The sequence below is a fragment of the Procambarus clarkii genome, chromosome 25 (assembly GCF_040958095.1).
Source record: "Procambarus clarkii isolate CNS0578487 chromosome 25, FALCON_Pclarkii_2.0, whole genome shotgun sequence".
Classification (NCBI taxonomy): Eukaryota; Metazoa; Arthropoda; class Malacostraca; order Decapoda; family Cambaridae; genus Procambarus; species Procambarus clarkii.
In genome coordinates this window covers 40,104,104-40,248,282 of record NC_091174.1, presented here as the reverse complement: position 1 = coordinate 40,248,282, position 144,179 = coordinate 40,104,104, and positions in this window count along the sequence as shown.

Genomic DNA, 144,179 nt, shown 5'->3' with positions numbered 1-144,179 from the left:
ACCTAACCAAACCTAACCTAACTATTCTAACCTAACCTAACTAACCTAACCTAACTAACCTAACCTAACCTAACTAACCTAACCTAACCTAACTAGCCTAACCAAACATAACCTAACCTAACCTAACTAACCTAACCTAACTAACCTAACCTAACTAACCTAATCTAACCTAACTAACCTAACCAAACTTAACCTAACCTAACCTATCGTAACCTAACCTAACCAACACCCACCTCGCAAGATCAAATACCTAAACTGACTCTGACCTAACCCTCACCAGGATGCAATCCTACTAGAAGCTCACAACTCCTGGATACCTGTTTACTGCTCGGAGAACAGGCACATTAGGTGATAGGAAACGCCACCTTAATTTCAATCCTGCCTGTCCGGGTTTCGATCCAGGAATCCCCGATTGTTAGTCTAGAAGGAACACATACATGTTTCATATCTCTGTGTACTCACCTATTTCTACTTGCAGGACCGAGCAACAGTTTTTGAACGTTGACATTATAGCCGCCGGTTGTTTAAAGCAATGATTCCTGGTTATATCTCTGATTCTCTGTCATATCAACTTTTAAAATTATGAATGGAGTTTGCATCTACAACTGTGGGTTTTCGTAAGTTTGTTCTTACCTAGTTGTATTCACCTAGTTGTGTTTGCTAGGTTTGACCTTCAGATCTTTGGTCCCACCTCTCAACCATCTCAATTGCTCAAGTAGTTTTTCCAGAAGTTATGTAACTCATAACTCTCAGCTCTGTTGGAAAACAGGCTGGGGCTGCATATTCAATGATTTGTCTCCCATAGGTTGAAAAAAAGGTTACTTCTTCTTTATAAAAGTTAGAAATGTACTTTGACTTTGTAGACTTTGAACTAGTAACTAGACCTAACCTAGTGTGTCTGACTGAGACCTGAGTGTGTCTAGTCGGCCTAGTCGGATAGGCCGTGTTCTTAATCCGGATGATCAGGCAGCGTTCGAGTTTGTCGAAACGGTTGCAATTACAGGGCACAGATCCCTCTCCTGAAGCAGCATCACTTTCGATAGATTCTCTGGATGATTGACCTTCTGGCAGTTCTCACGTTAACAAATTTACAACAGTTTTTTGACAAACAAGAAACGCCACATTCCTTTGATGTTTAAAATTTTTATCTCTGTCAGTGTGTGTGTCTTGATTCCTATGTGTCTTGATTCCGTATATGTCTTGATTCTGTGCGTGTCTTGATTCCTTGTGTGTCTTGATTCCGTGTATGTGTCTTGATTCCGTATGTGTCTTAATTCCGTGTTATGTCTTGATTCCATGTTATGTCTTAATTCCGTGTTATGTCTTGATTCGATGTGTGTCTTGATTCCGTGTGTGTCTTGATTCCGTGTGTGTCTTGATTCCGTTTGAGTCTTGATTCCGTGTGTGTCTTGATTCCGTTTGAGTCTTGATTCCGTGTGTGTCTTGATTCCGTGTGTGTATTGATTCCGTGTGAGTCTTGATTCCGTGTGTGTATTGATTCCATGTGAGTCTTGATTCCGTGTGTGTCTTGATTCCGTGTGTGTCTTGATTCCGTGTGTGTCTTGATTCCGTTTGAGTCTTGATTCCGTTTGAGTCTTGATTCCGTGTGTGTCTTGATTCCGTTTGAGTCTTGATTCCGTGTGTGTCTTGATTCCGTGTGTGTATTGATTCCGTGTGAGTCTTGATTCCGTGTGAGTCTTGATTCCGTGTGTGTCTTGATTCCGTGTGTGTCTTGATTCCTTGTGTGTCTTGTTTCCGTTTGAGTCTTGATTTCGTTTGAGTCTTGATTCCGTGTGAGTCTTGATTCCGTGTGAGTCTTGATTCCTTGTGTGTATTGATTCCTTGTGAGTCTTCATTCCGTATGTGTCCGTGTCCGTCATAGTCTATGAGTGTCCGTGTCAGTGTCATTATCCCTGGGGTTTTGAGTCCAGGATGCCATTTGTGTCCCCTCAAATTGCCTCTCTTATCTTCACCATGGGATCGTGTCAGTGTCCATGTGTGTCTTGATTCCGTGTGTGTCTTGAGTGTGTGTGTGTCTTGATTCCGTGTGTGTCTTGAGTGTGTGTGTGTCTTGATTCCGTGTGTGTCAGTGTCCGTCATAGTCTATGAGTGTCAGTGTCAGTGTCATTATCCCTGGGGTTTTGAGTCCAGGATGCCATTTGTGTCCCCTCAAATTGCCTCCCTTATCTCCACCATGGGATCGTGTCAGTGTCCATGTGTGTCTTGATTCCGTGTTTGTCTTGAGTGTGTGTGTGTGTCTTGATTCCGTGTGTGTCTTGAGTGTGTGTGTGTCTTGATTCCGTGTGTGTCTTGATTCCGTGTGTGTGTCTTGATTCTGTGTGTGTCTTGATTCCGTGTGTGTCTTGATTCTGTTTGAGTCTTGATTCCGTGTGAGTCTTGATTCCGTATGTGTCAGTGTCCGTCATAGTCTATGAGTGTCAGTGTCAGTGTCATTATCCGTGGGGTTTTGAGTCCAGGATGCCATTTGTGTCCCCTCAAATTGCCTCCCTTATCTCCACCTTGGGATCTTGTCAGTGTCCATGTGTGTCTTGATTCTATGTGTTTTTTGATTCCGTGTGTGTCTTGATTCCGTGTGTGTCTTGAGTCCGTGTGTGTCTTGAGTCCGTGTGTGTCTTGAGTCCGTCTGTGTCTTGATACCGTGTGTGTCTTGAGTCCGTCTGTGTCTTGATCCCGTGTGTGTCTTGAGTCCGTGTGTGTCCTGAGTCCGTGTGTGTCTTGAGTCCGTGTGTGTCTTGATCCCATGTGTGTCTTGAGTCCGCATGTGTCTTGATCCTGTGTATTGAGTCCGTGTTTCTTCTGAGGCCGTGTACGTCTTGATTGTCCGGGTGTCTTTGGGGTTTTGGGTCCAGGAAGCTATTTGTGTCGACCCAAATTGCCTCCCTTCTCCCCACCTGAAATCCAGGTGGATTGAATGACCTGCCCGAGGTCAGTGGATCCAGGTATCCATCCGTGGGCCCCCGGATTTCAACCCTTCCCCACATTCCAAGGGGTCAGTCAATCAATCTTCGGCTATCCAGAGAATCTATCGAAACTGATGCTCCTACAGGAGGGGACACACAGAGAAATCTGTGCCCTGTACTTGCAACCATTCCGACAGGCTCGAACGCAGGTCTATCCGGATTAAGAACAAGTTCTATCCGACTAGGCCACGCTGGAGTTGCCTTTTGAATAAAATTTGGCACTTGTATTTATATATCGTAGTAAGGTTAGTCAGTGTCTATTTATCAACATTTGCAATGATTGACGTGTGAAGTTGTGAGTTTGTGTTGACAGTTAGAAATACATGACAGCTTATTCGATGAGGTTGCAGTCCAGTGACGCAGTTTCATGAATGAATATTGGAGAATTTAGGCAAACTGACGTGTGTGTGTGTGTGTGTGTGTGTGTGTGTGTGTTTAAAGGTATGCATTAATTAATATTTAGTGTGGTGTGTGTCCAAATGAGTTTGTGATTCAAGCAATCCAATACCTAATATGTGCTAATTTAGGCTTCGTTTTGTATATAAATATATGTATGTTTTACTAGGGAATGAAAATCCAGTATGTTTTATTCCAAGTTTTTTTCAACAATAAATAGTACATATGCGAAAGAACGGTTTGGCTGGGTAAGTATAGCGTTGTGGCGGCCATTTTCTCTGGTGGGCAGGGGGCGGGGGGGGGAGGAGGGTGGTCTCTGGTGAGGGTAGTTATGTTTGGGCCTCGGTTGGGGGGTAGGGTGTTGGTAGGGGGGCCGAGGGAGCAGCATAGGGGGGTATGAGGGGTGGGGGGACTGAATGGCATGGGGTTGCCAGTTTAGTGATTAAGATATTAATTTGTGGAGATAGGTTATATATGGAAAGGTGTTCAGGAAGGAATAAGAAAAGTGTTTCGAACTGATGTAAGTATATGAGTTATAGTGATTCATGTTAGAAGGAAGATACGTGCTTAAAAAGGTGTAGAGATTTGTAGTTGACTTTATTTGCTTAATAATGTGTTAATTAACGGTAAAGGACCATTGGAGATAGATATTCAACAGCATGTTGAGTGGACAAGTTTTAGTAGGCAAGAAGGCAGGTAGAGAGAGAAAATGGACTAATAAATAGGTATACATTTTTTTCTCGAATGGTATACTTTAATAATCATAGGTACATATTTCAAAGTGCGACATTCTTGCGCGCGCGCGCACACACACACATACATATATACTAACATACATACAGTCTCGACAGTCAAATTGCAGAAACTGTCACAATTATGACAAGGATCACTCATATTGGATATATACACACAGAAAAATTCACGTCGATAAGTCACTCCAATTACACGTATCTACACACACAGACAACATATTTCAGTGAGTGTGGCCCATAGTATACATTAATGTTCACACATGCCAGCCCATTCACTATTAATTGGTGTATATATTCATTCACTTACATGTTTATTTGTCTCTTTCTTATAAAATATTCACACACACACACACACACACACACACACACACACACACACACACACACACACACACACACACACACACACACACACACACACACACACACACACACACACACACACACTAAAAGGAATCTTTCAGAACATTATATGCCAAATATGTCAGACCAATCCTGAAGTATGCAGCTCCAGCATGGAGTCCATATCTAGTCAAGCATAAGACTAAACTGGAAAAGATTCAAAGGTTTGCCACCACACTAGTACCCGAGCTAAGAGGTATGAGCTACGAGGAGCGACTACGGGAATCAAACCTCACTTCGTTGGAAGACAGAAGAGTTAGGGGGCACATGATCACCACATTCAAGATTCTCAAGGGAATTGATAGGGTAGATAAAGACAGGCTATTTAACACAAGGGGCACACGCTCTAGGGGACGCAGGTGGAAACTGAGTGCCCAAATGAGCCACAGAGTTATTAGAAAGAACCTTTTTAGTGTCAGAGTGGTTGACAAATGGAATGCATTAGGAAGTGATGTGGTGGAGGCTGACTCCATGCACAGTTTCAAGTGTAGATATGATAGACCCCAATAGGCTCTAACCTGTACACCTGTTGATTGACGGTTGTGAGGCGGGACCAAAGAGCCAGAGCTCAACCCCCGCATGCACAATAAGGTGAGTACAATTAGTTGAGTACACACAAACTCATTGATAATTTTTTCTGGAACACAACCCGACAAACCCTTTAACAACCAGGTACCTACTCACTGCTTCGTGAAGAGAATCGTTCAGTTAATGATTGGTGCCTAGTCAATCCGCTCTTCCCGGCTAGCCAGGATATGAACCCAGGCGAAATCGCTTGAGAAGTGCGAGATGAGTGCCTTGCCACTGATCCACAGGGACTGCCCAAATATGAATGCCATCAGCAGCACTAGCAGTTGGTGTTACCAGGCAGGTTACCCATCCAATTACTAACCAAATTGAAAGTTGCTTAACTTGGCTAATGGGACGAGAAGCAGTGTCCTTTAAGTGGTAGTATGGCCGTTGTTATTGTATACAAGTGGTAACCAATAACTTGTCAGTGAGTGAGTGATGATAATGGTAACTGCGGCGGAGGATACTCACACATACCAGCCAATTCTCCATTAATGATAATACTTATAGCAACTATTTAGTCAAACAAACCAACCAAAAGTGGACTATTGCACTAACATGGAAATGTTTGGAAGACATTGATCTCGCACAAATTGCTCATAAATGCCACACGCTGGTATTTAAAGAACCTAAACAATCCTCTTCAAAGAACGAATGGCTACTCTTAGGCCTTGGATTATGCTCTCTTAGGCTTCATTGGCAGTACTTATAACTTTGAGTCGGGAGACAGGCAGACAGGCAGTCTATATATATATACATGTTAGGCTTATATAGTGGTCTGGAAAACCCCACTCCACAAGGTCAAACTAACCCTCACTCACCACGATGCCAGTGGGTCACTAACTCCTGGATACCTATTTATTGCTAGGTGAACAGATTCATTAGGTGATAGGAAACGCTACGAACAATTACAGCCATGCCCGACCGCGATTCGAATCCTGGAATCCCATATTGTGAGTCGAGAAGGAACACATCATTCATGTTACATATTTATGTGTACTCACCTATTTATGTCAGGAGGATCGAGCATTAATCTTAGAGTCTGCCTTTTGTCCGCCTGCCTTTGAGTCTGCCTTTCTGTCCGTCGGTTGTTTATAGCAATAACTCATGGCCTATTTCCTAACCTAACCAAGCCTAACCTAACCCTACCCTAACCTATAACCTACCACAATCTATAGCCAAACCTATTAACTAACCTAACCTAATCTAAACCTAACCTAACCTACACCTAAACCTAACCTAACCTAACCTAAATAACCTAATCTAACCAAACCAAACATAACCTAACTTAACCTAAACTAACCTAACCAAAACTACCCTAACTATACTAACCTAACCTAACTAACCTTACCTAACCTAACCTAACCAAACCTAACCAAACCTAACCTAACTATTCTAACCTAACCTAACTAACCTAACCTAACTAACCTAACCTAACCTAACTAACCTAACCTAACCTAACTAGCCTAACCAAACATAACCTAACCTAACCTAACTAACCTAACCTAACTAACCTAACCTAACTAACCTAATCTAACCTAACTAACCTAACCAAACTTAACCTAACCTAACCTATCGTAACCTAACCTAACCAACACCCACCTCGCAAGATCAAATACCTAAACTGACTCTGACCTAACCCTCACCAGGATGCAATCCTACTAGAAGCTCACAACTCCTGGATACCTGTTTACTGCTCGGAGAACAGGCACATTAGGTGATAGGAAACGCCACCTTAATTTCAATCCTGCCTGTCCGGGTTTCGATCCAGGAATCCCCGATTGTTAGTCTAGAAGGAACACATACATGTTTCATATCTCTGTGTACTCACCTATTTCTACTTGCAGGACCGAGCAACAGTTTTTGAACGTTGACATTATAGCCGCCGGTTGTTTAAAGCAATGATTCCTGGTTATATCTCTGATTCTCTGTCATATCAACTTTTAAAATTATGAATGGAGTTTGCATCTACAACTGTGGGTTTTCGTAAGTTTGTTCTTACCTAGTTGTATTCACCTAGTTGTGTTTGCTAGGTTTGACCTTCAGATCTTTGGTCCCACCTCTCAACCATCTCAATTGCTCAAGTAGTTTTTCCAGAAGTTATGTAACTCATAACTCTCAGCTCTGTTGGAAAACAGGCTGGGGCTGCATATTCAATGATTTGTCTCCCATAGGTTGAAAAAAAGGTTACTTCTTCTTTATAAAAGTTAGAAATGTACTTTGACTTTGTAGACTTTGAACTAGTAACTAGACCTAACCTAGTGTGTCTGACTGAGACCTGAGTGTGTCTAGTCGGCCTAGTCGGATAGGCCGTGTTCTTAATCCGGATGATCAGGCAGCGTTCGAGTTTGTCGAAACGGTTGCAATTACAGGGCACAGATCCCTCTCCTGAAGCAGCATCACTTTCGATAGATTCTCTGGATGATTGACCTTCTGGCAGTTCTCACGTTAACAAATTTACAACAGTTTTTTGACAAACAAGAAACGCCACATTCCTTTGATGTTTAAAATTTTTATCTCTGTCAGTGTGTGTGTCTTGATTCCTATGTGTCTTGATTCCGTATATGTCTTGATTCTGTGCGTGTCTTGATTCCTTGTGTGTCTTGATTCCGTGTATGTGTCTTGATTCCGTATGTGTCTTAATTCCGTGTTATGTCTTGATTCCATGTTATGTCTTAATTCCGTGTTATGTCTTGATTCGATGTGTGTCTTGATTCCGTGTGTGTCTTGATTCCGTGTGTGTCTTGATTCCGTTTGAGTCTTGATTCCGTGTGTGTCTTGATTCCGTTTGAGTCTTGATTCCGTGTGTGTCTTGATTCCGTGTGTGTATTGATTCCGTGTGAGTCTTGATTCCGTGTGTGTATTGATTCCATGTGAGTCTTGATTCCGTGTGTGTCTTGATTCCGTGTGTGTCTTGATTCCGTGTGTGTCTTGATTCCGTTTGAGTCTTGATTCCGTTTGAGTCTTGATTCCGTGTGTGTCTTGATTCCGTTTGAGTCTTGATTCCGTGTGTGTCTTGATTCCGTGTGTGTATTGATTCCGTGTGAGTCTTGATTCCGTGTGAGTCTTGATTCCGTGTGTGTCTTGATTCCGTGTGTGTCTTGATTCCTTGTGTGTCTTGTTTCCGTTTGAGTCTTGATTTCGTTTGAGTCTTGATTCCGTGTGAGTCTTGATTCCGTGTGAGTCTTGATTCCTTGTGTGTATTGATTCCTTGTGAGTCTTCATTCCGTATGTGTCCGTGTCCGTCATAGTCTATGAGTGTCCGTGTCAGTGTCATTATCCCTGGGGTTTTGAGTCCAGGATGCCATTTGTGTCCCCTCAAATTGCCTCCCTTATCTTCACCATGGGATCGTGTCAGTGTCCATGTGTGTCTTGATTCCGTGTGTGTCTTGAGTGTGTGTGTGTCTTGATTCCGTGTGTGTCTTGAGTGTGTGTGTGTCTTGATTCCGTGTGTGTCAGTGTCCGTCATAGTCTATGAGTGTCAGTGTCAGTGTCATTATCCCTGGGGTTTTGAGTCCAGGATGCCATTTGTGTCCCCTCAAATTGCCTCCCTTATCTCCACCATGGGATCGTGTCAGTGTCCATGTGTGTCTTGATTCCGTGTTTGTCTTGAGTGTGTGTGTGTCTTGATTCCGTGTGTGTCTTGAGTGTGTGTGTGTCTTGATTCCGTGTGTGTCTTGATTCCGTGTGTGTCTTGATTCTGTGTGTGTCTTGATTCCGTGTGTGTCTTGATTCTGTTTGAGTCTTGATTCCGTGTGAGTCTTGATTCCGTATGTGTCAGTGTCCGTCATAGTCTATGAGTGTCAGTGTCAGTGTCATTATCCGTGGGGTTTTGAGTCCAGGATGCCATTTGTGTCCCCTCAAATTGCCTCCCTTATCTCCACCTTGGGATCTTGTCAGTGTCCATGTGTGTCTTGATTCTATGTGTTTTTTGATTCCGTGTGTGTCTTGATTCCGTGTGTGTCTTGAGTCCGTGTGTGTCTTGAGTCCGTGTGTGTCTTGAGTCCGTCTGTGTCTTGATACCGTGTGTGTCTTGAGTCCGTCTGTGTCTTGATCCCGTGTGTGTCTTGAGTCCGTGTGTGTCCTGAGTCCGTGTGTGTCTTGAGTCCGTGTGTGTCTTGATCCCATGTGTGTCTTGAGTCCGCATGTGTCTTGATCCTGTGTATTGAGTCCGTGTTTCTTCTGAGGCCGTGTACGTCTTGATTGTCCGGGTGTCTTTGGGGTTTTGGGTCCAGGAAGCTATTTGTGTCGACCCAAATTGCCTCCCTTCTCCCCACCTGAAATCCAGGTGGATTGAATGACCTGCCCGAGGTCAGTGGATCCAGGTATCCATCCGTGGGCCCCCGGATTTCAACCCTTCCCCACATTCCAAGGGGTCAGTCAATCAATCTTCGGCTATCCAGAGAATCTATCGAAACTGATGCTCCTACAGGAGGGGACACACAGAGAAATCTGTGCCCTGTACTTGCAACCATTCCGACAGGCTCGAACGCAGGTCTATCCGGATTAAGAACAAGTTCTATCCGACTAGGCCACGCTGGAGTTGCCTTTTGAATAAAATTTGGCACTTGTATTTATATATCGTAGTAAGGTTAGTCAGTGTCTATTTATCAACATTTGCAATGATTGACGTGTGAAGTTGTGAGTTTGTGTTGACAGTTAGAAATACATGACAGCTTATTCGATGAGGTTGCAGTCCAGTGACGCAGTTTCATGAATGAATATTGGAGAATTTAGGCAAACTGACGTGTGTGTGTGTGTGTGTGTGTGTGTGTGTGTGTTTAAAGGTATGCATTAATTAATATTTAGTGTGGTGTGTGTCCAAATGAGTTTGTGATTCAAGCAATCCAATACCTAATATGTGCTAATTTAGGCTTCGTTTTGTATATAAATATATGTATGTTTTACTAGGGAATGAAAATCCAGTATGTTTTATTCCAAGTTTTTTTCAACAATAAATAGTACATATGCGAAAGAACGGTTTGGCTGGGTAAGTATAGCGTTGTGGCGGCCATTTTCTCTGGTGGGCAGGGGGCGGGGGGGGGGAGGAGGGTGGTCTCTGGTGAGGGTAGTTATGTTTGGGCCTCGGTTGGGGGGTAGGGTGTTGGTAGGGGGGCCGAGGGAGCAGCATAGGGGGGTATGAGGGGTGGGGGGACTGAATGGCATGGGGTTGCCAGTTTAGTGATTAAGATATTAATTTGTGGAGATAGGTTATATATGGAAAGGTGTTCAGGAAGGAATAAGAAAAGTGTTTCGAACTGATGTAAGTATATGAGTTATAGTGATTCATGTTAGAAGGAAGATACGTGCTTAAAAAGGTGTAGAGATTTGTAGTTGACTTTATTTGCTTAATAATGTGTTAATTAACGGTAAAGGACCATTGGAGATAGATATTCAACAGCATGTTGAGTGGACAAGTTTTAGTAGGCAAGAAGGCAGGTAGAGAGAGAAAATGGACTAATAAATAGGTATACATTTTTTTCTCGAATGGTATACTTTAATAATCATAGGTACATATTTCAAAGTGCGACATTCTTGCGCGCGCGCGCACACACACACATACATATATACTAACATACATACAGTCTCGACAGTCAAATTGCAGAAACTGTCACAATTATGACAAGGATCACTCATATTGGATATATACACACAGAAAAATCACGTCGATAAGTCACTCCAATTACACGTATCTACACACACAGACAACATATTTCAGTGAGTGTGGCCCATAGTATACATTAATGTTCACACATGCCAGCCCATTCACTATTAATTGGTGTATATATTCATTCACTTACATGTTTATTTGTCTCTTTCTTATAAAATATTCACACACACACACACACACACACACACACACACACACACACACACACACACACACACACACACACACACACACACACACACACACACACACACACACACACACTAAAAGGAATCTTTCAGAACATTATATGCCAAATATGTCAGACCAATCCTGAAGTATGCAGCTCCAGCATGGAGTCCATATCTAGTCAAGCATAAGACTAAACTGGAAAAGATTCAAAGGTTTGCCACCACACTAGTACCCGAGCTAAGAGGTATGAGCTACGAGGAGCGACTACGGGAATCAAACCTCACTTCGTTGGAAGACAGAAGAGTTAGGGGGCACATGATCACCACATTCAAGATTCTCAAGGGAATTGATAGGGTAGATAAAGACAGGCTATTTAACACAAGGGGCACACGCTCTAGGGGACGCAGGTGGAAACTGAGTGCCCAAATGAGCCACAGAGTTATTAGAAAGAACCTTTTTAGTGTCAGAGTGGTTGACAAATGGAATGCATTAGGAAGTGATGTGGTGGAGGCTGACTCCATGCACAGTTTCAAGTGTAGATATGATAGACCCCAATAGGCTCTAACCTGTACACCTGTTGATTGACGGTTGTGAGGCGGGACCAAAGAGCCAGAGCTCAACCCCCGCATGCACAATAAGGTGAGTACAATTAGTTGAGTACACACAAACTCATTGATAATTTTTTCTGGAACACAACCCGACAAACCCTTTAACAACCAGGTACCTACTCACTGCTTCGTGAAGAGAATCGTTCAGTTAATGATTGGTGCCTAGTCAATCCGCTCTTCCCGGCTAGCCAGGATATGAACCCAGGCGAAATCGCTTGAGAAGTGCGAGATGAGTGCCTTGCCACTGATCCACAGGGACTGCCCAAATATGAATGCCATCAGCAGCACTAGCAGTTGGTGTTACCAGGCAGGTTACCCATCCAATTACTAACCAAATTGAAAGTTGCTTAACTTGGCTAATGGGACGAGAAGCAGTGTCCTTTAAGTGGTAGTATGGCCGTTGTTATTGTATACAAGTGGTAACCAATAACTTGTCAGTGAGTGAGTGATGATAATGGTAACTGCGGCGGAGGATACTCACACATACCAGCCAATTCTCCATTAATGATAATACTTATAGCAACTATTTAGTCAAACAAACCAACCAAAAGTGGACTATTGCACTAACATGGAAATGTTTGGAAGACATTGATCTCGCACAAATTGCTCATAAATGCCACACGCTGGTATTTAAAGAACCTAAACAATCCTCTTCAAAGAACGAATGGCTACTCTTAGGCCTTGGATTATGCTCTCTTAGGCTTCATTGGCAGTACTTATAACTTTGAGTCGGGAGACAGGCAGACAGGCAGTCTATATATATATACATGTTAGGCTTATATAGTGGTCTGGAAAACCCCACTCCACAAGGTCAAACTAACCCTCACTCACCACGATGCCAGTGGGTCACTAACTCCTGGATACCTATTTATTGCTAGGTGAACAGATTCATTAGGTGATAGGAAACGCTACGAACAATTACAGCCATGCCCGACCGCGATTCGAATCCTGGAATCCCATATTGTGAGTCGAGAAGGAACACATCATTCATGTTACATATTTATGTGTACTCACCTATTTATGTCAGGAGGATCGAGCATTAATCTTAGAGTCTGCCTTTTGTCCGCCTGCCTTTGAGTCTGCCTTTCTGTCCGTCGGTTGTTTATAGCAATAACTCATGGCCTATTTCCTAACCTAACCAAGCCTAACCTAACCCTACCCTAACCTATAACCTACCACAATCTATAGCCAAACCTATTAACTAACCTAACCTAATCTAAACCTAACCTAACCTACACCTAAACCTAACCTAACCTAACCTAAATAACCTAATCTAACCAAACCAAACATAACCTAACTTAACCTAAACTAACCTAACCAAAACTACCCTAACTATACTAACCTAACCTAACTAACCTTACCTAACCTAACCTAACCAAACCTAACCAAACCTAACCTAACTATTCTAACCTAACCTAACTAACCTAACCTAACTAACCTAACCTAACCTAACTAACCTAACCTAACCTAACTAGCCTAACCAAACATAACCTAACCTAACCTAACTAACCTAACCTAACTAACCTAACCTAACTAACCTAATCTAACCTAACTAACCTAACCAAACTTAACCTAACCTAACCTATCGTAACCTAACCTAACCAACACCCACCTCGCAAGATCAAATACCTAAACTGACTCTGACCTAACCCTCACCAGGATGCAATCCTACTAGAAGCTCACAACTCCTGGATACCTGTTTACTGCTCGGAGAACAGGCACATTAGGTGATAGGAAACGCCACCTTAATTTCAATCCTGCCTGTCCGGGTTTCGATCCAGGAATCCCCGATTGTTAGTCTAGAAGGAACACATACATGTTTCATATCTCTGTGTACTCACCTATTTCTACTTGCAGGACCGAGCAACAGTTTTTGAACGTTGACATTATAGCCGCCGGTTGTTTAAAGCAATGATTCCTGGTTATATCTCTGATTCTCTGTCATATCAACTTTTAAAATTATGAATGGAGTTTGCATCTACAACTGTGGGTTTTCGTAAGTTTGTTCTTACCTAGTTGTATTCACCTAGTTGTGTTTGCTAGGTTTGACCTTCAGATCTTTGGTCCCACCTCTCAACCATCTCAATTGCTCAAGTAGTTTTTCCAGAAGTTATGTAACTCATAACTCTCAGCTCTGTTGGAAAACAGGCTGGGGCTGCATATTCAATGATTTGTCTCCCATAGGTTGAAAAAAAGGTTACTTCTTCTTTATAAAAGTTAGAAATGTACTTTGACTTTGTAGACTTTGAACTAGTAACTAGACCTAACCTAGTGTGTCTGACTGAGACCTGAGTGTGTCTAGTCGGCCTAGTCGGATAGGCCGTGTTCTTAATCCGGATGATCAGGCAGCGTTCGAGTTTGTCGAAACGGTTGCAATTACAGGGCACAGATCCCTCTCCTGAAGCAGCATCACTTTCGATAGATTCTCTGGATGATTGACCTTCTGGCAGTTCTCACGTTAACAAATTTACAACAGTTTTTTGACAAACAAGAAACGCCACATTCCTTTGATGTTTAAAATTTTTATCTCTGTCAGTGTGTGTGTCTTGATTCCTATGTGTCTTGATTCCGTATATGTCTTGATTCTGTGCGTGTCTTGATTCCTTGTGTGTCTTGATTCCGTGTATGTGTCTTGATTCCGTATGTGTCTTAATTCCGTGTTATGTCTTGATTCCATGTTATGTCTTAATTCCGTGTTATGTCTTGATTCGATGTGTGTCTTGATTCCGTGTGTGTCTTGATTCCGTGTGTGTCTTGATTCCGTTTGAGTCTTGATTCCGTGTGTGTCTTGATTCCGTTTGAGTCTTGATTCCGTGTGTGTCTTGATTCCGTGTGTGTATTGATTCCGTGTGAGTCTTGATTCCGTGTGTGTATTGATTCCATGTGAGTCTTGATTCCGTGTGTGTCTTGATTCCGTGTGTGTCTTGATTCCGTGTGTGTCTTGATTCCGTTTGAGTCTTGATTCCGTTTGAGTCTTGATTCCGTGTGTGTCTTGATTCCGTTTGAGTCTTGATTCCGTGTGTGTCTTGATTCCGTGTGTGTATTGATTCCGTGTGAGTCTTGATTCCGTGTGAGTCTTGATTCCGTGTGTGTCTTGATTCCGTGTGTGTCTTGATTCCTTGTGTGTCTTGTTTCCGTTTGAGTCTTGATTTCGTTTGAGTCTTGATTCCGTGTGAGTCTTGATTCCGTGTGAGTCTTGATTCCTTGTGTGTATTGATTCCTTGTGAGTCTTCATTCCGTATGTGTCCGTGTCCGTCATAGTCTATGAGTGTCCGTGTCAGTGTCATTATCCCTGGGGTTTTGAGTCCAGGATGCCATTTGTGTCCCCTCAAATTGCCTCTCTTATCTTCACCATGGGATCGTGTCAGTGTCCATGTGTGTCTTGATTCCGTGTTTGTCTTGAGTGTGTGTGTGTGTCTTGATTCCGTGTGTGTCTTGAGTGTGTGTGTGTCTTGATTCCGTGTGTGTCTTGATTCCGTGTGTGTGTCTTGATTCCGTGTGTGTCAGTGTCCGTCATAGTCTATGAGTGTCAGTGTCAGTGTCATTATCCCTGGGGTTTTGAGTCCAGGATGCCATTTGTGTCCCCTCAAATTGCCTCCCTTATCTCCACCATGGGATCGTGTCAGTGTCCATGTGTGTCTTGATTCCGTGTTTGTCTTGAGTGTGTGTGTGTGTCTTGATTCCGTGTGTGTCTTGAGTGTGTGTGTGTCTTGATTCCGTGTGTGTCTTGATTCCGTGTGTGTGTCTTGATTCTGTGTGTCTGTGTGTGTCTTGATTCCGTGTGTGTCTTGATTCTGTTTGAGTCTTGATTCCGTGTGAGTCTTGATTCCGTATGTGTCAGTGTCCGTCATAGTCTATGAGTGTCAGTGTCAGTGTCATTATCCGTGGGGTTTTGAGTCCAGGATGCCATTTGTGTCCCCTCAAATTGCCTCCCTTATCTCCACCTTGGGATCTTGTCAGTGTCCATGTGTGTCTTGATTCTATGTGTTTTTTGATTCCGTGTGTGTCTTGATTCCGTGTGTGTCTTGAGTCCGTGTGTGTCTTGAGTCCGTGTGTGTCTTGAGTCCGTCTGTGTCTTGATACCGTGTGTGTCTTGAGTCCGTCTGTGTCTTGATCCCGTGTGTGTCTTGAGTCCGTGTGTGTCCTGAGTCCGTGTGTGTCTTGAGTCCGTGTGTGTCTTGATCCCATGTGTGTCTTGAGTCCGCATGTGTCTTGATCCTGTGTATTGAGTCCGTGTTTCTTCTGAGGCCGTGTACGTCTTGATTGTCCGGGTGTCTTTGGGGTTTTGGGTCCAGGAAGCTATTTGTGTCGACCCAAATTGCCTCCCTTCTCCCCACCTGAAATCCAGGTGGATTGAATGACCTGCCTGAGGTCAGTGGATCCAGGTATCCATCCGTGGGCCCCCGGATTTCAACCCTTCCCCACATTCCAAGGGGTCAGTCAATCAATCTTCGGCTATCCAGAGAATCTATCGAAACTGATGCTCCTACAGGAGGGGACACACAGAGAAATCTGTGCCCTGTACTTGCAACCATTCCGACAGGCTCGAACGCAGGTCTATCCGGATTAAGAACAAGTTCTATCCGACTAGGCCACGCTGGAGTTGCCTTTTGAATAAAATTTGGCACTTGTATTTATATATCGTAGTAAGGTTAGTCAGTGTCTATTTATCAACATTTGCAATGATTGACGTGTGAAGTTGTGAGTTTGTGTTGACAGTTAGAAATACATGACAGCTTATTCGATGAGGTTGCAGTCCAGTGACGCAGTTTCATGAATGAATATTGGAGAATTTAGGCAAACTGACGTGTGTGTGTGTGTGTGTGTGTGTGTGTGTGTTTAAAGGTATGCATTAATTAATATTTAGTGTGGTGTGTGTCCAAATGAGTTTGTGATTCAAGCAATCCAATACCTAATATGTGCTAATTTAGGCTTCGTTTTGTATATAAATATATGTATGTTTTACTAGGGAATGAAAATCCAGTATGTTTTATTCCAAGTTTTTTTCAACAATAAATAGTACATATGCGAAAGAACGGTTTGGCTGGGTAAGTATAGCGTTGTGGCGGCCATTTTCTCTGGTGGGCAGGGGGCGGGGGGGGGGAGGAGGGTGGTCTCTGGTGAGGGTAGTTATGTTTGGGCCTCGGTTGGGGGGTAGGGTGTTGGTAGGGGGGCCGAGGGAGCAGCATAGGGGGGTATGAGGGGTGGGGGGACTGAATGGCATGGGGTTGCCAGTTTAGTGATTAAGATATTAATTTGTGGAGATAGGTTATATATGGAAAGGTGTTCAGGAAGGAATAAGAAAAGTGTTTCGAACTGATGTAAGTATATGAGTTATAGTGATTCATGTTAGAAGGAAGATACGTGCTTAAAAAGGTGTAGAGATTTGTAGTTGACTTTATTTGCTTAATAATGTGTTAATTAACGGTAAAGGACCATTGGAGATAGATATTCAACAGCATGTTGAGTGGACAAGTTTTAGTAGGCAAGAAGGTAGGTAGAGAGAGAAAATGGACTAATAAATAGGTATACATTTTTTTCTCGAATGGTATACTTTAATAATCATAGGTACATATTTCAAAGTGCGACATTCTTGCGCGCGCGCGCACACACACACATACATATATACTAACATACATACAGTCTCGACAGTCAAATTGCAGAAACTGTCACAATTATGACAAGGATCACTCATATTGGATATATACACACAGAAAAATTCACGTCGATAAGTCACTCCAATTACACGTATCTACACACACAGACAACATATTTCAGTGAGTGTGGCCCATAGTATACATTAATGTTCACACATGCCAGCCCATTCACTATTAATTGGTGTATATATTCATTCACTTACATGTTTATTTGTCTCTTTCTTATAAAATATTCACACACACACACACACACACACACACACACACACACACACACACACACACACACACACACACACACACACACACACACACACACACACTAAAAGGAATCTTTCAGAACATTATATGCCAAATATGTCAGACCAATCCTGAAGTATGCAGCTCCAGCATGGAGTCCATATCTAGTCAAGCATAAGACTAAACTGGAAAAGATTCAAAGGTTTGCCACCACACTAGTACCCGAGCTAAGAGGTATGAGCTACGAGGAGCGACTACGGGAATCAAACCTCACTTCGTTGGAAGACAGAAGAGTTAGGGGGCACATGATCACCACATTCAAGATTCTCAAGGGAATTGATAGGGTAGATAAAGACAGGCTATTTAACACAAGGGGCACACGCTCTAGGGGACGCAGGTGGAAACTGAGTGCCCAAATGAGCCACAGAGTTATTAGAAAGAACCTTTTTAGTGTCAGAGTGGTTGACAAATGGAATGCATTATGAAGTGATGTGGTGGAGGCTGACTCCATGCACAGTTTCAAGTGTAGATATGATAGACCCCAATAGGCTCTAACCTGTACACCTGTTGATTGACGGTTGTGAGGCGGGACCAAAGAGCCAGAGCTCAACCCCCGCATGCACAATAAGGTGAGTACAATTAGTTGAGTACACACAAACTCATTGATAATTTTTTCTGGAACACAACCCGACAAACCCTTTAACAACCAGGTACCTACTCACTGCTTCGTGAAGAGAATCGTTCAGTTAATGATTGGTGCCTAGTCAATCCGCTCTTCCCGGCTAGCCAGGATATGAACCCAGGCGAAATCGCTTGAGAAGTGCGAGATGAGTGCCTTGCCACTGATCCACAGGGACTGCCCAAATATGAATGCCATCAGCAGCACTAGCAGTTGGTGTTACCAGGCAGGTTACCCATCCAATTACTAACCAAATTGAAAGTTGCTTAACTTGGCTAATGGGACGAGAAGCAGTGTCCTTTAAGTGGTAGTATGGCCGTTGTTATTGTATACAAGTGGTAACCAATAACTTGTCAGTGAGTGAGTGATGATAATGGTAACTGCGGCGGAGGATACTCACACATACCAGCCAATTCTCCATTAATGATAATACTTATAGCAACTATTTAGTCAAACAAACCAACCAAAAGTGGACTATTGCACTAACATGGAAATGTTTGGAAGACATTGATCTCGCACAAATTGCTCATAAATGCCACACGCTGGTATTTAAAGAACCTAAACAATCCTCTTCAAAGAACGAATGGCTACTCTTAGGCCTTGGATTATGCTCTCTTAGGCTTCATTGGCAGTACTTATAACTTTGAGTCGGGAGACAGGCAGACAGGCAGTCTATATATATATATACATGTTAGGCTTATATAGTGGTCTGGAAAACCCCACTCCACAAGGTCAAACTAACCCTCACTCACCACGATGCCAGTGGGTCACTAACTCCTGGATACCTATTTATTGCTAGGTGAACAGATTCATTAGGTGATAGGAAACGCTACGAACAATTACAGCCATGCCCGACCGCGATTCGAATCCTGGAATCCCATATTGTGAGTCGAGAAGGAACACATCATTCATGTTACATATTTATGTGTACTCACCTATTTATGTCAGGAGGATCGAGCATTAATCTTAGAGTCTGCCTTTTGTCCGCCTGCCTTTGAGTCTGCCTTTCTGTCCGTCGGTTGTTTATAGCAATAACTCATGGCCTATTTCCTAACCTAACCAAGCCTAACCTAACCCTACCCTAACCTATAACCTACCACAATCTATAGCCAAACCTATTAACTAACCTAACCTAATCTAAACCTAACCTAACCTACACCTAAACCTAACCTAACCTAACCTAAATAACCTAATCTAACCAAACCAAACATAACCTAACTTAACCTAAACTAACCTAACCAAAACTACCCTAACTATACTAACCTAACCTAACTAACCTTACCTAACCTAACCTAACCAAACCTAACCAAACCTAACCTAACTATTCTAACCTAACCTAACTAACCTAACCTAACTAACCTAACCTAACCTAACTAACCTAACCTAACCTAACTAGCCTAACCAAACATAACCTAACCTAACCTAACTAACCTAACCTAACTAACCTAACCTAACTAACCTAATCTAACCTAACTAACCTAACCAAACTTAACCTAACCTAACCTATCGTAACCTAACCTAACCAACACCCACCTCGCAAGATCAAATACCTAAACTGACTCTGACCTAACCCTCACCAGGATGCAATCCTACTAGAAGCTCACAACTCCTGGATACCTGTTTACTGCTCGGAGAACAGGCACATTAGGTGATAGGAAACGCCACCTTAATTTCAATCCTGCCTGTCCGGGTTTCGATCCAGGAATCCCCGATTGTTAGTCTAGAAGGAACACATACATGTTTCATATCTCTGTGTACTCACCTATTTCTACTTGCAGGACCGAGCAACAGTTTTTGAACGTTGACATTATAGCCGCCGGTTGTTTAAAGCAATGATTCCTGGTTATATCTCTGATTCTCTGTCATATCAACTTTTAAAATTATGAATGGAGTTTGCATCTACAACTGTGGGTTTTCGTAAGTTTGTTCTTACCTAGTTGTATTCACCTAGTTGTGTTTGCTAGGTTTGACCTTCAGATCTTTGGTCCCACCTCTCAACCATCTCAATTGCTCAAGTAGTTTTTCCAGAAGTTATGTAACTCATAACTCTCAGCTCTGTTGGAAAACAGGCTGGGGCTGCATATTCAATGATTTGTCTCCCATAGGTTGAAAAAAAGGTTACTTCTTCTTTATAAAAGTTAGAAATGTACTTTGACTTTGTAGACTTTGAACTAGTAACTAGACCTAACCTAGTGTGTCTGACTGAGACCTGAGTGTGTCTAGTCGGCCTAGTCGGATAGGCCGTGTTCTTAATCCGGATGATCAGGCAGCGTTCGAGTTTGTCGAAACGGTTGCAATTACAGGGCACAGATCCCTCTCCTGAAGCAGCATCACTTTCGATAGATTCTCTGGATGATTGACCTTCTGGCAGTTCTCACGTTAACAAATTTACAACAGTTTTTTGACAAACAAGAAACGCCACATTCCTTTGATGTTTAAAATTTTTATCTCTGTCAGTGTGTGTGTCTTGATTCCTATGTGTCTTGATTCCGTATATGTCTTGATTCTGTGCGTGTCTTGATTCCTTGTGTGTCTTGATTCCGTGTATGTGTCTTGATTCCGTATGTGTCTTAATTCCGTGTTATGTCTTGATTCCATGTTATGTCTTAATTCCGTGTTATGTCTTGATTCCGTGTGTGTCTTGATTCCGTGTGTGTCTTGATTCCGTTTGAGTCTTGATTCCGTGTGTGTCTTGATTCCGTTTGAGTCTTGATTCCGTGTGTGTCTTGATTCCGTGTGTGTATTGATTCCGTGTGAGTCTTGATTCCGTGTGTGTATTGATTCCATGTGAGTCTTGATTCCGTGTGTGTCTTGATTCCGTGTGTGTCTTGATTCCGTGTGTGTCTTGATTCCGTTTGAGTCTTGATTCCGTTTGAGTCTTGATTCCGTGTGTGTCTTGATTCCGTTTGAGTCTTGATTCCGTGTGTGTCTTGATTCCGTGTGTGTATTGATTCCGTGTGAGTCTTGATTCCGTGTGAGTCTTGATTCCGTGTGTGTCTTGATTCCGTGTGTGTCTTGATTCCTTGTGTGTCTTGTTTCCGTTTGAGTCTTGATTTCGTTTGAGTCTTGATTCCGTGTGAGTCTTGATTCCGTGTGAGTCTTGATTCCTTGTGTGTATTGATTCCTTGTGAGTCTTCATTCCGTATGTGTCCGTGTCCGTCATAGTCTATGAGTGTCCGTGTCAGTGTCATTATCCCTGGGGTTTTGAGTCCAGGATGCCATTTGTGTCCCCTCAAATTGCCTCTCTTATCTTCACCATGGGATCGTGTCAGTGTCCATGTGTGTCTTGATTCCGTGTGTGTCTTGAGTGTGTGTGTGTCTTGATTCCGTGTGTGTCTTGAGTGTGTGTGTGTCTTGATTCCGTGTGTGTCAGTGTCCGTCATAGTCTATGAGTGTCAGTGTCAGTGTCATTATCCCTGGGGTTTTGAGTCCAGGATGCCATTTGTGTCCCCTCAAATTGCCTCCCTTATCTCCACCATGGGATCGTGTCAGTGTCCATGTGTGTCTTGATTCCGTGTTTGTCTTGAGTGTGTGTGTGTGTCTTGATTCCGTGTGTGTCTTGAGTGTGTGTGTGTCTTGATTCCGTGTGTGTCTTGATTCCGTGTGTGTGTCTTGATTCTGTGTGTCTGTGTGTCTTGATTCCGTGTGTGTCTTGATTCTGTTTGAGTCTTGATTCCGTGTGAGTCTTGATTCCGTATGTGTCAGTGTCCGTCATAGTCTATGAGTGTCAGTGTCAGTGTCATTATCCGTGGGGTTTTGAGTCCAGGATGCCATTTGTGTCCCCTCAAATTGCCTCCCTTATCTCCACCTTGGGATCTTGTCAGTGTCCATGTGTGTCTTGATTCTATGTGTTTTTTGATTCCGTGTGTGTCTTGATTCCGTGTGTGTCTTGAGTCCGTGTGTGTCTTGAGTCCGTGTGTGTCTTGAGTCCGTCTGTGTCTTGATACCGTGTGTGTCTTGAGTCCGTCTGTGTCTTGATCCCGTGTGTGTCTTGAGTCCGTGTGTGTCCTGAGTCCGTGTGTGTCTTGAGTCCGTGTGTGTCTTGATCCCATGTGTGTCTTGAGTCCGCATGTGTCTTGATCCTGTGTATTGAGTCCGTGTTTCTTCTGAGGCCGTGTACGTCTTGATTGTCCGGGTGTCTTTGGGGTTTTGGGTCCAGGAAGCTATTTGTGTCGACCCAAATTGCCTCCCTTCTCCCCACCTGAAATCCAGGTGGATTGAATGACCTGCCCGAGGTCAGTGGATCCAGGTATCCATCCGTGGGCCCCCGGATTTCAACCCTTCCCCACATTCCAAGGGGTCAGTCAATCAATCTTCGGCTATCCAGAGAATCTATCGAAACTGATGCTCCTACAGGAGGGGACACACAGAGAAATCTGTGCCCTGTACTTGCAACCATTCCGACAGGCTCGAACGCAGGTCTATCCGGATTAAGAACAAGTTCTATCCGACTAGGCCACGCTGGAGTTGCCTTTTGAATAAAATTTGGCACTTGTATTTATATATCGTAGTAAGGTTAGTCAGTGTCTATTTATCAACATTTGCAATGATTGACGTGTGAAGTTGTGAGTTTGTGTTGACAGTTAGAAATACATGACAGCTTATTCGATGAGGTTGCAGTCCAGTGACGCAGTTTCATGAATGAATATTGGAGAATTTAGGCAAACTGACGTGTGTGTGTGTGTGTGTGTGTGTGTGTGTGTGTGTTTAAAGGTATGCATTAATTAATATTTAGTGTGGTGTGTGTCCAAATGAGTTTGTGATTCAAGCAATCCAATACCTAATATGTGCTAATTTAGGCTTCGTTTTGTATATAAATATATGTATGTTTTACTAGGGAATGAAAATCCAGTATGTTTTATTCCAAGTTTTTTTCAACAATAAATAGTACATATGCGAAAGAACGGTTTGGCTGGGTAAGTATAGCGTTGTGGCGGCCATTTTCTCTGGTGGGCAGGGGGCGGGGGGGGGGAGGAGGGTGGTCTCTGGTGAGGGTAGTTATGTTTGGGCCTCGGTTGGGGGGTAGGGTGTTGGTAGGGGGGCCGAGGGAGCAGCATAGGGGGGTATGAGGGGTGGGGGGACTGAATGGCATGGGGTTGCCAGTTTAGTGATTAAGATATTAATTTGTGGAGATAGGTTATATATGGAAAGGTGTTCAGGAAGGAATAAGAAAAGTGTTTCGAACTGATGTAAGTATATGAGTTATAGTGATTCATGTTAGAAGGAAGATACGTGCTTAAAAAGGTGTAGAGATTTGTAGTTGACTTTATTTGCTTAATAATGTGTTAATTAACGGTAAAGGACCATTGGAGATAGATATTCAACAGCATGTTGAGTGGACAAGTTTTAGTAGGCAAGAAGGCAGGTAGAGAGAGAAAATGGACTAATAAATAGGTATACATTTTTTTCTCGAATGGTATACTTTAATAATCATAGGTACATATTTCAAAGTGCGACATTCTTGCGCGCGCGCGCACACACACACATACATATATACTAACATACATACAGTCTCGACAGTCAAATTGCAGAAACTGTCACAATTATGACAAGGATCACTCATATTGGATATATACACACAGAAAAATTCACGTCGATAAGTCACTCCAATTACACGTATCTACACACACAGACAACATATTTCAGTGAGTGTGGCCCATAGTATACATTAATGTTCACACATGCCAGCCCATTCACTATTAATTGGTGTATATATTCATTCACTTACATGTTTATTTGTCTCTTTCTTATAAAATATTCACACACACACACACACACACACACACACACACACACACACACACACACACACACACACACACACACACACACACACACACACACACACACACACACACACACTAAAAGGAATCTTTCAGAACATTATATGCCAAATATGTCAGACCAATCCTGAAGTATGCAGCTCCAGCATGGAGTCCATATCTAGTCAAGCATAAGACTAAACTGGAAAAGATTCAAAGGTTTGCCACCACACTAGTACCCGAGCTAAGAGGTATGAGCTACGAGGAGCGACTACGGGAATCAAACCTCACTTCGTTGGAAGACAGAAGAGTTAGGGGGCACATGATCACCACATTCAAGATTCTCAAGGGAATTGATAGGGTAGATAAAGACAGGCTATTTAACACAAGGGGCACACGCTCTAGGGGACGCAGGTGGAAACTGAGTGCCCAAATGAGCCACAGAGTTATTAGAAAGAATCCTTTTTAGTGTCAGAGTGGTTGACAAATGGAATGCATTAGGAAGTGATGTGGTGGAGGCTGACTCCATGCACAGTTTCAAGTGTAGATATGATAGACCCCAATAGGCTCTAACCTGTACACCTGTTGATTGACGGTTGTGAGGCGGGACCAAAGAGCCAGAGCTCAACCCCCGCATGCACAATAAGGTGAGTACAATTAGTTGAGTACACACAAACTCATTGATAATTTTTTCTGGAACACAACCCGACAAACCCTTTAACAACCAGGTACCTACTCACTGCTTCGTGAAGAGAATCGTTCAGTTAATGATTGGTGCCTAGTCAATCCGCTCTTCCCGGCTAGCCAGGATATGAACCCAGGCGAAATCGCTTGAGAAGTGCGAGATGAGTGCCTTGCCACTGATCCACAGGGACTGCCCAAATATGAATGCCATCAGCAGCACTAGCAGTTGGTGTTACCAGGCAGGTTACCCATCCAATTACTAACCAAATTGAAAGTTGCTTAACTTGGCTAATGGGACGAGAAGCAGTGTCCTTTAAGTGGTAGTATGGCCGTTGTTATTGTATACAAGTGGTAACCAATAACTTGTCAGTGAGTGAGTGATGATAATGGTAACTGCGGCGGAGGATACTCACACATACCAGCCAATTCTCCATTAATGATAATACTTATAGCAACTATTTAGTCAAACAAACCAACCAAAAGTGGACTATTGCACTAACATGGAAATGTTTGGAAGACATTGATCTCGCACAAATTGCTCATAAATGCCACACGCTGGTATTTAAAGAACCTAAACAATCCTCTTCAAAGAACGAATGGCTACTCTTAGGCCTTGGATTATGCTCTCTTAGGCTTCATTGGCAGTACTTATAACTTTGAGTCGGGAGACAGGCAGACAGGCAGTCTATATATATATACATGTTAGGCTTATATAGTGGTCTGGAAAACCCCACTCCACAAGGTCAAACTAACCCTCACTCACCACGATGCCAGTGGGTCACTAACTCCTGGATACCTATTTATTGCTAGGTGAACAGATTCATTAGGTGATAGGAAACGCTACGAACAATTACAGCCATGCCCGACCGCGATTCGAATCCTGGAATCCCATATTGTGAGTCGAGAAGGAACACATCATTCATGTTACATATTTATGTGTACTCACCTATTTATGTCAGGAGGATCGAGCATTAATCTTAGAGTCTGCCTTTTGTCCGCCTGCCTTTGAGTCTGCCTTTCTGTCCGTCGGTTGTTTATAGCAATAACTCATGGCCTATTTCCTAACCTAACCAAGCCTAACCTAACCCTACCCTAACCTATAACCTACCACAATCTATAGCCAAACCTATTAACTAACCTAACCTAATCTAAACCTAACCTAACCTACACCTAAACCTAACCTAACCTAACCTAAATAACCTAATCTAACCAAACCAAACATAACCTAACTTAACCTAAACTAACCTAACCAAAACTACCCTAACTATACTAACCTAACCTAACTAACCTTACCTAACCTAACCTAACCAAACCTAACCAAACCTAACCTAACTATTCTAACCTAACCTAACTAACCTAACCTAACTAACCTAACCTAACCTAACTAACCTAACCTAACCTAACTAGCCTAACCAAACATAACCTAACCTAACCTAACCTAACCTAACCTAACTAACCTAACCTAACTAACCTAATCTAACCTAACTAACCTAACCAAACTTAACCTAACCTAACCTATCGTAACCTAACCTAACCAACACCCACCTCGCAAGATCAAATACCTAAACTGACTCTGACCTAACCCTCACCAGGATGCAATCCTACTAGAAGCTCACAACTCCTGGATACCTGTTTACTGCTCGGAGAACAGGCACATTAGGTGATAGGAAACGCCACCTTAATTTCAATCCTGCCTGTCCGGGTTTCGATCCAGGAATCCCCGATTGTTAGTCTAGAAGGAACACATACATGTTTCATATCTCTGTGTACTCACCTATTTCTACTTGCAGGACCGAGCAACAGTTTTTGAACGTTGACATTATAGCCGCCGGTTGTTTAAAGCAATGATTCCTGGTTATATCTCTGATTCTCTGTCATATCAACTTTTAAAATTATGAATGGAGTTTGCATCTACAACTGTGGGTTTTCGTAAGTTTGTTCTTACCTAGTTGTATTCACCTAGTTGTGTTTGCTAGGTTTGACCTTCAGATCTTTGGTCCCACCTCTCAACCATCTCAATTGCTCAAGTAGTTTTTCCAGAAGTTATGTAACTCATAACTCTCAGCTCTGTTGGAAAACAGGCTGGGGCTGCATATTCAATGATTTGTCTCCCATAGGTTGAAAAAAAGGTTACTTCTTCTTTATAAAAGTTAGAAATGTACTTTGACTTTGTAGACTTTGAACTAGTAACTAGACTAGAGTCTAGTCGGCCTAGTCGGATAGGCCGTGTTCTTAATCCGGATGATCAGGCAGCGTTCGAGTTTGTCGAAACGGTTGCAATTACAGGGCACAGATCCCTCTCCTGAAGCAGCATCACTTTCGATAGATTCTCTGGATGATTGACCTTCTGGCAGTTCTCACGTTAACAAATTTACAACAGTTTTTTGACAAACAAGAAACGCCACATTCCTTTGATGTTTAAAATTTTTATCTCTGTCAGTGTGTGTGTCTTGATTCCTATGTGTCTTGATTCCGTATATGTCTTGATTCTGTGCGTGTCTTGATTCCTTGTGTGTCTTGATTCCGTGTATGTGTCTTGATTCCGTATGTGTCTTGATTCCGTGTTATGTCTTGATTCCATGTTATGTCTTAATTCCGTGTTATGTCTTGATTCGATGTGTGTCTTGATTCCGTGTGTGTCTTGATTCCGTGTGTGTCTTGATTCCGTTTGAGTCTTGATTCCGTGTGTGTCTTGATTCCGTTTGAGTCTTGATTCCGTGTGTGTCTTGATTCCGTGTGTGTATTGATTCCGTGTGAGTCTTGATTCCGTGTGTGTATTGATTCCATGTGAGTCTTGATTCCGTGTGTGTCTTGATTCCGTGTGTGTCTTGATTCCGTGTGTGTCTTGATTCCGTTTGAGTCTTGATTCCGTTTGAGTCTTGATTCCGTGTGTGTCTTGATTCCGTTTGAGTCTTGATTCCGTGTGTGTCTTGATTCCGTGTGTGTATTGATTCCGTGTGAGTCTTGATTCCGTGTGAGTCTTGATTCCGTGTGTGTCTTGATTCCGTGTGTGTCTTGATTCCTTGTGTGTCTTGTTTCCGTTTGAGTCTTGATTCCGTTTGAGTCTTGATTCCGTGTGAGTCTTGATTCCGTGTGAGTCTTGATTCCTTGTGTGTATTGATTCCTTGTGAGTCTTCATTCCGTATGTGTCCGTGTCCGTCATAGTCTATGAGTGTCCGTGTCAGTGTCATTATCCCTGGGGTTTTGAGTCCAGGATGCCATTTGTGTCCCCTCAAATTGCCTCCCTTATCTTCACCATGGGATCGTGTCAGTGTCCATGTGTGTCTTGATTCCGTGTGTGTCTTGAGTGTGTGTGTGTCTTGATTCCGTGTGTGTCTTGAGTGTGTGTGTGTCTTGATTCCGTGTGTGTCAGTGTCCGTCATAGTCTATGAGTGTCAGTGTCAGTGTCATTATCCCTGGGGTTTTGAGTCCAGGATGCCATTTGTGTCCCCTCAAATTGCCTCCCTTATCTCCACCATGGGATCGTGTCAGTGTCCATGTGTGTCTTGATTCCGTGTTTGTCTTGAGTGTGTGTGTGTCTTGATTCCGTGTGTGTCTTGAGTGTGTGTGTGTCTTGATTCCGTGTGTGTCTTGATTCCGTGTGTGTCTTGATTCTGTGTGTGTCTTGATTCCGTGTGTGTCTTGATTCTGTTTGAGTCTTGATTCCGTGTGAGTCTTGATTCCGTATGTGTCAGTGTCCGTCATAGTCTATGAGTGTCAGTGTCAGTGTCATTATCCGTGGGGTTTTGAGTCCAGGATGCCATTTGTGTCCCCTCAAATTGCCTCCCTTATCTCCACCTTGGGATCTTGTCAGTGTCCATGTGTGTCTTGATTCTATGTGTTTTTTGATTCCGTGTGTGTCTTGATTCCGTGTGTGTCTTGAGTCCGTGTGTGTCTTGAGTCCGTGTGTGTCTTGAGTCCGTCTGTGTCTTGATACCGTGTGTGTCTTGAGTCCGTCTGTGTCTTGATCCCGTGTGTGTCTTGAGTCCGTGTGTGTCTTGAGTCCGTGTGTGTCTTGAGTCCGTGTGTGTCTTGATCCCATGTGTGTCTTGAGTCCGCATGTGTCTTGATCCTGTGTATTGAGTCCGTGTTTCTTCTGAGGCCGTGTACGTCTTGATTGTCCGGGTGTCTTTGGGGTTTTGGGTCCAGGAAGCTATTTGTGTCGACCCAAATTGCCTCCCTTCTCCCCACCTGAAATCCAGGTGGATTGAATGACCTGCCCGAGGTCAGTGGATCCAGGTATCCATCCGTGGGCCCCCGGATTTCAACCCTTCCCCACATTCCAAGGGGTCAGTCAATCAATCTTCGGCTATCCAGAGAATCTTTCGAAACTGATGCTCCTACAGGAGGGGACACACAGAGAAATCTGTGCCCTGTACTTGCAACCATTCCGACAGGCTCGAACGCAGGTCTATCCGGATTAAGAACAAGTTCTATCCGACTAGGCCACGCTGGAGTTGCCTTTTGAATAAAATTTGGCACTTGTATTTATATATCGTAGTAAGGTTAGTCAGTGTCTATTTATCAACATTTGCAATGATTGACGTGTGAAGTTGTGAGTTTGTGTTGACAGTTAGAAATACATGACAGCTTATTCGATGAGGTTGCAGTCCAGTGACGCAGTTTCATGAATGAATATTGGAGAATTTAGGCAAACTGACGTGTGTGTGTGTGTGTGTGTGTGTGTGTGTGTGTGTGTGTGTTTAAAGGTATGCATTAATTAATATTTAGTGTGGTGTGTGTCCAAATGAGTTTGTGATTCAAGCAATCCAATACCTAATATGTGCTAATTTAGGCTTCGTTTTGTATATAAATATATGTATGTTTTACTAGGGAATGAAAATCCAGTATGTTTTATTCCAAGTTTTTTTCAACAATAAATAGTACATATGCGAAAGAACGGTTTGGCTGGGTAAGTATAGCGTTGTGGCGGCCATTTTCTCTGGTGGGCAGGGGGGGGGGGGGGGGGGGGGGGAGGGTGGTCTCTGGTGAGGGTAGTTATGTTTGGGCCTCGGTTGGGGGGTAGGGTGTTGGTAGGGGGGCCGAGGGAGCAGCATAGGGGGGTATGAGGGGTGGGGGGACTGAATGGCATGGGGTTGCCAGTTTAGTGATTAAGATATTAATTTGTGGAGATAGGTTATATATGGAAAGGTGTTCAGGAAGGAATAAGAAAAGTGTTTCGAACTGATGTAAGTATATGAGTTATAGTGATTCATGTTAGAAGGAAGATACGTGCTTAAAAAGGTGTAGAGATTTGTAGTTGACTTTATTTGCTTAATAATGTGTTAATTAACGGTAAAGGACCATTGGAGATAGATATTCAACAGCATGTTGAGTGGACAAGTTTTAGTAGGCAAGAAGGCAGGTAGAGAGAGAAAATGGACTAATAAATAGGTATACATTTTTTTCTCGAATGGTATACTTTAATAATCATAGGTACATATTTCAAAGTGCGACATTCTTGCGCGCGCGCGCACACACACAACACACACACATACATATATACTAACATACATACAGTCTCGACAGTCAAATTGCAGAAACTGTCACAATTATGACAAGGATCACTCATATTGGATATATACACACAGAAAAATTCACGTCGATAAGTCACTCCAATTACACGTATCTACACACACAGACAACATATTTCAGTGAGTGTGGCCCATAGTATACATTAATGTTCACACATGCCAGCCCATTCACTATTAATTGGTGTATATATTCATTCACTTACATGTTTATTTGTCTCTTTCTTATAAAATATTCACACACACACACACACACACACACACACACACACACACACACACACACACACACACACACACACACACACACACACACACACACTAAAAGGAATCTTTCAGAACATTATATGCCAAATATGTCAGACCAATCCTGAAGTATGCAGCTCCAGCATGGAGTCCATATCTAGTCAAGCATAAGACTAAACTGGAAAAGATTCAAAGGTTTGCCACCACACTAGTACCCGAGCTAAGAGGTATGAGCTACGAGGAGCGACTACGGGAATCAAACCTCACTTCGTTGGAAGACAGAAGAGTTAGGGGGCACATGATCACCACATTCAAGATTCTCAAGGGAATTGATAGGGTAGATAAAGACAGGCTATTTAACACAAGGGGCACACGCTCTAGGGGACGCAGGTGGAAACTGAGTGCCCAAATGAGCCACAGAGTTATTAGAAAGAACCTTTTTAGTGTCAGAGTGGTTGACAAATGGAATGCATTAGGAAGTGATGTGGTGGAGGCTGACTCCATGCACAGTTTCAAGTGTAGATATGATAGACCCCAATAGGCTCTAACCTGTACACCTGTTGATTGACGGTTGTGAGGCGGGACCAAAGAGCCAGAGCTCAACCCCCGCATGCACAATAAGGTGAGTACAATTAGTTGAGTACACACAAACTCATTGATAATTTTTTCTGGAACACAACCCGACAAACCCTTTAACAACCAGGTACCTACTCACTGCTTCGTGAAGAGAATCGTTCAGTTAATGATTGGTGCCTAGTCAATCCGCTCTTCCCGGCTAGCCAGGATATGAACCCAGGCGAAATCGCTTGAGAAGTGCGAGATGAGTGCCTTGCCACTGATCCACAGGGACTGCCCAAATATGAATGCCATCAGCAGCACTAGCAGTTGGTGTTACCAGGCAGGTTACCCATCCAATTACTAACCAAATTGAAAGTTGCTTAACTTGGCTAATGGGACGAGAAGCAGTGTCCTTTAAGTGGTAGTATGGCCGTTGTTATTGTATACAAGTGGTAACCAATAACTTGTCAGTGAGTGAGTGATGATAATGGTAACTGCGGCGGAGGATACTCACACATACCAGCCAATTCTCCATTAATGATAATACTTATAGCAACTATTTAGTCAAACAAACCAACCAAAAGTGGACTATTGCACTAACATGGAAATGTTTGGAAGACATTGATCTCGCACAAATTGCTCATAAATGCCACACGCTGGTATTTAAAGAACCTAAACAATCCTCTTCAAAGAACGAATGGCTACTCTTAGGCCTTGGATTATGCTCTCTTAGGCTTCATTGGCAGTACTTATAACTTTGAGTCGGGAGACAGGCAGACAGGCAGTCTATATATATATACATGTTAGGCTTATATAGTGGTCTGGAAAACCCCACTCCACAAGGTCAAACTAACCCTCACTCACCACGATGCCAGTGGGTCACTAACTCCTGGATACCTATTTATTGCTAGGTGAACAGATTCATTAGGTGATAGGAAACGCTACGAACAATTACAGCCATGCCCGACCGCGATTCGAATCCTGGAATCCCATATTGTGAGTCGAGAAGGAACACATCATTCATGTTACATATTTATGTGTACTCACCTATTTATGTCAGGAGGATCGAGCATTAATCTTAGAGTCTGCCTTTTGTCCGCCTGCCTTTGAGTCTGCCTTTCTGTCCGTCGGTTGTTTATAGCAATAACTCATGGCCTATTTCCTAACCTAACCAAGCCTAACCTAACCCTACCCTAACCTATAACCTACCACAATCTATAGCCAAACCTATTAACTAACCTAACCTAATCTAAACCTAACCTAACCTACACCTAAACCTAACCTAACCTAACCTAAATAACCTAATCTAACCAAACCAAACATAACCTAACTTAACCTAAACTAACCTAACCAAAACTACCCTAACTATACTAACCTAACCTAACTAACCTTACCTAACCTAACCTAACCAAACCTAACCAAACCTAACCTAACTATTCTAACCTAACCTAACTAACCTAACCTAACTAACCTAACCTAACCTAACTAGCCTAACCAAACATAACCTAACCTAACCTAACTAACCTAACCTAACTAACCTAACCTAACTAACCTAATCTAACCTAACTAACCTAACCAAACTTAACCTAACCTAACCTATCGTAACCTAACCTAACCAACACCCACCTCGCAAGATCAAATACCTAAACTGACTCTGACCTAACCCTCACCAGGATGCAATCCTACTAGAAGCTCACAACTCCTGGATACCTGTTTACTGCTCGGAGAACAGGCACATTAGGTGATAGGAAACGCCACCTTAATTTCAATCCTGCCTGTCCGGGTTTCGATCCAGGAATCCCCGATTGTTAGTCTAGAAGGAACACATACATGTTTCATATCTCTGTGTACTCACCTATTTCTACTTGCAGGACCGAGCAACAGTTTTTGAACGTTGACATTATAGCCGCCGGTTGTTTAAAGCAATGATTCCTGGTTATATCTCTGATTCTCTGTCATATCAACTTTTAAAATTATGAATGGAGTTTGCATCTACAACTGTGGGTTTTCGTAAGTTTGTTCTTACCTAGTTGTATTCACCTAGTTGTGTTTGCTAGGTTTGACCTTCAGATCTTTGGTCCCACCTCTCAACCATCTCAATTGCTCAAGTAGTTTTTCCAGAAGTTATGTAACTCATAACTCTCAGCTCTGTTGGAAAACAGGCTGGGGCTGCATATTCAATGATTTGTCTCCCATAGGTTGAAAAAAAGGTTACTTCTTCTTTATAAAAGTTAGAAATGTACTTTGACTTTGTAGACTTTGAACTAGTAACTAGACTAGAGTCTAGTCGGCCTAGTCGGATAGGCCGTGTTCTTAATCCGGATGATCACGCAGCGTTCGAGTTTGTCGAAACGGTTGCAATTACAGGGCACAGATCCCTCTCCTGAAGCAGCATCACTTTCGATAGATTCTCTGGATGATTGACCTTCTGGCAGTTCTCACGTTAACAAATTTACAACAGTTTTTTGACAAACAAGAAACGCCACATTCCTTTGATGTTTAAAATTTTTATCTCTGTCAGTGTGTGTGTCTTGATTCCTATGTGTCTTGATTCTGTGCGTGTCTTGATTCCTTGTGTGTCTTGATTCCGTGTATGTGTCTTGATTCCGTATATGTCTTGATTCTGTGCGTGTCTTGATTCCTTGTGTGTCTTGATTCCGTGTATGTGTCTTGATTCCGTATGTGTCTTGATTCCGTGTTATGTCTTGATTCCATGTTATGTCTTAATTCCGTGTTATGTCTTGATTCGATGTGTGTCTTGATTCCGTGTGTGTCTTGATTCCGTGTGTGTCTTGATTCCGTTTGAGTTTTGATTCCGTGTGTGTCTTGATTCCGTTTGAGTCTTGATTCCGTGTGTGTCTTGATTCCGTGTGTGTATTGATTCCGTGTGAGTCTTGATTCCGTGTGTGTATTGATTCCATGTGAGTCTTGATTCCGTGTGTGTCTTGATTCCGTGTGTGTCTTGATTCCGTGTGTGTCTTGATTCCGTTTGAGTCTTGATTCCGTTTGAGTCTTGATTCCGTGTGTGTCTTGATTCCGTTTGAGTCTTGATTCCGTGTGTGTCTTGATTCCGTGTGTGTATTGATTCCGTGTGAGTCTTGATTCCGTGTGAGTCTTGATTCCGTGTGTGTCTTGATTCCGTGTGTGTCTTGATTCCTTGTGTCTTGTTTCCGTTTGAGTCTTGATTCCGTTTGAGTCTTGATTCCGTGTGAGTCTTGATTCCGTGTGAGTCTTGATTCCTTGTGTGTATTGATTCCTTGTGAGTCTTCATTCCGTATGTGTCCGTGTCCGTCATAGTCTATGAGTGTCCGTGTCAGTGTCATTATCCCTGGGGTTTTGAGTCCAGGATGCCATTTGTGTCCCCTCAAATTGCCTCCCTTATCTTCACCATGGGATCGTGTCAGTGTCCATGTGTGTCTTGATTCCGTGTGTGTCTTGAGTGTGTGTGTGTCTTGATTCCGTGTGTGTCTTGAGTGTGTGTGTGTCTTGATTCCGTGTGTGTCAGTGTCCGTCATAGTCTATGAGTGTCAGTGTCAGTGTCATTATCCCTGGGGTTTTGAGTCCAGGATGCCATTTGTGTCCCCTCAAATTGCCTCCATTATCTCCACCATGGGATCGTGTCAGTGTCCATGTGTGTCTTGATTCCGTGTTTGTCTTGAGTGTGTGGGTGTCTTGATTCCGTGTGTGTCTTGAGTGTGTGTGTGTCTTGATTCCGTGTGTGTCTTGATTCCGTGTGTGTCTTGATTCTGTGTGTGTCTTGATTCCGTGTGTGTCTTGATTCTGTTTGAGTCTTGATTCCGTGTGAGTCTTGATTCCGTATGTGTCAGTGTCCGTCATAGTCTATGAGTGTCAGTGTCAGTGTCATTATCCGTGGGGTTTTGAGTCCAGGATGCCATTTGTGTCCCCTCAAATTGCCTCCCTTATCTCCACCTTGGGATCTTGTCAGTGTCCATGTGTGTCTTGATTCTATGTGTTTTTTGATTCCGTGTGTGTCTTGATTCCGTGTGTGTCTTGAGTCCGTGTGTGTCTTGAGTCCGTCCGTGTCTTGATACCGTGTGTGTCTTGAGTCCGTCTGTGTCTTGATCCCGTGTGTGTCTTGAGTCCGTGTGTGTCTTGAGTCCGTGTGTGTCTTGAGTCCGTGTGTGTCTTGATCCCATGTGTGTCTTGAGTCCGCATGTGTCTTGATCCTGTGTATTGAGTCCGTGTTTCTTCTGAGGCCGTGTACGTCTTGATTGTCCGGGTGTCTTTGGGGTTTTGGGTCCAGGAAGCTATTTGTGTCGACCCAAATTGCCTCCCTTCTCCCCACCTGAAATCCAGGTGGATTGAATGACCTGCCCGAGGTCAGTGGATCCAGGTATCCATCCGTGGGCCCCCGGATTTCAACCCTTCCCCACATTCCAAGGGGTCAGTCAATCAATCTTCGGCTATCCAGAGAATCTATCGAAACTGATGCTCCTACAGGAGGGGACACACAGAGAAATCTGTGCCCTGTACTTGCAACCATTCCGACAGGCTCGAACGCAGGTCTATCCGGATTAAGAACAAGTTCTATCCGACTAGGCCACGCTGGAGTTGCCTTTTGAATAAAATTTGGCACTTGTATTTATATATCGTAGTAAGGTTAGTCAGTGTCTATTTATCAACATTTGCAATGATTGACGTGTGAAGTTGTGAGTTTGTGTTGACAGTTAGAAATACATGACAGCTTATTCGATGAGGTTGCAGTCCAGTGACGCAGTTTCATGAATGAATATTGGAGAATTTAGGCAAACTGACGTGTGTGTGTGTGTGTGTGTGTGTGTGTGTGTGTGTGTGTGTGTGTGTGTGTGTGTGTGTGTGTGTGTGTGTGTGTGTGTGTGTGTGTGTGTGTGTGTTTAAAGGTATGCATTAATTAATATTTAGTGTGGTGTGTGTCCAAATGAGTTTGTGATTCAAGCAATCCAATACCTAATATGTGCTAATTTTGGCTTCGTTTTGTATATAAATATATGTATGTTTTACTAGGGAATGAAAATCCGGTATGTTTTATTTCAAGTTTTTTTCAACAATAAATAGTACATATGCGAAAGAACGGTTTGGCTGGGTAAGTATAGCGTTGTGGCGGCCATTTTCTCTGGTGGGCAGGGGGCGGGGGGGGGAGGAGGGTTGTCTCTGGTGAGGGTAGTTATGTTTGGGCCTCGGTTGGGGGGTAGGGTGTTGGTGGGGGGGCCGAGGGAGCAGCAGAGGGGGGTATGAGGGGTGGGGGGACTGAATGGCATGGGGTTGCCAGTTTAGTGATTAAGATATTAATTTGTGGAGATAGGTTATATATGGAAAGGTGTTCAGGAAGGAATAAGAAAAGTGTTTCGAACTGATGTAAGTATATGAGTTATAGTGATTCAGGTTAGAAGGAAGATACGTGCTTAAAAAGGTGTAGAGATTTGTAGTTGACTTTATTTGCTTAATAATGTGTTAATTAACGGTAAAGGACTATTGGAGATAGATATTGAACAGCATGTTGAGTGGACAAGTTTTAGTAGGCAAGAAGGCAGGCAGAGAGAGAAAATGGACTAATAAATAGGTATACATTTTTTTCTCGAATGGTATACTTTAATAATCATAGGTACATATTTCAAAGTGCGACATTCTTGCGCGCGCGCGCGCACACACACAAACACACACACACATACATATATACTAACATACATACAGTCTCGACAGTCAAATTGCAGAAACTGTCACAATTATGACAAGGATCACTCATATTGGATATATACACACAGAAAAATTCACGTCGATAAGTCACTCCAATTACACGTATCTACACACACAGACAACATATTTCAGTGAGTGTGGCCCATAGTATACATTAATGTTCACACATGCCAGCCCATTCACTATTAATTGGTGTATATATTCATTCACTTACATGTTTATTTGTCTCTTATAAAATATTCACACACACACACACACACACACACACACACACACACACACACACACACACACACACACACACACACACACACACACACACACACACACACACACACACACACACACTAAAAGGAATCTTTCAGAACATTATATGCCAAATATGTCAGACCAATCCTGAAGTATGCAGCTCCAGCATGGAGTCCATATCTAGTCAAGCATAAGACTAAACTGGAAAAGATTCAAAGGTTTGCCACCACACTAGTACCCGAGCTAAGAGGTATGAGCTACGAGGAGCGACTACGGGAATCAAACCTCACTTCGTTGGAAGACAGAAGAGTTAGGGGGCACATGATCACCACATTCAAGATTCTCAAGGGAATTGATAGGGTAGATAAAGACAGGCTATTTAACACAAGGGGCACACGCTCTAGGGGACGCAGGTGGAAACTGAGTGCCCAAATGAGCCACAGAGTTATTAGAAAGAACCTTTTTAGTGTCAGAGTGGTTGACAAATGCAATGCATTAGGAAGTGATGTGGTGGAGGCTGACTCCATGCACAGTTTCAAGTGTAGATATGATAGAGCCCAATAGGCTCTAACCTGTACACCTGTTGATTGACGGTTGTGAGGCGGGACCAAAGAGCCAGAGCTCAACCCCCGCATGCACAATAAGGTGAGTACAATTAGTTGAGTACACACAAACTCATTGATAATTTTTTCTGGAACACAACCCGACAAACCCTTTAACAACCAGGTACCTACTCACTGCTTCGTGAAGAGAATCGTTCAGTTAATGATTGGTGCCTAGTCAATCCGCTCTTCCCGGCTAGCCAGGATATGAACCCAGGCGAAATCGCTTGAGAAGTGCGAGATGAGTGCCTTGCCACTGATCCACAGGGACTGCCCAAATATGAATGCCATCAGCAGCACTAGCAGTTGGTGTTACCAGGCAGGTTACCCATCCAATTACTAACCAAATTGAAAGTTGCTTAACTTGGCTAATGGGACGAGAAGCAGTGTCCTTTAAGTGGTAGTATGGCCGTTGTTATTGTATACAAGTGGTAACCAATAACTTGTCAGTGAGTGAGTGATGATAATGGTAACTGCGGCGGAGGATACTCACACATACCAGCCAATTCTCCATTAATGATAATACTTATAGCAACTATTTAGTCAAACAAACCAACCAAAAGTGGACTATTGCACCAACATGGAAATGTTTGGATGACATTGATCTCGCACAAATTGCTCATAAATGCTACACGCTGGTATTTAAAGAACCTAAACAATCCTCTTCAAAGAACGAATGGCTACTCTTAGGCCTTGGATTATGCTCTCTTAGGCTTCATTGGCAGTACTTATAACTTTGAGTCGGGAGACAGGCAGACAGGCAGTCTATATATATATACATGTTAGGCTTATATAGTGGTCTGGAAAACCCCACTCCACAAGGTCAAACTAACCCTCACTCACCACGATGCCAGTGGGTCACTAACTCCTGGATACCTATTTATTGCTAGGTGAACAGATTCATTAGGTGATAGGAAACGCTACGAACAATTACAGCCATGCCCGACCGCGATTCGAATCCTGGAATCCCATATTGTGAGTCGAGAAGGAACACATCATTCATGTTACATATTTATGTGTACTCACCTATTTATGTCAGGAGGATCGAGCATTAATCTTAGAGTCTGCCTTTTGTCCGCCTGCCTTTGAGTCTGCCTTTCTGTCCGTCGGTTGTTTATAGCAATAACTCATGGCCTATTTCCTAACCTAACCAAGCCTAACCTAACCCTACCCTAACCTATAACCTACCACAATCTATAGCCAAACCTATTAACTAACCTAACCTAATCTAAACCTAACCTAACCTACACCTAAACCTAACCTAACCTAACCTAAATAACCTAATCTAACCAAACCAAACATAACCTAACTTAACCTAAACTAACCTAACCAAAACTACCCTAACTATACTAACCTAACCTAACTAACCTTACCTAACCTAACCTAACCAAACCTAACCAAACCTAACCTAACTATTCTAACCTAACCTAACTAACCTAACCTAACTAACCTAACCTAACCTAACTAGCCTAACCAAACATAACCTAACCTAACCTAACTAACCTAACCTAACTAACCTAACCTAACTAACCTAATCTAACCTAACTAACCTAACCAAACTTAACCTAACCTAACCTATCGTAACCTAACCTAACCAACACCCACCTCGCAAGATCAAATACCTAAACTGACTCTGACCTAACCCTCACCAGGATGCAATCCTACTAGAAGCTCACAACTCCTGGATACCTGTTTACTGCTCGGAGAACAGGCACATTAGGTGATAGGAAACGCCACCTTAATTTCAATCCTGCCTGTCCGGGTTTCGATCCAGGAATCCCCGATTGTTAGTCTAGAAGGAACACATACATGTTTCATATCTCTATGTACTCACCTATTTCTACTTGCAGGACCGAGCAACAGTTTTTGAACGTTGACATTATAGCCGCCGGTTGTTTATAGCAATGATTCCTGGTTATATCTCTGATTCTCTGTCATATCAACTTTTAAAATTATGAATGGAGTTTGCATCTACAACTGTGGGTTTTCGTAAGTTTGTTCTTACCTAGTTGTATTCACCTAGTTGTGTTTGCTAGGTTTGACCTTCAGATCTTTGGTCCCACCTCTCAACCATCTCAATTGCTCAAGTAGTTTTTCCAGAAGTTATGTAACTCATAACTCTCAGCTCTGTTGGAAAACAGGCTGGGGCTGCATATTCAATGATTTGTCTCCCATAGGTTGAAAAAAAGGTTACTTCTTCTTTATAAAAGTTAGAAATGTACATTGACTTTGTAGACTTTGAACTAGTAACTAGACTAGAGTCTAGTCGGCCTAGTCGGATAGGCCTTGTTCTTAATCCGGATGATCAGGCAGCGTTCGAGTTTGTCGAAACGGTTGCAATTACAGGGCACAGATCCCTCTCCTGAAGCAGCATCACTTTCGATAGATTCTCTGGATGATTGACCTTCTGGCAGTTCTCACGTTAACAAATTTACAACAGTTTTTTGACAAACAAGAAACGCCACATTCCTTTGATGTTTAAAATTTTTATCTCTGTCAGTGTGTGTGTCTTGATTCCTATGTGTCTTGATTCCGTATATGTCTTGATTCTGTGCGTGTCTTGATTCCTTGTGTGTCTTGATTCCGTGTATGTGTCTTGATTCCGTATGTGTCTTGATTCCGTGTTATGTCTTGATTCCATGTTATGTCTTAATTCCGTGTTATGTCTTGATTCGATGTGTGTCTTGATTCCGTGTGTGTCTTGATTCCGTGTGTGTCTTGATTCCGTTTGAGTCTTGATTCCGTGTGTGTCTTGATTCCGTTTGAGTCTTGATTCCGTGTGTGTCTTGATTCCGTGTGTGTATTGATTCCGTGTGAGTCTTGATTCCGTGTGTGTATTGATTCCATGTGAGTCTTGATTCCGTGTGTGTCTTGATTCCGTGTGTGTCTTGATTCCGTGTGTGTCTTGATTCCGTTTGAGTCTTGATTCCGTTTGAGTCTTGATTCCGTGTGTGTCTTGATTCCGTTTGAGTCTTGATTCCGTGTGTGTCTTGATTCCGTGTGTGTATTGATTCCGTGTGAGTCTTGATTCCGTGTGAGTCTTGATTCCGTGTGTGTCTTGATTCCGTGTGTGTCTTGATTCCTTGTGTGTCTTGTTTCCGTTTGAGTCTTGATTCCGTTTGAGTCTTGATTCCGTGTGAGTCTTGATTCCGTGTGAGTCTTGATTCCTTGTGTGTATTGATTCCTTGTGAGTCTTCATTCCGTATGTGTCCGTGTCCGTCATAGTCTATGAGTGTCCGTGTCAGTGTCATTATCCCTGGGGTTTTGAGTCCAGGATGCCATTTGTGTCCCCTCAAATTGCCTCCCTTATCTTCACCATGGGATCGTGTCAGTGTCCATGTGTGTCTTGATTCCGTGTGTGTCTTGAGTGTGTGTGTGTCTTGATTCCGTGTGTGTCTTGAGTGTGTGTGTGTCTTGATTCCGTGTGTGTCTTGAGTGTGTGTGTGTCTTGATTCCGTGTGTGTCAGTGTCCGTCATAGTCTATGAGTGTCAGTGTCAGTGTCATTATCCCTGGGGTTTTGAGTCCAGGATGCCATTTGTGTCCCCTCAAATTGCCTCCCTTATCTCCACCATGGGATCATGTCAGTGTCCATGTGTGTCTTGATTCCGTGTTTGTCTTGAGTGTGTGTGTGTCTTGATTCCGTGTGTGTCTTGAGTGTGTGTGTGTCTTGATTCCGTGTGTGTCTTGATTCCGTGTGTGTCTTGATTCTGTGTGTGTCTTGATTCCGTGTGTGTCTTGATTCTGTTTGAGTCTTGATTCCGTGTGAGTCTTGATTCCGTATGTGTCAGTGTCCGTCATAGTCTATGAGTGTCAGTGTCAGTGTCATTATCCGTGGGGTTTTGAGTCCAGGATGCCATTTGTGTCCCCTCAAATTGCCTCCCTTATCTCCACCTTGGGATCTTGTCAGTGTCCATGTGTGTCTTGATTCTATGTGTTTTTTGATTCCGTGTGTGTCTTGATTCCGTGTGTGTCTTGAGTCCGTGTGTGTCTTGAGTCCGTGTGTGTCTTGAGTCCGTCTGTGTCTTGATACCGTGTGTGTCTTGAGTCCGTCTGTGTCTTGATCCCGTGTGTGTCTTGAGTCCGTGTGTGTCTTGAGTCCGTGTGTGTCTTGAGTCCGTGTGTGTCTTGATCCCATGTGTGTCTTGAGTCCGCATGTGTCTTGATCCTGTGTATTGAGTCCGTGTTTCTTCTGAGGCCGTGTACGTCTTGATTGTCCGGGTGTCTTTGGGGTTTTGGGTCCAGGAAGCTATTTGTGTCGACCCAAATTGCCTCCCTTCTCCCCACCTGAAATCCAGGTGGATTGAATGACCTGCCCGAGGTCAGTGGATCCAGGTATCCATCCGTGGGCCCCCGGATTTCAACCCTTCCCCACATTCCAAGGGGTCAGTCAATCAATCTTCGGCTATCCAGAGAATCTATCGAAACTGATGCTCCTACAGGAGGGGACACACAGAGAAATCTGTGCCCTGTACTTGCAACCATTCCGACAGGCTCGAACGCAGGTCTATCCGGATTAAGAACAAGTTCTATCCGACTAGGCCACGCTGGAGTTGCCTTTTGAATAAAATTTGGCACTTGTATTTATATATCGTAGTAAGGTTAGTCAGTGTCTATTTATCAACATTTGCAATGATTGACGTGTGAAGTTGTGAGTTTGTGTTGACAGTTAGAAATACATGACAGCTTATTCGATGAGGTTGCAGTCCAGTGACGCAGTTTCATGAATGAATATTGGAGAATTTAGGCAAACTGACGTGTGTGTGTGTGTGTGTGTGTGTGTGTGTGTGTGTGTGTGTGTGTGTGTGTGTGTGTGTGTGTGTGTGTGTGTGTGTGTGTGTGTGTGTGTGTGTGTGTGTGTGTGTGTGTGTGTGTGTGTGTGTGTGTTTAAAGGTATGCATTAATTAATATTTAGTGTGGTGTGTGTCCAAATGAGTTTGTGATTCAAGCAATCCAATACCTAATATGTGCTAATTTTGGCTTCGTTTTGTATATAAATATATGTATGTTTTACTAGGGAATGAAAATCCGGTATGTTTTATTTCAAGTTTTTTTCAACAATAAATAGTACATATGCGAACGAACGGTTTGGCTGGGTAAGTATAGCGTTGTGGCGGCCATTTTCTCTGGTGGGCAGGGGGCGGGGGGGGAGGAGGGTTGTCTCTGGTGAGGGTAGTTATGTTTGGGCCTCGGTTGGGGGGTAGGGTGTTGGTAGGGGGGCCGAGGGAGCAGCAGAGGGGGGTATGAGGGGTGGGGGGACTGAATGGCATGGGGTTGCCAGTTTAGTGATTAAGATATTAATTTGTGGAGATAGGTTATATATGGAAAGGTGTTCAGGAAGGAATAAGAAAAGTGTTTCGAACTGATGTAAGTATATGAGTTATAGTGATTCAGGTTAGAAGGAAGATACGTGCTTAAAAAGGTGTAGAGATTTGTAGTTGACTTTATTTGCTTAATAATGTGTTAATTAACGGTAAAGGACCATTGGAGATAGATATTCAACAGCATGTTGAGTGGACAAGTTTTAGTAGGCAAGAAGGCAGGCAGAGAGAGAAAATGGACTAATAAATAGGTATACATTTTTTTCTCGAATGGTATACTTTAATAATCATAGGTACATATTTCAAAGTGCGACATTCTTGCGCGCGCGCGCGCGCACACACAAACACACACACACATACATATATACTAACATACATACAGTCTCGACAGTCAAATTGCAGAAACTGTCACAATTATGACAAGGATCACTCATATTGGATATATACACACAGAAAAATTCACGTCGATAAGTCACTCCAATTACACGTATCTACACACACAGACAACATATTTCAGTGAGTGTGGCTCATAGTATACATTAATGTTCACACATGCCAGCCCATTCACTATTAATTGGTGTATATATTCATTCACTTACATGTTTATTTGTCTCTTATAAAATATTCACACACACACACACACACACACACACACACACACACACACACACACACACACACACACACACACACACACACTAAAAGGAATCTTTCAGAACATTATATGCCAAATATGTCAGACCAATCCTGAAGTATGCAGCTCCAGCATGGAGTCCATATCTAGTCAAGCATAAGACTAAACTGGAAAAGATTCAAAGGTTTGCCACCACACTAGTACCCGAGCTAAGAGGTATGAGCTACGAGGAGCGACTACGGGAATCAAACCTCACTTCGTTGGAAGACAGAAGAGTTAGGGGGCACATGATCACCACATTCAAGATTCTCAAGGGAATTGATAGGGTAGATAAAGACAGGCTATTTAACACAAGGGGCACACGCTCTAGGGGACGCAGGTGGAAACTGAGTGCCCAAATGAGCCACAGAGTTATTAGAAAGAACCTTTTTAGTGTCAGAGTGGTTGACAAATGGAATGCATTAGGAAGTGATGTGGTGGAGGCTGACTCCATGCACAGTTTCAAGTGTAGATATGATAGACCCCAATAGGCTCTAACCTGTACACCTGTTGATTGACGGTTGTGAGGCGGGACCAAAGAGCCAGAGCTCAACCCCCGCATGCACAATAAGGTGAGTACAATTAGTTGAGTACACACAAACTCATTGATAATTTTTTCTGGAACACAACCCGACAAACCCTTTAACAACCAGGTACCTACTCACTGCTTCGTGAAGAGAATCGTTCAGTTAATGATTGGTGCCTAGTCAATCCGCTCTTCCCGGCTAGCCAGGATATGAACCCAGGCGAAATCGCTTGAGAAGTGCGAGATGAGTGCCTTGCCACTGATCCACAGGGACTGCCCAAATATGAATGCCATCAGCAGCACTAGCAGTTGGTGTTACCAGGCAGGTTACCCATCCAATTACTAACCAAATTGAAAGTTGCTTAACTTGGCTAATGGGACGAGAAGCAGTGTCCTTTAAGTGGTAGTATGGCCGTTGTTATTGTATACAAGTGGTAACCAATAACTTGTCAGTGAGTGAGTGATGATAATGGTAACTGCGGCGGAGGATACTCACACATACCAGCCAATTCTCCATTAATGATAATACTTATAGCAACTATTTAGTCAAACAAACCAACCAAAAGTGGACTATTGCACCAACATGGAAATGTTTGGATGACATTGATCTCGCACAAATTGCTCATAAATGCTACACGCTGGTATTTAAAGAACCTAAACAATCCTCTTCAAAGAACGAATGGCTACTCTTAGGCCTTGGATTATGCTCTCTTAGGCTTCATTGGCAGTACTTATAACTTTGAGTCGGGAGACAGGCAGACAGGCAGTCTATATATATATACATGTTAGGCTTATATAGTGGTCTGGAAAACCCCACTCCACAAGGTCAAACTAACCCTCACTCACCACGATGCCAGTGGGTCACTAACTCCTGGATACCTATTTATTGCTAGGTGAACAGATTCATTAGGTGATAGGAAACGCTACGAACAATTACAGCCATGCCCGACCGCGATTCGAATCCTGGAATCCCATATTGTGAGTCGAGAAGGAACACATCATTCATGTTACATATTTATGTGTACTCACCTATTTATGTCAGGAGGATCGAGCATTAATCTTAGAGTCTGCCTTTTGTCCGCCTGCCTTTGAGTCTGCCTTTCTGTCCGTCGGTTGTTTATAGCAATAACTCATGGCCTATTTCCTAACCTAACCAAGCCTAACCTAACCCTACCCTAACCTATAACCTACCACAATCTATAGCCAAACCTATTAACTAACCTAACCTAATCTAAACCTAACCTAACCTACACCTAAACCTAACCTAACCTAACCTAAATAACCTAATCTAACCAAACCAAACATAACCTAACTTAACCTAAACTAACCTAACCAAAACTACCCTAACTATACTAACCTAACCTAACTAACCTTACCTAACCTAACCTAACCAAACCTAACCAAACCTAACCTAACTATTCTAACCTAACCTAACTAACCTAACCTAACTAACCTAACCTAACCTAACTAGCCTAACCAAACATAACCTAACCTAACCTAACTAACCTAACCTAACTAACCTAACCTAACTAACCTAATCTAACCTAACTAACCTAACCAAACTTAACCTAACCTAACCTATCGTAACCTAACCTAACCAACACCCACCTCGCAAGATCAAATACCTAAACTGACTCTGACCTAACCCTCACCAGGATGCAATCCTACTAGAAGCTCACAACTCCTGGATACCTGTTTACTGCTCGGAGAACAGGCACATTAGGTGATAGGAAACGCCACCTTAATTTCAATCCTGCCTGTCCGGGTTTCGATCCAGGAATCCCCGATTGTTAGTCTAGAAGGAACACATACATGTTTCATATCTCTGTGTACTCACCTATTTCTACTTGCAGGACCGAGCAACAGTTTTTGAACGTTGACATTATAGCCGCCGGTTGTTTAAAGCAATGATTCCTGGTTATATCTCTGATTCTCTGTCATATCAACTTTTAAAATTATGAATGGAGTTTGCATCTACAACTGTGGGTTTTCGTAAGTTTGTTCTTACCTAGTTGTATTCACCTAGTTGTGTTTGCTAGGTTTGACCTTCAGATCTTTGGTCCCACCTCTCAACCATCTCAATTGCTCAAGTAGTTTTTCCAGAAGTTATGTAACTCATAACTCTCAGCTCTGTTGGAAAACAGGCTGGGGCTGCATATTCAATGATTTGTCTCCCATAGGTTGAAAAAAAGGTTACTTCTTCTTTATAAAAGTTAGAAATGTACTTTGACTTTGTAGACTTTGAACTAGTAACTAGACTAGAGTCTAGTCGGCCTAGTCGGATAGGCCGTGTTCTTAATCCGGATGATCAGGCAGCGTTCGAGTTTGTCGAAACGGTTGCGTTTCTTACAGGGCAGGGCACAGATCCCTCTCCTGAAGCAGCATCACTTTCGATAGATTCTCTGGATGATTGACCTTCTGGCAGTTCTCACGTTAACAAATTTACAACAGTTTTTTGACAAACAAGAAACGCCACATTCCTTTGATGTTTAAATTTTTTATCTCTGTCAGTGTGTGTGTCTTGATTCCTATGTGTCTTGATTCCGTATATGTCTTGATTCTGTGCGTGTCTTGATTCCTTGTGTGTCTTGATTCCGTGTATGTGTCTTGATTCCGTATGTGTCTTGATTCCGTGTTATGTCTTGATTCCATGTTATGTCTTAATTCCGTGTTATGTCTTGATTCGATGTGTGTCTTGATTCCGTGTGTGTCTTGATTCCGTGTGTGTCTTGATTCCGTTTGAGTCTTGATTCCGTGTGTGTCTTGATTCCGTTTGAGTCTTGATTCCGTGTGTGTCTTGATTCCGTGTGTGTATTGATTCCGTGTGAGTCTTGATTCCGTGTGTGTATTGATTCCATGTGAGTCTTGATTCCGTGTGTGTCTTGATTCCGTGTGTGTCTTGATTCCGTGTGTGTCTTGATTCCGTTTGAGTCTTGATTCCGTTTGAGTCTTGATTCCGTGTGTGTCTTGATTCCGTTTGAGTCTTGATTCCGTGTGTGTCTTGATTCCGTGTGTGTATGGATTCCGTGTGAGTCTTGATTCCGTGTGAGTCTTGATTCCGTGTGTGTCTTGATTCCGTGTGTGTCTTGATTCCTTGTGTGTCTTGTTTCCGTTTGAGTCTTGATTCCGTTTGAGTCTTGATTCCGTGTGAGTCTTGATTCCGTGTGAGTCTTGATTCCTTGTGTGTATTGATTCCTTGTGAGTCTTCATTCCGTATGTGTCCGTGTCCGTCATAGTCTATGAGTGTCCGTGTCAGTGTCATTATCCCTGGGGTTTTGAGTCCAGGATGCCATTTGTGTCCCCTCAAATTGCCTCCCTTATCTTCACCATGGGATCGTGTCAGTGTCCATGTGTGTCTTGATTCCGTGTGTGTCTTGAGTGTATGTGTGTCTTGATTCCGTGTGTGTCTTGAGTGTGTGTGTGTCTTGATTCCGTGTGTGTCAGTGTCCGTCATAGTCTATGAGTGTCAGTGTCATTATCCCTGGGGTTTTGAGTCCAGGATGCCATTTGTGTCCCCTCAAATTGCCTCCCTTATCTCCACCATGGGATCGTGTCAGTGTCCATGTGTGTCTTGATTCCGTGTTTGTCTTGAGTGTGTGTGTGTCTTGATTCCGTGTGTGTCTTGAGTGTGTGTGTGTCTTGATTCCGTGTGTGTCTTGATTCCGTGTGTGTCTTGATTCTGTGTGTGTCTTGATTCCGTGTGTGTCTTGATTCTGTTTGAGTCTTGATTCCGTGTGAGTCTTGATTCCGTATGTGTCAGTGTCCGTCATAGTCTATGAGTGTCAGTGTCAGTGTCATTATCCGTGGGGTTTTGAGTCCAGGATGCCATTTGTGTCCCCTCAAATTGCCTCCCTTATCTCCACCTTGGGATCTTGTCAGTGTCCATGTGTGTCTTGATTCTATGTGTTTTTTGATTCCGTGTGTGTCTTGATTCCGTGTGTGTCTTGAGTCCGTGTGTGTCTTGAGTCCGTGTGTGTCTTGAGTCCGTCTGTGTCTTGATACCGTGTGTGTCTTGAGTCCGTCTGTGTCTTGATCCCGTGTGTGTCTTGAGTCCGTGTGTGTCTTGAGTCCGTGTGTGTCTTGAGTCCGTGTGTGTCTTGATCCCATGTGTGTCTTGAGTCCGCATGTGTCTTGATCCTGTGTATTGAGTCCGTGTTTCTTCTGAGGCCGTGTACGTCTTGATTGTCCGGGTGTCTTTGGTGTTTTGGGTCCAGGAAGCTATTTGTGTCGACCCAAATTGCCTCCCTTCTCCCCACCTGAAATCCAGGTGGATTGAATGACCTGCCCGAGGTCAGTGGATCCAGGTATCCATCCGTGGGCCCCCGGATTTCAACCCTTCCCCACATTCCAAGGGGTCAGTCAATCAATCTTCGGCTATCCAGAGAATCTATCGAAACTGATGCTCCTACAGGAGGGGACACACAGAGAAATCTGTGCCCTGTACTTGCAACCATTCCGACAGGCTCGAACGCAGGTCTATCCGGATTAAGAACAAGTTCTATCCGACTAGGCCACGCTGGAGTTGCCTTTTGAATAAAATTTGGCACTTGTATTTATATATCGTAGTAAGGTTAGTCAGTGTCTATTTATCAACATTTGCAATGATTGACGTGTGAAGTTGTGAGTTTGTATTGACAGTTAGAAATACATGACAGCTTATTCGATGAGGTTGCAGTCCAGTGACGCAGTTTCATGAATGAATATTGGAGAATTTAGGCAAACTGACGTGTGTGTGTGTGTGTGTGTGTGTGTGTGTGTGTGTGTGTGTGTGTGTGTGTGTGTGTGTGTGTGTGTGTGTGTGTGTGTGTGTGTGTGTGTGTGTGTGTGTGTGTGTGTGTGTGTGTGTGTGTGTGTGTGTGTGTGTGTGTGTGTGTGTGTGTGTGTGTGTGTGTGTGTGTGTGTGTGTGTGTGTGTGTGTGTGTGTGTGTGTGTGTGTGTGTGTGTGTGTGTGTGTGTGTGTGTGTGTGTGTGTGTGTGTGTGTGTGTGTGTGTGTGTGTGTGTGTGTGTGTGTGTGTGTGTGTGTGTGTGTGTGTGTGTGTGTGTGTGTGTGTGTGTGTGTGTGTGTGTGTGTGTGTGTGTGTGTGTGTGTGTGTGTGTGTGTGTGTGTGTGTGTGTGTGTGTGTGTGTGTGTGTGTGTGTGTGTGTGTGTGTGTGTGTGTGTGTGTGTGTGTGTGTGTGTGTGTGTGTGTGTGTGTGTGTGTGTGTGTGTGTGTGTGTGTGTGTGTGTGTGTGTGTGTGTGTGTGTGTGTGTGTGTGTGTGTGTGTGTGTGTGTGTGTGTGTGTGTGTGTGTGTGTGTGTGTGTGTGTGTGTGTGTGTGTGTGTGTGTGTGTGTGTGTGTGTGTGTGTGTGTGTGTGTGTGTGTGTGTGTGTGTGTGTGTGTGTGTGTGTGTGTGTGTGTGTGTGTGTGTGTGTGTGTGTGTGTGTGTGTGTGTGTGTGTTTAAAGGTATGCATTAATTAATATTTAGTGTGGTGTGTGTCCAAATGAGTTTGTGATTCAAGCAATCCAATACCTAATATGTGCTAATTTTGGCTTCGTTTTGTATATAAATATATGTATGTTTTACTAGGGAATGAAAATCCGGTATGTTTTATTTCAAGTTTTTTTCAACAATAAATAGTACATATGCGAACGAACGGTTTGGCTGGGTAAGTATAGCGTTGTGGCGGCCATTTTCTCTGGTGGGCAGGGGGCGGGGGGGGAGGAGGGTTGTCTCTGGTGAGGGTAGTTATGTTTGGGCCTCGGTTGGGGGGTAGGGTGTTGGTAGGGGGGCCGAGGGAGCAGCAGAGGGGGGTATGAGGGGTGGGGGGACTGAATGGCATGGGGTTGCCAGTTTAGTGATTAAGATATTAATTTGTGGAGATAGGTTATATATGGAAAGGTGTTCAGGAAGGAATAAGAAAAGTGTTTCGAACTGATGTAAGTATATGAGTTATAGTGAATCAGGTTAGAAGGAAGATACGTGCTTAAAAAGGTGTAGAGATTTGTAGTTGACTTTATTTGCTTAATAATGTGTTAATTAACGGTAAAGGACCATTGGAGATAGATATTCAACAGCATGTTGAGTGGATAAGTTTTAGTAGGCAAGAAGGCAGGCAGAGAGAGAAAATGGACTAATAAATAGGTATACATTTTTTTCTCGAATGGTATACTTTAATAATCATAGGTACATATTTCAAAGTGCGACATTCTTGCGCGCGCGCGCACACACACAAACACACACACACATACATATATACTAACATACATACAGTCTCGACAGTCAAATTGCAGAAACTGTCACAATTATGACAAGGATCACTCATATTGGATATATACACACAGAAAAATTCACGTCGATAAGTCACTCCAATTACACGTATCTACACACACAGACAACATATTTCAGTGAGTGTGGCCCATAGTATACATTAATGTTCACACATGCCAGCCCATTCACTATTAATTGGTGTATATATTCATTCACTTACATGTTTATTTGTCTCTTTCTTATAAAATATTCACACACACACACACACACACACACACACACACACACACACACACACACACACACACACACACACACACACACACACACACACACTAAAAGGAATCTTTCAGAACATTATATGCCAAATATGTCAGACCAATCCTGAAGTATGCAGCTCCAGCATGGAGTCCATATCTAGTCAAGCATAAGACTAAACTGGAAAAGATTCAAAGGTTTGCCACCACACTAGTACCCGAGCTAAGAGGTATGAGCTACGAGGAGCGACTACGGGAATCAAACCTCACTTCGTTGGAAGACAGAAGAGTTAGGGGGCACATGATCACCACATTCAAGATTCTCAAGGGAATTGATAGGGTAGATAAAGACAGGCTATTTAACACAAGGGGCACACGCTCTAGGGGACGCAGGTGGAAACTGAGTGCCCAAATGAGCCACAGAGTTATTAGAAAGAACCTTTTTAGTGTCAGAGTGGTTGACAAATGGAATGCATTAGGAAGTGATGTGGTGGAGGCTGACTCCATGCACAGTTTCAAGTGTAGATATGATAGACCCCAATAGGCTCTAACCTGTACACCTGTTGATTGACGGTTGTGAGGCGGGACCAAAGAGCCAGAGCTCAACCCCCGCATGCACAATAAGGTGAGTACAATTAGTTGAGTACACACAAACTCATTGATAATTTTTTCTGGAACACAACCCGACAAACCCTTTAACAACCAGGTACCTACTCACTGCTTCGTGAAGAGAATCGTTCAGTTAATGATTGGTGCCTAGTCAATCCGCTCTTCCCGGCTAGCCAGGATATGAACCCAGGCGAAATCGCTTGAGAAGTGCGAGATGAGTGCCTTGCCACTGATCCACAGGGACTGCCCAAATATGAATGCCATCAGCAGCACTAGCAGTTGGTGTTACCAGGCAGGTTACCCATCCAATTACTAACCAAATTGAAAGTTGCTTAACTTGGCTAATGGGACGAGAAGCAGTGTCCTTTAAGTGGTAGTATGGCCGTTGTTATTGTATACAAGTGGTAACCAATAACTTGTCAGTGAGTGAGTGATGATAATGGTAACTGCGGCGGAGGATACTCACACATACCAGCCAATTCTCCATTAATGATAATACTTATAGCAACTATTTAGTCAAACAAACCAACCAAAAGTGGACTATTGCACCAACATGGAAATGTTTGGATGACATTGATCTCGCACAAATTGCTCATAAATGCTACACGCTGGTATTTAAAGAACCTAAACAATCCTCTTCAAAGAACGAATGGCTACTCTTAGGCCTTGGATTATGCTCTCTTAGGCTTCATTGGCAGTACTTATAACTTTGAGTCGGGAGACAGGCAGACAGGCAGTCTATATATATATACATGTTAGGCTTATATAGTGGTCTGGAAAACCCCACTCCACAAGGTCAAACTAACCCTCACTCACCACGATGCCAGTGGGTCACTAACTCCTGGATACCTATTTATTGCTAGGTGAACAGATTCATTAGGTGATAGGAAACGCTACGAACAATTACAGCCATGCCCGACCGCGATTCGAATCCTGGAATCCCATATTGTGAGTCGAGAAGGAACACATCATTCATGTTACATATTTATGTGTACTCACCTATTTATGTCAGGAGGATCGAGCATTAATCTTAGAGTCTGCCTTTTGTCCGCCTGCCTTTGAGTCTGCCTTTCTGTCCGTCGGTTGTTTATAGCAATAACTCATGGCCTATTTCCTAACCTAACCAAGCCTAACCTAACCCTACCCTAACCTATAACCTACCACAATCTATAGCCAAACCTATTAACTAACCTAACCTAATCTAAACCTAACCTAACCTACACCTAAACCTAACCTAACCTAACCTAAATAACCTAATCTAACCAAACCAAACATAACCTAACTTAACCTAAACTAACCTAACCAAAACTACCCTAACTATACTAACCTAACATAACTAACCTTACCTAACCTAACCTAACCAAACCTAACCAAACCTAACCTAACTATTCTAACCTAACCTAACTAACCTAACCTAACTAACCTAACCTAACCTAACTAGCCTAACCAAACATAACCTAACCTAACCTAACTAACCTAACCTAACTAACCTAACCTAACTAACCTAATCTAACCTAACTAACCTAACCAAACTTAACCTAACCTAACCTATCGTAACCTAACCTAACCAACACCCACCTCGCAAGATCAAATACCTAAACTGACTCTGACCTAACCCTCACCAGGATGCAATCCTACTAGAAGCTCACAACTCCTGGATACCTGTTTACTGCTCGGAGAACAGGCACATTAGGTGATAGGAAACGCCACCTTAATTTCAATCCTGCCTGTCCGGGTTTCGATCCAGGAATCCCCGATTGTTAGTCTAGAAGGAACACATACATGTTTCATATCTCTGTGTACTCACCTATTTCTACTTGCAGGACCGAGCAACAGTTTTTGAACGTTGACATTATAGCCGCCGGTTGTTTAAAGCAATGATTCCTGGTTATATCTCTGATTCTCTGTCATATCAACTTTTAAAATTATGAATGGAGTTTGCATCTACAACTGTGGGTTTTCGTAAGTTTGTTCTTACCTAGTTGTATTCACCTAGTTGTGTTTGCTAGGTTTGACCTTCAGATCTTTGGTCCCACCTCTCAACCATCTCAATTGCTCAAGTAGTTTTTCCAGAAGTTATGTAACTCATAACTCTCAGCTCTGTTGGAAAACAGGTTGGGGCTGCATATTCAATGATTTGTCTCCCATAGGTTGAAAAAAAGGTTACTTCTTCTTTATAAAAGTTAGAAATGTACTTTGACTTTGTAGACTTTGAACTAGTAACTAGACTAGAGTCTAGTCGGCCTAGTCGGATAGGCCGTGTTCTTAATCCGGATGATCAGGCAGCGTTCGAGTTTGTCGAAACGGTTGCAATTACAGGGCACAGATCCCTCTCCTGAAGCAGCATCACTTTCGATAGATTCTCTGGATGATTGACCTTCTGGCAGTTCTCACGTTAACAAATTTACAACAGTTTTTTGACAAACAAGAAACGCCACATTCCTTTGATGTTTAAAATTTTTATCTCTGTCAGTGTGTGTGTCTTGATTCCTATGTGTCTTGATTCCGTATATGTCTTGATTCTGTGCGTGTCTTGATTCCTTGTGTGTCTTGATTCCGTGTATGTGTCTTGATTCCGTATGTGTCTTGATTCCGTGTATGTGTCTTGATTCCGTATGTGTCTTGATTCCGTGTTATGTCTTGATTCCATGTTATGTCTTAATTCCGTGTTATGTCTTGATTCGATGTGTGTCTTGATTCCGTGTGTGTCTTGATTCCGTGTGTGTCTTGATTCCGTTTGAGTCTTGATTCCGTGTGTGTCTTGATTCCGTTTGAGTCTTGATTCCGTGTGTGTCTTGATTCCGTGTGTGTATTGATTCCGTGTGAGTCTTGATTCCGTGTGTGTATTGATTCCATGTGAGTCTTGATTCCGTGTGTGTCTTGATTCCGTGTGTGTCTTGATTCCGTGTGTGTCTTGATTCCGTTTGAGTCTTGATTCCGTGTGTGTCTTGATTCCGTTTGAGTCTTGATTCCGTGTGTGTCTTGATTCCGTGTGTGTATTGATTCCGTGTGAGTCTTGATTCCGTGTGAGTCTTGATTCCGTGTGTGTCTTGATTCCGTGTGTGTCTTGATTCCTTGTGTGTCTTGTTTCCGTTTGAGTCTTGATTCCGTTTGAGTCTTGATTCCGTGTGAGTCTTGATTCCGTGTGAGTCTTGATTCCTTGTGTGTATTGATTCCTTGTGAGTCTTCATTCCGTATGTGTCCGTGTCCGTCATAGTCTATGAGTGTCCGTGTCAGTGTCATTATCCCTGGGGTTTTGAGTCCAGGATGCCATTTGTGTCCCCTCAAATTGCCTCCCTTATCTTCACCATGGGATCGTGTCAGTGTCCATGTGTGTCTTGATTCCGTGTGTGTCTTGAGTGTATGTGTGTCTTGATTCCGTGTGTGTCTTGAGTGTGTGTGTGTCTTGATTCCGTGTGTGTCAGTGTCCGTCATAGTCTATGAGTGTCAGTGTCATTATCCCTGGGGTTTTGAGTCCAGGATGCCATTTGTGTCCCCTCAAATTGCCTCCCTTATCTCCACCATGGGATCGTGTCAGTGTCCATGTGTGTCTTGATTCCGTGTTTGTCTTGAGTGTGTGTGTGTCTTGATTCCGTGTGTGTCTTGAGTGTGTGTGTGTCTTGATTCCGTGTGTGTCTTGATTCCGTGTGTGTCTTGATTCTGTGTGTGTCTTGATTCCGTGTGTGTCTTGATTCTGTTTGAGTCTTGATTCCGTGTGAGTCTTGATTCCGTATGTGTCAGTGTCCGTCATAGTCTATGAGTGTCAGTGTCAGTGTCATTATCCGTGGGGTTTTGAGTCCAGGATGCCATTTGTGTCCCCTCAAATTGCCTCCCTTATCTCCACCTTGGGATCTTGTCAGTGTCCATGTGTGTCTTGATTCTATGTGTTTTTTGATTCCGTGTGTGTCTTGATTCCGTGTGTGTCTTGAGTCCGTGTGTGTCTTGAGTCCGTGTGTGTCTTGAGTCCGTCTGTGTCTTGATACCGTGTGTGTCTTGAGTCCGTCTGTGTCTTGATCCCGTGTGTGTCTTGAGTCCGTGTGTGTCTTGAGTCCGTGTGTGTCTTGAGTCCGTGTGTGTCTTGATCCCATGTGTGTCTTGAGTCCGCATGTGTCTTGATCCTGTGTATTGAGTCCGTGTTTCTTCTGAGGCCGTGTACGTCTTGATTGTCCGGGTGTCTTTGGTGTTTTGGGTCCAGGAAGCTATTTGTGTCGACCCAAATTGCCTCCCTTCTCCCCACCTGAAATCCAGGTGGATTGAATGACCTGCCCGAGGTCAGTGGAACCAGGTATCCATCCGTGGGCCCCCGGATTTCAACCCTTCCCCACATTCCAAGGGGTCAGTCAATCAATCTTCGGCTATCCAGAGAATCTATCGAAACTGATGCTCCTACAGGAGGGGACACACAGAGAAATCTGTGCCCTGTACTTGCAACCATTCCGACAGGCTCGAACGCAGGTCTATCCGGATTAAGAACAAGTTCTATCCGACTAGGCCACGCTGGAGTTGCCTTTTGAATAAAATTTGGCACTTGTATTTATATATCGTAGTAAGGTTAGTCAGTGTCTATTTATCAACATTTGCAATGATTGACGTGTGAAGTTGTGAGTTTGTGTTGACAGTTAGAAATACATGACAGCTTATTCGATGAGGTTGCAGTCCAGTGACGCAGTTTCATGAATGAATATTGGAGAATTTAGGCAAACTGACGTGTGTGTGTGTGTGTGTGTGTGTGTGTGTGTGTGTGTGTGTGTGTGTGTGTGTGTGTGTGTGTGTGTGTGTGTGTGTGTGTGTGTGTGTGTGTGTGTGTGTGTGTGTGTGTGTGTGTGTGTGTGTGTGTGTGTGTGTGTGTGTGTGTGTGTGTGTGTGTGTGTGTGTGTGTGTGTGTGTGTGTGTGTGTGTGTGTGTGTGTGTGTGTGTGTGTGTGTGTGTGTGTGTGTGTGTGTGTGTGTGTGTGTGTGTGTGTGTGTGTGTGTGTGTGTGTGTGTGTGTGTGTGTGTGTGTGTGTGTGTGTGTGTGTGTGTGTGTGTGTGTGTGTGTGTGTGTGTGTGTGTGTGTGTGTGTGTGTGTGTGTGTGTGTGTGTGTGTGTGTGTGTGTGTGTGTGTGTGTGTGTGTGTGTGTGTGTGTGTGTGTGTGTGTGTGTGTGTGTGTGTGTGTGTGTGTGTGTGTGTGTGTGTGTGTGTGTGTGTGTGTGTGTGTGTGTGTGTGTGTGTGTGTGTGTGTGTGTGTGTGTGTGTGTGTGTGTGTGTGTGTGTGTGTGTGTGTGTGTGTGTGTGTGTGTGTGTGTGTGTGTGTGTGTGTGTGTGTGTGTGTGTGTGTGTGTGTGTGTGTGTGTGTGTGTGTGTGTGTGTGTGTGTGTGTGTGTGTGTGTGTGTGTGTGTGTGTGTGTGTGTGTGTGTGTGTGTGTGTGTGTGTGTGTGTGTGTGTGTGTGTGTGTGTGTGTGTGTGTGTGTGTGTGTGTGTGTGTGTGTGTGTGTGTGTGTGTGTGTGTGTGTGTGTGTGTGTGTGTGTGTGTGTGTGTGTGTGTGTGTGTGTGTGTGTGTGTGTGTGTGTGTGTGTGTGTGTGTGTGTGTGTGTGTGTGTGTGTGTGTGTGTGTGTGTGTGTGTGTGTGTGTGTGTGTGTGTGTGTGTGTGTGTGTGTGTGTGTGTGTGTGTGTGTGTGTGTGTGTGTGTGTGTGTGTGTGTGTGTGTGTGTGTGTGTGTGTGTGTGTGTGTGTGTGTGTGTGTGTGTGTGTGTGTGTGTGTGTGTGTGTGTGTGTGTGTGTGTGTGTGTGTGTGTGTGTGTGTGTGTGTGTGTGTGTGTGTGTGTGTGTGTGTGTGTGTGTGTGTGTGTGTGTGTGTGTGTGTGTGTGTGTGTGTGTGTGTGTGTGTGTGTGTGTGTGTGTGTGTGTGTGTGTGTGTGTGTGTGTGTGTGTGTGTGTGTGTGTGTGTGTGTGTGTGTGTACTCACCTATATATGTACTCACCTATATGTGCTTGCAGGATCGAGCATTGACTCTTGGATCCCGCCTTTCGAGCATCGGTTGTTTACAGCAATGACTCCTGTCCCATTTCCCTATCATACCTGGTTTTAAAATTATGAATAGTATTTGCTTCCACAACCTGTTCCTGAAGTGCATTCCATTTCCCCACTACTCTCACGCTAAAAGAAAACTTCCTTACATCTCTGTGACTCATCTGAGTTTCAAGCTTCCATCCATGTCCTCTCGTTCTGTTACTATTCCGTGTGAACATTTCGTCTATGTCCACTCTGTCAATTCCTCTGAGTATCTTATACGTTCCTATCATGTCCCCCCTCTCCCTTCTTCTTTCTAGTGTCGTAAGGCACAGTTCCCTCAGGCGCTCTTCATACCCCATCCCTCGTAGCTCTGGGACGAGTCTCGTTGCAAACCTCTGAACCTTTTCCAGTTTCATTATATGCTTCTTCAGATGGGGACTCCATGATGAGGCGGCATACTCTAAGACTGGCCTTACGTAGGCAGTGTAAAGCGCCCTAAATGCCTCCTTACTTAGGTTTCTGAATGATGTTCTAACTTTTGCCAGTGTAGAGTACGCTGCTGTCGTTATCCTATTAATATGTGCCTCAGGAGATAGATTAGGTGTTACGTCCACCCCCAGGTCTCTTTCACGCGTCGTTACAGGTAGGCTGTTCCCCTTCATTGTGTACTGTCCCTTTGGTCTCCTATCTCCTAGTCCCATTTCCATAACTTTACATTTGCTCGTGTTGAATTCTAGTAGCCATTTCTCTGACCATCTCTGCAATCTGTTCAGGTCCTCTTGGAGGATCCTGCAATCCTCATCTGTCACAACTCTTCTCATCAACTTTGCATCATCCGCAAACATCGACATGTAGGACTCTACGCCTGTAAACATGTCGTTAACATACACAAGAAATAGAATTGGTCCCAGCACCGATCCTTGTGGTACTCCACTTGTTACTGTTCGCCAGTCCGACTTCTCGCCCCTTACCGTAACTCTTTGGCTCCTTCCTGTTAGGTAGTTCCTTATCCATTCTAGGACCTTTCCCCCCACCCCCGCCTGCCTCTCGAGCTTGAACAGCAGTCTCATGTGCGGTACTGTATCAAAGGCTTTTTGGCAGTCCAGAAATATGCAGTCTGCCCAACCATCTCTGTCCTGTCTTATCCTCGTTATTTTATCATAGAATTCCAGAAGGTTTGTTAGGCACGATTTCCCTGTCCAGAACCCATGTTGATGTTTGTTCACAAACCTAATGTTCCCCAGGTGTGCAACCAGTCGTAGCCTAATTATTCTTTCCAGTATTTTACAGGGGATGCTTGTCAGTGATACAGGTCTGTAGTTAAGTGCCTCCTCCCTATCTCCTTTCTTGAAGATCGGCACGACATTTGCCTTCTTCCAGCAACTGGGCAATTCTCCTGACATAAGTGACTCGTTAAAGATCATTGCCAGAGGCACGCTGAGGGCCTGTGCTGCTTCTTTTAGTATCCACGGTGATACTTTGTCTGGTCCAACTGCTTTAGTTGCATCTAGAGTTGTCAACTGTTTCATTACCTCCTCTGCTGTCACCTCTATATCTGATAGTCTTTCATCTAGGGTAACCCCTTCCAACAATGGGAGCTGCTCAGGCTCGGTAGTGAACACTCCATGGAAACTGGCATTCAGTGCCTCGCAGATTTCCTTGTCACTTTCAGTATATGCCCCCTCTGTCTTCCTTAGTCTTGTCACTTGGTCGTTCACCGACATTTTTCTTCTTATATGACTGTGTAGTAACTTAGGTTGTTTTTTCGCTTTGATTGCAATATCGTTCTCATAGTCCCTTTCCGATGTTCGTCTTATGTTAATGTAATCGTTCCTAGCTCTGTTGTATCTGCTTCTGTTGTCCTCTGTTCTTTGTCTTCTGTACTTCCTCCACTCCCGCCTGCTGGCCATTTTTGCTTCCTGACACTGTCTATTAAACCATGGGTTATTATATTCCTTCTTATTTTTTCCCTTTACCGTTGGTATAAATCTCTCTTCGGCCTCCTGGCATTTCTGTATGACTAGGTCCATCATATCTTGGACTGTTTTTCCTCTAATTTCTTCCTCCCACTGCACTTCACCCAGATAGTCCCTTATCCTCATATAGTCCCCTTTCCTGTAGTCAGCTCTCCTTTCCCAGATCTCTTGTCCCATGGTCATAATTTTGAATTCCATCATGTAGTCAAAGACTAGGACACAATGGTCACTGGCCCCTAGAGGTATTTCATGCTCTAAATTCTCGATATCTTCTACGTTCTGGGTGAAAATCAGGTCTAATAGGCTCGGTGCATCTCCTCCTCTTTCCCTTGTGTCTTCCTTCACATGTTGTGTCAGGAAATTCCTGTCTATAACATCTACTAATTTTGCTCCCCACGTTTCATCCCCTCCATGGGGATTCCTTGATTCCCAATTTATCTCTCCATGATTTAGGTCCCCCATGATCAGCAGCTTCGCTCTCATTCTGTGGGCTAGTGTTGCTGCCTTCTGCAGTTCATCAATACATGCTTTGTTGTTGTCATCATACTCCTGCCTGGGTCTTCTACTGTTTGGTGGGGGATTGTAGATTACCATGATCACAATCTTCCTCCCATCTACTGTCAGAGTTCCATGTATGAAGCTTGTGCACTCATTGGTAACTCGATTTCCCAGGTCTTCAAACTTCCATTTCCGCTTTATTAGGAGTGCTACTCCCCCTCCCTGTCTCTGTGTCCTCTGTGTCTCTGTGTCCTCTGTGTCTCTGTGTGTGTGTGTGTGTGTGTGTGTGTGTGTGTGTGTGTGTGTGTGTGTGTGTGTGTGTGTGTGTGTGTGTGTGTGTGTGTGTGTGTGTGTGTGTGTGTGTGTGTGTGTGTGTGTGTGTGTGTGTGTGTGTGTGTGTGTGTGTGTGTGTGTGTGTGTGTGTGTGTGTGTGTGTGTGTGTGTGTGTGTGTGTGTGTGTGTGTGTGTGTGTGTGTGTGTGTGTGTGTGTGTGTGTGTGTGTGTGTGTGTGTGTGTGTGTGTGTGTGTGTGTGTGTGTGTGTGTGTGTGTGTGTGTGTGTGTGTGTGTGTGTGTGTGTGTGTGTGTGTGTGTGTGTGTGTGTGTGTGTGTGTGTGTGTGTGTGTGTGTGTGTGTGTGTGTGTGTGTGTGTGTGTGTGTGTGTGTGTGTGTGTGTGTGTGTGTGTGTGTGTGTGTGTGTGTGTGTGTGTGTGTGTGTGTGTGTGTGTGTGTGTGTGTGTGTGTGTGTGTGTGTGTGTGTGTGTGTGTGTGTGTGTGTGTGTGTGTGTGTGTGTGTGTGTGTGTGTGTGTGTGTGTGTGTTTAAAGGTATGCATTAATTAATATTTAGTGTGGTGTGTGTCGAAATGAGTTTGTGATTCAAGCAATCCAATACCTAATATGTGCTAATTTTGGCTTCGTTTTGTATATAAATATATGTATGTTTTACTAGGGAATGAAAATCCGGTATGTTTTATTTCAAGTTTTTTTCAACAATAAATAGTACATATGCGAACGAACGGTTTGGCTGGGTAAGTATAGCGTTGTGGCGGCCATTTTCTCTGGTGGGCAGGGGGCGGGGGGGGAGGAGGGTTGTCTCTGGTGAGGGTAGTTATGTTTGGGCCTCGGTTGGGGGGTAGGGTGTTGGTAGGGGGGCCGAGGGAGCAGCAGAGGGGGGTATGAGGGGTGGGGGGACTGAATGGCATGGGGTTGCCAGTTTAGTGATTAAGATATTAATTTGTGGAGATAGGTTATATATGGAAAGGTGTTCAGGAAGGAATAAGAAAAGTGTTTCGAACTGATGTAAGTATATGAGTTATAGTGATTCAGGTTAGAAGGAAGATACGTGCTTAAAAAGGTGTAGAGATTTGTAGTTGACTTTATTTTCTTAATAATGTGTTAATTAACGGTAAAGGACCATTGGAGATAGATATTCAACAGCATGTTGAGTGGATAAGTTTTAGTAGGCAAGAAGGCAGGCAGAGAGAGAAAATGGACTAATAAATAGGTATACATTTTTTTCTCGAATGGTATACTTTAATAATCATAGGTACATATTTCAAAGTGCGACATTCTTGCGCGCGCGCGCACACACACAAACACACACACACATACATATATACTAACATACATACAGTCTCGACAGTCAAATTGCAGAAACTGTCACAATTATGACAAGGATCACTCATATTGGATATATACACACAGAAAAATTCACGTCGATAAGTCACTCCAATTACACGTATCTACACACACAGACAACATATTTCAGTGAGTGTGGCCCATAGTATACATTAATGTTCACACATGCCAGCCCATTCACTATTAATTGGTGTATATATTCATTCACTTACATGTTTATTTGTCTCTTTCTTATAAAATATTCACACACACACACACACACACACACACACACACACACACACACACACACACACACACACACACACACACACACACACACACACACACACACACACACACACACTAAAAGGAATCTTTCAGAACATTATATGCCAAATATGTCAGACCAATCCTGAAGTATGCAGCTCCAGCATGGAGTCCATATCTAGTCAAGCATAAGACTAAACTGGAAAAGATTCAAAGGTTTGCCACCACACTAGTACCCGAGCTAAGAGGTATGAGCTACGAGGAGCGACTACGGGAATCAAACCTCACTTCGTTGGAAGACAGAAGAGTTAGGGGGCACATGATCACCACATTCAAGATTCTCAAGGGAATTGATAGGGTAGATAAAGACAGGCTATTTAACACAAGGGGCACACGCTCTAGGGGACGCAGGTGGAAACTGAGTGCCCAAATGAGCCACAGAGTTATTAGAAAGAACCTTTTTAGTGTCAGAGTGGTTGACAAATGGAATGCATTAGGAAGTGATGTGGTGGAGGCTGACTCCATGCACAGTTTCAAGTGTAGATATGATAGACCCCAATAGGCTCTAACCTGTACACCTGTTGATTGACGGTTGTGAGGCGGGACCAAAGAGCCAGAGCTCAACCCCCGCATGCACAATAAGGTGAGTACAATTAGTTGAGTACACACAAACTCATTGATAATTTTTTCTGGAACACAACCCGACAAACCCTTTAACAACCAGGTACCTACTCACTGCTTCGTGAAGAGAATCGTTCAGTTAATGATTGGTGCCTAGTCAATCCGCTCTTCCCGGCTAGCCAGGATATGAACCCAGGCGAAATCGCTTGAGAAGTGCGAGATGAGTGCCTTGCCACTGATCCACAGGGACTGCCCAAATATGAATGCCATCAGCAGCACTAGCAGTTGGTGTTACCAGGCAGGTTACCCATCCAATTACTAACCAAATTGAAAGTTGCTTAACTTGGCTAATGGGACGAGAAGCAGTGTCCTTTAAGTGGTAGTATGGCCGTTGTTATTGTATACAAGTGGTAACCAATAACTTGTCAGTGAGTGAGTGATGATAATGGTAACTGCGGCGGAGGATACTCACACATACCAGCCAATTCTCCATTAATGATAATACTTATAGCAACTATTTAGTCAAACAAACCAACCAAAAGTGGACTATTGCACCAACATGGAAATGTTTGGATGACATTGATCTCGCACAAATTGCTCATAAATGCTACACGCTGGTATTTAAAGAACCTAAACAATCCTCTTCAAAGAACGAATGGCTACTCTTAGGCCTTGGATTATGCTCTCTTAGGCTTCATTGGCAGTACTTATAACTTTGAGTCGGGAGACAGGCAGACAGGCAGTCTATATATATATACATGTTAGGCTTATATAGTGGTCTGGAAAACCCCACTCCACAAGGTCAAACTAACCCTCACTCACCACGATGCCAGTGGGTCACTAACTCCTGGATACCTATTTATTGCTAGGTGAACAGATTCATTAGGTGATAGGAAACGCTACGAACAATTACAGCCATGCCCGACCGCGATTCGAATCCTGGAATCCCATATTGTGAGTCGAGAAGGAACACATCATTCATGTTACATATTTATGTGTACTCACCTATTTATGTCAGGAGGATCGAGCATTAATCTTAGAGTCTGCCTTTTGTCCGCCTGCCTTTGAGTCTGCCTTTCTGTCCGTCGGTTGTTTATAGCAATAACTCATGGCCTATTTCCTAACCTAACCAAGCCTAACCTAACCCTACCCTAACCTATAACCTACCACAATCTATAGCCAAACCTATTAACTAACCTAACCTAATCTAAACCTAACCTAACCTACACCTAAACCTAACCTAACCTAACCTAAATAACCTAATCTAACCAAACCAAACATAACCTAACTTAACCTAAACTAACCTAACCAAAACTACCCTAACTATACTAACCTAACCTAACTAACCTTACCTAACCTAACCTAACCAAACCTAACCATACCTAACCTAACTATTCTAACCTAACCTAACTAACCTAACCTAACTAACCTAACCTAACTAACCTAACCTAACCTAACTAGCCTAACCAAACATAACCTAACCTAACCTAACTAACCTAACCTAACTAACCTAACCTAACTAACCTAATCTAACCTAACTAACCTAACCAAACTTAACCTAACCTAACCTATCGTAACCTAACCTAACCAACACCCACCTCGCAAGATCAAATACCTAAACTGACCTAACCCTCACCAGGATGCAATCCTACTAGAAGCTCACAACTCCTGGATACCTGTTTACTGCTCGGAGAACAGGCACATTAGGTGATAGGAAACGCCACCTTAATTTCAATCCTGCCTGTCCGGGTTTCGATCCAGGAATCCCCGATTGTTAGTCTAGAAGGAACACATACATGTTTCATATCTCTGTGTACTCACCTATTTCTACTTGCAGGACCGAGCAACAGTTTTTGAACGTTGACATTATAGCCGCCGGTTGTTTAAAGCAATGATTCCTGGGTATATCTCTGATTCTCTGTCATATCAACTTTTAAAATTATGAATGGAGTTTGCATCTACAACTGTGGGTTTTCGTAAGTTTGCTCTTACCTAGTTGTATTCACCTAGTTGTGTTTGCTAGGTTTGACCTTCAGATCTTTGGTCCCACCTCTCAACCATCTCAATTGCTCAAGTAGTTTTTCCAGAAGTTATGTAACTCATAACTCTCAGCTCTGTTGGAAAACAGGCTGGGGCTGCATATTCAATGATTTGTCTCCCATAGGTTGAAAAAAAGGTTACTTCTTCTTTATAAAAGTTAGAAATGTACTTTGACTTTGTAGACTTTGAACTAGTAACTAGACTAGAGTCTAGTCGGCCTAGTCGGATAGGCCGTGTTCTTAATCCGGATGATCAGGCAGCGTTCGAGTTTGTCGAAACGGATGCAATTACAGGGCACAGATCCCTCTCCTGAAGCAGCATCACTTTCGATAGATTCTCTGGATGATTGACCTTCTGGCAGTTCTCACGTTAACAAATTTACAACAGTTTTTTGACAAACAAGAAACGCCACATTCCTTTGATGTTTAAAATTTTTATCTCTGTCAGTGTGTGTGTCTTGATTCCTATGTGTCTTGATTCCGTATATGTCTTGATTCTGTGCGTGTCTTGATTCCTTGTGTGTCTTGATTCCGTGTATGTGTCTTGATTCCGTATGTGTCTTGATTCCGTGTTATGTCTTGATTCCATGTTATGTCTTAATTCCGTGTTATGTCTTGATTCGATGTGTGTCTTGATTCCGTGTGTGTCTTGATTCCGTGTGTGTCTTGATTCCGTTTGAGTCTTGATTCCGTGTGTGTCTTGATTCCGTTTGAGTCTTGATTCCGTGTGTGTCTTGATTCCGTGTGTGTATTGATTCCGTGTGAGTCTTGATTCCGTGTGTGTATTGATTCCATGTGAGTCTTGATTCCGTGTGTGTCTTGATTCCGTGTGTGTCTTGATTCCGTGTGTGTTTTGATTCCGTTTGAGTCTTGATTCCGTTTGAGTCTTGATTCCGTGTGTGTCTTGATTCCGTTTGAGTCTTGATTCCGTGTGTGTCTTGATTCCGTGTGTGTATTGATTCCGTGTGAGTCTTGATTCCGTGTGAGTCTTGATTCCGTGTGTGTCTTGATTCCGTGTGTGTCTTGATTCCTTGTGTGTCTTGTTTCCGTTTGAGTCTTGATTCCGTGTGAGTCTTGATTCCGTGTGAGTCTTGATTCCTTGTGTGTATTGATTCCTTGTGAGTCTTCATTCCGTATGTGTCCGTGTCCGTCATAGTCTATGAGTGTCCGTGTCAGTGTCATTATCCCTGGGGTTTTGAGTCCAGGATGCCATTTGTGTCCCCTCAAATTGCCTCCCTTATCTTCACCATGGGATCGTGTCAGTGTCCATGTGTGTCTTGATTCCGTGTGTGTCTTGAGTGTGTGTGTGTCTTGATTCCGTGTGTGTCTTGAGTGTGTGTGTGTCTTGATTCCGTGTGTGTCAGTGTCCGTCATAGTCTATGAGTGTCAGTGTCATTATCCCTGGGGTTTTGAGTCCAGGATGCCATTTGTGTCCCCTCAAATTGCCTCCCTTATCTCCACCATGGGATCGTGTCAGTGTCCATGTGTGTCTTGATTCCGTGTTTGTCTTGAGTGTGTGTGTGTCTTGATTCCGTGTGTGTCTTGAGTGTGTGTGTGTCTTGATTCCGTGTGTGTCTTGATTCCGTGTGTGTCTTGATTCTGTGTGTGTCTTGATTCCGTGTGTGTCTTGATTCTGTTTGAGTCTTGATTCCGTGTGAGTCTTGATTCCGTATGTGTCAGTGTCCGTCATAGTCTATGAGTGTCAGTGTCAGTGTCATTATCCGTGGGGTTTTGAGTCCAGGATGCCATTTGTGTCCCCTCAAATTGCCTCCCTTATCTCCACCTTGGGATCTTGTCAGTGTCCATGTGTGTCTTGATTCTATGTGTTTTTTGATTCCGTGTGTGTCTTGATTCCGTGTGTGTCTTGAGTCCGTGTGTGTCTTGAGTCCGTGTGTGTCTTGAGTCCGTGTGTGTCTTGAGTCCGTCTGTGTCTTGATACCGTGTGTGTCTTGAGTCCGTCTGTGTCTTGATCCCGTGTGTGTCTTGAGTCCGTGTGTGTCTTGAGTCCGTGTGTGTCTTGAGTCCGTGTGTGTCTTGATCCCATGTGTGTCTTGAGTCCGCATGTGTCTTGATCCTGTGTATTGAGTCCGTGTTTCTTCTGAGGCCGTGTACGTCTTGATTGTCCGGGTGTCTTTGGGGTTTTGGGTCCAGGAAGCTATTTGTATCGACCCAAATTGCCTCCCTTCTCCCCACCTGAAATCCAGGTGGATTGAATGACCTGCCCGAGGTCAGTGGATCCAGGTTTCCATCCGTGGGCCCCCGGATTTCAACCCTTCCCCACATTCCAAGGGGTCAGTCAATCAATCTTCGGCTATCCAGAGAATCTATCGAAACTGATGCTCCTACAGGAGGGGACACACAGAGAAATCTGTGCCCTGTACTTGCAACCATTCCGACAGGCTCGAACGCAGGTCTATCCGGATTAAGAACAAGTTCTATCCGACTAGGCCACGCTGGAGTTGCCTTTTGAATAAAATTTGGCACTTGTATTTATATATCGTAGTAAGGTTAGTCAGTGTCTATTTATCAACATTTGCAATGATTGACGTGTGAAGTTGTGAGTTTGTGTTGACAGTTAGAAATACATGACAGCTTATTCGATGAGGTTGCAGTCCAGTGACGCAGTTTCATGAATGAATATTGGAGAATTTAGGCAAACTGACGTGTGTGTGTGTGTGTGTGTGTGTGTGTGTGTGTGTGTGTGTGTGTGTGTGTGTGTTTAAAGGTATGCATTAATTAATATTTAGTGTGGTGTGTGTCCAAATGAGTTTGTGATTCAAGCAATCCAATACCTAATATGTGCTAATTTTGGCTTCGTTTTGTATATAAATATATGTATGTTTTACTAGGGAATGAAAATCCGGTATGTTTTATTTCAAGTTTTTTTCAACAATAAATAGTACATATGCGAACGAACGGTTTGGCTGGGTAAGTATAGCGTTGTGGCGGCCATTTTCTCTGGTGGGCAGGGGGCGGGGGGGAGGAGGGTTGTCTCTGGTGAGGGTAGTTATGTTTGGGCCTCGGTTGGGGGGTAGGGTGTTGGTAGGGGGGCCGAGGGAGCAGCAGAGGGGGGTATTAGGGGTGGGGGGACTGAATGGCATGGGGTTGCCAGTTTAGTGATTAAGATATTAATTTGTGGAGATAGGTTATATATGGAAAGGTGTTCAGGAAGGAATAAGAAAAGTGTTTCGAACTGATGTAAGTATATGAGTTATAGTGATTCAGGTTAGAAGGAAGATACGTGCTTAAAAAGGTGTAGAGATTTGTAGTTGACTTTATTTGCTTAATAATGTGTTAATTAACGGTAAAGGACCATTGGAGATAGATATTCAACAGCATGTTGAGTGGACAAGTTTTAGTAGGCAAGAAGGCAGGTAGAGAGAGAAAATGGACTAATAAATAGGTATACATTTTTTTCTCGAATGGTATACTTTAATAATCATAGGTACATATTTCAAAGTGCGACATTCTTGCGCGCGCGCACACACACAAACACACACACACATACATATATACTAACATACATACAGTCTCGACAGTCAAATTGCAGAAACTGTCACAATTATGACAAGGATCACTCATATTGGATATATACACACAGAAAAATTCACGTCGATAAGTCACTCCAATTACACGTATCTACACACACAGACAACATATTTCAGTGAGTGTGGCCCATAGTATACATTAATGTTCACACATGCCAGCCCATTCACTATTAATTGGTGTATATATTCATTCACTTACATGTTTATTTGTCTCTTTCTTATAAAATATTCACACACACACACACACACACACACACACACACACACACACACACACACACACACACACACACACACACACACACACACACACACACACACACTAAAAGGAATCTTTCAGAACATTATATGCCAAATATGTCAGACCAATCCTGAAGTATGCAGCTCCAGCATGGAGTCCATATCTAGTCAAGCATAAGACTAAACTGGAAAAGATTCAAAGGTTTGCCACCACACTAGTACCCGAGCTAAGAGGTATGAGCTACGAGGAGCGACTACGGGAATCAAACCTCACTTCGTTGGAAGACAGAAGAGTTAGGGGGCACATGATCACCACATTCAAGATTCTCAAGGGAATTGATAGGGTAGATAAAGACAGGCTATTTAACACAAGGGGCACACGCTCTAGGGGACGCAGGTGGAAACTGAGTGCCCAAATGAGCCACAGAGTTATTAGAAAGAACCTTTTTAGTGTCAGAGTGGTTGACAAATGGAATGCATTAGGAAGTGATGTGGTGGAGGCTGACTCCATGCACAGTTTCAAGTGTAGATATGATAGACCCCAATAGGCTCTAACCTGTACACCTGTTGATTGACGGTTGTGAGGCGGGACCAAAGAGCCAGAGCTCAACCCCCGCATGCACAATAAGGTGAGTACAATTAGTTGAGTACACACAAACTCATTGATAATTTTTTCTGGAACACAACCCGACAAACCCTTTAACAACCAGGTACCTACTCACTGCTTCGTGAAGAGAATCGTTCAGTTAATGATTGGTGCCTAGTCAATCCGCTCTTCCCGGCTAGCCAGGATATGAACCCAGGCGAAATCGCTTGAGAAGTGCGAGATGAGTGCCTTGCCACTGATCCACAGGGACTGCCCAAATATGAATGCCATCAGCAGCACTAGCAGTTGGTGTTACCAGGCAGGTTACCCATCCAATTACTAACCAAATTGAAAGTTGCTTAACTTGGCTAATGGGACGAGAAGCAGTGTCCTTTAAGTGGTAGTATGGCCGTTGTTATTGTATACAAGTGGTAACCAATAACTTGTCAGTGAGTGAGTGATGATAATGGTAACTGCGGCGGAGGATACTCACACATACCAGCCAATTCTCCATTAATGATAATACTTATAGCAACTATTTAGTCAAACAAACCAACCAAAAGTGGACTATTGCACCAACATGGAAATGTTTGGATGACATTGATCTCGCACAAATTGCTCATAAATGCTACACGCTGGTATTTAAAGAACCTAAACAATCCTCTTCAAAGAACGAATGGCTACTCTTAGGCCTTGGATTATGCTCTCTTAGGCTTCATTGGCAGTACTTATAACTTTGAGTCGGGAGACAGGCAGACAGGCAGTCTATATATATATACATGTTAGGCTTATATAGTGGTCTGGAAAACCCCACTCCACAAGGTCAAACTAACCCTCACTCACCACGATGCCAGTGGGTCACTAACTCCTGGATACCTATTTATTGCTAGGTGAACAGATTCATTAGGTGATAGGAAACGCTACGAACAATTACAGCCATGCCCGACCGCGATTCGAATCCTGGAATCCCATATTGTGAGTCGAGAAGGAACACATCATTCATGTTACATATTTATGTGTACTCACCTATTTATGTCAGGAGGATCGAGCATTAATCTTAGAGTCTGCCTTTTGTCCGCCTGCCTTTGAGTCTGCCTTTCTGTCCGTCGGTTGTTTATAGCAATAACTCATGGCCTATTTCCTAACCTAACCAAGCCTAACCTAACCCTACCCTAACCTATAACCTACCACAATCTATAGCCAAACCTATTAACTAACCTAACCTAATCTAAACCTAACCTAACCTACACCTAAACCTAACCTAACCTAACCTAAATAAACTAATCTAACCAAACCAAACATAACCTAACTTAACCTAAACTAACCTAACCAAAACTACCCTAACTATACTAACCTAACCTAACTAACCTTACCTAACCTAACCTAACCAAACCTAACCAAACCTAACCTAACTATTCTAACCTAACCTAACTAACCTAACCTAACTAACCTAACCTAACCTAACTAGCCTAACCAAACATAACCTAACCTAACCTAACTAACCTAACCTAACTAACCTAACCTAACTAACCTAACCTAACTAACCTAATCTAACCTAACTAACCTAACCAAACTTAACCTAAACTAACCTATCGTAACCTAACCTAACCAACACCCACCTCGCAAGATCAAATACCTAAACTGACTCTGACCTAACCCTCACCAGGATGCAATCCTACTAGAAGCTCACAACTCCTGGATACCTGTTTACTGCTCGGAGAACAGGCACATTAGGTGATAGGAAACGCCACCTTAATTTCAATCCTGCCTGTCCGGGTTTCGATCCAGGAATCCCCGATTGTTAGTCTAGAAGGAACACATACATATTTCATATCTCTGTGTACTCACCTATTTCTACTTGCAGGACCGAGCAACAGTTTTTGAACGTTGACATTATAGCCGCCGGTTGTTTAAAGCAATGATTCCTGGTTATATCTCTGATTCTCTGTCATATCAACTTTTAAAATTATGAATGGAGTTTGCATCTACAACTGTGGGTTTTCGTAAGTTTGTTCTTACCTAGTTGTATTCACCTAGTTGTATTCATTGTATTGTTTGCTAGGTTTGACCTTCAGATCTTTGGTCCCACCTCTCAACCATCTCAATTGCTCAAGTAGTTTTTCCAGAAGTTATGTAACTCATAACTCTCAGCTCTGTTGGAAAACAGGCTGGGGCTGCATATTCAATGATTTGTCTCCCATAGGTTGAAAAAAAGGTTACTTCTTCTTTATAAAAGTTAGAAATGTACTTTGACTTTGTAGACTTTGAACTAGTAACTAGACTAGAGTCTAGTCGGCCTAGTCGGATAGGACGTGTTCTTAATCCGGATGATCAGGCAGCGTTCGAGTTTGTCGAAACGGTTGCAATTACAGGGCACAGATCCCTCTCCTGAAGCAGCATCACTTTCGATAGATTCTCTGGATGATTGACCTTCTGGCAGTTCTCACGTTAACAAATTTACAACAGTTTTTTGACAAACAAGAAACGCCACATTCCTTTGATGTTTAAAATTTTTATCTCTGTCAGTGTGTGTGTCTTGATTCCTATGTGTCTTGATTCCGTATATGTCTTGATTCTGTGCGTGTCTTGATTCCTTGTGTGTCTTGATTCCGTGTTATGTCTTGATTCCATGTTATGTCTTAATTCCGTGTTATGTCTTGATTCGATGTGTGTCTTGATTCCGTGTGTGTCTTGATTCCGTGTGTGTCTTGATTCCGTTTGAGTCTTGATTCCGTGTGTGTCTTGATTCCGTTTGAGTCTTGATTCCGTGTGTGTCTTGATTCCGTGTGTGTATTGATTCCGTGTGAGTCTTGATTCCGTGTGTGTATTGATTCCATGTGAGTCTTGATTCCGTGTGTGTCTTGATTCCGTGTGTGTCTTGATTCCGTGTGTGTCTTGATTCCGTTTGAGTCTTGATTCCGTTTGAGTCTTGATTCCGTGTGTGTCTTGATTCCGTTTGAGTCTTGATTCCGTGTGTGTCTTGATTCCGTGTGTGTATTGATTCCGTGTGAGTCTTGATTCCGTGTGAGTCTTGATTCCGTGTGTGTCTTGATTCCGTGTGTGTCTTGATTCCTTGTGTGTCTTGTTTCCGTTTGAGTCTTGATTCCGTTTGAGTCTTGATTCCGTGTGAGTCTTGATTCCGTGTGAGTCTTGATTCCTTGTGTGTATTGATTCCTTGTGAGTCTTCATTCCGTATGTGTCCGTGTCCGTCATAGTCTATGAGTGTCCGTGTCAGTGTCATTATCCCTGGGGTTTTGAGTCCAGGATGCCATTTGTGTCCCCTCAAATTGCCTCCCTTATCTTCACCATGGGATCGTGTCAGTGTCCATGTGTGTCTTGATTCCGTGTGTGTCTTGAGTGTGTGTGTGTCTTGATTCCGTGTGTGTCTTGAGTGTGTGTGTGTCTTGATTCCGTGTGTGTCAGTGTCCGTCATAGTCTATGAGTGTCAGTGTCATTATCCCTGGGGTTTTGAGTCCAGGATGCCATTTGTGTCCCCTCAAATTGCCTCCCTTATCTCCACCATGGGATCGTGTCAGTGTCCATGTGTGTCTTGATTCCGTGTTTGTCTTGAGTGTGTGTGTGTCTTGATTCCGTGTGTGTCTTGAGTGTGTGTGTGTCTTGATTCCGTGTGTGTCTTGATTCCGTGTGTGTCTTGATTCTGTGTGTGTCTTGATTCCGTGTGTGTCTTGATTCTGTTTGAGTCTTGATTCCGTGTGAGTCTTGATTCCGTATGTGTCAGTGTCCGTCATAGTCTATGAGTGTCAGTGTCAGTGTCATTATCCGTGGGGTTTTGAGTCCAGGATGCCATTTGTGTCCCCTCAAATTGCCTCCCTTATCTCCACCTTGGGATCTTGTCAGTGTCCACGTGTGTCTTGATTCTATGTGTTTTTTGATTCCGTGTGTGTCTTGATTCCGTGTGTGTCTTGAGTCCGTGTGTGTCTTGAGTCCGTGTGTGTCTTGAGTCCGTCTGTGTCTTGATACCGTGTGTGTCTTGAGTCCGTCTGTGTCTTGATCCCGTGTGTGTCTTGAGTCCGTGTGTGTCTTGAGTCCGTGTGTGTCTTGAGTCCGTGTGTGTCTTGATCCCATGTGTGTCTTGAGTCCGCATGTGTCTTGATCCTGTGTATTGAGTCCGTGTTTCTTCTGAGGCCGTGTACGTCTTGATTGTCCGGGTGTCTTTGGGGTTTTGGGTCCAGGAAGCTATTTGTGTCGACCTAAATTGCCTCCCTTCTCCCCACCTGAAATCCAGGTGGATTGAATGACCTGCCCGAGGTCAGTGGATCCAGGTATCCATCCGTGGGCCCCCGGATTTCAACCCTTCCCCACATTCCAAGGGGTCAGTCAATCAATCTTCGGCTATCCAGAGAATCTATCGAAACTGATGCTCCTACAGGAGGGGACACACAGAGAAATCTGTGCCCTGTACTTGCAACCATTCCGACAGGCTCGAACGCAGGTCTATCCGGATTAAGAACAAGTTCTATCTGACTAGGCCACGCTGGAGTTGCCTTTTGAATAAAATTTGGCACTTGTATTTATATATCGTAGTAAGGTTAGTCAGTGTCTATTTATCAACATTTGCAATGATTGACGTGTGAAGTTGTGAGTTTGTGTTGACAGTTAGAAATACATGACAGCTTATTCGATGAGGTTGCAGTCCAGTGACGCAGTTTCATGAATGAATATTGGAGAATTTAGGCAAACTGACGTGTGTGTGTGTGTGTGTGTGTGTGTGTGTGTGTGTGTGTGTGTGTGTGTGTGTGTGTGTGTGTGTGTGTGTGTTTAAAGGTATGCATTAATTAATATTTAGTGTGGTGTGTGTCCAAATGAGTTTGTGATTCAAGCAATCCAATACCTAATATGTGCTAATTTTGGCTTCGTTTTGTATATAAATATATGTATGTTTTACTAGGGAATGAAAATCCGGTATGTTTTATTTCAAGTTTTTTTCAACAATAAATAGTACATATGCGAACGAACGGTTTGGCTGGGTAAGTATAGCGTTGTGGCGGCCATTTTCTCTGGTGGGCAGGGGGCGGGGGGGGGGGGAGGAGGGTTGTCTCTGGTGAGGGTAGTTATGTTTGGGCCTCGGTTGGGGGGTAGGGTGTTGGTAGGGGGGCCGAGGGAGCAGCAGAGGGGGGTATGAGGGGTGGGGGGACTGAATGGCATGGGGTTGCCAGTTTAGTGATTAAGATATTAATTTGTGGAGATAGGTTATATATGGAAAGGTGTTCAGGAAGGAATAAGAAAAGTGTTTCGAACTGATGTAAGTATATGAGTTATAGTGATTCAGGTTAGAAGGAAGATACGTGCTTAAAAAGGTGTAGAGATTTGTAGTTGACTTTATTTGCTTAATAATGTGTTAATTAACGGTAAAGGACCATTGGAGATAGATATTCAACAGCATGTTGAGTGGACAAGTTTTAGTAGGCAAGAAGGCAGGCAGAGAGAGAAAATGGACTAATAAATAGGTATACATTTTTTTCTCGAATGGTATACTTTAATAATCATAGGTACATATTTCAAAGTGCGACATTCTTGCGCGCGCGCGCGCACACACACATACATATATACTAACATACATACAGTCTCGACAGTCAAATTGCAGAAACTGTCACAATTATGACAAGGATCACTCATATTGGATATATACACACAGAAAAATTCACGTCGATAAGTCACTCCAATTACACGTATCTACACACACAGACAACATATTTCAGTGAGTGTGGCCCATAGTATACATTAATGTTCACACATGCCAGCCCATTCACTATTAATTGGTGTATATATTCATTCACTTACATGTTTATTTGTCTCTTTCTTATAAAATATACACACACACACACACACACACACACACACACACACACACACACACACACACACACACACACACACACACACACACACACACACACACACACTAAAAGGAATCTTTCAGAACATTATATGCCAAATATGTCAGACCAATCCTGAAGTATGCAGCTCCAGCATGGAGTCCATATCTAGTCAAGCATAAGACTAAACTGGAAAAGATTCAAAGGTTTGCCACCACACTAGTACCCGAGCTAAGAGGTATGAGCTACGAGGAGCGACTACGGGAATCAAACCTCACTTCGTTGGAAGACAGAAGAGTTAGGGGGCACATGATCACCACATTCAAGATTCTCAAGGGAATTGATAGGGTAGATAAAGACAGGCTATTTAACACAAGGGGCACACGCTCTAGGGGACGCAGGTGGAAACTGAGTGCCCAAATGAGCCACAGAGTTATTAGAAAGAACCTTTTTAGTGTCAGAGTGGTTGACAAATGGAATGCATTAGGAAGTGATGTGGTGGAGGCTGACTCCATGCACAGTTTCAAGTGTAGATATGATAGACCCCAATAGGCTCTAACCTGTACACCTGTTGATTGACGGTTGTGAGGCGGGACCAAAGAGCCAGAGCTCAACCCCCGCATGCACAATAAGGTGAGTACAATTAGTTGAGTACACACAAACTCATTGATAATTTTTTCTGGAACACAACCCGACAAACCCTTTAACAACCAGGTACCTACTCACTGCTTCGTGAAGAGAATCGTTCAGTTAATGATTGGTGCCTAGTCAATCCGCTTTTCCCGGCTAGCCAGGATATGAACCCAGGCGAAATCGCTTGAGAAGTGCGAGATGAGTGCCTTGCCACTGATCCACAGGGACTGCCCAAATATGAATGCCATCAGCAGCACTAGCAGTTGGTGTTACCAGGCAGGTTACCCATCCAATTACTAACCAAATTGAAAGTTGCTTAACTTGGCTAATGGGACGAGAAGCAGTGTCCTTTAAGTGGTAGTATGGCCGTTGTTATTGTATACAAGTGGTAACCAATTACTTGTCAGTGAGTGAGTGATGATAATGGTAACTGCGGCGGAGGATACTCACACATACCAGCCAATTCTCCATTAATGATAATACTTATAGCAACTATTTAGTCAAACAAACCAACCAAAAGTGGACTATTGCACTAACATGGAAATATTTGGATGACATTGATCTCGCACAAATTGCTCATAAATGCCACACGCTGGTATTTAAAGAACCTAAACAATCCTCTTCAAAGAACGAATGACTACTCTTAGGCCTTGGATTATGCTCTCTTAGGCTTCATTGGCAGTACTTATAACTTTGAGTCGGGAGACAGGCAGACAGGCAGTCTATATATATATACATGTTAGGCTTATATAGTGGTCTGGAAAACCCCACTCCACAAGGTCAAACTAACCCTCACTCACCACGATGCCAGTGGGTCACTAACTCCTGGATACCTATTTATTGCTAGGTGAACAGATTCATTAGGTGATAGGAAACGCTACGAACAATTACAGCCATGCCCGACCGCGATTCGAATCCTGGAATCCCATATTGTGAGTCGAGAAGGAACACATCATTCATGTTACATATTTATGTGTACTCACCTATTTATGTCAGGAGGATCGAGCATTAATCTTAGAGTCTGCCTTTTGTCCGCCTGCCTTTGAGTCTGCCTTTCTGTCCGTCGGTTGTTTATAGCAATAACTCATGGCCTATTTCCTAACCTAACCAAGCCTAACCTAACCCTACCCTAACCTATAACCTACCACAATCTATAGCCAAACCTATTAACTAACCTAACCTAATCTAAACCTAACCTAACCTACACCTAAACCTAACCTAACCTAACCTAAATAACCTAATCTAACCAAACCAAACATAACCTAACTTAACCTAACCAAAACTACCCTAACTATACTAACCTAACCTAACTAACCTTACCTAACCTAACCTAACCAAACCTAACCAAACCTAACCTAACTATTCTAACCTAACCTAACTAACCTAACCTAACTAACCTAACCTAACCTAACTAGCCTAACCAAACATAACCTAACCTAACCTAACTAACCTAACCTAACTAACCTAACCTAACTAACCTAATCTAACCTAACTAACCTAACCAAACTTAACCTAACCTAACCTATCGTAACCTAACCTAACCAACACCCACCTCGCAAGATCAAATACCTAAACTGACTCTGACCTAACCCTCACCAGGATGCAATCCTACTAGAAGCTCACAACTCCTGGATACCTGTTTACTGCTCGGAGAACAGGCACATTAGGTGATAGGAAACGCCACCTTAATTTCAATCCTGCCTGTCCGGGTTTCGATCCAGGAATCCCCGATTGTTAGTCTAGAAGGAACATATACATGTTTCATATCTCTGTGTACTCACCTATTTCTACTTGCAGGACCGAGCAACAGTTTTTGAACGTTGACATTATAGCCGCCGGTTGTTTAAAGCAATGATTCCTGGTTATATCTCTGATTCTCTGTCATATCAACTTTTAAAATTATGAATGGAGTTTGCATCTACAACTGTGGGTTTTCGTAAGTTTGTTCTTACCTAGTTGTATTCACCTAGTTGTGTTTGCTAGGTTTGACCTTCAGATCTTTGGTCCCACCTCTCAACCATCTCAATTGCTCAAGTAGTTTTTCCAGAAGTTATGTAACTCATAACTCTCAGCTCTGTTGGAAAACAGGCTGGGGCTGCATATTCAATGATTTGTCTCCCATAGGTTGAAAAAAAGGTTACTTCTTCTTTATAAAAGTTAGAAATGTACTTTGACTTTGTAGACTTTGAACTAGTAACTAGACTAGAGTCTAGTCGGCCTAGTCGGATAGGCCGTGTTCTTAATCCGGATGATCAGGCAGCGTTCGAGTTTGTCGAAACGGTTGCAATTACAGGGCACAGATCCCTCTCCTGAAGCAGCATCACTTTCGATAGATTCTCTGGATGATTGACCTTCTGGCAGTTCTCACGTTAACAAATTTACAACAGTTTTTTGACAAACAAGAAACGCCACATTCCTTTGATGTTTAAAATTTTTATCTCTGTCAGTGTGTGTGTCTTGATTCCTATGTGTCTTGATTCCGTATATGTCTTGATTCTGTGCGTGTCTTGATTCCTTGTGTGTCTTGATTCCGTGTATGTGTCTTGATTCCGTATGTGTCTTGATTCCGTGTTATGTCTTGATTCCATGTTATGTCTTAATTCCGTGTTATGTCTTGATTCGATGTGTGTCTTGATTCCGTGTGTGTCTTGATTCCGTGTGTGTCTTGATTCCGTGTGTGTCTTGATTCCGTTTGAGTCTTGATTCCGTGTGTGTCTTGATTCCGTTTGAGTCTTGATTCCGTGTGAGTCTTGATTCCGTGTGTGTATTGATTCCATGTGAGTCTTGATTCCGTGTGTGTCTTGATTCCGTGTGTGTCTTGATTCCGTGTGTGTCTTGATTCCGTTTGAGTCTGGATTCCGTGTGTGTCTTGATTCCGTGTGTGTATTGATTCCGTGTGAGTCTTGATTCCGTGTGAGTCTTGATTCCGTGTGTGTCTTGATTCCGTGTGTGTCTTGATTCCTTGTGTGTCTTGTTTCCGTTTGAGTCTTGATTCCGTTTGAGTCTTGATTCCGTGTGAGTCTTGATTCCGTGTGAGTCTTGATTCCTTGTGTGTATTGATTCCTTGTGAGTCTTCATTCCGTATGTGTCCGTGTCCGTCATAGTCTATGAGTGTCCGTGTCAGTGTCATTATCCCTGGGGTTTTGAGTCCAGGATGCCATTTGTGTCCCCTCAAATTGCCTCCCTTATCTTCACCATGGGATCGTGTCAGTGTCCATGTGTGTCTTGATTCCGTGTGTGTCTTGAGTGTGTGTGTGTCTTGATTCCGTGTGTGTCTTGAGTGTGTGTGTGTCTTGATTCCGTGTGTGTCAGTGTCCGTCATAGTCTATGAGTGTCAGTGTCATTATCCCTGGGGTTTTGAGTCCAGGATGCCATTTGTGTCCCCTCAAATTGCCTCCCTTATCTCCACCATGGGATCGTGTCAGTGTCCATGTGTGTCTTGATTCCGTGTTTGTCTTGAGTGTGTGTGTGTCTTGATTCCGTGTGTGTCTTGAGTGTGTGTGTGTCTTGATTCCGTGTGTGTCTTGATTCCGTGTGTGTCTTGATTCCGTGTGTGTCTTGATTCTGTGTGTGTCTTGATTCCGTGTGTGTCTTGATTCTGTTTGAGTCTTGATTCCGTGTGAGTCTTGATTCCGTATGTGTCAGTGTCCGTCATAGACTATGAGTGTCAGTGTCAGTGTCATTATCCCTGGGGTTTTGATTCCAGGATGCCATTTGTGTCCCCTCAAATTGCCTCCCTTATCTCCACCTTGGGATCTTGTCAGTGTCCATGTGTGTCTTGATTCTATGTGTTTTTTGATTCCGTGTGTGTCTTGATTCCGTGTGTGTCTTGAGTCCGTGTGTGTCTTGAGTCCGTGTGTGTCTTGAGTCCGTCTGTGTCTTGATACCGTGTGTGTCTTGAGTCCGTCTGTGTCTTGATCCCGTGTGTGTCTTGAGTCCGTGTGTGTCTTGAGTCCGTGTGTGTCTTGAGTCCGTGTGTGTCTTGATCCCATGTGTGTCTTGAGTCCGCATGTGTCTTGATCCTGTGTCTTGAGTCCGTGTTTCTTCTGAGGCCGTGTACGTCTTGATTGTCCGGGTGTCTTTGTCAACTTAAGCGAGCAAACCACGTCTTGAGTCAAGAGTGATACGTTTTAGACTACACAATGAAACTGCTGTAGACAATTTTATAACTGCTGCTGATAATGTCAACTGGGAGTCTGTTACGGCCCTCTCGGGACGCAACGGGGTTCTCACTCTGATGTTGTTAGAGGAAGATATATGTATCCGTTCCCAAGCCAGTAGTGGCTATCAAGGGATGAGATCCGTGACGCAAGTAACTTAAAAGGGAGTAGGGAAAGAAAGTTAAGAACTTAATATTATAATTACCATCACCGTTTAAATATAAAGAATAAATAAGTGCACAAAGGGGAGGGGTATTAACACTTTGCAAGGGGATTAGTCCTCAATCGATGTCTTCTACTGAAGACGCTGGTGCCATAACTCTTGGTGCCTTCTTCGTGGCCTCACGACGTGTCCTCTGAGAATGCCGAGCCTACCCGGGCCACAGGTCAGCCAAAACGCAGGTCCACTGGGGGCACCGTTGTAGAGGCCGTCAACCACACGTCCAGCTGGTCTGCTGGCAGGTACTGAGCCACCAAGGCTGGTACGGCCACTCCACGAACGATTTAAGGGGTACGCCCTAGACAGGAGTCTCGTGTGATATCACAAATCACCCTCCTGTCCTCAATACCCCAGTGGATTATCGTCTCCAACAGTCGGTCCCGGGTAAATCCTTTCACTGCCACTCCACTGGCAGGCTAACACACCACAGTGTTCTTCCGGGGGGACGACGTCACAACAGCTGCAGCAAACTTCACAGTATGGAGACTGGCTGCCTCGGGTAGACTGACTCAACCTTCAACACAGTGGTCCCAGGTCGACTCTGTAAACAGACACGTCATCAATAACCGGGACACTAATACACCTCACTTACGGGCTCGGGCGCAAACACCTGACGTATCCAGTCCATAGATGGCGCTGTCGTCGGAGCACCACCTCACCAGAGGTCAGGAGCGGCTGTGTTGTGAGCTGCACAGGACTGGAAACTGGCCCTTGTGGCCGATATTCGCCGTCCTCATCCGGTGTCGTCGTTCGTTTGGCGGGGGTTTCGGGAGCTGACCCACAGATGGCGTAGTTGTTACTGCTCCTTGCTCGGACGCTGGATCCGGGTTCGTAACAGAGTCCGAGTTAGGTAACATAGTGGACATCAACATTGCAGTGCAATCTTTTCTTCAAAAAACTCTTAGCCTTTATAATACCCACTGTCCTATGCTTACAAAACAAGTCACAACCAAAAGGCTTAACAATCTTTTTTTTTTTTTTTTTTGAGATATATACAAGAGTTGTTACATTCTTGTACAGCCACTAGTACGCGTAGCGTTTCGGGCAAGTCCTTAATCCTATGGTCCCTGGAATACGATCCCCTGCCGCGAAGAATCGTTTTTTCATCCAAGTACACATTTTACTGTTGCGTTAAACAGAGGCTACAGTTAAGGAATTGCGCCCAGTAAATCCTCCCCGGCCAGGATACGAACCCATGACATAGCGCTCGCGGAACGCCAGGCGAGTGTCTTACCACTACACCACGGAGACTGCATAATCCCTGGCCTCTGTTTAACGGAGTTAAACATAATAATCAGGAGCATAATCCCTGGCTTACAAAGGGAATACTTAAATCTATTAATAAAAAACATGACCTTGAGAAGAAGTATAGGTTAGGAATTGTCTCCAAAGAATTCTCAAAGAATTACTCATTATTGCTGTCTAAGATAATTAGACGAGCCAAAACTAAATACTACGAAGATAAATTTACCCAAATAAAGAGCAACATTAAACAAACTTGGAGAACAATTTCTCAAATATTGGGATCAAAGAAGTCTTTAAATAACAAACCGACTCTCCTGTCTAATAACGATGGTCAGCTTTCAGCCTCTGATTCTGCTACTGAGTTCAATAGGTTCATCCCTTGCAAATGATATTCCATCTTCCAGTACAGACATTAATGACTATCTTTCAGGTAACTATCCACAGTCTCTGTACCTAAAGCCTATTAATTCCACTGACGTCAATGAGATAATCCTTTCCCTTAAAACCAAGTCTGGTGCCCTTGAGGAGATACCAACTTTAATTTACAAAAAAGCCTCCAGATCTTTAGCCCCTGCTATTGCTTTGCTCTTCAACAAGTCACTTGAACTCCAAACCTTCCCAGATATTCTAAAAAAAGCGAGAGTAACGCCTGTCCACAAATGTGGTAATCTCACAGATGTTAACAACTACAGACCTATATCTATCCTGCCAAACTTGTCAAAAATATTTGAAAAACTAATCTATAAGCAGCTTTACTCATATCTAGCCAAACTCAATATACTTAGCCCTTGCCAATATGGCTTCAGACCCAAAAAAAGCACTAACGATGCACTTATTAGTATGCTTAACTCGATTCATACAGCTCTTGATAAAAATGAGTTCTCTGTTGGGTTGTTTGTGGACCTGCGTAAAGCTTTTGACACTGTCAACCACCAAAACCTTCTTCTTAAATTACATCATTATGGAGTCAGAGGACACTCCCTACAATACCTCAAATCCTACCTTACTGACAGGCTCCAATATGTTTCTGTGAATAATACAATTTCTCCCACCCTACCCATCAACATTGGTGTTCCCCAGGGCAGCATACTTGGCCCTCTCCTCTTTCTCATCTACATTAATGACCTTCCAAATGCCTCCCAACACCTCAAACCAATTCTATTTGCTGACGACACAACCTTCATTTACTCCAGTCCTGATCCCCTTGCTCTAAATGCCACAGTAAATACTGAGCTAAATAAAGTCCATCTGTGGCTAACTGCCAACAAACTCACCCTTAACATTGACAAAACCTTTTATATTCTGTTTGGCAATAAATCCTCTAATCAAATAAATCTCAAAATAAACAATACCCAAATTTGTAACAAATTAGATGGCAAATTCCTTGGCATTCTCATTGACCACAAGCTTAATTTCCAGGGACACATTCTAAACATATCAAAAAAAGTTTCAAAAACTCTGGGCATTCTTTCTAAGATCAGATATTATGTACCAAGCCCTGCCCTGGTGACTCTCTATTACTCCTTTATCTATCCATATCTCAACTATGGTATTTGTGCTTGGGGCTCTACTACCCAAAATCACTTATGTCCTCTAATTACTCAACACAAAGCTGCTATTAGGACAATATCCAATTCTGGCCCCAGACATCACTCGGTACCCCTACTTAAATCTCTGAATATGTTAGACATTAAGTCACTGCACATTCTCTCATGTGTATTATACATATATAAAACGCTAAACTATAATGCCAATCCTGATCTCAAAAGCTTCATAGAAGGTTGTTTCAGAACCCATGAGCATCACACCAGAAATAAATACAGTTTTGATATTCCTAGAGTACGACTTAATCAAACTAGAAATGCTCTACAAATCAAGGGGCCCAAAATGTGGAATGACCTTCCCAACCATGTTAAAGACTGTACCTCTCTCAACCAGTTTAAGTTAAAAGCGAAGCTATACCTAATAAATTCCCTGTAACCTACCTTACCCTTCTATTGTCAACCAATGTCTGTTTTTTTCTTTAAAGAGCGCTGTTTGTCGACATAATTGTATTTGTGCTGCTTTTTCATCTATGTTTTCATTTCTTGTTTTCATTCTACTCATTATGCTCAATTAGTATTAAGCTTGTCATTTAAGTTTATCATGCCCGAAACGCTTTGCGTAATAGTGGCTTTAGGCATTGTATGTACTAGCTATACCTATAAGTCAAACAATCCTTGTAAATATTTATTGTATGTATGTACCTTACCTAAATAAAATTGTATTGTATTGTATTGTATACACTGGACCCTATACTCATCTGTGGGTGGCAATGGACGCCATACACATCCAGTGGGTGTTATTGGACCCCATACCCATCCTGTGGGTGGTTGTGAGCCCCATACCCATCCTGTCGGTGGTAGTGGACGCCATACACATCCAGTGGATGGTATTGGATTCCATACCCTTCCTGTGGGTGGAAGTGATCCCCAAGTTTGCAGTAGTTTACCCCATAAACATTCCAACATAACATCGTTTTCTGTTAGCATTCCTACAAAACATTCTTTAAAGATTTTTAAAGCGCAAACTATGGTATATAATATTGATTGGGGAAGCACTGTTATTCTATGTAATTATTTATAGTGCTTATTATAATTTACTAAGAACAACTAATATTTCTTAAAACAAAACTACGAGCCTTCAATAGGATATAGCTGATCTGTAATATTCTAAGAGCATGGACAATAGTAGGTAAATTCCACAACCCATGTGGGATCTGAAAACTACAATTTTCCTTATAATTGAACCAATCACGACTATTCTGTTATCTACGTTGATGGACGGGTACTGTGAGACGTAAATTGGTACGTGAGCAAGAGTTTGGGCCTTGGTAAAAAAGGTAACTGGAAATATATCACATATGTACTAAATCACATTCAACATATTGACTTCAAGCATTAAGTCATATATGTGCTGTCTTGTGTGAGAACGGGTTGACTTCCAATAGTTTAGCTGCCCTTGTTTCCTCACCTCCATGCGGTTCTCTGTTCCCTCAGTCTATCCTTCTGTGATTGAAATCCCCATGATGAGCAGATGTGATCGACTTCTACAGGCAGCAGAGGCTGCCCTCTCAATTAACGTGTTAACTGCCATGTTTTTCTGTCATACTCTTGCCCTGGGTCATCTGTCATTTGGTGGTGGGTTATATATCACTGCTACTCTACTCTTGGTCCTCCCATCGTCATGGTGCTTGTTGTGTAGTCGCTGAACCTCTCTCAGCAGCCAGGATAACCATCTCCTTGAAACTCCATTCCTTTCTCATCAGTAGGGCTATTCTGCCTCCTCCCATTCTTTCCTTCTCTTCCTTTCCTTATTACAGGGTAGTCCTGAGGAATTACAGCATTCATTATGATTCCTGCGAGTATTGTTTCTGTGAGTTCAATTACATCAGGTTTCACTTTTTGTGCTCTTTCCCTAAGTTCACTTGCCTTGCTTGTAATTCCATCTATGTTCGAGCACATTATCCTGAAGCTCTCTGTTGGAGACGAAGCTAGCTGGTGTTGGAGACGAAGCTCACTGCTGGTGGAGACGAAGCTCACTGCTGGTGGAGACAAAGCTCGCTGGTGGTGGAGACGAAGCTAGCTGCTGGTGGAGATGAAGCTCACTGTTGGTGGAGACGAAGCTCCTGCTGGTGGAGACGAAGCTAGCTGCTGGTGGAGACGAAGCTCGCTGCTGGTGGAGACGAAGCTCGCTGCTGGTGAAGATGAAGCTCTCTGCTGGTGGAGACAAAGCTCTGCTGGTGGAGACGAAGCTAGCTGCTGGTGGAGACGAAGCTCGCTGCTGGTGGAGACGAAGCTCGCTGCTGGTGGAGACGAAGCTCGTTTCTTTTGCAGACGAAGCGAGCTGCTGGTGGAGCCGAAGCTAGCTGCTGGTGGAGACGAAACGCGCTGCTGGTGGAGACAAAACTAGCTGCTGTTGGAGATGAAGCTCACTGCTGGTGGAGACGAAGCTCTCTGCTAGTGGACACGAATCTAGCTGCTGGTGGAGACAAAGCTCGCTGCTGGTGGAGACGAAGCTCCCTGCTGGTGGAGACGAAGCTCGCTGCTAGTGGAGACGAAGCTAGCTGCTGGTGAAGCCGAAGCTAGCTGCTAGTGGAGACGAAGCTAGCTGCTGGTGGAGACGAAACTAGCTGCTAGTGGAGACGAAGCTAGCTGCTGGTGGAGACGAAGCTCACTGCTGGTGGAGACGAAGCTCGCTGCTGGTGGAGACGAAGCTCTCTGCTGGTGGAGACGAAGCTAGCTGCTGGTAGAGACCAATCTAGCTGTTGGTGGAGACGAAGCTCACTGCTGGTGGAGACGAAGCTCGCTGCTAGTGGAGACGAAGCTAGCTGCTGGTGAAGCCGAAGCTAGCTGCTAGTGGAGACGAAGCTAGCTGCTGGTGGAGACGAAACTAGCTGCTAGTGGAGACGAAGCTAGCTGCTGGTGGAGACGAAGCTCACTGCTGGTGGAGACGAAGTTCGCTGCTGGTGGAGACGAAGCTCTCTGCTGGTGGAGACGAAGCTAGCTGCTGGTAGAGACCAAGCTAGCTGTTGGTGGAGACGAAGCTCACTGCTGGTGGAGACGAAGCTCGCTGCTAGTGGAGACGAAGCTAGCTGCTGGTGAAGCCGAAGCTCTCTGCTGGTGGAGACGAAGCTCTCTGCTGGTGGAGACGAAGCTAGCTGCTGGTAGAGACGAAGGTCGCTGTTGGTGGAGACGAAGCTCTCTGCTGGTGGAGACGAAGCTCGCTGCTGGTGGAGACGAAGCTCTCTGCTGGTGGAGACGAAGCTAGCTGCTGGTAGAGACGAAGCTCGCTGCTGGTGGAGACGAATCTAGCTGCTGGTAGAGATGAAGCTCTCTGCTGGTAGAGACGAAGCTCTCTGCTGGTGGAGACGAAGCTAGCTGCTGGTGGAGACCAAGCTAGCTGTTGGTGGAGACGAAGCTCTCTGCTGGTAGAGACGAAGCTAGCTGCTGGTGGAGACGAAGCTCACTGCTGGTGGAGACGAAGCTCGCTGCTGGTGGAGACGAAGCTCACTGCTGGTGGAGACGAAGCTAGCTGCTGGTGATGACGAAGCTCACTGCTGGTGGAGACGAAGCTCTCTGCTGGTGGAGACGAAGCTCGCTGCTGGTGGAGACGAAGCTCGCTGCTGGTGGAGACGAAGCTCGCTGCTGGTGGAGACGAAGCTCGCTGCTGGTGGAGACGAAGCTCACTACTGGTGGAGACGAAGCTCGCTGCTGGTGGAGACGAAGCACTCTGCTGGTGGAGACGAAGCTAACTGCTGGTGGAGACGAAGCTCTCTGCTGGTGGAGACGAAGCTCTCTGCTGGTGGAGACGAAGCTAGCTGCTGGTGGAGACGAAGCTCACTGCTGGTGGAGACGATCTAGCTGCTGGTGGAGACGAAGCTCGCTGCTAGTGGAGACGAAGCTAGCTGCTGCTGCAGACGAAGCTCACTGCTGGTGAAGCCGAAGCTCGCTGCTGGTGGAGATGAAGCTCACTGCTGGTGGAGACGAAGCTCGCTGCTGGTGGAGACGAAGCTAGCTGCTGGTGGAGACGAAGCTCGCTACTGGTTGAGATGAAGCTCTCTGCTGGTGGAGACGAAGCTAGCTGCTGGTGATGACGAAGCTCACTGCTGGTGGAGACGAAGCTCTCTGCTGGTGGAGACGAAGCTCGCTGCTGGTGGAGACGAAGCTCGCTGCTGGTGGAGACGAAGCTCGCTGCTGGTGGAGACGAAGCTCGCTGCTGGTGGAGACGAAGCTCACTGCTGGTGGAGACGAAGCTCGCTGCTGGTGGAGACGAAGCTCTCTGCTGGTGAAGCCGAAGCTCGCTGCTGGTGGAGATGAAGCTCACTGCTGGTGGAGACGAAGCTCGCTGCTGGTGGAGACGAAGCTCTCTGCTGGTGGAGACGAAGCTAGCTGCTGGTGGAGACGAAGCTCGCTACTGGTTGAGATGAAGCTCTCTGCTGGTGGAGGCGAAGCTAGCGGCTGGAGGAGACGAAGCTCGCTGCTGGTGGAGACGAAGCTCGCTGCTGGTGGAGACGAAGCTCTCTGCTGGAGGAGACGAAGCTAGCTGCTGGTGGAGACGAAGCTCTCTGCTGGTGGAGACGAAGCTAGCTGCTGGTGGAGACGAATCTAGCTGCTGGTAGAGACGAAGCTCTCTGCTGGTGGAGACGAAGCTCGCTGCTGGTGGAGACGAAGCTCGCTGCTGGTGGAGATGAAGCTCTCTGCTGGTGAAGGCGAAACTAGCTGCTGGTGGAGACGAAGCTCGCTGCTGGTGGAGACGAAGCTCGCTGCTGGTGGAGATGAAGCTCTCTGCTGGTGGAGGCGTAGTTAGCTGCTGGTAGAGACGAAGCTAGCTGCTGGTGGAGACGAATCAAGCTGCTGGTGGAGACGAATCAAGCTGCTGGTGGAAAGCTCGCTGCTGGTGGAAACGAAGCTCGCTGCTGGTGGAGACGAAGCTCTCTGCTGGTGGAGACGAAAATCGCTGCTGGTGCAGACGAAGCTAGCTGCTGGTGGAAACGAAGCTAGCTGGTGGTGGAAACGAAGCTCGCTGCTGGTGGAGACGAAGCTCGCTGCTGGTGGAGACGAAGCTAGCTGCTGGTGGAGACGAAGCTCGCTGCTGGTGGAAACGAAGCACGCTGCTGGTGGAGACGAAGCTCGCTGCTGGTGGAGACGAAGCTCGCTGCTGGTGGAGACGAATCAAGCTGCTGGTGGAGACGAAGCACGCTGCTGGTGGAAACGAAGCTCGCTGCTGGTGAAGCCGAAGCTCGCTGCTGGTGGAGATGAAGCTCACTGCTGGTGGAGACGAAGCTCGCTGCTGGTGGAGACGAAGCTAGCTGCTGGTGGAGATGAAGCTCTCTGCTGGTGGAGACGAAGCTAGCTGCTGGTGGAGACGAAGCTCGCTACTGGTGGAGATGAAGCTCTCTGCTGGTGGAGGCGAAGCTAGCGGCTGGTGGAGGCGAAGCTCGCTGCTGGTGGAGACGAAGCTCTCTGCTGGTGGAGACGAAGCTTGCTGCTGGTGGAGACGAAGCACGCTGCTGGTGGAAACGAAGCACGCTGCTGGTGGAAACGAAGCTCGCTGCTGGTGGAGACGAAGCTAGCTGCTGGTGGAAACGAAGCTAGCTGCTGGTGGAAACGAAGCTCGCTGCTGGTGGAGACGAAGCTCGCTGCTGGTGGAGACGAAGCTAGCTGCTGGTGGAAATGAAGCTAGCTGCTGGTGGAAACGAAGCTCGCTGCTGGTGGAGACGAAGCTCTCTGCTGGTAGAGACGAAAATCGCTGCTGGTGGAGACGAAGCTCGCTGCTGGTGGAGACGAAGCTTGCTGCTGGTGGAGACGAATCAAGCTGCTGGTGGAGACGAAGCTCTCTGCTGGTGGAGACGAAGCACGCTGCTGGTGGAGACGAAGCTCGCTGCTGGTGGAGACGAAGCTCGCTGCTGGTGGAGACGAAGCTCGCTGCTGGTGGAGACGAATCAAGCTGCTGGTGGAGACGAAGCTCGCTGCTGGTGGAAACGAAGCACGCTGCTGGTGAAGCCGAAGCTCGCTGCTGGTGGAGACGAAGCTCGCTGCTGGTGGAGACGAAGCTCGCTGCTGGTGGAGACGAATCAAGCTGCTGGTGGAGACGAAGCTCGCTGCTGGTGGAAACGAAGCACGCTGCTGGTGGAGACGAAGCTCGCTGCTGGTGGAGACGAAGCTCGCTGCTGGTGGAGACGAATCAAGCTGCTGGTGGAGACGAAGCACGCTGCTGGTGGAAACGAAGCTCGCTGCTGGTGAAGCCGAAGCTCGCTGCTGGTGGAGATGAAGCTCACTGCTGGTGGAGACGAAGCTCGCTGCTGGTGGAGACGAAGCTCTCTGCTGGTGGAGACGAAGCTAGCTGCTGGTGGAGACGAAGCTCGCTACTGGTTGAGATGAAGCTCTCTGCTGGTGGAGGCGAAGCTAGCGGCTGGTGGAGGCGAAGCTCGCTGCTGGTGGAGACGAAGCTCTCTGCTGGTGGAGACGAAGCTAGCTGCTGGTGGAGATGAAGCTCTCTGCTGGTAGAGACGAAGCTCTCTGCTGGAGGAGACGAAGCTCGCTGCTGGTGGAGACGAAGCTCGCTGCTGGTGGAGACGAAGCTCTCTGCTGGAGGAGACGAAGCTAGCTGCTGGTGGAGACGAAGCTCTCTGCTGGTGGAGACGAAGCTAGCTGCTGGTGGAGACGAATCTAGCTGCTGGTAGAGACGAAGCTCTCTGCTGGTGGAGACGAAGCTCGCTGCTGGTGGAGACGAAGCTCGCTGCTGGTGGAGATGAAGCTCTCTGCTGGTGAAGGCGAAACTAGCTGCTGGTGGAGACGAAGCTCGCTGCTGGTGGAGAGGAAGGTCGCTGCTGGTGGAGATGAAGCTCTCTGCTGGTGGAGGCGTAGTTAGCTGCTGGTAGAGACGAAGCTAGCTGCTGGTGGAGACGAATCAAGCTGCTGGTGGAGACGAATCAAGCTGCTGGTGGAAAGCTCGCTGCTGGTGGAAACGAAGCTCGCTGCTGGTGGAGACGAAGCTCTCTGCTGGTGGAGACGAAAATCGCTGCTGGTGCAGACGAAGCTAGCTGCTGGTGGAAACGAAGCTAGCTGGTGGTGGAAACGAAGCTCGCTGCTGGTGGAGACGAAGCTCGCTGCTGGTGGAGACGAAGCTAGCTGCTGGTGGAGACGAAGCTCGCTGCTGGTGGAAACGAAGCACGCTGCTGGTGGAGACGAAGCTCGCTGCTGGTGGAGACGAAGCTCGCTGCTGGTGGAGACGAATCAAGCTGCTGGTGGAGACGAAGCACGCTGCTGGTGGAAACGAAGCTCGCTGCTGGTGAAGCCGAAGCTCGCTGCTGGTGGAGATGAAGCTCACTGCTGGTGGAGACGAAGCTCGCTGCTGGTGGAGACGAAGCTAGCTGCTGGTGGAGATGAAGCTCTCTGCTGGTGGAGACGAAGCTAGCTGCTGGTGGAGACGAAGCTCGCTACTGGTGGAGATGAAGCTCTCTGCTGGTGGAGGCGAAGCTAGCGGCTGGTGGAGGCGAAGCTCGCTGCTGGTGGAGACGAAGCTCTCTGCTGGTGGAGACGAAGCTTGCTGCTGGTGGAGACGAAGCACGCTGCTGGTGGAAACGAAGCACGCTGCTGGTGGAAACGAAGCTCGCTGCTGGTGGAGACGAAGCTAGCTGCTGGTGGAAACGAAGCTAGCTGCTGGTGGAAACGAAGCTCGCTGCTGGTGGAGACGAAGCTCGCTGCTGGTGGAGACGAAGCTAGCTGCTGGTGGAAATGAAGCTAGCTGCTGGTGGAAACGAAGCTCGCTGCTGGTGGAGACGAAGCTCTCTGCTGGTAGAGACGAAAATCGCTGCTGGTGGAGACGAAGCTCGCTGCTGGTGGAGACGAAGCTTGCTGCTGGTGGAGACGAATCAAGCTGCTGGTGGAGACGAAGCTCTCTGCTGGTGGAAACGAAGCACGCTGCTGGTGGAGACGAAGCTCGCTGCTGGTGGAGACGAAGCTCGCTGCTGGTGGAGACGAATCAAGCTGCTGGTGGAGACGAAGCTCGCTGCTGGTGGAAACGAAGCACGCTGCTGGTGAAGCCGAAGCTCGCTGCTGGTGGAGACGAAGCTCGCTGCTGGTGGAGACGAAGCTCGCTGCTGGTGGAGACGAATCAAGCTGCTGGTGGAGACGAAGCTCGCTGCTGGTGGAAACGAAGCACGCTGCTGGTGGAGACGAAGCTCGCTGCTGGTGGAGACGAAGCTCGCTGCTGGTGGAGACGAATCAAGCTGCTGGTGGAGACGAAGCACGCTGCTGGTGGAAACGAAGCTCGCTGCTGGTGAAGCCGAAGCTCTCTGCTGGTGGAGATGAAGCTCACTGCTGGTGGAGACGAAGCTCGCTGCTGGTGGAGACGAAGCTAGCTGCTGGTGGAGATGAAGCTCTCTGCTGGTGGAGACGAAGCTAGCTGCTGGTGGAGACGAAGCTCGCTACTGGTGGAGATGAAGCTCTCTGCTGGTGGAGGCGAAGCTAGCGGCTGGTGGAGGCGAAGCTCGCTGCTGGTGGAGACGAAGCTCTCTGCTGGTGGAGACGAAGCTTGCTGCTGGTGGAGACGAAGCTCGCTGCTGGTGGAGACGAAGCTCACTGCTGGTGGAGACGAAGCTCGCTGCTGGTGGAGACGAAGCTCACTGCTGGTGGAGACGAAGCTCGCTGCTGCCGTTCCGGATGGTTTACCCAGCGACACATGCGAAGGTATAACATGATTGCTGTGCACAATTCATATTGACAGTTCGGCTGGTGGAAAAATATGAGAGTGATCAGATGGGCGTGTCCGCAAGTGTGTTTTTTTGCACACAACACGTGTGGTCACAACAACCATAAAATCATATGCAAGATATTCAGTATTTAATTTCACGTATGTGTGTTAGCTCAATATTCACGCACGTGTGTGCATACTCACCTAGTTGGGCATGTTATGTAGTTATGGAGGTTGAGCTTTGGCTCTTTGGTTCCGCGTTTCAAATACAAATTTTTATTCAGGTAAAGTACATACGTACAAGGTCAGATACAAAAGTTGATGGATTTATAGATAGAGCTAGTACATGCAATGCATAAAGCCACTATTACGCAAAGCGTTTTGGGCAGGAAAACACTAACACTAAAACTTAATAGTAATTGAGATTAAAGTATAAATTGTGTTGAGAAAAAATAAGAAAAAAATGGAAAAATGGGGGGGGGGGGAGGAACATGACAAAAAAAGCAAAAATACAATTTGGTCAACAAAACAGCATTTTTTAAAATAGAAGACATGGGTTGACATTTTGGGGGTGAGGTAGGTTACATAGTAACCTACCTCACCCCCAAAATGTCAGGTAGGTAGTACTTAGTTTTTATCATAAACTGGTTAGGAGAGGTAGAGTCTAACATAATTGTGAAGGTCATTCCACATTCGAGGTCCCTTGGTTTGTAAAGCATTTCTAGTTTGACTAAGTCGTACTCTTGGAATATCAAATAGGTATTTGATATTCTGATCTTTTTTTTTATAGTGGGATCTGTTACAACCTTCTAGGAAGCTTTTAAGGTCAGGATTGACATTACAGTTCAGCGTTTTATATATATAAAATACACATGAGGGGATGTGCAGGGACATAATATCTAACATATTCAGAGATTTAAGTAAGGGTACCGAGTGATGTCTGGGGCCAGAGTGAGATATTATCCTAATAGCAGCTTTGTGTTGAGTAATTAGAGGACGTAAATGATTTTGGGTAGTAGAACCCCAAGCACAAATACCATAGTTGAGATAAGGATAGATGAGAGAATAATAGAGTGTCACCAGGGCAGAGCGAAGCACGTAATATCTGATCTTAGAAAGAATGCCAACAGTTTTGAAACTTTTTTGATATATTTAGAATGTGTCCCTGGAAATTCAGCTTGCGGTCAATGAGAACGCCAAGGAATTTGCCATCTACTTTGTTACAAATATGGGTATTGTTAATCCTGAGATTTATTTGATTTGAGGATTTATTGCCAAACAAAATATAGAAAGTTTTGTCAATATTTAGGGTGAGTTTGTTGGCAGTTAGCCAGTGATGGACTTTATTTAGCTCAGTATTCACTGTGACATTTAGAGCAAGGGGGTCAGGACTGGATTAAATGAAGGTCGTGTCGTCAGCAAATTGAATTGGTTTGAGATGTTGGGAGGCATTTGGAAGGTCATTAATGTAGATGAGAAAGAGGAGAGGGCCAAGTATGCTGCCCTGGGGAACACCAATGTTGATGAGTAGGGTGCGAGAAATTGAATTATTCACAGAAACATACTGGAGCCTGTCAGTAAGGTAAGACTTAATGTACTACAAGGAGTGACCTCTGACTCCATAATGTTGTAATTTAAGAAGAAGGTTTTGGTGGTTAACAGTGTCGAAAGCCTTACGCAGGCCTACAAATAACCCAACTGGAACTCATTTTTATCAAGAGCTGTATGTATTAAGGTAATCATACTAATAAGTGCATCGTTAGTGCTTTTTTGGGTCTGAAGCCATATTGACAAGAGCTAAGTATACTGAGTTTGGCTAGATAAGAGTAAAGCTGCTTATAGATTAGTTTTTCAAATATTTTTGACAAGTTTGGCAGAATTGATATAGGTCTGAAATTGTTAACATCAGTGGGATCACTACATTTATGTAAGGGGTTACTCTCGCTATTTTTAGAATATCTGGAAAGGTTAGGAGTTCAAGTGACTTGTTGAAGAGCTATGCAATGGCAGGAGCTAAAAATCTGGAGTTTTTTTTTTTTTGTAAATAAGAGTTGGTATCTCCTCACGGGCACTAGACTTGGTTTTAAGGGAAAGGATTATGTCATAATTATAGCTTAGTTGTGAACCTATAATTAGTATGAACTTAAGAAAACAAAATGAGCTCAATAATTAATTACAATAAATGATGTATAAATCAAATTACAATTAAATATAAAAAATAAAAAATAAAAAATAACAGGGTAAAATTATATTTATGAGCAAGATTTTACTAAGACACTGAGGTAAATGCGTACATTATATACTAAGTCTGCTATAATTAGATAATTATTATAGCAGCACTTATATTATTATAGCAGCACATTACACAACAATAAATGCAAGTATACAAAAAAAATGGAACAATTAGAAGTAGAATAAAGAACACTAGATAGCCATGAAGGAAACACAAGTTTGGTGGAGAAAACAAAAAATCAGTAGAGACTGTCAAGATGAAAAAAAAAAATTTGACAACGATAATTGTAAAGTAAAGTAATCTTTAAGATAATTAATTTTATTTATCTTAGTTTTTAATCTATAATTATTATGAACTTAGTTAAGAAAACAAAATGAGATCAATAATTAATTTCAATAAATTACATAAATCAGTACATTTAAATTAAATATTAAAAAGAATAGGGTAAAAATTAGATTTAAGAGTAAAATTTTACAATGATACTGAGGTAGATGCTTGCATAAGTGCATAGAGACTTGATTGATTACTTAAGAACTTATAAGTATGAGAGAACATTAGGTAAATGGTAAGGCAGTGACAATACCTTGGACAAGGTTAGATTAAGTTAGGTTAGGCTCAGGCACTCAAAGAGTTATTTTCAGTATTGGCATTGGTCGGGTTCAGGTCTTCAGATATACCACAATCACTAAAGAAGGCCAGTAGTTGTTGGTCACACTTTATTTCATATCTTTTTCCTGCACTTTCCTTCTTTACAATGACCGTTCCATTCCTAGTGTAGCACTGCTTGATAAGACCAGGGTTTAGTTTGCGAATTTTACGCAGTCTGAAGAGGAGGGATCCACGCTGCTTTGTAAGGCATTCATTGATATAGAAGTTGGTTTTTTGCTTAGCAGCTGATTGTATGAGGTCAAACTTAACAGAGGAATTTGCAAGTTTGATGAGCATTCTCCTACTGCTACAGGAACTGTTTTTATCTATCCTGACAGCTGATTTGATTTCAACATTGACTTTGATCTTTGAATTAATTAGGTTGTGGGCTATGTTACAACAATTCTCACCTTGTTGTTCATCAGGTAGATCAGTAGAGCTAATTATCAGGTAGTCATGAAGTTGTTGCTGCTCTAGGTCATCTTCGGAAGCCGCCTGGTGAGTCTGAAGGAGATTGATCTGTTTTTCCAGCTTTTGAAGAAATTCACTTTGAGCTGAGTGGGTCTCATCGGCCTGAATCTTATGTATTTGAACCATTGCGTCATCTGCAACAGCTTGTAAGTTGAGAAATTCTTGGTTGTTGTTCGTCGACGATTCAAGGAAGCGGTCTATGGTTTGCTGTTGTTGGGTGACTGTGGCTTGAAGGGCCGAAATAGCTTCAGATTGCAGGAGCACAAGGTTGTGCAGTTTTTGCAGCCATGGGTTACTTCTCAGAGGTTTGAAGTTAGAACAGAGAACCATAGATTGAATGAATTCTAAAGCTTGAGATTTGAGTTGAGTTGGAGGCGGGGAGTGGCAGAGAGGAGGGGGAGCGGATGCTGTGTTTACCAACATCGGCGTGGATTGCAGCGTTGCAAGCGTTCCATTCAGATCTCTAGAAGTTATGGATAAAGAGCGAGAGGCACCCCTACCTTGCTTGTTGCTATGTTTGGGCATGTTTTCGACGATAGATTATTGGTAATGTTTCCAGAGGTAGATACTTGGAGAATTGTAGTGGGGTTATGCGTATAGTGAACGTTTGGCAGAAGGGTCGTCGATAGGCAGGCGAAGATTGGTTAATTTTGGTTGATTACTGTTGAGGTTCGCCGTGAGTTATGGCATATTAAGTCTCCATGCACTTAACTCATGCTGGGCAGCAGTTAGGCCATGCAATGTTGAGTGGGGACAAAATTAACACGAATTTTCTGCACCGGCACCGGCACCGGCCGGTGCCGGTGCCACCCGCCAGCGTTTCCCGCCAAACTGTTTAACATGGGTATGCGAACAAACGGACACAGCTGGAAACTGAGTACCCAAATGAACCACAGGGACGTCAGAAAGAACTTTTTCAGTATCAGAGTAGTTGACAAGTGAAATGCATCAGGCAGTTATGTGGTGGAGGCTGACTCCATACATAGTTTCAAATGCAGATATGATAGAGCCAAGTAGGCTCAGGAATCTGTACATCAGTTGATTGACAGTTGAGAGGTGGGACTAAAGAGCCAGAGCTCAATCCCCGCAAGCACAACTAGTGAGTACAACTAGGTACTCACACACACACATGGCGTGTGTGTAGGTGACCTTGACAAACTGAATGCATGGTCCAACAAATGGCTACTAAAGTTCAACCTGGGTAAACACAAGGTAATGAAACCAGGCGGTGGAAACAAAAGGTCAGACACAGGATAGCGAATGGGAGATGAAGTCCTTCGGACATGAAACGGACAGAGATCGAGGAGTTGATATCACACCAATCCTGTCTCCTGAAGCTCACATAAAAAGTATAATATCTGCGGTGTATGCGAGGCTGGCTCGCATACACCGCAATCTGTTCACCAGTTGATTGACATTTGAGAGGCGGGACAAAAGAGCCAGAGCTCAACTCCCGCAAGCACAACTAGGTGAGTACAACTAGGTTAGTACACGGTCAGTTGTGACCTGACCGCCTCCCGGGTCAAACGTGACCAATCCTGCTCTAAGAGTGTGTAAAGAGGGAGGAGGAGGCTGTGAAGAGGTTTTCAAATGTGAATACTGGAAAGTGAACTGGCAAAGTTGGGAACTGTGAAAGAAGAAATTGGAAGCTCAAGACTTTGATGACGACGTACCGGCAAATATCGCCTAATGTGCTAGCAAGTGGTTAAGGTAATTGGCGCGCTCTCTGCTTAAGGTAGTCTTGGAATGTCTAACACAGGAAGAGTAACTAGGTCGAGGAGCAGCATGGAGGAACTCACAATGGGAGGAGTAGACAGTAATGTAGAGAGAGCTCTGGGGAAATGGGAAGAGAGGGTAAAACTCTGGGTTGAGGAGATCATCTTAGAACAGAAAAAGTACTTGGACACAGACTGGGAATGTCAGATGACCAAACAGAAGCAGTGTGTAGAGGGATATTATAAACCAGAAATTAGGAAGATGGAAACAGTGGATGGCAGCAATGGAAAGATTGGAGAGAAATTGATGGTAGGGTCAACCACCACTAGGGTAGCGGGCTAGCTAGGGAGGGATGGGGTTATCTTGAGATGATTTTGGGGTTTTAGTGTCCCCGCAGCCCGGTCCTCGACCAGGCCTCCACCCCCAGGAAGCAGCCCGTGACAGCTGACTAACTCCCAGGTACCTATTTACTGCTAGGTAACAGGGGCATCAAGTAACAGGGGCATCAAGGTGAAAGAAACTCTGCCCATTGTTTCTCGCCGGCGCCCGGGATCGAACCCGGGACCACAGGATCATGCATCCTGTGTTCTGTCCGCTCAGCCACCTGCTCCCCCGGCTCCTGGGGAGGCGAGACTGCAACAGCTAGAGCACAAATTTGAAAGATTACAAAGCACCTCTCGAATATCTGAAAATGATGGGAGCAATACGGTAATTAGAAAAGATTAAGAGAAACCAGGCGGCATAATGGTTCAAGGGACAATGAAGCAGAGTGATGAGAGAGATGATGACAGGGAACTACAGAAGAAAAGAACAATAGTCATACAGGGACAAATCAAGGAATGTGTGCCTTCACAACACGAGGGGTTACAATATGAAAGGCTAGAGCTGGGAGAGATCATGAGATATTTGCATGCTGACCAAGCAGTGATTGAGGTTGTGATATCACACCACATTGGACCAAAAACTCAGAATACCACGAATCTTCCTGTTATCATAGAATATACCAATGTACATGCAGTTAATAAATATTGGAGCACAAACATTTACTAAGGAGGTCAGGGACTTATCATAATGTTTACATAGAACGATTCATGATAAAGCAGGAGCAGCAGAAACATAAATCACAGAGTTTTTATGACAGTAGAGATGAAACATCCCAGCAATGACTGACAGGACCTCAACCTCACAACCACACGCTAATACTTCCCCCAACCCTCCATTACCTGAGAATAACTGGACCAATACATCTGCACCCAATTCCCTCACCCATCCATATTTTGCCACACAGCCCCCTGACCATAGATGATCCTGCTCTGTCCCACAGCCCCGTTTTAGCCCCATTCCCTTTGTCTCATGCCGACGCCCTACCTACCACCAACTCCTCCCTGACATCCACCCATTCCCTGACTCCCATGCACTCCCTGACTTCCACCAACTCCCTGACTTCTGTCCACTCCCTGACTTCCGCCCACTCCCTAACCTCTGTCCACTCCTTAACCCCCACCTCCGTCCACTCCCTGACTTCTGCCAACTCCCGGACCCTCACACACTCGGACCCTCAGTCAGTCAGCAGCATTCGGCAGGAGACACGTGGGTCAGTGAGGTCCGTGAATTAGTGCGAATAGTTTGGGACACTGGACTGATATAGAGGCTGGATCATAGTATTTGGTCTCATGCAGTGTTTAGCAAGCAGGGAGCCAATACCAAAGTGAACTCACAAACGATAGTTCAGATGGAGTAAAGAAACCAAATCGGAGTGACAACACCGGTCATTTACATCGTTGGACGAAGGGAGGAGCAACCCGCTGTGGGACTTACCTAGAGTGCTTGTGGTGAGGATGACTGGTGTCTGGTAAGTTCCTCTCAGTGTGCAAGGTTTATATAATATCATATCATAGTCACTAATGCATTTCATTCAATAATATAATAGTAATTGGTAATCAGGAGGCAAGAACCTCAATTGTGAGCTCACTTGGGAACCGGATATGCCGCTAATCCCCTAGATCTCCACACTCCCCCTCTGCTGTAAAATGAAGGCATCACCCTTACCCAAATAAACACCCAACTACTAGCAATCACAAGCATGCACACTCAAACCCATTCACACACTGAAACATACACACACACACACACACACACACACACACACACACACACACACACACACACACACACACACACACACACACACACACACACACACACACACACACACACACACACACACACACACACACACACACACACACACACACACACACACACACACACACACACACACACACACACACACACACACACACACAGCCCCCGTAGGAATGAGTGACTACAGTGTACTGATTTTTGAGTACTTGGGGAAGGCAGGGATAACCTATCCAAGGATGGGAGTGGAGGGAAAAAGACTAAACTACCGAAGAGGAAAATATAACGAGATGAGGAACTTCCTCAGGGGAATACCATGGGAAACAAAACTTAGAGACAAGAATGTGCAGGTCATGATGGATTTTGTCACCCAGAAGTGCCAGGAAGCTGCAGACAGGTTTATCCCCGTCCAAAAGGAGAAAAACGAAAAACAACAGATAAACCCATGGTTCAACCAGGAATGCAAGGTAGCAAAACAACTGAATAAAAAAAACATAGAGATACTACAGAAATAACAGAACACCGGAGAGCAGGAAGAGATACCAGAGGGCCAGAAATGAGTACCTCAGAGTGAGGAGGGAAGCAGAGAGACAGTTTGAAAATGACATAGCGAGTAAAGCCAAGACCCAACCAAAGCTGCTCCAGAGCCACATCAGGAGGAAAACAGCAGTGAAGAAACAAGTGATGAAACTGAGAAAAGGGGAGAGCAGATACACAGAATGACAAGGAGGTAATTCCTCGCACATTACCTAAGTGTGAAGAACTCAACAAGAGAATCCAGGAGGTCTACACAATAGAACAAGGAGAAGCCCCTGCACTAAATGAGGAGGCAAACCAAGCAACCTTGGAGGAATTTGACCTCACCAGTGATGAGGTCATAAGGTGCCTGCTGGAGCTGGATGTGACAAAGGCTGTTGGGCTTGACAGAATCTCACCATGTATACTAAAGGAAGGTGCAGAAGCACTAAGTGTGCCACTCTCTATGGTGTATAACAGGTCAATGGAAACAGGAGACTTACCAGAAAGTTGGAAGACAGCTAACGTAGTCCCAATATACAAGAAGGGTGACATGCAAGAGGCACTGAACTACAGGCCAGTTTCCCTAACATGTATACCATGCAAGGTGATGGAGAAGATCGCGAGGAAAAGGCTCGTAGAGCATCTGGAGGGAAATAATTTTGTAGCACACCACCAACATGGGTTCAGGGATGGTAAATCGTGCCTCACAGGTTTAATAGAATTCCATGACCAGGCAACAAAAATTAGGCAAGAAAGAGAAGGGTGGGTCGACTGCATTTTTCTGGACTGCCAAAAAGCCTTTGACACAGTTCCCCATAAAAGGCTGTTTAAAAAGTTGGAGCAACAGGCAGGAGTAAAAGGTAAGGTGTTCCAGTGGATAAGGGAGTATCTAAGCAACAGGAATCAGCGAGTAACGGTGAGGGGCAAGACATCAGAGTGGCGAGATGTCACCAGAGGAATCCCACGGGGCTTAGTACTTGGACCCATCCTGTTTCTAATATATGAAACGATCTTCCGGAGGGTATAGACTCGTTCCTCTCAATGTTTGCTGATGATGCAAAAATTTTGAGAAGAATCAAGACGGATGAAGATTGACAGAGACTACAGGATGACTTGGACAAACTGGAGGAATGGTCTAGAAAATGGCTGCTAAAGTTTAACTCAGGAAAGTGTAAGGTAATGAAATTAGGCGAAGGGAGCAGGAGGCTGAACACAAGGTATCATCTGGGAGGTGAAATCCTGCAAGAGTCAAATAGAGAGAAAGATCTGGGGGTTGATATCACACCGAACCTGTCCACAGAGGCCCACATCAAAAGAATATCATCAGCGGCATATGCTACACTGGCCAACATAAGAACTGCCTTTAGAAACTTGTGTAAGGAATCGTTCAGGACCCTGTATACCACTTATGTAAGACCAATCCTGGAGTATGCAGCTCCAGCCTTGAGTCCATTCCTAGTTAAACACAAGACAAAGTTAGAGAAGATCCAGCGGTATGCCACCAGGCTCGTCCCGGAACTGAGAGGAATGAGCTACGAGGAAAGGCTAAATGAGCTGAACCTCACATCCCTGAAAAATCAGAAGAATAAAGGGAGACATGAGAACCACCAACAAAATTCTCAGGGGAATTGACAGGGTTGACAAAGACAAACTCTTCAGCACGGGAGGGACACGAACAAGGGGGCACAGGTGGAAACTAAGTACCCAGATGAGCCACAGAGACGTTAGAAAGAACTTTTTCAGTGTCAGAGTAGATAATAAATGGAATGCACTAGGAAGTGATGTGGTGGAGGCCGACTCCATACACAGTTTCAAATGTAGGTATGATAGAGCCCAGTAGGCTCAGGAATCTGTACACCAGTTGTTTGACAGTTGAGTGGCGGCATCAAAGAGACGAAGATCAACCCCCGCAAGGACAATTAGGTGAGTAATTTCTATTAGTCAGAAAATCTTTCATCTATGTTAGAAGCTTACCTGTCACCCCTCCAATATTTTCCAGTTTCCAGAACAACATCTTATGTGGAACTCTGTCAGGTCCAGATAGATGCAGTTAACCCAACCATCTCTTTCCTGTAAAATCTCTGTGGTTCGATCATAGAAACTGAGTTAATTCGATACACAGGATCTTCCAGATCGAAAACCATACTGTCTGTCTGATATTATATAATTTCTCTCCAAGTGTTCTTCCCATTTAATTTTTATTATTTTTTCCAATATTTTCATTATTACACTTGTCAATGATACATGTCTATAATTGAAGGGTTCTTCCCTGCCGCCACTTTTGTAGATTGGATGTGTGTGTGTGTGTGTGTGTGTGTGTGTGTGTGTGTGTGTGTGTGTGTGTGTTTGTGTGTGTGTGTGTGTATTCACGTAGTTGTGTTTGCGGGGGTTGAGCTTTGCTCTTTCGGCCCGCCTCTCAACCAACTGTTTACTAATTACTTTTTTTCCCCCCACACCACACACACACCAGGAAGCAGCCCGTGACAGCTGACTAACTCCCAGGTACCTATTTACTGCTAGGTAACAGGGGCATTCAGGGTGAAAGAAACTTTGCCAATTTGTTTCTGCCTCGTGCGGGAATCGAACCCGGGCCACAGAATTACGAGTCCTGCGCGCTATCCACCAGGCCCCCCTGTGTGTGTGTGTGTAATTACCTAAGTGTAATTACCTAAGTGTAGTTACAGGACGAGGGCTACGCTCGTGGTGTCCCGTCTTCCCAGCACTCTTTGTCATATAATACAATTAAACTACTGACGGTCTTGGCCTCCACCACCTTCTCACTTAACTTGGTCCAAGTGTCTACCACTCTGTTTACGAAAGTGAATTTTCTTATATTTCTTCTGCATCTTTGTTTAACTAGTTTAAATCTATGATCTCTTGTTCTTGAAGTTCCAGGTAAGAGGAAATCTTCCCTGTCGATTTAATTAATTTCTGTTATTATTTTGTACGTAGTGATCATATCACCTCTTTTTCTTTTGTCATCTAGTTTTGGCATATTTAATGCCTCTAACCTCTCCTCGTAGCTCTTGCCCTTCAGTTCTGGGAGACACTTAGTAGCATGTCTTTGCACCTTTTCCAGTTTGTTCATGTGCTTCTTAAGATATGGGCACCACATAACCGCTGAATATTCGAGCTTTTCCCTAACAAAAGTCGTGAACAATTTCTTTAGTATTTCGCCATCCATGTATTTAAAAGCAATTCTGAAGTTGGAAAGCGTGGCATAAGCTCCTCGCACAACGTTCTTTATGTGGTCCTCAGGAGATTGTTTTCTATCTAGAACCACCCCTAGATATCTTTCTTTATCAGAATTCTTTAAGAACTTCTCACATAATTTATAGGTTGTGTGGGGTCTATGTTCACCTATTCCACATTCCATAACATGGCATTTATTCACATTAAATTCCATTTGCCAAGTGGTTATCCATATACTTATTTGGTTCAGGTCTTCTTGAAAGGCATGATAATCATCTAAGTTTCTTATCCTTCCTATTATCTTAGCATCATCAGCAAACATGTTCAAATAATTCTGTATACCAACTGGTAGATCATTTATGTAGACAATGAACATCACTGGAGCAAGAACTGAACCCTGTGGTACTCTACTTGTGACATTTCTCCAGTCCGATACATTGCCTCTGATTACTGCCCTCATTTTTCTATTAGTCAGAAAATCTTTCATCCATGTTAGAAGCTTACCTGTCATCCCCTCTAATATTGTCCAGTTTCCAGAACAACCTCTTATGTGGAACTCTGTTTAAAGCCCTTTATAGGTCCAGATAGATGCAGTTAACCCAACCATCTCTTTCCTGTAAAATCTCTGTGGCTCGATCATAGAAACTGAGTTAATTCGATACACAGGACCTTCCAGGTCGAAAACCATACTGTCTGTCTGATATTATATCATTTCTCTCCAGGTGTTCTACCCATTTAGTTTTAATTATTTCTTCCAATATTTTCATTATTACATTTGCCAATGATACATGTCTATAATTGAGGGGGTCTTCCCTGCTGCCACTTTTGTAGATTGGATGTGTGTGTGTGTGTGTGTGTGTGTGTGTGTGTTTGTGTGTGTGTGTGTGTGTATGTGTGTTTACTACTAGTTGTGTGTGTGTGTGTGTGTGTGTGTGGCAAGCAAAGTGCTCCTGCACACTCTTTCAATACCCATGGTGAGATTCCGTCCGGCCTAACAGCTTTCTCACATCCAGCTCCAATATGTGCTTCTTGACCTCATCTCTTGTAATTTCGAACCTATCCAAGGTCACCTGGTTTGCTGCCACCTCTCCTAGCGCCGTGACATCTACCTGTTTTATTGTAAAGACCTCCTGGAACCTATTGTTGAGTTCTTCACACACCTCTTTGTCATTCTCTTTGTACCTGTCCTCGCCTACCCTAAGGTTCATCACCTGTTCCTTCACTGTTGTCTTCCTCCTGATGTGACTGTTTAGTAGCTTTGGTTCGGTCTTGGCTTTATTAGCTATATCATTTTCATACATTTTCTCAGCTGCTCTTCTCACACTAACATACTCGTTCCTGGTTCTCTGGTATCTCTCTCTACTTTCTGGTGTTCTGTTATTACAGACGTTCCTACATGCCCTTTTTTTCAGCTCCTTTACTTTCATACATTCCCTATTAAACCACGGATTCTTCCTTTGCTTCTCTGTTTTTTCCTGTCGGGCTGGGAGAAACCTGCTTACAGCCTCCTAACATTTTTGGGTGACATAGTCCATCATGTCTTTTATGGACCCTGTTCCGAGTTCTGTGTCCCAATGTATATTCCATAGGAATTTATTCATCTCCTCATAGTTTCCCTTTCGGTACGCCAGCCCTTTGTTTCCCAGTTCTTTTTTGGGGGTGATAATTCCTAGCTCAACCAGGTACTCAAAGTTCAATACACTATGATCACTCAATCCCAAGGGGGCTTCCAACTTAACTTCCCTTATATCCGACTCATTTAGGGTAAATATCAGATCAAGCAAGGCTGGTTCATCCCCTCCTCTCATTCTTATCAGTCCCTTGACGTGTTGACTTAGAAAGTTTCTTGTTGCCACATCCAGCAGCTTAGCTCTCCATGTGTCTGGGCCTCCATGTGGGTCTCTGTTTCCCCAATCTATCTTCCCATGGTTGAAGTTTCCCGTGATTAGTAGTCTGGATCTGTTCCTGCTAGCCACAGAAGCTGCTCTCTCTATTATATTGATGGTGGCCAAGTTGTTTCTATCATATTCCTGTCTGGGTCTTCTGTCATTCGGTGGGGGGTTATATATGACTACTACTATAATTTTCTGTCCTCCAGTTGCTATGGTGCCTGATATGTAGTTACTGAAACCTTCACAGTTCTGAATTACCATCTCTTCGAAACTCTAACCTTCTCTTAGTTGCAAAGCTACACCACCTCCTCCTCTCCCTTCTCTCCCTTTCCTCACTACATAGTAGCCCTGTGGAAACACTGCATTTGTTATGATTTTCGTTAGCTTTGTTTCTGTGAGTGCTATTATGTCTGGGTTTTCTTCTATTGCCCATTCTCCGAGTAAACTTGTTTTATTTGTAATCCCATCTATGTTAGTGTACATCGCCTTGAAGCTCACTTTCTTCTGTTCATTTTCTTGTCCCTTTCTTGGCGAGCATTCTGCTGGTGTGGGAAGCTGTTCCGTGGGTGAGAAGATCTGTGAGGTGGTTTGCAGGGTCTCAGAGGATTTTGGGGTGGTGGGAGGTGGGGGGTTTAAGGGAAGGTGGGACAGGTAGGGTGTGGGTTAAGGAGATAGGTGGGACATGGAGGATACGGGGTGAGGGCAGGGAGGAGGGATAGGGAGGGTATGGGATGAAGGGGGAGGGGGGACAGGGGGGGGGGAAGGTGAGAGGGGGGACATGATGGGAATGTGGAAGGGGTGACAGAGTCAGAATGGGGTTTGGGTGGGGGCAGGTAGGGTGAGGGGAAGGGAGGGTTTCTATGCAGAGGGGGGTGGTGGTGTTGCCCTCCCCTCTGGTGTTGCTGGGATGCTGGTTTTGGGTTCCCCTCTTGTCTCTGGGACTGTTGTATTGGGGGCTGTGATTTCCTGGTTTGCTCCTCTCTCCCTGTGCTTCCTCCTTGCCTCTGCTGCCCTGGCTCTCTCCTCCTTCGTCCAGTCCCTTTGCAGGAATACTTTTTGTATCCCTCCACATGCTGCAGACGACTCTTCCTTTCAAGAATATCCTCCTTCGTGGTTTCGTTTGTAAACACCACCTTTACAAGTCGGTTTCTGTCCTTGTTGTACCAGCCCAACCTGAAAACCTTCTCAATGTTTTGTTCAACCCCTTCCATCTGTAACCCCTTCAGTAGCCCATGTACTGCCTCTCTATCCTTGCTATTCCATTCTTACCTGTTGGATCCTTCCTGTTCTTTGATGCCTACAACTACCACTGATCTTTTTCTCTCCAGCAGTTGAGTGGTGCACCTTGCTGCTTCCTGTGACGCAGCTGCTTGCATCGCTACCTCCCTCACTGTGTCCATTGCTTCTGAGCTCTTTTTCAGTCTTTCCGCAAATGTTTCAGGTACAGAGGCATTTCCTTCCAATGTAACATTCCCACTTTCCCTTTGGATGATAATCTGATGCTTGGTCTCTTTATTTTTCTCTGTGAGGGATTTGATCTCCTCCCTTGCTGATGTCAGCTCACTTTGCAGATTGTTAATTGTAATCCTCATTTCATGCATCTCCCTCCTGAATTCCTGCAGAACATGGGTTAGCATTTCCTTCGTTTGGTCACTCTGGTTGTTCCTTGTGTTATGTTGCGTCCTCCTGCCATTTTGCCCCTTGTCAAGAGAGAGAGCAAGAGAGAGAGAGAGAGAGCAAGAGAGCAAGAGAGAGAGCAAGAGAGCAAGAGAGAGAGAGCAAGAGAGAGAGCAAGAGAGAGAGAGCAAGAGAGCAAGAGAGAGAGCAAGAGAGCAAGAGAGAGAGAGCAAGAGAGAGAGCAAGAGAGAGAGAGAGAGAGAGAGAGAGAGAGAGAGAGAGAGAGAGAGAGAGAGAGAGAGAGAGAGAGAGAGAGAGAGAGAGAGAGAGAGAGAGAGAGAGAGAGAGAGAGAGAGAACAGAGAGAACATGTGTGTGTGCGTGTGGGATGGGGGTTAAGAGGAGATGAGGTTTTGTCTGTAGATTACGGCAGGTAAAAGAGGGGGTAAGAGAAGGGGTAAGAGAGGGGGGTGGATTATGAGTGAGGTTTTATCCCCTTTCCACGAAAGGTGTTAATTCCTTCTAGCCTGACTGGATGTATGTGTGTGTGCGTGCGTTTGGGTGTGTTTGTTTTTGCGTGTGTGTGTGCTTGCAAACGTACGTGTGCATGCATGCGTGCGTGCGTGTGTTACGGGGCTCCCGTAAAATGTCAACCTCTATCCAAAATGAGCCACTTTGATATTTTAAATGTATCTGATATACTGAACAAGAATTTGGTAATATTTTACCTCTGTACACCTGAAGAATTGACCAGAGACCTACCTACCTGTCAGCCTCCCGCTCACACAATCAGGTGAATAATTGCAATGCTGGATAACGAAGTGCTCCGTCGTCGCGTGTGTGTGTGTGTGTGTGTGTGTGTGTGTGTTGATATCACACCGAACTCATCCCCAGAAGCCCAAATGAAATGGATATCAGTGGCATATGGTAGATTGGCCATCATAAGAACTGCCTTTAGACACTAGTGTGGGGAATCGTTCAGGACCTTGAATACCAGTTTTGTTAGATCAATCCTGGAGAATGCAGCTCCAGACTGGAGTCTATAGCTAGTTAAACACAAGGTAAAGCTATGGAAGATTCAGAGTTATGCCACCAGACTAGTCCCAGAAATAAGAGGTATGAGCTACGAGGAAAGACTTCGGGAGCCAAACTGGAAGACAGAGGAGTAAGGGGAGACATGATCACTACCAACAAAATTCTCAGGGGAATTTACAGGGTGGACAAAAACAAATTATTTAACATGGGTGGAACACGAACAAGGAGACAAAGGTAGGAACTCAGAAACCAAATGAGCCACAGACATTATTAAGACTTTTTCAGTGTCGTAGTAGTTAGTAAATGGAGTGCGTCAGGCAATGATGTGGTGGAGGCTGACCTCACACACAATTTCAAATGTAGATATGATTGAGAACAAAAGGCTTCAGAATCTGAACACCAGTTGATTGACAGTTGAGAGGCGGGACCAAAGAGCTAGAGCTCAACCCCCGCAAGTACAACTAGGTGGGTCCAAATAGGGAGTACAGACACACATACACACACGCGCGCGCAAGTAAACAAGAGAGTGAGTGACCACCTGTGCAGAATGTGAGCGCTCGGTGTACCCACTAGTAACAGCCTAGAGTCAGTCGCGTGTTACAGTATACTGCTGTCAACAGTGTTCCTCCGGCCAGTTAACACCAGCGTGTCTCACGGTAAGTCATTTACTGGTATTTCTTGTCTTAATCATAAATATACAAGAGGCCGAGCTGCGATGCCTCCACACTGAGGTGGAGAGTCCTAGTAAACTTGCCCCTCTGTTATGTCCTCCACACTGAGGTGGGAGAGTCCTGGTAAACTCGCCCCTGTTATGTCCTCCACACTGAGGTGGGTGAGTCCTAGTATACTCGCCCTTTCTATTATGTCTTCCATACTGAGGTGGGTGAGTCCTAGTAAACTTGTCCCTCTGTTATGTCCTCCACACTGAGGTGGGAGAGTCCATGTAAACTCGCCCCTCTGTTATGTCCTCCACACTGAGGTGGGTGAGTCCTGGTAAACTTTCCAATGCTTTATGTCCTCCACACTGAGGTGGGAGAGTCCTGGTAAACTCGCCCCTATGTTATGTCCTCCACCGTGAGGAGGGTTAGTCCTGGTAAACTCGCCCCACCATTATGTCCTCCACACAGAGGTGGGTGAGTCCTGGTAAAGTCCCCCCACATTTAAGTCCTCCACATTGAGTTGGGCGAGTCCTGGTAAATTTGCTCCACCGTTATGCCCTTCACACTGAGGTGGGTTGAGTCCTGGTAACCTCATTCCACTGATATGTTCTCCACACTGAGGTGGGTGTTGTCGAATTAATTTGTTGTACTAGAAAATCAAATTTACTAATACTACTAACCAGAAGCGTAGTACAATCAAATTCTCACTAATATCGATGTCGTTATTGCATCCGCTGCCCAGCTCCCATGAGAATAAACTATATATAGATAAACCCAATTAAACCCCGTCTAACCTTGTTGAATTTACTAAGTAATATCGATTGGAAATTAATTTAATTCAGTAGATCAAATTAAGTCTCTGTTTCTAGATAAAGTTTCCCCGGGTGCAGTCAACTGGTTCTAGGTGGGTAAAAAGTCCGAACTGAATTTCACCTACATATATATGTATTTTTATCTAACGCCACTTAGGTTCAATCATAAACACAGCGAAAACCGTCTGTTATTAAATGGAGTGCGTTATAAGGACGTAAAATAACGTCGGCATTGCTTTTACCAGATAGCAAATTAGAATAACACGGGCTCACCATAGCCCGTGCTACTTGGAACTTTGTTCCAGGTGGCGAATCTTAAACAACAACAACAAATTAGAATAAAATATTGTGACTTATATGCCAAGTAAATACACAGTGAGGAATCTAGGTGGGGCGTGCGTCGCCCCCTCACTTGCCTGGAGACTTGGCTAGAGTGAGAAGCCATCTTGATCCATGTCCCGGAGCTGGCTAATTTTTATCATCTGTTATGTGCATGATCCGAGCATTATCCGAACTCAGACTTTGCTGCCAGCTTCATCTTCATTGTGGACACTGCATCCAGTTGGAATAAGTACCCATATTCACATATTGTGGCCATAATATTGTGTTTTATGGTGTCCAATCGTTACGCCGCGAGATGATCAAAAAACACCAGTAAGTGTGTTTCCCCAAATCGGTCAATTCCACTTTCAATGTGTATTAATGGAAATACACATGATTATATAGAAATTACATATTATTAATTTTGCAAAGTGGAGTTAACTAGGAGAGAAGGTTTTCCCCGTTCTGGTGAATCACGTGTCTTCAACGACTACATTCACAAACAGGATTAGATGGGTTACAGAGATCTGTCTGACTTATTGTACGTTCACTGCTAGACAGCTAAGATTTTCTTTTTAATAACATTATAGTTATTGTACTAACCCCACAATTAGAATTTATTAATGATAATAATTTTGAAATTATTACTACATTTATGCCATAGGTAGTCCCAGCATTATTGGTTCTACCCCCAAAAGATGTGTAAGGGAAATACTACAATAATATTTAGAAGTTTTTACAGTGCACTTCTCTAGTATTTATTTAAATCAATGATTTCATTTACTATTATATTAGATTACTATCTGTACCTGGCCACGCATTGCTGTGACTCAGCAACGCATGTGGGTTGCTGAGCCACAGCAAACTTCCCCGATCTCCCAGTCCTCCTCACTATTCCCCCCTTCCCTGCCTCCTCTTCCTGCCCCACCATTCCCCCCCCCCCTACTCTGTTCCTTTGTCCTCCCCATCATTCCCCCACTCCTCTGTCCCCTCGTCCTCTTAACCATTCCCCACACAACCGTCCCCCCCCCCACCATCTCCCACTCCCACGTCCTCTCGTCCTCCCTACCATTCCCCACTCCCTCGTCCAATGCATTCCCAAATGATCTGATGTTCCCATCACTGAAATATAAGAAAAACAGTTAAAAATGAAATAGAAGCAGTTAAAAAATAAACAAAATAAACTATAGTCATGAAATGAATGTTACGGTAAACAGCACAGCTCAATTCCAATGCAATGTCAAAGAAAATAATTAAATCAAAATGAATCATACTCTATGAAAATTCAATTTAGCAATGCAATTGAAAACATTGAAATGGAATCATAATATATTTAATGCAGTGTGTGTGTGTGTTGCTATTACGTGCAACAGATGGTGCTGTTTTTCAAAAAAAGCATGTTTTACCTGTCACAGGTGTGGCATCTATGTAGTAGGTATATAAACATGCACGTATTCGAATGGAACATTGAATCAAAATTTCAAAGCAATTGGTGAAGAACTTTTGGAGATTACAGCGTGTATTGCTTTTACGTCCAACAGATGGCCCTATTATTAAAAAAAAAACATGTTTTCTTCTGTCACAGGTGAGACATGTATATAGTAGGTATATAAAAGCACGCGCCTACTCGAATGCAACGTTGTGTCAAAATTTCAAAGCAATCCGTAGAGAGGGTTTATAGATTTCCCTAACATGAAAAACAGTTTTTCAAAAAAATAATGTTTTTTCCCGTCACAGACATGACATCTATATATAAAAATACATAAAACCTGCTCGGATGCGAATGGAACGATGTGTGAAAATTTCAAAGCAATCGGTGAAGAACTTTTAAAGATTAGCGATTATGAACAAACGAACATTTCCATTTTTATTTATATAGATATGCTGGAAAATTTTCCCTCACATTTTTTATGGTCCTTCGACCCAAGATTATATAGAACCGGTTCAGTCCCATAATTTTTATGGTCCTTTTTAACTGGATAATCCAGTTAATCAAATTTAAATTACTGGTTCACATAAGACTAGCTAATAAATAAACTAACAAATTATTTACAGTAAAACAAATTACTAACACTGAAAATATTATATCTCTTGATTAAGAGTATTACCAGGAGTTAGGCTACCTACAGTTAAATCAATATTTACGGCTGTTAGTATACCGCCACATATCATAGCCTAACTCAATTAATTTACAACCACTATTCAAGTAAACATCTCCATCCCTGCTAGGCTAATGCCTGATGTATAAAGTGGCTATAGTGGGCTATAGTCAGCTGCCCACAACACTGAGTCACATACCTAACACTAAAGTGAAAATATTTAGGTCTCCTGGAGCAACAGCTCGCAACTTTTATAATAATCCTGTACTAACACCAGCTTTAGACTGGCCACACCATTTAACAATTATTTATCTTGGTGGCAATGATATACGTCCAACAGCCGAAAGAAACACGGACACCCAGCCGAAACAATTAATCATCTCTGAAATATAATCAATTCTTTTAAGGAAAATAACTGCACAGTTGTCTTTACTTTAGTGGAACCTCGCCATCCAATAAGTAGCAATCTGTTGTGGTAGTAAGTCCAGAATTTTACAAACGTGCAGCCAACTGTATAATTTTTTGGCTAAGAAGGGTGAGATTGGAAGCTACCTACATACACTTTTCGTGAAAATCTTGCTTCAGACAGGGTACACTTATCATGAGAGTCTAGAACACATGTGGCCAACAAATTAATCAATACAATTAAACATCACAGGAGAATGTGGCAAGAAAGCCAACTTTAGCCTGTACATTTTTAAATGTTACTTATGTATTTTCTATAACGGTTTATATACTTATATAAACAAAATTCATAAAACCCAAAAACCTACTATATATGTAAAACTTTGCACATTATTATTATTATTGTGTATATGCCAACCCACATAGGGTAGGATTTCTTAAATTTGAATTGTACAGAATCATGTACAGCACAAGGCTAAGGGCGCCTGACAGCTGAGTGGATAGCGCTTCGGAATCGTAGTCCTGAGGTTCTGGGTTCGATCCCTGGTGGAGGCAGAGACAAATGGGCAAAACGTTTCTTTCACCCTGATGCCCCTGTTACCTAGGAGTGAATAGGTACCAGGGAGTTAGACAACTGCTACAGGCTGCTTCCTGGGGTTGTGTAACAAAAAGGAGGTCTGGTCATGGAGACGCTAAGCCCCAAAATCATCTCAAGATAACACATTATTAGTCAACCTAGTTAGGTAGGATTATTATCAAACTAGTGCTGCATCGAACAGTACTGGTTAATGAACATTTAATATTGTGCAGACTCTAAGCAGGGTGGGACTCATTATTTACACGAATTGTGTTTTTATATTTTATTGTATTTCATCTTTGAGTGTTACTAGGTGTCACAAACTCACCCTTAACATTGACAAAACTTTCTATATTCTGTTTGGCAATAAATCCTCTAATCAAATAAATCTCAAAATAAACAATACCCAAATTTGTAACAAATTAGATGGCAAATTCCTTGGCATTCTCATTGACCACAAACTGAATTTCCAGGGCCACATTCTAAATATATCAAAAAAAGTTTCAAAAACTGTTGGCATTCTTTCTAGGATCAGATATTATGTACCCCGCCCTGCCCTGGTGACTCTCTATTACTCCCTCGTCTATCCATATCTCAACTATGGTATTTGTGCTTGGGGTTCTACTACCCGAAATCATTTACGTCCTCTAATTACTCAACACAAAGCTGCTATTAGGACAATATCCAACTCTGGCCCCAGACATCACTCGGTACCCCTACTCAAATCTCTGAATATGTTAGACATTAAGTCACTGCACATTCTCTCATGTGTATTATACATATATAAAACGCTAAACTGTAATGCCAATCCTGACCTCAAAAGCTTCATAGAAGGTTGTAACAGAACCCATGAGCACCACACCAGAAATAAATACAGTTCTGATATTCCTAGAGTACGACTTAATCAAACTAGAAATGCTCTACAAATCAAGGAACCCAGATTGTGGAATGACCTTCCCATCATGTTAAAGACTGTACCTCTCTCAACCAGTTTAAGATAAAAACGAAGCTATACCTAATAAATTCCCTGTAACCTACCTTACCCCTCTAATGTCATCCAATGTCTGTTTTTTTTTTTTTAAGAGCGCTGTTTGTCGACAGAATTGTATTTGTGCTGCTTTTTCAGCTATGTTTTCATTCCATGTTTTCATTTTACTCTTTATGCTCAATTAGTATTAAGCTTTAGTCATTTAAGTTTTTTATGCCTGAAACGCTTTGCGTAATAGTGGCTTTAGGCATTGTATGTACTAGCCCTAACTATAAATCCATCACTCTTTGTAAAATCTCTTTTATGTATGTACCTTACCCAAATAAACATTTTGATTTTGATTTTGATTTTTTACTATACCAAGCAAAGGTGAACAAGAAGGACTAGACGGAAGTTCTACCGTAGTGATATCAAAGTACTACTCATATGTTATATATTTTATATTTAGGTAGTAAGCTAACTTCTACATGAGGCTGGATCGCATAGCCTAGCCAAGAAAAGTAAATATTAGTAAATATCATAACGATACTTGTTTCCACTACACGAACAAGTATCCTAGCTACAATAGTAGTAACTTTACCAATCCTAGAAAGCCTAAATCCACCAAGATGGATATGGCTGAAAGAATGAAAAAGTTCTTTACCGGTCTGCAAGGTCACTTGACCAGACAGATTAACTAATGCCATGATCTTTCTCAACAATCACCAATTGACTACTTAAAGTTGGAAAGTTATTTCCAAATTACTAATAATAAGTTTGAATAAATTAGAATTCAGATAACACAATATACATCTGAACTTAGTAAAACTCAAATTAGAGAAACAGAACTAGAAGACATCATGCGTGAGCTAGCCCAGTACGAAGATGATGTACAGGTTAAGCTGCAACCCTTTAATAAGCTAATTACACAGAATAAAGTAGCCACAGCATCTGCAAACTTTCCACAACCTAAAATAAAATTACCTTTGATCAGAGTCTACCCACGTTCTGGAGGCGAGAAATAGAGTTGAGATGACTTTTGGAATAAGTTTGTGGATGCAGTAGATTCTATACCCAATATCCCCAAAACTACTAAGTTTACTTATTTACAAGATCAACTCAAAGATGGAGCCTTAAAGGTAATCTCCAATTTAAGCTTGACCAGTGATGGCTATGACCTCACAGTTCAGCTGCTTAAAAGTAATTATGCTAATACCGAGAGAGCTATCACCACTTTAATCCAAAAACTGCTGGTACTATCAGTTGCCAGCAACTGATAGTACCATTGACTCTCTCCAAACTTTTCGATTGGAGCTTGAGTCCTTACTTAGGGCTTTAAGGCTTAAAGTCAACCTCAAGGCTGCTGAGTGGTTGACTAAAGTAATTATAAGACGCAAGTTACCCAGTTAAACATTGGATAAACTGTGTACTTTACACAACAAAACGTGTCTGAACGTGACAGAGATAACAAGATTTACGCTCTGTAGTTGAAAGACAATGAGCGAACCAGGAAGGTAAGAGTATTCCATCACCTTCAACTAATACCCATCATAAATCTCAGAGTACCACAAATACTTCTGTGAAATATAAACTAGTTAACTCCACCCCAAGGAGGAAGAGTAGCAATGTGGGTACCTATAAAGTAAATCTCTCCAAACCTGTAATGAATGTGCCTCCTAAAACTACTACTACAGGAGGGAGAACAATCGACTTGAGAATGGTCCAGGACGAACCGAAACGTCGTTGTCCCTTTACCTTCTAGTGTGTGGTCTGGTTAACAGGAGGGAGAGGTTGTTTGTTCTGTGAATGAGAACATATAACCTTTAAATGTCGTACATACTCAGATCGTATAGCAAGAATTAAACATCTCAAAGAGGTATGGTGATGTACAAGATGCATGGGATCACATGATCATAGCACCTGTACCTTTGTCTTACATACATGCAACAAGAGCCATAAAGGCTGACATCACACAACACTGTGTGGAGAAACACGAACGAGGTCACCCAAACCTCAACTGAAACAGAATACTTCTACCACTGTACCATATTGCACGGTACATCAAGAAGTCAATGTACTTGCAACTAAATCAGATAATACTACAACGTTACCTACAGCTCAGCTATGGTTAACAAATTAGAAATCTAAGATCATCTCACGTCGTATTTTTGACCAAGGGTCCCAGAAAACCTTTATTACTCAACAATTAGCTGACAAATTGAAACTTAAACCCTTGCGTCAAGTAAAATTAAAAATTTCCGGATTTTTAACAAACACTGGACCTCGCGATTATAGGGTAGTGAAAGTTTTAGTTCGCCTAGGAGGCTATGCCAGTCCAGCACAGGCTAATATAGTAGATAAAATCCCATCTGACCTGTATGTATATGGTCTAAGGAACACAGGCAAACTTCTCAGAAGTAAAGAAGTTAAGTTGGCTGATCATAAAATAAAATCTGACCACCTCACCGATGTCGGTATACTTGTAGGAGCAGATTATTATCATGAATTTATCACTGGATGCACCAAGCAGCAGGGAATGAATCTTTTGCTATCAGTCGGGGGCAAATTGCTCACTGGACTGGTGCTACCTCCGAATATTTCCACATCTGTAAAGAGTCAACAAATTAATTCAATTATAGTTGAGTGACTAGGGCTTGGAACAGTCACCACTCAAGTTTAGAGACATGGCTGAAGATACCTCTGATCCCCCTGTACATAAATTATGGGATCTGGTTACTTTTGGCATCGTTCCTGAGTAACCAAGTCCAGATGACACTTGGACTTATCAACAATACCTTAACTCAGTCATTTATAAAGATAATCAATACTGGGTTAAATTGCCATGGAAATTAAATCATCCACAATTACCTGTAAACCATTTCATAGCATTAAGTCAACTAAAATGTCAGGTAGCTCGATTGAATGAGCAACCTGACAAATTACAACAGTACCACAACTTGATACAACAGCAACTTGACAACAAGTTTATTGAAGTTGTCGAAAATGATAACTCTAAAGAGGGGCATTACTTGCCTCACCACGCCATATTAAAAGATTCAATTACTGTGCCCCTCAGGATCGTATTCAACTGTAGTGCCAATGTGAAAGCAAATAGTGTCTCACTAAACAATTGGCTTCAAACTGGCCCGAATCTAACACAAAGACGCAATGACGTGTTGCTACGGTTTCACCTAGGAACCTACGCCTATACGACCGATATAAGTAAGGCTTTCTTCAGAGTAGGTCTACAAAAAGAAGACTGAAATTTCACAAAGTTCCTCTGGGTAAAGAGTCCTAATGATCCACATAGTGAAATAGTAACTTATAGATTTGCATCACTGAGGTGGGTGAGTCATTGTAAACTTTTCCTACCGTACTGTTCTCCACACATAGGTGCGTGAATACTGGTAAACCCATTCTCCACACTGAGGTACATGAATCGTAGTAAACTCGTTCCTCTTTTATGTCGTGTACACTGACGTGGGTGACTCTTAGTAAACTTGCCCCTCCGTTATGTCCACCACACTGAGGTGGGAGAGTCCTGGTAAATCTGCCCCTCTGTTATGTTCTCCACACTGAGGTGGGTGAGTTCTGGTAAACTTGTCCCCTCCGTTATGTCCTCCAAACTGAGGTGGGTGAGTCCTGGTAAACTCTCCCCCTCCATTACATCCTCCACACTGAGGTGGTTGAGTCGTCGTAAGCTTGCCCCTCGGTTATGTCCTCCACACTGAGGTGGTTGAGTCTTGGTAAATTTGCCCCACCGTTATGTCCTCAACACTGAGGTGTGCGAGTCCTGGTACAACCCGTTCTTGCTATAACAGAGCACATATGAAACTAAATGCTTATAGTCCCTATGTTGTTAATGTTTATAGTACCTATTTGGTAGATTTCCAGTTATATTTATTTTCCAGGCACCAACCCTTCTTCACGTACCAATTTACGTCCCATAGTACCCGCTCCTCGCCGTAGACAGCAGAATTGTTGTGATTGGTTCACTTTTAATGATAGTTTTATTTTTCCAGTCCCACATGTGTTGTGAAATTTACTTACAAGTGTTCATGCTATTCGAATATCATTGATCAGTTACATCCTTTTGAAGGTTCGTAGTTTTCTTTTGAGAAATCTTGGTAGTTCTCAGTAAATTATAATATTCATTATATATTATTATATATAATAATAGTGTTTTGGCAATCAACATTATATACAATAGTATGTGCTTTGAAAATCTCAAGAGAATGGATTGTACAAACGTCAACAGAAAACGATGTTAAGCTCGAATGTCTATGGGGTGCACTACTGCAAACAGGACTGTATGGGGTAAACTACCAACTGTAGGATGGGTATTGGCTCCCCTACTACCTGCTGGGTGGATAAGGGGTCCATACCACCTGTAAGATGGGTTTGGGCCCACAACTGCCCATAGGATGGGAATGGGGTCCACTTCCAACTGTAGGACAGAAATGGGGTCCACTCCTAAGTGTCTTTCGTCCAGTACCAAATACACAGTGCAAGAGTTTCAGTCTCATTTGTATGGATACCATCAGGTATAGGAGGCGTACTCACCTGGCACAGATGTGGGCAAGGCAGCTTAAACTGCAAGTGATAAGCCTGAAATTGAGTGGGATATTGGCATTCCAATCTCTGCCGTAAAAGCCGCAATATTTCAAGAAATTAGGGAAGACAGAAGTGCAGTTACTAACACTCAAAGACCAGTAATTACGAGTATAAAGAATTATGAAATGTTTATCACCGAGAATTAAAACAGTAACAACATGCTTTGCAAGGTAAGCAACATGATAAACATTTGAAGAATACACAAAGCCAAAACACAATAATACTCAGTAAGCTGCACATTAGATGGCACATTATGAAACATTTACAATCCACTCAAAATATTACTTTTCATTTATGTTGAAAGGGTTATTCACCTGGAAATATATATCTTAAATATTTATTATTTAATCCCACACCAGCATGTAGGGTTATATTTTATAAGTGTGGTTGCAAGTCCTATGCTTGGGGGGACCCCTATGCTCATGGTTCCCCTATGCCGCCTAAGTAACCTGTGTGTGACTTTGCCACAAGTGTACCTGCATGGTACCACTGCCGCCGCCAGCCGCCACTCGTCCCAGTACCTCAGTACCTCGAGCGCCCGCCGCCGCCCGCACTACTACGTGACGTCACCACCTTACTCATCGCCAGCGCCAGTGTGTGTGCGTGTGTCTGTCTGTTAAGCATACAGCCCGCCCTACTGCAAGTACCCTCCGTGTCTACGAGCGAAGCCAGCTGTCAGACCACCTACAAGTGCTTGTATAAATGTGCCTGAGTGAGTGAGTGAGTAAGGAAAGGTACCCATCTGTAAGTACAAGATCTTGTCATTGTTTTATTGTGTCTGTGTTGATCTGAGGTATCAACCACAGTTCTCCCCTTCTCATACCTGTCACAGGTTATAGGTGAATCGACGGTGAATGCGTGTTTATCTGTGAGGTATCACAGATATCTAGTCAAGGATAAGACTAAACTGGAAAAGGTTCAAAGGTTTGCCACCAGACTAGTACCCGAGCTGAGAGGTATGAGCTACGAGGAGAGACTACGGGAATTAAACCTCACTTCACTGGAAGACAGAAGAGTTAGGGGGACATGATCACCACATTCAAGATTCTGAAGGGAATTGATAGGGTAGATAAATACAGGCTATTTAACACAAGGGGCACACGCACAAGGGGACATAGGTAGAAACTGAGTGCCCAAATGAGCCACAGAGATATTAGAAAGAACTTTTTTAGTGTCAGAGTGGTTGACAAATGGAATGCATTAGGGGGTGATGTGGTGGAGGCTGACTCCATACACCGTTTCAAGTGTAGATATGATAGAGCCCAGTAGGCTCAGGAATCTGTACACCTGTTGATTGACGGTTGAGAGGCGGGACCAAAGAGCCAGAGCTCAACCCCCGCAAACACAACTAGGTGAGTACACACACACAAAGTAAACAAAAAAAAGCAGCACACATAGGAGCCAAGGCCAAAAGCACACAACCAAAAACAGACATACACACGAACGGAACAACGGCACGCGCAGTAGCTGGGGAAGGGAACCCCACACCACACACTCGCACACACAACCAAAGCCACCGGAACACACAGGAACTGGTAAAATCAGAACACACGCACACACACACCTGGAGCAGCACAAGAACACAACACACACGCAACCCACACCACCCACCATCAAGGAAGCCTTAAAGAGGGGGAGGGGAAGACGAAATGAAAACTCGCTCACACCACAAACCCAAACTCAACAACCCAAACAACCCACACCTCAAGCCTTGAAAGCACACCCAACCACACCTAGACCACAATCACCCCCCCCGACCCCCCACCGATCCCATAGCATCACCTCGAACATACACAAGATCAACGTTGAACGAAGAACCGAATGGTATCTCCCATACCACACATAACGATAAACCCGACTCTCCAATCCCCGAGTCCGCCGCCGATCCAAAGGGAAACACCTAGCCACAAACCACACCCTTAAAGAACCTTATAAGTAACAAGCAGCGCCCGCTGATAAATAGTTAATGGGTGCGACGACAACAGCTATACCACAACCTCAACCGAAGGAGACACATGATCCCAATTCCACGAGCAGAACCACGTCAACCCAAGAACCTGTATGGACGAAACCACCGGAAACAACGACCCCGCCCATCCAGACTGGGAAGCCCAACCTCCCAGCCCCATCAAACAAGACTTATCCCGATTGACAATGGTCCCCCCGTGGCCAACTCAAACCGCCGAAGAAGGTTCTGTACTGTACCAATAGAACCCTCGGATGCCACGAAAAGCGCCGTATAATCAGCATACCACAAATTTTCAAACCAAGACCAACGGGCAACCGAGGAGGAACAACCAAGGCACAAGCCTCAAAAGAAGGGTTCCTGAAAAAGAACATAAAGCAACATAGACAAAGGACAGCCCTGACACACTGACTGGCGAACAGGAAAGGGAGCACTAATGAACCCATTAATACAAAAACGACTACTACAACGAGCATATAACATGCAGACCCAATCAACAAACAACAAAAGGAACCCAAAATGCATCAATGTCCGGAACACAAAACCCAACGACACCCGGTCGCATGCCTTCGACCAATCCAAGCTGATTATCGCAGCTGGCAAGCGAAACTCAGAGGTATCCACGATCACATCAAGAAAGAGAGAATTGCAATGAAGCAGAGACCTACCTGGAACACCACAAAACTGCTCAACAGAAACCACAGAACCAAGAACATCATGACAGCGACCCGCTAACAACTTCGACACAACCTTATAATCAATGTTCAACAAGGAAATAGGTCACCAATTCGGACAGAAACCTCAAATCACCAGGCTTAGGAAGCAACAACACAATCTCATCATACTGGGTCTCGGGCAGGACACGCTTCCGGACACAATACCTCATCAGCTCTAATAATACCTCCCCAAGCACATTCCAGAAAGTGAGATAAAACTCCACAGGAAGGCCATCCAAACTAGCCACCCTCCCAGACCAAAAGGGCCGAATCACACTAATTGTGCATAAATCACCTAATTGTGCTTTGGAATGCTTACCTGGAGGTGATTGTCTCTCAAAGTCAGTCATAAACGGTGCTACAGTGTTCTTGATATAATAATTAGCTTTGGATTTAAGTTAAAATACGAAAAAGTGGCTTGAGAGTTTCAGCTTGGTACTAGTTTTTCACACCTGTGTGTTACATTACGCCGCCATCGACTAGCCCCCCACCACCCTCCTTCACCATAACACGCCAATGTAAACACATATACACACATGCGCACTCACAAACTAGCCTACCGCCAACCTCACCCCTCACCCCCATGACTGACCTTCCATCCACAAGCCTCCTGATTGCCCACCTTCCTCTCCCTCTCTCCCCTTCACTCCTTCTCCCTCACTCCCTCACTCTCTCTCCCTCACTCCCTCTCCCTCCATCGATTAACCCCACCCCCACCGTGCCACCTCCACAATTAACACACACACACACACACTTCGTGTGGCCTCGTAGCCTGGTGGATAGCACGCAGGACTCGTAATTCTGTGGCGCGGGTTCGATTCCCACACGAAGCAGAAACAAATGGGCAAAGTTTCTTTCACCCTGAATGCCCCTGTTACCTAGCAGTAAATAGGTACCTGAGAGTTAGTCAGCTGTCACAGGCTGCTTCCTGGGGTGTGTGTGTGTGAGTGGTGTGGAAAAAAGTAGTTAGTAAACAGTTGATTGACAGTTGAGAGGCGGACCGAAAGAGCAAAGCTCAACCCCCGCAAACACAACTAAGTGAATACAACTAAGTGAATACACACACACACACACACACACACACACACACACACGCACACACACTTGTGCTGTGACCATCGTGTTGGGTGGACGCGGGTTGGGAGCTCCTGGTTCACTAGAGGAGTGGGAGGGGTAATCAGGCAACTTCGAAGTGAAAAAGTGTGTACAAGTGAATGAAAAAAACCTTGGGTTCTGACCAAAGCCATAAGGTAGTGAAGAAAAACAGTTTAAGTAGCGTAATTGAAAATAGTTGATGAAGTACTGTGGCAGTGTGGAGCAGACCTCACCCCCGGCAGCAACCCTCCAACCACCACGTGGGGAGACGCTTGGAGATTCACTCACCTATTGTGTTAGCAGGACGGTAAGATACTTGGAACCCCTGTGGGTAAGGTTGCATTATAGCAATGACTAGGTCAGGAAGGGCGTCTAGGTCCAGCAGTATTATGATTGAAGAAGAAGATAGGTCTGTGGAGAAGATGATTGGGAAATTTGTAGAGAAGAGGGATGTTTGGATAGATGATCTAATCAAGGGGATTAAAAGTGGTCTTTATTAAGATACAGGACGAGGTTCAAAAACTCAAACAAGAGTTTATGGATTATATTCAAGAGGAAATCAGGAAGAGCAGGATAGAATGGCAAGGAGAAATATCTAGGCTTACTAATGAATTTGGCAGGAATAAGGGAAGCTTGGCAAGGGAAGGGGGAGTAGTAGTAGGTGGAGTAGCGGGAGTGGGAGGGGTGGGGGTCATCCAGGGAGGAGGCCACCAGCATGACCCTGAACTGAGAAAGAGGACAATCATAATCCATGGATTGCTTGAAGCCAGGGCACCATCGAGGTAGGAAAGGATGGAGATTGAGGATTTGGAGCTACAGAGGATCTTGAGAGACATGAGTGCCCAGATGGCAGGGAATGAGCTGCAAGTCCACCGACGCATTGGACCATACAACTGTAACAGGAAACGACCTGTCCTGGTACAGTTTACTAACGAAGAGGCAGTGGATTACATACTGCATCACAAACACTTACTCAGAGGTAGCGAAAATTACTACAACGTATATATTGACAAATTCATGACGAAGGAGGAGCAGATAGCCCACAGAGCAAGCAAACACAAATACATCTCTTTCCATTTGAGCGTAGCTGCACATCCCAATGCTAATCCACCCCATGCTAACCAGCTCACACCTTCTCAGGTCACTCCCTCCCCAAATCAGCCCTCCCTGCCCCTGCTTATCTCCCCAACACCTCCCTTGACCCCTCTGACCCCACTGCAGTCAAATTCATCCCACATTCCAAGGACCCCCTCATCACCTCAACCCCCAAAACCCGTCCAGCCCTCGTCCCCTCAACCCCCAAAACCCACCCAGCCCTCATCCCCTCAACCCCAAAAACCCACCCAGCCCTCATCCCCTCAACCCCCAAAACCTACCTAGCCCTCACCCCTCCTCATCCCCTCTCCTTCCATGTGACCCCCCACCCTTGCGAGGGGGGTGGGAGGTTCCCCCCACCCCCTCTATCCTTCCCCCTCCCAACCTCTCAACCTCTATCTGACTCCCAACCTTACGCTATCTCCCAACCCCTCTATGCCTATCAGACCCTCCCTAATCTTCAGACCCAGTATGCCCTTCCTACTCCAGACCTACCTACCCAGGCCCTACCCCAGACCCTCCTACCTACCTTCCTAGAAGCCCAGCCCCCATTAGCCCCCCAAGCACCCCTCCTGACCTCTTTTACCCCCCCCCATACACCTCCCCCCAGACACCCCCGGATCCCCCCCGGACATCCCCTGGATCCTCCCCGCCCCCAGTCATCCCCCAGACACCCCCCAGATCCCCCAGGTCCCCCCTGCCCCCAGTCACCCCCAGACACCCCCCAGACCCCCAGAGAAAGGGAGAACTCTGGTACAAGAGTTTCCATGAAGAATCTCAAGGTTTGGTACACCAATGCTGATGGGGTATCTAATAAAGCAAAAGAGATAAAAGAAAGAGTGAATGAAGCAGATCCTGACATAGTTGCAATTGTGGAAACTAAAATTAACGACATGATCTCAGATGCAATCTTTCTGAAGGGTACCAGGTGATACGAAAAGAGAGGACACAGAGACAGGGAGGGGGAGTGGCACTCCTAATAAAGCGGAAATGGAAGTTTGAAGACCTGGGAAATCGGGTTATCAATGAGTGCACAAGCTTCATACATGGAACTCTGACAGTAGATGGGAGGAAGATTGTGATCTTGGTAATCTACAATCCCCCACCAAACAGAAGAAGACCCAGGCAGGAGTATGACGACAACAACAAGGCATGTATAGATGAACTGCAGAAGGCAGCAACACTAGCCCACAGAATGAGAGCAAAGCTGCTGATCATGGGGGACCTAAATCATGGAGAGATAAATTGGGAATCAAGGAATCCCCATGGAGGAGACGAAACGTGGGGGGCAAAATTAGTAGATGTTATAGACAGGAATTTCCTATCACAACATGTGAAGGAAGACACAAGGGAAAGAGGAGGAGATGCACCGAGCCTATTAGACCTGATTTTCACCCAGAACGTAGAAGATATCAAGAATTTAGAGCACAAAATACCTCTAGGGGCCAGTGACGATTGTGTCCTAGTCTTTGACTACATGATGGAATTCAAACTTATGACCATGGGACAAGAGATCTGGGAAAGGAGAGTTGACTACAGGAAAGGGGACTATAAGAGGATAAGGGACTATCTGTGTGAAGTGCAGTGGGAGGAAGAAATTAGAGGAAAAATAGTCCAAGATATGATGTCATACGGAAATGCCAGGAGGCCGAAGAGAAATTTATACCAACAGTAAAGGGAAAAAAGAAGAAGGAATATAATAACCCATGGTTTAATAGAAAGTGTCAGGAAGCAAAAATGGCCAGCAGGCGAGAGTGGAGGAAGTACAGAAGACAAAGGACAGAGGACAACAGGATCAGATGCAACAGAGCTAGGAACGATTACATTAACATAAGACGAACATCGGAAAGGGACTATGAGAACGATATTGCAATCAAAGCAAAAAAACAACCTAAGTTACTACAAAGTCATATAAGAAGAAGAATGTCGGTGAACGACCAAGTGACAAGACTAAGGAAAACAGAGGGCATATACTGAAAGTGACAAGGAAATCTGCGAGGCACTGAATGCCAGTTTCCATGGAGTGTTCACTACTGAGCCTGAGCAGCTCCCATTGTTGGAAGGGGTTACCCTAGATGAAAGACTATCAGATATAGAGGTGACAGCAGAGGAGGTAATGAAACAGTTGACAACTCTAGATGCAACTAAAGCAGTTGGACCAGACAAATTATCACCGTGGATACTAAAAGAGGCAGTGCAGGCCCTCAGTGTGCCTCTGGCAATGATCTTTAATGAGTCACTTATGTCGGGAGAATTGTCCAGTTGCTGGAAGAAGGCAAATGTCGTGCCGAGCTTCAAGAAAGGCGATAGGGAGGCACTTAACTATAGGCCTGTATCACTGACAAGCATCCCCTGTAAAATACTGGAAAGAATAATTAGGCTACGATTGGTTGCACACCTGGAGAATTTTAGGTTTGTGAACAAACATCAAGATGGGTTCTGGACAGGGAAATCGTGCCTAACAAACCTTCTGGAATTCTATGATAAAATAACGAGGATAAGACAGGACAGAGATGGTTGGGCGGACTGCATATTTCTGAACTGCCAAAAAGCCTTTGATACAGTACCGCACATGAGACTGCTGTTCAAACTCGAGAGGCAGGCGGGGGTGGGGGGAAAGGTCATAGTATGGATAAGGAACTACCTAACAGGAAGGAGCCAAAGAGTTACGGTAAGGGGCGAGAAGTCGTACTGGCGAACAGTAACAAGTGGAGTACCACAAGGATCGGTGCTGGGACCAATTCTATTTCTAGTATATGTTAACGACATGTTTACAGGCGTAGAGTCCTACATGTCGATGTTTGCGGATGACGCAAAGTTGATGAGAAGAGTTGTGACAGATGAGGATTGCACGATCCTCCAAGAGGACCTGAACAGGTATCAGAGATGGTCAGAGAAATGGCTACTGGAATTCAACACGAGCAAATGTAAAGTTATGGAAATGGGACTAGGAGATAGGAGACCATAGGGACAGTACACAATGAAGAGATATAGCCTACCTGTGACGACGCGAGAAAGAGACCTGGGTGTGTACGTAACACCTAATCTATCTCCTGAGGCACATATAAATAGGATAACGACAGCAGTGTACTCTACACTGGCAAAAGTTAGAACATCATTCTGAAACTTAAATAAGGAGGCATTTAGGGCGCTTTACACTGCCTACGTGAGGCCAGTCTTAGAGTATGCCGCCTCGTCATGGAGTCCCCATCCGAAGAAGCATATAAAGAAACTGGAAAAGGTTCAGAGGTTTGCAACGAGACTCGTCCCAGAGCTATGAGGGATAGGGTATGAGGAGCGTCTGAGGGAACTGTGCCTTACGACACTAGAAAGAAGAAGAGAGAAGGGGGGGACATGATAGGAAAGTATAAAATACTCAGAGGGATTGAGAGAGTGGACATAGACGAAATGTTCACACGGAATAGTAACAGAACGAGGGGACATGGGTGGAAGCTGGAAACTCAGATGAGTCACAGGGATGTTAGGAAGTTTTCTTTTAGAGTGAGAGTAGTGGGAAAATGGAATGCACTTAAGGAACAGGTTGTGGAAGCAAATACTATTCATAATTTTAAAACCAGGTATGATAGGGAAATAGGACTGGAGTCATTGCTGTAAACAACCGATGCTCGAAAGACGGTGTGGGATATCTGGGGCTTGACTCATATATTCAATTATTTACTTATTTGATTTAATAAATCGAAGGACCACCCACTTCCGAGAAAAGAGGGAAAACTAATAAAAGTGATCATTAGAATAACACTAGAGAACCAGTGTCTATGGATAATTATTAAAGGGATAATCACTTGAAATAAAGAATGGGCTGTCTTATTAATTAATTAAAGTCAGAGCCTCAAAAACCTACATTGGGGAGGGGGGGGGGTAGTATTTCTAGAAATTCATATACATCTAGGAACCAGTGTGGTTCGCCACCAGTTCATTGTTGAGTAAATGATATTATAAATCTAAACTACTATAGATTCAAATATGAGAACTCAAATTGTGAATATTAAAGATCATGAATTACTGAGCAACAGTCAGAGCAAACACATTAATTACCAATCATCATTTCTGGTAATAATCTATTCAATGCAAAGATTCTACAGGAATTATATAAGAATCAAAATCATATTAAATAAATTTGCACGAAAAAGTCTTAGCTTTAAGACGATTTCTGTAACATCATTTCGTCATTCGTCCTCGTGGTCACAGGAACTCCACAAAGAAAGAACTCGAGGTGAATATCACGAATGATGAGAAATAACTTGATGACTCCTTGCATACACGCTGAAATCAGAGAAATTTAAGTAGCATTTGAATAGGCTACGTTTTATTTTCAATATTCATGAAAACGGAGGAAATTGCCGAACTTTTACTAATGTTGTATATTGGGTATCCTCGCTATATGACGACAAACTACTCACAAATATATAATCTAGGATGATGCATCAAACGAGAAACATATACTAATCGTGAGCGTATTGAATACTGAGGTCTGCCGGAACCACGTCAGCCAGTCCCTGACGTCCACTGCTGTGTACGTGTAATTACGGGTCTTGGCTTCAATTGTTGACGCGTTATTAACTGGCTGGGCACTATAGAACACGTGGATAAGTAATTATTAACTATTGACCGAGTATCAGCGAAATTCTTGCCGATAAATTCCCCAGTCACTACCACGTGTCTCGCCACTCTTCATGCCAGGGATGCCTTCTCTCGCACAATGGCGTCGCCGTCTCCCTCAACCCGTCTCTCGCATTCACCACAGAAATTATTAATCACGAATACTTCTTTTCCGTGCAATTATGGATGTAATACGTTAATGAGAACTGGGTTGCAATTATAGGGATTTAAATATTACCATATTCTCGTTTTATGGTGTCAAACGAGAAATGGAGATTTTATTTTCTCCATGACGTTCGTACGTAACAGAAAGGACTGTTACTAAATAACAATTTTAGTTAATAACTCTCAATTTGAGATTATTGGGAGTTATATTATCCGTAAGTTATTATTACATGGAATACTGATGATTTTAGAGAACCACATTCAATTCTCTAACCCATTGGTAATAAATGTGTATAACTGGACATTATCTGATGCAATGTTGCTACTCGATTTCATGAGAATTCTAGCATTAATACGCAGATGCAATGGTTAATTTATGTTGACACTACCGTTAGTGAAATTAGTAACTACTGTAGTTAATATATAATGATAATGATTTATTATAATACAATAGTAGTTTATTAGTGTTGGAAATTTCCAACATAACTCCAGGGGAAGAAAACTCGGGTCGAAGTGCAATGTTGAGTACTGACATACCTATCCCGAAGTTAGTATTAATGTTAGTATGTTAGCACACACATAACGGATGTCCCGTAATTGTCAAGGACATACAAGAATTTTAAGTCTTGTAAAAGAGCTCATGTTGAATGAAACATGGAATTGTGAATCATCTAAAGTTAATGACTACTAAAGCCTGCAATATACTCTGTGACTGGTGTCGCTATGACATGTAACATTTATGTTACTAAGTCTTAAAGTTTTGCAAACTCATAGATACTCTAGATGAAATAATGTTATAGTTGATAGCCTATACAAACAAATTAAGGATTAAATCATACAATTTAAAGTAACTGAGAATCCACTGTGAGATGAATGTTTTGGGTCATTGTGACTTGTAACTGATTGGTTACTTAACATCACAACACAGCATCATCATGATTACTCAAATTGGATGGGAAATTATTTGCTCTTAGTCAGAGCTATAATAGGCTTGTAGTTTCCGTTTGCATTGTTGAGCAGCTGCTCTAGTGGGGCGGGTGGTCGGTGGATCAGAATTGTTGTCCCCGGAAACTGTTGGTGAAGCTGATTCTGATAAACACTCTCGTTCTGCTAATTCAAGAGGTACCAACTTCTCTAAGGTTTTTAGGGTAGTAGTGCCTCGGTACAAAACCCGTACTACTCTCAGGATGCCTTGGTGATCTGGGTGGAAAGCAACAATTTTGCCTATAGGCCATTCTGACCTTGGTCCATCACTGTCAACCAATACTAGGTCTCCTGGTTTAAGTTGAACTTTATTATAGGGGCTCGAAGCTCCATAGTGGTACTCTCGTAGAGCTGTGAGGTACTCTCGAGTCCACACCTCATTCCACCTTTCAATTACTCTTGAGAGATGTTGGTAACTTTCTACTAAGTCACTCCTGGTTACATGGGAAGGGTCGACGGGGTCCTCTTCTGCCAAAGGTATCAGAGGACTCAGCAGGCCTCCATGTATTAAATGTGAGGGACTCAGAGGTTCTCTCTGTGAGAAATCATGATAGGTAAGTTAATGGGCGATTGTTGACTCGCGCCTCAATTTCCATGACGAGTGTTTGGAGTTCGGAGTAATTAATTTTCTGTCGATGCAAGGTCTTCCTTAAACACTTCTTGACAGTCCCTATCATACGTTCGTAGAACCCCCCTTGCCAGGGGGCTCTGGGAGCAATAAATTTCCAGTGGCATTGTCGTCTCTGCAGGACAGACTGCACTTCTGGATGATTCCATATCTCTCGTAGGCAGGCTTCTCCTGCCACAAAATTTGAACGATTATCAGATATCATTAGTTTGGGACAGGATCTGCGAGCTGCAAATCTACGAAAAGCTTGGATGAAGGCTTCGGCACTCATGTCAGAAGTCACTTCTAGATGTACGCCTCGTGTGGTAGCACACGTGAAGAGGCAAATATAAGCTTTCACTGGTATCTTATCTGGATTGCCAGTGAGAAGCAAGGCTCCTGTGTAATCGACACCAGTGGTCTCAAAGGGACGAAGATGAACTACTCTCTACTTAGGGAGTGGTGTAGGTCCTGGGTAAGGACACACTCGAGCGTCGTATCTTTTGCAGATTACACAGAACTTAATGATTGATTTGACAGTTTGACGACCTTGAGGAAGCCAATATTTCTGTCTGAGGTCGGTGAGAGTGTCTAACACTCCGCCATGCAAAGTACCATATTGATGGTGATGCAAAACTAGAAGTTTTGTAATAATGTGGTGACGTGGTAGAAGGATCGGATTCTTTGTATCCAAATCAATTTTTGCATGAAGCAAACGACCTCCACACCTTAATATATTATGGGTGTTGGTATCATACCAGATACCTAGAGACTTGGTTAATTTATCTGGAAGATTTTCATATTCGCTTCCATATGTCTCTTGTTGCGCACGTTTGATCCAGTAGAGGATAGGATTGGGAAACTTATGTCTGATTCTTATCTTAGCAAGAAAGTCAAACACATGTGCTGTCACTCTTAATAACTTACTCAAGTTAGAATAATTGTGAGGATTAATAGCTGAGATTCGATGAGTTTCTGGTTCTTTCATGGGAGTAGTGATATTGGTCACTATGACTTGTGGCTTCTGTTTGGGCCACTGACCACTAACAAGCTATGAAGGTCCATTAAACCACATCGAAGACTTGATTAGTTGTTTTAATGCTAACCCTCGTGATAAGTAATCTGCAGGATTGTCCTTAGTGGGGACATGTCTGAATTTATATCCAGCAGACAATTCATGAATTTCCCTAACGCGATTACTAACGTAGGGAGTTTCATTGTAGTTATTTCTTGCCCATTGTAAGACTGCCTCATTGTCTGACCACACTACGATTTCACCAAAGTGGATATTATTGAGTGTCTTGGTCAGGCAATGAGCCAATCTTACTCCCACCAGCAATGCAGTTAACTCCATTTGAGGTAAAGATCTCTTCTTGATTGGCGCAACTCTTGCTTTAGATGTGAGTAAAATTGATTGTGCACTATTGACTAAGTAGGCTACAGCGCCATATGCTTTGCCAGAGGCATCGCAAAAAACGTGCAAATTTGTGGGAAAGTTTTGTCCTGAAGCATTACGAGGAAATTTCAAAACACCTAATTGATTGAAATCCGTTGTATCTGCCATTTATCCTGCAACTCAATTGGCAACGGATCATCCCATCCTATATGTTTCTGCCAGCATTCCTGCATCAGGAGTTTGCCCCTTATTAGTATAGGACTAAGTAAGCCTAAAGGCTAAGTAAGCCTTTACAATTATCATTTGTCAAATTTTTTTATATATTCATCTTGACAGTCTCTACTGATTTTTTGTTCTCTCCACCAAACTTGTGTATCCTCCATGGCTATCTAGTGACCTTAATTCTACCTCTAATTGTTTAAATTCTTTTGTTTACTTGCATTTATTGTTGTGTTTTGCCATAATTATTCTCTAATTTAGCAGACTCAATACTTTGTAAGCTCTTATTGTATTGTTATATTATTATATTGTTGTGTTTTGCTATAATTACTTTCTATTTTACAGCAGATTTGTTTTCATCTGTTCCTGTAATTGCTTATCTTATTGTATCGTGACATTCTTATCTATATTGATATATATTATCTATCTATTGTTACTTACAGTGTACCTGAGAGTACTTGTAAGCAATCTACCTCATTTTTCTTTTTTGCTGAATTTGTTTTTGTATTGCTTAGTCTTGTTTATATTTTTGTTTTGTATGTCTATATCTTGTGTTTTGTATGGTCCATGTTTATATGTTTTTTCTTTAATCTCATTTATTACCTAGGTTGCCTAGCCTAGCCATACTCCCTTACTCCATTGTACCCCTGTAAGCCCCTTTTGTGTTTGTTTTGTACAGTATTGTGTACATTTTTTTTCCCTATTTTATAGCTTATTTCTACCTTGTAATTTGCCTTTCTTTCCTTGTTTTCCTGCAATCAGCTTTTTTTATGCAGTCAAGTATAGACCCAGAACTTAACCTCTTATCCACTATATATGACAATAATCACTTTAATGATCTAAATTGCAGATATTTTGCAGCACATGATGTAAACAATGTATTAACTCATAATCACAATATCTCTGTAATCAATTTGAACGTTAGATCCCTAGGTAAACACTTCGATGATGTTAGTGCCTTGATTGAAGCTATTGACAACAAATTCTCTTTTATTATACTTACTGAAACATGGTTGAAAGAGGATACTACTCAACTCTTTAACATGCCTAACTACTCAGCAATTCACAACTGTCGTCAACTTCAGAGAGGTGGTGGCACTGCTCTTTACTACCACCAAGAACTAACATGCTTAAAAGAAATTAGAACTAGAGACTGCTATGGGGAGTATATCTTCGCCAGCTTCAGAATCAAGGGTGCCGAGTCTGTCCTGTCTGTGGGTGCAGTTTATAGAATTCCTAACACTGATGTGTCCGAATTCAACTCAAACCTTAGAAATCTAATACTTGATAACAGACTGAACAAAAACCACCTAATTATCGCAGGGGACTTTAATATTGACCTCTGCGAGCCAGAACACCCTACTGCTGTTAGCTTCCTCAACTGTATGAATTCCTGCTTCCTCATACCCTTAATCACTAGACCTACTAGAATCACTGATAGCACTGCCACGACTCTAGATCACATCTGGACAAACATAACCTCTCCGCTTACTTCAGGTATAATCACTGATAGCACTACAGACCATTACCCCACATTTCTCTTAACTAACATTAGCAAACCACCTCTTGAGTCAAGAGAGATACGTTTTAGACTACACAATGAAACTGCTATAGACAATTTTATAACTGCTACTGATAATGTCAACTGGGAGTCCGAGTTAGGTAACATAGAGGACATCAACCCAGCAGTGCAATCTTTTCTTCAAAAAACTCTTAGCCTTTATAATACCCACTGTCCTATGCTTACAAAACAAGTCACAACCAAAAGGCTTAACAATCCCTGGCTTACAAAGGGAATACTTAAATCTATTAATAAAAAACATGACCTTGAGAAGAAGTATAGGTTAGGATTTGTCTCCAAAGAATTCTCAAAGAATTACTCATTATTGCTATCTAAGATAATTAGACGAGCCAAAACTAAATACTACGAAGATAAATTTACCCAAATAAAGAGCAACATTAAACAAACTTGGAGAACAATTTCGCAAATATTGGGATCAAAGAAGTCTTTAAATAACAAACCGACTCTCCTGTCTAATAACGATGGTCAGCTTTCAGCCTCTGATTCTGCTATTGAGTTCAATAGGTTCTTCTCTTCCATTGGTTCACCCCTTGCTAATGATATTCCATCTTCCAGTACTGACATTAAGGACTATCTTACAGGTAACTATCCACAGTCTCTGTACCTAAAGCCACCTAATTCCTAATACCTAATTCCACTGACGTCAATGAGATAATCCTTTCCCTTAAAACCAAGTCTGGTGCCCTTGAGGAGATACCAACTTTAATCTACAAAAAAGCCTCCAGATCTTTAGCCCCTGCTATTGCTTTGCTCTTCAACAAGTCACTTGAACTCCAAACCTTTCCAGATATTCTAAAAAAGCGAGAGTAACGCCTGTCCACAAATGTGGTGATCTCACAGATGTTAACAACTACAGACCTATATCAATCCTGCCAAACTTGTCAAAAATTTTTGAAAAACTAATCTATAAGCAGCTTTACTCATATCTAGCCAAACTCAATATACTTAGCCCTTGCCAATATGGCTTCAGGCCCAAAAAAAGTACTAACGATGCACTTATTAGTATGCTTAACTCGATTCATACAGCTCTTGATAAAAATGAGTTCCCTGTTGGGTTATTTGTGGACCTGCGTAAAGCTTTCGATACTGTCAACCACCAAAACCTTCTTCTTAAATTACATCATTATGGTGTCAGAGGACACTCCCTACAATACCTCAAATCCTACCTTACTGACAGGCTCCAATGTGTTTCTGTGAATAATACAATTTCTCCCACCCTACCCATCAACATTGGTGTTCCCCAGGGCAGCATACTTGGCCCTCTCCTCTTTCTCATCTACATTAATGACCTTCCAAATGCCTCCCAACACCTCAAACCAATTCTATTTGCTGACGACACAACCTTCATTTACTCCAGTCCTGATCCCCTTACTCTAAATGCCACAGTAAATACTGAGCTAAATAAAGTCCATCTGTGGCTAACTGCCAACAAACTCACCCTTAACATTGACAAAACTTTCTATATTCTGTTTGGCAATAAATCCTCTAATCAAATAAATCTCAAAATAAACAATACCCAAATTTGTAACAAATTAGATGGCAAATTCCTTGGCATTCTCATTGACCACAAGCTGAATTTCCAGGGACACATTCTAAACATATAAAAAAAAGTTTCAAAAACTGTGGGCATTCTTTCTAAGATCAGATATTATGTACCACGCTCTGCCCTGGTGACTCTCTATTACTCCCTTATCTATCCATATCTCAACTATGGTATTTGTGCTTGGGGCTCTACTACCCAAAATCACTTACGTCCTCTAATTACTCAACACAAAGCTGCTATTAGGACAATATCCAATTCTGGCCCCAGACATCACTCGGTACCCCTACTCAAATCTCTGAATATGTTAGACATTAAGTCACTGCACATTCTCTCATGTGTATTATACATATATAAAACGCTAAACTATAATGCCAATCCTGATCTCAAAAGCTTCCTAGAAGGTTGTAACAGAACCCATGAGCACCACACCAGAAATAAATACAGTTTTGATATTCCTAGAGTACGACTTAATCAAACCAGAAATGCTCTACAAATCAAGGGGCCCAGAATGTGGAATGACCTTCCCAACCATGTTAAAGACTGTACCTCTCTCAACCAGTTTAAGTTAAAAACGAAGCTATACCTAATAAATTCCCTGTAACCTACGTTACCCCGCTGTTGTCAACCCATGTATGTTTTTTGTTTTTCAAATCAACGCTGTTTGAATGTAATTTTCTGTAATAATTTGTAATTGTATTTGTGCTGCTTTTTCAACAATGTTCCCCCCTCTTTTACCTCTATTTTTATTTGTTCTCAACACATTTTATTCTTTTTACCCATTAGTTTTAAGCTTTAGTCATTAATGTTTTTCCTGCTCAAAACGCTTTGCGTAATAGTGGCTTTAGGCATTGTATGTACTAGCTCTATCTATTAAGCCAACAAACTTTGTAAAATCTCTTTATGTATGTACCTTACCTAAATAAAAATTATTATTATTATTATTATTATTATAAAGGGTCAAATGGTTGACTGACATACGAGAGTAATTTTCTCATGGTGAGGGATGAATTATTGGTTTGTACTGACTTGACATTCATCTCGTCAGTACCTGTGTTCCATTCCACGCCCAAAACTTTTAATTGATTAGGCACCTGATAACCCGGAAATTCTTTCTCGATTATCTGGTTTAATGATTTATTGTTTGAGGCCCTTGATTGTAGTGGCATATTGGCTCCTAATAACTCACGTTTAGCCTCATGGTAGATTTCTACCAATTTGGATTTGTCATTTGTAGTTCCCTGGAAATTATCGACATACAAGTTGTCACTGATCTCTGCCTTATAAGGGCTATTTGACTTCCTCAAATGTGTATCTAATGTGGCTTGAAATAGAAACGGGGAGGAAGTCGCTCCGAATAGCACAGAGGCAAATCGATAAGTTATGACATCACTGTCAGGATCCAGTGGGTCCTTAATCCAGAGAAATTTGGTGTAATTACGATCCTCTTCTTGTAAGCCTACTCTAAGGAAAGCTTTACTGATATCAGCAATATAAGCGAAAATACCAGTACGGAATCGTAATAGTACATCATGTAGCCTTTGTGTTAGGCTAGGTCCCGTTTGGAGACATTCATTCAAGAACACACTGTTTGGCTTCACTTTGGCACTACAGTTAAAGACAATAGGTATTGGCGTTGTCAATGAACCTTTCACCACAGCGTGATGGGGTAAATAGTGACCTATTTTTCAGTCATCATTATCAACAACTTCGATAAATTTACTATTGAGTTGTTGTTGACTTAATTGATGATACATGTTTAGTTTGTCTGGCTGCTTCTTCAGCCGTATTAATTGAGACTGTAATTGAGAGGCTGCCATGAAATAATTAACTGGAAGTTGTGGATGATTCAACTTCCATGGTAGTCTCACCCAGTATTGTTTATCCTTATAGACAACTGTATCCAGATATTCCTGGTAAGTCCACATGTCATCAGCGCTTGGTTGCTCAGGGACAATACCTAAAGTGTCTAAATCCCACAGACGATGTACCGGTGGATCAGACTCATTATCTTCAGATATTTCTCTGAAATGTAGGGGTGACTGTTAAAAGCCTAGTCACGCCACTATTGTATTGTTAGATTGTTGGTTGGTTGACGCTGGATTTTGTTGGAAAAGCACTGGACCTAGATTCAGGAAGCTCTGTGTATTTCTTCGTAAGTGGGTTTGCTACGAAGGTTCCTAAGTGCGCCCTAAGAAGATGCTTAGGTGCGATTCAATAAGGTATACTTAGGAAGAAAATTGTTGGTTCACCTGCGTGCCGATAGAGGTCACTACCGTGTTTCGTTTGGCCAATCAGAGAGCAGCAACATTCTTCATATTGAAGATTTAGCGCTGGCTTATCGGAGCTCTACTGCCTCCTATTTACATCGAATTTTCTTATAAAATTAGTATATTTCGAAGTAAAACAATGTTTTTTCAACTTCTACAGCCAGCACCGACATTGTAGTAAACAAATATGTTACATTTGTTGTTTACCTACGTAATTCTAAGAGATACTGTGTAGCTGTCTTTGTTGCTCGGAAGATGCGCTGACAATTATTGTATATATTTACTGAATTTACCCAAGGGCCACTAATTATCTAGTGACCTCGAAGAGGACAGAAAGCCGGCGGCTTGTTAAAGGGCCCGCCAATTGTCTTAATTATATATTTTTTAGCTGGAATTTGGCATTTACGGCTTCAGCGGGTAGGCGGTTCCATGGGTTTATAGCCCTCTTGGTGGAAAAAAACATCTGTTTTCAGTCCTACTTGAGAGAACATACTCTCTAACACTATATCTGTGATTGTCCTGTTATCAGTGACTTCATACCAAATGGTATGAGGTATTTTGAGCTCTGTAATTACTTCATACACTCAGGAATATTGGAAGATATTCTTGTGCTGCACCCAGATTTTGCCAGTGGAGGCTAATAGATCAGCATTAAGTATTTTGTTCTCTCCTAATTCCATGTATGACTGGCCATCCTGTGAGGGGAGGATGTTGGGTGAGCTTGTAGCTGGTTTTTGATCCACACTGTGTGGTCCTTTAGACAGAATAGGGAAGCAGCACATTGCTGTGTATACCTAAACATGTTTAAAAATACATTGTTTGAGAGGAGTTTTGTAGAAACTGGTAAGAGTAATTATAATATAATGTTTCCATGATTCAGTGCTTACCTCTTGTGAAAATTGCTTAGAGTTGTTTAGTCAGAGTTGATTTGTTTTTTGTATTGAGGCTGGTATTTTCTAAATTGATTCCATGTACAGTATGTCTAACCATCTTGTGAGATGGGAGTATTAGATAAACTTATAGCTAGTTTTTTATCTACACTGTGTAATATTACATATAGAATAGGGTAGCAGCACATTGCTGTGTATACCTAATCTTCTTAATAAAAAAAATCAGTAATAAAGATTTTAAATTATAGTTTGTATTATTACAAATACAGTACTGTATTATCCTTATTAAATCATGTTGACCATGGATCATTAAGATCGCATGTTGATATGTAATACAAGTCATATTTCTTTTGAACTGCTAATCCATGCTAATCATTCATTAAATTGTGCATTATGTCTAAATTTTTCACTTCCTTGGATATACTGTACAGTACAAAAAGATAGGATAAAAATAAACCAGTAATATTTCTTTCATTATATTTTTCATTTAAATAACTGCATCAATATTTTTACAGCTGACAGGATTTGTTTTCCCATACAGGTGCATTATTTGTTAAAAAAATTTGGTTTATTGTTACACACAATGGTGCTACATAGCCTTCCCAGCTTGGTGCCTTCTTTTAATACTTACTGATTAAAAAATAAATAATAAATACATTTTATTCAGGAAAAGTACATACAGTTGATTTACAAACATAATGTTGGATTTATAGGCATAGCTAGTACATACAATACCTAAAGCCACTAATACTCATAGCATTTCGGGCAAGGTGTGGGGGGGGGGGGGAAAACACAGACTAAAACTTAATAGTAATCGGGATTAGGTATAAATTGTGTTAAAAGAAGGAATAAAAAATACAAAAAGGGGGTTAACATAGCATAAATCAGCAATTGCACATGTTGGTGAACAGCGTTGTTTAAAAAATAGCAAGACATGGGTTGACATTTAGGAGGTAAGTTAGGTTACATGGAGTTAATTAGGCAGTACTTGGTTTAACTCTTAAACTGGTTGAGAGAGGTACAGCCTTTGACATGATTCGGGAGGTCATTCCACATTCTGGGTCCCTTGATTTGTAGAGCACTTCTAGTTTGGTTACACACAGCCAAATTAAGTAACAGGAAGAGGTCTTGGACACAAATTTGTTCCATGCTAAATGTAGAGGAATCAGCTGAGTATTCCTCAAATAAAATAAGTTGCCTCAGCTTATAAGGTAAATAAAATAAGCATTTCTCAAATAAGTAGCTGCCTCCGGCATAGCCTTCCCGGCTATGGTGCCTTCTTTTGATAATTACTTGTTCCACACCCAAATTGTATAACAGGAAGAGGTCTTGGACCCCTACTTCCCTCTCTTTTTTAATAATCTATATAGTCATAATTATAGCTTTAAGTATTCAATGAATAAAGTTTTTGACATTTTTACCCTTTTCCTTACCTAACATCATTTGTGCAGCATATTTTTATTTTATGTCTCACCCAGATTAAATTTCAAAATAAAACCAAACTAAATAAATTAGAAATGGGTATGTATAGCTAAGGTACACTCTTACTACTAGGTGAACAGGGGCATTTGGTGATAGTAAATGATCCCATCAGGCAGGGCTCATCACCTTCTCTCATATTTCATGTTCACCAGTGTTTATTTACTTAATAACTACTGGTATAATATCTTGCTATTATAAAACTAATTCTAATATCATCAAACACATATTTACTTCAAGTTTCAAGCAGAGAATGCATATATAACTAACACGAAGGACTCCTCTTCACTAGATTCACCAGCTATAATATTTTGGTCATGTTCCAATATCATAAATCGATCCCAGTGTTATGTAGTTGAGAAAAAATGACTTATATCCAGTTTACGTAAAGCTACGAGTGGTCGAAACCACACTTAAATCCCGGAATGAACTTACGAAGGTTTTTCCACTTAGGGTAGTTAATTGAATACGGACGTAGCCGCCACGAAGGCGCTAAGACGGAAAACGCTCTTAGCTAAGAGGAAAAACCTTCGTAAGTACCTTCCTGAATCCGGCCCCTGGTCCAGTAAGCAACTTGCCTCCAGCAGATGACAACAAATTCATTCCATGTTGTCTGGTGCATCCCGTTATAAATTTATAATAATGGTCAGCGCCTATAAGTATACCAACATCAGTGAGGCAGTCAGAATTTATTTTGTAATCTGCTAGCCTCATGCGGTTTCGTTTAAGATATCTCGCAGTGCGAGCTAGTCCTGTGACCTGCAGGTCTGACGGAAGTTTATCTACTACTACCGCTTGTATTGGACTAGTGGAAGATCCAAGTCTCACTAACACCTTGACTACTTGGTATTCACGAGGTCCACTATTAGTCAAGAATCCAGAAATATTCAATCTCACACTTTTGGCAGGTTTTAATTTTAACTGCTCGACTAATTGTTATGTGATGAAGGTTTTCTGTGATCCTTGATCAAAGAGACCTCTAGTGTTAACTCTAGATTTCCTGTCAATTAGTTTGAGTTCAGCTGTAGGCAGAGCGGTATTATTGCCTGACTCAGTAGCAAGTACATTTATTTCTTGATGTACCTTGCAATATAACACTGTGGTAGAATTTATAGAATTCTCCCCAGTTGTCATAGATTGTGTAGAAGTTTTTCTACATAAGGCATAATGATGTACATCTTTGTTGCATCTACTGCATAACCGTAGCTGCACTACACATTTACTGGGATCATGAGAGCCCATGCACTTGGTGCACCTGTGTAATTCTTGTAACCTTTTAATCCTGGTATTAAAGTAAGGATAAACAGTGCATTTGTAGGTGACGTGTTCTTGATCACAGAACAGACACTTTCTCTCTCTGGCTGAATTTGTCCTTTTAGTAGACATATCATTTGTAACGTCAGAGGGAGATACAGAATAAATACCTACACTACCACTCCTTTTTCCAGTGGATGGAGTAGTCTTAGGTTTGAATTTATTGGACTTATTCAAAGTCGATTTGGGTTTGACTGAGGTGTCAATATTAAATGGTTTAGACTCAGGTTTAATCTTATCATGAGTCTTCAACCTGTTAACCGTTATTCTCAGTCCCTCGAATATTTGCTCGAGAGGGAGAAACTCGGTTTTGTAGTGTGAGCAGATTTCTGCTAAGATATTTCTAGGTAATTTCCTCTGCAAAAGTAACTTGATTGACCATTCTGAGGCTGGTACATCAACTTTAGTACTTAAGGCTTTCACTAGAGACTCTACTTCTAGCCTGAAGCTTTGAAGTGAGTCTGGTCTGTTACTTGGTGCATTCAGATCTTGCAACTGGTAATAAAGGCTAGCTATACTCAACTCCTTGTTGCAATAGTTCAACTTTAGCAGTTTTATAGCTTCCTCATAATTACTCTCAGTGAGAGCTAGGTTATTTATGACCTTTTTAGCCTCCCCTTTGAGAAGACTAATCAGGTATGAGAATTTAGAAATCTTGTCAAGATAGGATTTCTTATGTATATGAACTTCAAATGAAGTCCAAAAGGTTTCCCAATTTTCTTCATCCAGCCCTGCAAATGTAGGTAAGTCTAAAGTAGGTAGACGAACCTCAGGTAATTGATTACTGGATTGAGACATAGTATTATTTGCATTAGATTTAGATTGTGTTACTATATTGGATAGTATGTCAAGTTTATCTTGAGTCTCATCTTCATACTGAGAAATATCTGCTATAATTTGATCTATTTCCTCAGGATCAGTTTCAGTGGTATTCAGTAGGTTGAGATAAGACTGGCTTGTAGATCTAACTTGATAAAATTTTAGATCAGCCACTCTCACTGATGTTTCTAGTCGATAGTAATCAATGGGAGTTGCTTTGGACAAGGTATCAGACTTATTAATTAGTCTAGTTAAATGACCTTTGAGGCCAATATAGGTTCTCCTTAATTGTTCAGGAGTAGCCATGGTGGCTTTAAGTCCAAATTTCATAGGACTTGAATAATTATTACTAATGAAGCTTGGGTACTTGCTCATTAGTTGACAAGTAATATTGAGTATAGCCTAGATTAATCTGGCTAAATTACACTCTACCTCACTCAAGGTTAAATGTACCTACCTAACAATAAGTAGCTAAGGATTTTGAGCAGTGCTTGAACTTCACCATTAACTTTCTTCCGGCTAGCTCATCTTTATCACCATTAGATGTAATGGTGATCATTCAGCAGCACTCAAAATGCATACACACAAATAATGAGTACACAAATAATTAATACGGATTACTCTAATCAGAGTTACCCTAAGGTTAAATCCCACCCTTGATAGGGTCAGCACAAGAATGTATAATGTATGTACTACTAACTAGCTCAAGACTAGCTGTAAGAATTTCTACCTAAGAAACTACAAATTTGTTTAGTCTGCATTTGTGCCAAATTCAGCACAATCACAGCCTAAATTCCTATCTAATAAAGGTTGGCATAGATTAATTTGTGGTGCAGTAATGTGAATATATAGTTGTGCTGTATTTTTGTTTTTTTTAGATTTTATAGTTTATATAAGTGTGCACTTGCACACACGGGTGAAAATGCAATTATGTACAATTAATTTTGCTTGCCAACCACAGCCTTTTATGGTGATTGATTGTGTTGATCAATTTGTCAACTACATGTGACCTAGACTCATCTGACAGGTGTACTCCATCTCTTGCCAGGTTTTGCCTGTATGGTCTGGCTGTAAATTGAATGTAAGTGGCATCCAATCGTACTCGCTTCCTCAGCCTAAAGTTTATATTTGGCAGCTCTTTGGTAATATTCTGGACTCACTCCCCAACGATTATTATTGCTCAGTTGGCGAGGTTTCACCAATGTGAACACTACTGAACTGCTAATGAGTTTAAATGAGGAAATTATTGTTTTAAGGTGATTAATTACCTCAGCTGGGTGTCGAGTAGGATGGATGTCATTACCACCTAAATAAATAATAGTTAGATGGTGAGGACACTCTAACACAGGTGTTTATGTGGAATTATTATAGAAGTTATGAGCTGTTGCTCCTGGTGACCTGAAGGTTCTTACCTCAGTATGAGGTATAGGTCTGAGTGTTGTGGGCAATTGACTGTGTCCTACGAGTGCTACTTTATACATGAGGTATAAGCAGCAAATAAATTGGTGTGAATTAGGCTAACCTATGTGGTACACTGCCGGTAGACACAATTAATAAATGTGGTTAGTTTAAACTACTTCACACGGTGATTAGTTTTTACCAATTAGTATACATCCGGTTCGAAGGACCATAATGTGGGATAACTGGGGCTGGACTCATATATTCAATTATTTACTTATTTGATTTAATAAATCGAAGGACCACCCACTTTTGAGAAAAGAGGGAAAACTAATAAAAGTGATCATTAGAATAACACTAGAGAACCAGTGTCTATGGATAATTATTAACAAGATAATCAGTTGAAATAAAGAATGGACTGTATTATTAATTAATTAAAGTCAGAGCCTCAAAAACCTACATTGGGGGGGTATTTCTAGAAATTCATATACATCTAGGAACCAGTGTGGTTCGCCACCAGTTCATTGTTGAGTAAATGATATTATAAATCTAAACTACTATAGATTCAAATATGAGAACTCAAATTGTGAATATTACAGATCTTGAATTACTGAGCAACAGTCAGAGCAAACACATTAATTACCAATCATCATTTCTGATAATCTATTCAATGCAAAGATTCTACAGGAATTATATAAGAATCAAAATCATATTAAATAAATTTGTATGAAAAATGTCTTAGCTTTAAGACGATCTCTGTAACATCATTTCGTCATTCGTCCTCGTGGTCACAGGATCTCCACAAAGAAAGAACTCGAGGTGAATATCATGAATGATGAGAAATAACTTGATGACTCCTCGCATACACGCTGAAATCAGAGAAATTATGTAGCATTTGATAGGCTACGTTTATTTTCAATATTCATGAAAACGGAGGAAATTGCCGAACTTTTACTAACGTTGTATATTGGGTATCCTCGCTATATGATGACAAACTACTCACAAATATATAATCTAGGATGATGCATCAAACGAGAAACATATACTTATCGTGAGCGTATTGAATACTGAGGTCTGCCGGAACCGCGTCAGCCAGTCCCTGACGTCCACTGCTGTGTACGTGTAATTATGGGTCTTGGCTTCAATTGTTGACGCGTTATTAACTGGCTGGGCACTATAGAACACGTGGATAAGTAATTATTAACTATTGACCGAGTATCAGCGTAATTCTTGCTGATAAATTCCCCAGTCACTACCACGTGTCTCGCCACTCTTCACGCCAGGGATGCCTTCTCTCGCACAATGGCGTCGCCGCCTCCCTCAACCCATCTCTCGCATTCACCACAGAAATTATTAATCACGAATAATTCTTTTCCGTGCAATTATGGATGTAATACGTTAATGAGAACTGGGTTGCAATTATAGGGATTTAAATATTACCATATTCTCGTTTTATGGTGTCAAACGAGAAATGGAGAAGATTTTATTTTCTCCATGACATTCGTACATAACAGAAAGGACTGTTACTACATAACAATTTTAGTTAATAACTCTCGATTTGAGATTATTGGGAGTTATATTATCCGTAAGTTATTATTACTCGGAATACTGATGATTTTAGAGAACCACATTCAATTCTCTAACCCATTGGTAATAAATGTGTCTAACTGGACATTATCTGACACAATGTTGCTACTCGATTTCATGAGAATTCTAGCATTAATATGCAGATGCAATGGTTAATTTATGTTGACACTACCGTTAGTGAAATTAGTAACTAATGTAGTTAATATATAATGATAATGATTTATTATAATACAATAGTAGTTTATTAGTGTTGGAAATTTCCAACAGACGGGATCCAAGAGTCAATGCTCGGTCCTGCAGACACAACTAAGTGAGCACACACACACACACACACACACACACACACACACACACACACACACACACACACACACACACACACACACACACACACACACACACACATGCACAGTCACAGTGGCAGTCATTTACAACCCTCCCCTAAATGACAGAAGACCTAGACAGGAGTTTGATAGGAACAACATGGCAACCATTAATATAATAGAGAGAGCAGCTTCAGTTGCCTGCAGGAATGGCTCAAGACTCTTAATCATGGGCGATTTCAACCACGGAAAGATAGACTGAGAGAATGGGGACCCACATGGTGGTGCAGATATGTGGAGAGCTAAACTCTTGGTAGTGGCAACAAGGAATTTTCTGAGCCAGCATGTCAAGAAACCCACAAGAGTGAGAGGCAATGATGAACCAGCTAGACTCGACTTGATATTCACCCTGAATGAGTCAGAAATAAGGGAAGTCAAAGTTGAAGCCCCCATAGGAATGAGTGACCACAGTGTACTGACCTTTGAGTACTTGGTGGAGGTAGGGATAACCTATCCAAGGATGGGAGCGGAGGGAAAAAGACTAAAATACCGAAGAGGAAAATATGACGAGATGAGGAACTTCCTCAGGGGAATATCATGGGAAACAGAACTTAGAGACAAGAATGTGCAGGTCATGATGGATTTTGTCACTCAGAAGTGCCAGGAAGCTGCAGACAGGTTTATCCCCGTCCAAAAGGAGAAAAACGAAAAACAAATGAAAAACCCATGGTTCAACCAGGAATGTAAGGTAGCAAAGCAACTGAGTAAAAGAACATGGAGCAACTACAGAAATAACAGAACACCAGAGAGCAGGGAGAGATACCAGAGGGCCAGAAATGAGTACCTCAGAGTGAGGAGGGAAGCAGAGAGACAGTTTGAAAATGACATCGCGAGTAAAGCCAAGACCCAACCAAAGCTGCTCCACAGCCACATCAGGAGGAAAACAGCAGTGAAGGAACAAGTGATGAAGCTGCAGAAAGGGGAGAACAGATACACAGAGAATGACAAGGAGGTGTGTGAAGAACTCAACAAGAGATTCCAGGAGGTCTTCACAATAGAACAAGGAGAAGCCCCTGCACTAAAAGAGGAGGCGGCAAACCAAGCAACCTTGGAGGAATTTGACCTCACCAGTGATGAGGTCAAAAGGTGTCTGCTGGAGCTGGATGTGACAAAGGCTGTTGGGCCTGATAGAATCTCACCATGGATAATAAAGGAAGGTGCAGAAGCACTAAGTGTGCCACTCTCTATGGTGTATAACAGGTCACTGGAAACAGGAGACTTACCAGAAAGTTGGAAGACAGCTAACGTGGTCCCAATATACAAAAAGGGTGACAGGCAAGAGGCACTGAATTACAGGCCAGTTTCCTAAACTTGTATACCATGCAAGG